Source organism: Akebia trifoliata, chromosome 8 (assembly GCF_017979445.1).
Source record: "Akebia trifoliata isolate Shusen 1 chromosome 8, ASM1797944v1, whole genome shotgun sequence".
In the NCBI taxonomy this organism is placed as follows: Eukaryota; Viridiplantae; Streptophyta; class Magnoliopsida; order Ranunculales; family Lardizabalaceae; genus Akebia; species Akebia trifoliata.
This window is the reverse complement of record NC_141382.1, coordinates 12,394,638-12,538,816: the sequence shown is the minus strand read 5'-3', so window position 1 is coordinate 12,538,816 and position 144,179 is coordinate 12,394,638. Positions and strand designations below refer to the sequence as shown.

Sequence of the window (144,179 nt, the reverse complement as noted above, 5' to 3'; positions counted from 1 at the left end):
ACGTCCCTTAGTAAGACTAAAAAGTCTTACTAAATTAGTAAGGAAAGTGTTTTTTTTTTCTACTTTTTATTATTTAATGGACAAAATTAATGATAGTGGAGGAAAAAAACAGATAGTGAAATTATATTATGTTTTTTTAATCAGTAATGGTGTCTTTACTTATATACCAAAATATAATTACATATTTGAACAATAAATTCTTAAGAAGTACCAATTTAACATGATAAACCTAGTTCCAACTTGAATTAATCATGATAAACCCAGATCCCAGGTAGAATATCTTATACATCACATTATACAATAGGGCATATTAATAGAACACTAGGTGAGACTCCATTAGTCTGTGCAACAATATTTGTAAGGTCGCATGTATATGTAGTTGTTGTACAATGTTCATACATCCTCAGTAAAGTCTTCCCTAATTAATTCAACTTCTTAGATAGAGTTTGATAATCTGTCGTAGATTCAATGGATATACATCCTCAATATCACCATCCAATAACCGATTTACAATCAACCTGTTTGCCACCTCGGTAGGATGATAAGAATCCCAGAAGAAGTACTTCGACCGATCAGGACAATACGTCGATATGGAACCACACGTAAGGAATCCCCTGCAACATCCTGGGTCTATTACCTCAAAGCCTGTGAAAAGCAATGGAGTAATATTAGATTTATGTCATTCAAAACAAATAGAGACCACATTTTAGAGCTTGATATGATTTGAAGATAAGCTTCCATCATAACTTTCCAAATAAGATTAAAAAGACACCAAATGTTTCTTTCTCATCAAAGGGAGTTCTAATTAAGAATTTTTATGTGAAAAAATAGAAAATACTTCTCCAAATTTTCCAATAGATTATTTGATTTGAAAGATTGACATATTTTAAGTAAATTTGATGTGATAATAGAAGTTCTCCCAAGTATGATAGACCAACCATAATTAGTATAACTCTGAAGTAAATCAGACACAATGCGATAAGCGTTTGCATAAAATAATCTAGCTTCGGTGAGGCTTGAGTTCTGTTCGATAACGAGATCCTTAAGCCCTTTATTGAAGGACATGGCGAGTTGATTTGTATCAGCAACACAATTTTCTCCAACCAATGGATTTGACTCCCTCTGAGATGGAATACATCCAATTGGTCCTACGTTCAACACTAAAATCTTTCTTGCACCTAAACTGTGCAGTCTCTGTAAGAGAAAACGTGTAGATATGTGTTAGCTAGAAATGGAAATCGGATGAAAGGAAGGGAGAGGGATTACTCTTAATTGAAGTCGGTATCTTGTGATCAGCTGTAGTATGAAATCGTCCGGAGGCACTAGTATTCGTGTTCCTAAGAGGTAATTATCGAGGAAGTCATTCGATCCAATTGTAATGGTGAAAAAAGAGCTCTTTAGCAACTTTGAAGTCTTTTCCATGCCAAGGCTTGAGATTAGGAATTGTCGGGTGTTGGCAAAATTATCAATCTGTGCATCCATGTTTATGCGACCGATCTAGATAGAAAATAAGATAAATTCATGAAACTCCAAAATTTGACTCATTAGATGGTCTAGACCATATAACATGTCACATTATAAGTATATGTAGACAAGATCGATATTTAAAATTAGTTAAATGGATTGAGTTCGATATAGAATTTGGGATGGTAGAATCAGAATTTGGGTTCAATTTAGTTAATCCGTAGTATGGTCATGGACCCTTGTATGATAATTCAGTGACAATTAGCTTCAAAAATAAAATGCACCTTGAAATTGTTAGAATATGCATGAATATATAGTTTGGCAACTAATTTTCAACGCCATGGAGATAAAAATGGCTTACAAATATGTAGCCAGTTTTGTTGAGAATTCCAGCTGCAGCGGAAGCGTAGTTCACCCCACATGTTGCAGCGGCCTCATTCGCATTGGGGCCCATGTAAGGTGGAGGATAGCAAGTCGATCCAAATTCATCACCTAAAGAAATTAATAAAATCACAATAACACATCGTCAGATCAGGCCAGACATCAATATAAATTTAAAACAAATTGAAGAGTGAACATTACCTATAAAATCCATCACTGTTTTGCCATTTGTGAAACGACCAGTAGGACGCCGACCAGCTGGAACAAAATCAATTCCATTCGGCTTCGTATCAGCCTTTGCTAAGGAGAAAATAAAATTATTGTTTCCACCATCAACCAACGAGTCTCCAAATATGAAAAAACGAGGTACACTTTTGGCTTGAGAAACAACAACTATAATAGAAAATAACACAAAAACAGGAAGAATTGAAAAAAAGGCCATTGATTCTTATGGGCTTTTTATTATTCTTATTATTATTGAAACGTATGTAGTATTGATTCTTATAGACCACCACTTGAAAATTCTGACAGATTTCATGCATAAATGTTACTAACCAGCTCCACCAAAACCTGACTATTGAATTTAAGAAGTGACAGCTATTTAACCTAACCGTCTTCATAAAGCGTTAAACTGCACTGACTCGGACTCGTGTTACTCAATTTTAACTGTTGATAGATGGGTAATTTAGACATATTTGGTGAATGTTTGACATAACCCCGCGTTGTCAAATTGATGAGTTACCTCTAGACTTCAGTCTTCGGAGGATGACTAATGAAAATGACCTAATATCTTAGTTTTCAATCTCTAGCTAAAAATAGTGGATTTTTTCTCCCAATAAATCTTCTCTATTCAAACTCTTAAATCTCTGCTGTGAATACTCTTTTAACATAAAATTGGTATCATCTTCAAACCATTATCTTCAATTTTTTTTCCCAAAAACCCTCGAGTTTTTTATAAAAAAGTTCATCATCTTCGAATTACCAAAAAATTCTATTTAATTGTTCTTAAGGTTTGAATTGAAGGCTCACGCAGATGAAGTCTTGAAATTGAAAATGATGGCATTTATATCATCTTCTCATGTAAGACAACAATGATGCAGGGTGAAGAACAATCTTCCAATTAATTCGTTGATTTTGAAAAGAATACTGAACAATTGAGCATAAAAAACTTGTTGATTCACACAAAATACAAAGTAATTAGAAAAGTAAGAAAAAACTTTCTAAAATTTCATTAAGCCAAAGTTCCCCCATATTGGAGTTACATTACTATTTATATAAAAGAGTCTTGTTCCTAGAAAAACACTAAAAATAGTCGAAATAGAAAAAAATGTATTAAAACTAGTAAAATGACTTAAGGATGGAAATTGATACAACTTAACTTTATAAATAAGTGAGAATCGACGGTGTATGATTCTGACTTTTATAACTAAAGTTATTAACAAAACAAAACTTTCATAAAATAATAAAAAAGTCTGAAAATTAAGGTAAACGAAGGAACATGCCTAAAAATGGAAAGTCCATAGCTTCTATGGATCTTAAAGATCTCAACGTTTCCATTCAAGATTTGGTTTCCTCATATTATTCTGAATCTGTCGTTTGTCCAGATCCATGGTCACACTTAGGCTTGTTGCACTGCATCATCCTCCCTGAGTTGAAAGGAACTCGTCCTTGACTTCAAGGCATTATTGTTTGAAGCATATGATCCGATTACTTTCGAGATTAACTTGTTGTACTTAACAATTGGACAACAATATGGAGGCCATCCAAGCGGTAACGTTTTGGGATATACATCGATGAACTCATCTAATAGGATTTTGACCATTGTTGGAACTTAATCAAAATCTATCTCTTCCCTACATACTAAAGTCAAACCAAAACACAATGTAACGAAAGTATCAGTGATTTTTGCAAGTGTAGGCAGATTTGAACCCTTGTTGAATTTAGACTCAAGGTCACTATTACCTTTCTCGAACTGAGAGAGTGTAGAAAGATGTGGATGAATTTGAGGTAGGATGTAGGATGAAGAGCAGTCTTCCAATTAATTCGTTGAATCTCAAATGAATACCAAACAATTGGGCATATAAAACTTGTTGATTCACATAAAATAGCAAATAGTTGGAAAAGAAAGAAAAGACTCTCTAAAAACATAAATTTTATTAATCCAAATTTGTTACCCCATATTAGAGTTACGATACTATTTTCTATAAAAGAGTCTTATTCTTAAAAAAACATGAAAATAACCAAAATTAAAAAATACTAAAAATAACTGAAGGATGAAAATAGATACTACTTAACTTTAGAAATAAGAAAGAATCGACGGTGCACGATTTTGAATTCCATAACTAAAGTTATTAACAAAACAAAACTTTCCTAAAATAACATAGGCATCTAAAAAATAGGATAATCAAAGGAATTGGACCTGAAAATGGAAACTCCAAAAATTTCTATAGATCTTGAAGATCTCAGCATTTCCATTCAAGAATAGGTCTCCTTAGATTATTATGAATCTATCACTCGTCCAAATCTATGGTCCTACTTGGGCTTGTTGCATTGCATTGCACTCATGGTAGGGTTAGCAATTCGAAATACCGCAAAATTCAATACATGAAAATTTTGAGTTATGTTCGATTTTGGGTTGCAAAAATCCAATCTAAATTTTGATAAATGAATAGTATGCGACCTATGCTTTATATGTGTATTATTCGTCTCAATTTAAAAAATTCAATAATATGATGGTGATGATGAAATTAGTGATTTTCGTAGTGATGATATAGTTGTGAGAGTAATAATGATGGTGGGGATACTGAGGACATTGGGGATACTGTTCCATTGGTTTATAAAAGAAGACCAAAGTCAAGGGACAAATCATCACTATGAAAAATTAATGTCGTATCTGGAATAAATGTTGAAGGACGCATATCATTATTATTTTTACATGATGAAAGGGACATTTGTCACCTAAAAAGGTGGATTCCTCTACAATTTGAAGTATAACTGCTTCAATGTTGAAGTTGTGTTACACTTTAGAACATAAAACAAGTTACAATAGGCAAATAGTTTAGAATAATTCAATGACCTAGAGAATTATTTTCATTTAAAAAAATGAAAAAAACTCATGAATTAAACATGAGATTATTAACAATGATTAAGTTAAGTTTAGATCATCTAAGTTATTAACCCAAAGGTGCTAGATTGCTAAGTTGGTCGAGATTAATTAAAATCTTTAAATAGAGATGTCATGTAACCCTAGGCTATAGAGTATAGAGATGTCATTGTAGGTAATAAAGTTTTGAGGAGGCCTTTACAAATTCTATAAATAAAAATCCTTGAAGTTATAAATGGGCCTTCGTATCCAAATTGAGTCCATTAACTGGGACCATGCCTCCTACAAGCTTGGGTTTTGGGTATTTCAGATAAAACCCATGATCTAATAAATCTGAGTGATCCACATAACTATCAGGCCCTACACCCAAATAAATGAGTTTGGTCCATCAACAATCCGTAGAATCCTTGAAATTGGATTTGGACAAGTTTAACCTCTGAACAAACCAATCAAATCTCTTTAAGTTGGGGTATGATTGGAAAGCTAAACTATTTTTAAGTCTATAAATACAAAAGCCTCTCTCATTTGAAAGTGGAAGTTGGATCACATTCTCTTAAAAGACAAAAGCTCTCCCTTTAGAGAAGAAGAAGATTTCAAGCCCTTCTTTAGAGATATAAAAAAATTCTTCATAGTTTCGGACTCCTATTAAAGAGAAAATCAAGCATAAAACCCTTATCTGGAAGTTAAGAAAACTTTCTCAGTCGATAAAACGCGAAGCCTAGAGAAAAGAAAATCTATATAAACCTCTACAGAAAATCAAGCTCAAAAACCCTTCTTTAGAAGCCAACAAATCATTCTCAACTAAGTGCAAAGCCCAAAGAGAAGAAAATCTACACAAACCTCTACAGAAGATCAATCTCAAAAGTCCTTTTAGAAGCTAACAAATCCTTCTCAACTGATAAAACAAGAAGTTCGGAGAGAAGAAAATCTACACAATCCTATACAGAAGATCAAACTCAACAGTCATTCTTCAAAAGTCAAGGAAAATTTTCTTAGTTGACAAAACGCGAAGCCCGGAGAGAAGAAAATCTATAGAAGTTTTTAAGAAAATCAAACACAAACAAAGTCATTGCCAAAGTAATTTTCTCAGTCGATAAAGCATGAAGCCTAGAGAAAAAAAAACTACATACGTCATATTTTTGTACTTGACTGTTAATCAGAGAAAAATATTGAGATTTGTATTCTCGTTTTCATCAAAAAAAATAAAATCATTTATGATCTTATTTCATGAATCTTGAGGTAGATTTGCTGAAATTTATTGTTAAAAAATTTCTAGCACACCTGGTGGGACTATCTCAACCTTTTATCTTTTAGTCAATTACAAAAACATCAACCAAAGCATCAATGGCATCTTACAATGTCAACGTTATCGCATCTGCCACTATTGAGAAAGGTAAGAAAATATTTTCCTCCAACCTTGAATCTGTTAGGTTATCGATCGTGATCATCATGCAATGTGAACAATGACGAAAACTGGTAGTTCCAAACTTGTGGAACCCTAGTGTCGCTCCAAGAAGCATGCCACAAAAATGACACTCACAATAAAGACATTGTGGAAGGACATTTTGGAAGACGAATCATCGAATTCTAAATCTGATTTAAAATAAAGTAAGAGATTGTCTAGATCTCTATCAATCACTTATCTGTCGCAAACTCACACCTTCATTAGAATGGTAATGATAGTTGGAGCACTAACAATGGAAGAACAAGTTGCTTAGATAATAGACACCATCAACAGGTTGACAAAAACAATGGAAGAAAAAAAACATTCAAATTGCTATCCTAATTAGCCATTTGGAACAGAAGGACAAAGCAAACAAATCAAAAACTGAACCTTTGTATCCATCAGGTTTTACCCCTGAAACATACATGACTCCCTGTGAAGATAAGCAACAAGGAGATCTCTATGGTTCGCAAAATTCTACGCAATATCTTTTACATGGATCTGTCACATTGCTCTCCGTCCAACAACTACAAGCAATGATCACTAACATCATCCGCGCTCAATATGGGGGCATGTCACAGTCCTCGTTGGTTTATTCTAAATCCTATATCCAACGTATTGAGCAAATACATCTCTGATAAGATATCAACCTTCAAAATTTCAACAGTTTGAAGGAAAAGGCAATCCAAAGCAGCACATTACCTACTTCATTGAAACTTGTAACAATGCTGATATGTATGGTGACTTCATGGTAAGATAGTTTGTTTGTTCCCTCTGTGATAATGCATTTCATTGGTATGTCAACTTGGAACCCAGCTTGATAGACGGTTGGGACCAACTCGAAAAAAGTTCCTTTTCCGCTTTTATAGTACTAGAAGGGTAGTAAGCATGGTGGAACTCATCACTATCAAACAGATAAAGGATGAGCTAATGATTGAGTATATCAAGCGTTGAAGGAATTTATCTCTTAACTGCATAGATTGTTTTTCTCACTCATCCGCCATCGAGATGTGTATCCATGGGATGCATTGGAGACTTTTGTACATCTTAAAAACAATCCAGTCCCATACCTTCGAGGACTAACCACATGTGCCCACAATATGAAGCAAAGTATCACTACACCTAGGGACCTAAGGCCAAGCACGCTTCAAAAATCTAAGTTAAATCTCAAGAAGAGGGAGTTATGTTTACCTCATCTATAAAATTTCAACAAAGAAAAGAAACGAAAAGCCCAAAGTTGGCAAGTTTTAAAACATGTGGACAACTTTGTTAATCCCGAAAGAGCTTGAAGTAAAGGAATACTCTTTTCACGAGTCTGATGTTTCCAATATGTTAGATGACTTGCTAAAGTTAGATATGATCGAGCTACCTCATTCTAATAGACCAGTAGAAATAGGACGTAACTATCATCCAAGGTATTGGCATTACCATCGAGTGATCATTGACCTGCTTGAAAAGTGTTGCACTCTGAATGAAAATATCATAGACCTAATACGTCAAAGATTGTACTCGAATCTGATAATAATCTGGCTGCTATGAACATGACGACAACTACATATGAAATTAATGATCCAATGCTTTTGACAAGTTTGTTTATAGTATTGACTTTATTTTCTAAAGATAAAGGAGTGTTGCCACTATTAAAACAATAGACATTTGATTTCGTTGACTCAAGTGATGATCTACTAGTACTGGGGGTATCATCAAATTGGGAACAAGTCATTCTTTATTTACCTTCACGATAACAACACCCTTCAAATAGAAGATCATTCTTGTCAACATTGCAACCTACACATACGATGTTATGGTTTATGCCTTAACTATTACAGCATGGTCCTGTTGAAGATGGAGTTTTTGCAGTGATAGAAATCCTACCTACGAAAGAGAAAATATCCTAACTAGGAAAACAATGACTAATCTAAGAAAATACATCCTAATCTGAATCTGAACTCACAGCAGTTTGTGTACTTGCACGTGCCTTCTATTATTCAATATAGGCCATTATTTATCTCTGTTACTCAATCAACAAGTGTTGACTTGCAGATCCTTGTAGCGTTGGTTAACCTTCTTAACTCCCTTAAAAACTTTCCTAAAGGCATTGTGGTACCCTTTTTAAGGTATCTAATCAAGTCGTGAAATATCCTCGAAGTTCAGGCTCGATGTTCTGTCCTCCTTAGGTTGCTGTTAATCAAATTCTTCACTTCAGAACCCATAGCCAAATGGGATTTCGTGTTCATCCTCCCGGGCCCAGAAACCCTGCACATATGTCTTTAAAGCCTTTTTCCTTTTAAAGGGTGGAATTCGCTTTAGGTTTATCATGTGTGATCAAACCAAACATCGAGACACCCATCCATCATTAGAGAATACGAAAGATGAGATGAGGCAATGCAAACTATCTGCTCTGGTTGGTCATTACATTGACCAGTGTCTTTATAAGCAAACGAACCAGACAAAATGTCAAGTCACGAATCTAAATGGCATGTAAGATTTAAATATCCAATGCCAGCATAAATATTGATTTTCGTAAAGACACTTGGATTTCAACCTGCCATCTTTGATGTGAATATCTTGTTGGAGAGATCGAGACGTGTGATATAGTAATCAAAACCAAAAATTGGGCTCACACACGCCATTATCCACAAATTCGATTTCTAAGATCATGTTAATATCTGAAGCGTTAGTTGTGAACAAGACACCACGAAAATTGACTGTGAACAAGATCCCTAACAACGACGTCAATTTGTTCATCGAGTAGAGAATAACAGAACAAATCAAATAACCTTGGCAAGTAAAGAGCGATCCACAGAGGCAACGTTAGTCCGATTACTTTTTAACTTAAAACAGATCAAGATTCAAGATAGTCAATAAATAACAATTTCAGAGATACTATTGCTAACTAGAAATAACGAGAAAAACAAGAAATAAAATTGCAATACAAATATTAGATCAGTCAAATCTACCATAACAAATCATCCCATTATTTTAACATTTCTTCTTTATCTCGATCCACTCAATAAAACTAATGTTGTTGAATTGGAAAATCTAAACTATTAAACCCAAATAATGATCCCAATATCTGTGAAAAAATTTAGTAACACAAAATTAGAATATTATATTTAATTTTCTCGATGAAGTATGGTTTAGCTTGAACTTATCTAAGTGTAAACCATCAATATTAAATCTAATAATCCCTACTTAAGAAAATACCACAATATATCAATAACCAATTAAGTCCTGTAGACCGAGCCCTTGATGCAAAATGCCTCAAAACCCATAAAAATTGGAATAGGCCTTCAAAGTCCAAATCTTCAAAAATCTCTATTTCTTTCAATAAATAGCCTAAGGTCCCTCTCATATGGCCCACGGACCAAAAACTCCTCACCCCACCTCTACACCTCTCAACCCATCACCACAACCCACTACCCATTGTTATACCCAGGCCCAACCTACCGCCGAAACCTATTAACTTCAAAACCCAACAACCCAAGCCCAACCAATCAACCCAAACCCAATTTTCAACCCAAGCCCAACATCACAACCAATCAACTAAGATCATCAAAGTGGGACACATGTCACCACCTCAACTCACCTCCCTCATCCAACTACTTACCCCTATCCCCTTTCTCTAAAAAATTCATCTACCCACATCAATACATCACCCTCTCTTTAACCTACCCTCATTATTTCCTACAAATCTATTCTCACAAGCCAAAACAACACCCCTCATCTCTAATCAAATACTCATTTTCTCTAATTAACTCATCCAACATTACATCTCCATACCCAATTTTGACACATGTTATCATTTCCTTCACCTTCCCAAAAATCTAATCAACCACCCTCTTATACAACCCATTCTTTTAATCAAAACTCATTTCCCTTAATTAACCAAACACTCAACCAATCAACCACCCTCTTACACCCTCATTTTCTCAATCAAACACCATTCATTTTATTTTACCTAACACTCAACCCAAATGGATTGAAAGATCCTACCCATTTAGGTCACAGATAATCGATTTCAACCTCCTTCCCCAAATACCTTTTCATCTCCGTTAATCTACAAACATCCTCTTCACCATCGTCAAACCATTCTACCCATTTTTATTAATTCACCCAATTCTACCTCTAAAAATTCCTCTCCAAATCTTATAAAATAACCCCATTCTCAACACAACTCCCCCCTCATGTAAAAATACAAAAAAAAAAAACTCTTTCAACACTTCACTCACTACTTACTCTCAATTATCCTAACTTTTCGACTCAACCTTCTACTCATTCTTAAGGAAATAAAAAAAAATCAAGGAGGACTCATCTTTGAAGAGCAAGAAGATCAAGACAAGATCAAGGTGGGTTTTTGGACAAAAAGAAACAAATAACCCCCTTTCTCTTCTCTCCACTTTTCCTCTTCTACTTCTCCCTTTTCTCTATACTTATGTACTCACCACGAAAGATTTGAGCCATTGAAAGGCTCATTTTTCAATAAGGGTGCCCTTAATGATTTGAACAAAAATCAAAGTCCCTCGCACTCGAGAGTACAAATCGAAATTTTTAACTTTTTTTAAAATTTATTTCAAACCGACCTAATTCGAGGTAACCACCAATAGTGGAAGGAGTAAGGTGCCCAATACCTGCCTTACTCCCTAACATAGACTCATTTACCTAGATCAAAAGATGGAACAATGAGCCTTATTCATACGAGAGTTACTAGATGCCAAAAAATGAATTTTCAATAAATATATCACGGGTGACCATTCACACTCTTTTGCAAAAAGAATGGTGGCAACTCAAAAACTCCAAAGTGGTTGAGATATTTGAAAAACGAAAATCTTGTGTCCATAACTTATTGATTCCACTGGGAAAACCTATTTATCTTTCACGAATAGTTCGAGCGGGAGAGAGCGAGTGTATCATGGGTATGCCCCATCGTTGTAGGTAAAGTCCTCGTTTTGTCTATTTTATATCTTAAAACATTGTGATTTAGAGTTGACTTCCCCTTTTGTATAGCTTTGGTTCTTTGATCATTTGGCTTTGACTACGACCATTAGTCTTCCTTTCAACATCCATGTCGATTGAGTATTTTTGATGAACAAAAAGAACCTCCATGTCCGTTCTGGTGGCAAGTTGGGTTGGTTTGAAGGTTTACAGGATATGCCAGATGATGAGATACGTTGGTTAGGCACCTTCTAGCCTTCAATTTTGCCCATTCTTTTCTTTTCCAAAAGTTTCTTTGCCATATTGATTGGTTTGACTGGGACTTCTCACTACATCCCTCTTCGTGTGTTGAGACAATTTGGTGAAAAGCAAGGCATAGTAACCCATGGAGATTTTGGTGAATTGGTTGGGTCTTTTTCTCCTTCTTTTCCCTCGTGGCAATTGTGTTATCAACTAAAAAAAGCTTGGAAGAACGTGGTGGTTTTCAGCCGTCTTTATTTCTTGGCTATTCTTTTTCGAACTGTCGGCTTTGGATACAACAACAAACTGCAGAGAATGCTAGTGTTATGCCTTCGGTTCTAGCAAGGTCTTCTGGTTCTCGTTTTATTGATCACCATGATCAATTAGAAGAGATGAGGATGTCTCACAAGCGGATTGAAATGTTTTGGCTACTTTTGAGACTAAGTTGAAGACCCAGATAGGTCATCTTGAGTCTTTGCGAAGCGAAGAATCTTCCATTTTGAGGACTAAGATTACTGATCTGTGGGAAAGGTTTGCTCAGAATCCTTGCTTTGATGCCTTTGCTTCTTACCTGGTGAGTTGTGACATTTCAGACACTAAGGTGGTGATGATGGGGCAAGCTGCCCAAATTTGTGCTTTGGAAGAAAGACTTGATTCTTTCTTCATTTCTCATTGAGACGTGTGATTAGTACCATATATTTTTGAATTTTTTTTGTTAGCAAAAATGTAATGTGAAACTTTTTGAAATGAAAAGAAAGTAGGTTTTTTTTACTTACTTGGCCTCATGTGTATCTATTGCTTTGAAAACATGAAGTTTGAGTAAGTCCTAAATTTTTCATCATTGATCAAAATCGTCATTTTGAAAAAAATTTGAATTTTTTAAATTTGTTTTTATCAAATAGATATTGTAGATTAAAAATATGAAAACTTTTTGAAAGACCTTTGGTACTTCAATGATTTCTGTGTTTTAGCCAACCATTGAGGATATAGATGTTAGTATCTCTTAAGCTCTTTTAGAGCCATCCCTAGTGCCCCAGTACTGGGCGAATATTGATTGAGCACAAGGCTTAGGATTTCAAGGAATTTTTCGCTGTTCACAGTTTATACTTTTGTGGGCCAAGAGTTTTTTTTCCTTTATCAAACTCATATGCAAAAGTGAGTTCAATACAGTGGAACGGCTAAACAAAACCCCGACAGAGATTAGTATCTTAGGTCTTCTACAAAACTCAAAAGAACGTTAGCAGGCATTGCTAAAAATCTTAAGTGGGTCGTATGTACCTGAAAGCGCCCTTGATCTGCTGGGTGCGCAGATCCGCTTTTGACCCTTGAGGTTTGGGAGTCGCCACCTAGTTATTATGGTCTAGGAACCAAACTGACTCTAAAACGGATAGAAACTAATCTACTACAGAAAATCTGAATCCGGAGATCATGTTACGGGGTTGGAAGGTGTTAGGCACCAACCCCGTCCAGCCATTGCCGGTCTCTACTTATCCCAAATAAATCTACATCGTTAATGTCAAACCTAGATTAAAAAAAATAATAAAAAAGCTTACATTCGATCTGCAAAAGTGTTATTCCTTCAGATCTGGTGAAAACGGCTCCTTGTACCGTGTTCCTTACTTCGTTCTATCTCCGGATCTGATTTCTGATCTCCGAGGTAAGGTATCTCCTTCTTGGATCTGGGTGCTTCGAATTTGTTATGAATTTTTAGGATGTTTTTGAGAGATTTTTGGGTGTTTTTTAGGCTAAAATCAAAACAGGGGTGTTAGGTAAGGAGTTGAGGCTCCAAAATTAGGGTTTTGGAGAGGTTGTGGAGGCTTCTTCACCTACTTTTCATAGGATTTTTTCTTTGATATGAAAATAAGGTGTGGAGGCTCCTATTTATAAAGTTTTTAGAAGCATTAGGGTTTGATTAGGGTTTCTTTTAGGGTTTCAATTAGGGTTTTGACTTAGTCTTTAGGGTTTTAGGGTTTTGACTTTAGTCTTATGAGATTGACTTGATTAGTTTAGATTAGGGTTTTGATTTAGGTTTTGACCTTAGTCTTATGAGATTGACTTGATTAGTTTAGATTAGGGTTTTGATTTAGGGTTTTGACCTTAGTCTTATGAGATTGACTCGATTAGTTTAGATTAGGGTTTTGACTTTAGTCTTATGAGATTGACTTTAATACTTGACTCTAGTCTTACTTAATTGACTTTAATTTTGACTTTAGTCTTATTTGATTGACTTTAATATCTTGACTTTAGTCTTGCTTGATTGACTTTAATTTTTGGAGAACCCCTCTCTATTATATCTTTGATTCTTTGGACCCCCAAATGGAGGGGTCCTTAAAGAAATATCTTGCGAACCTATCAACAATTTTCTTGAAAGCCTGATTGATCAATTTTTTAGTTTAAATTTTATAATTAATTTTATTAATGTTTCACTTTACATTATTTAATGATTTATTTATTAATTTCAAAAATTTTAATTATTAAAATTGTGAAATTATCATTTTGCCCTCGGAGAGGATTTTTAACGTTTTAAGTCTTTTTTCAATGTTCCAAGATGTTTTGGAATCAGTTTTTCATAAGGAATTCAATGGGAATGTTGGTTTTTTTCATTTATGAAGTTTTTTGTATGAAATGATCGTGAACTTTATGAGGGGTATTTTCGTAATTTTGTCAAATTTTGTGAAAATTGGCGAAGTGGTTTACTTGGTTTCGATTTGTTGTTTTATGTGTTTGAGTGGGTTTTCCTAAGCGTAATGCAGGCTCTAGGGTTGTTTTGATGTTAGGGGTATTTTGGTAATTTAGTGATTTTTATCGTGAAGCTTCTTTTTGGTTTGCAAGATGATGATTTCTATGTTTCTGGGGTCGTATTTTCCTAGCGTAGCGTGGTTTCTAAGTTTTGTCAGTTCGAGATACCTCATCCGGATTTCTGAAACATATCTGGTAACAAAATAAAGCATTGGAATAGACATCCATCATTGGGAACCTTTACGATCGGGTCGACGACTTGATTAATCAGGCGGATGCAAAAATGGGATGTCTACAGATGCCCCTCTTTGGTAGAGGGTTGAAGCAAACTAGATAGCAAATCTATTTTGGTAGATAGTGCGATATCCGAATGCCAAAGCTAGTGACAGTTCATTTTGCAGCCTGATTTAACAATTCGTCGGGGTATTCGGATCATTGAGCATAAAACTCTCCCCGAATTAGAAAAATGTCAGGTCCTTGAGCGCGAGTTCTCACTGGCAGTGTCAGATCCTTGAATTTTACAAAAAAATTCTCCTTGACTGATATAACAACTGTGCAAGTGTGTGGGCTCAAAATCTGAGATAAATTTCAAAGAGTTTGAGTTGGAAATGAGTCAAATCTGAGCATGAAGTAAATATAAACTGAGCATAATTCCAAGAAAACCCTTGGCGGCATCTGAGCATAATTTCGAAAAACCCTCGGCGGCATCTGAGCATAATTCCAAGAAAACCCTTGGCGGCATCTGAGCATAGTTCCGAGAAACCCTCGCGGCATCTGAGCATAATTCAAGAAAACCCTTGGCGGCATCTGAGCATAGTTCCGAGAAAACCCTCGGCGGCATCTGAGCATAGTTCCGAGAAAACCCTCGGCGGCATCTGAGCATAATTCCAAGAAAACCCTTGGCGGCATCTGAGCATAGTTCCGAGAAAACCCTCGGCGGCATCTGAGCATAATTCCGAAAAACCCTCGGCGGCATCTGAGCATAATTCCAAGAAAACCCTTGGCGGCATCTGAGCATAATTCCGAGAAAACCCTTGGCGGCATCTGAGCATAATTCCAAGAAAACCCTTGGCGGCATCTGAGCATAGTTCCGAGAAACCCTCGGCGGCATCTGAGCATAATTCCAAGAAAACCCTTGGCGGCATCTGAGCATAGTTCCGAGAAAACCCTCGGCGGCATCTGAGCATAATTCAAGAAAAACCTTGGCGGCATCTGAGCATAGTTCCGAGAAAACCCTCGGCGGCATCTGAGCATAATTCCAAGAAACCCTCGGCGGCATCTGAGCATAATTCCAAGAAAACCCTTGGCGGCATCTGAGCATATTCCGAGAAAACCCTTGGCGGCATCTGAGCATAATTCCAAGAAAACCCTCGGCGGCATCTGAGCATAATTCCAAGAAAACCCTTGGCGGCATCTGAGCATAGTTCCGAGAAAACCCTCGGCGGCATCTGAGCATAATTCCAAGAAAACCCTTGCCGGCATTTGAGCATAGTTCCAAGAAAACCCTTGGCGGCATCTGAGTATAATTCCAAGAAAACCCTTGGCGGCATCTGGCTGAGTAAAACTGAGAATAAATGAATAAATCTGGGAAAGAATGATTGAAAATGAAATCTGGAAAAGAGGGGTTGGATCCGGGAATGAATAGATCTAGGACAGAATAGATGCCCTATCTCCTATGTGAGATCTAAAATGCATGTGTTTGAACCTCAAGATTTTGTCCAAAATTTTTATAAATTTAAAACCTGAGTTTGAATCTCAAGAGTTTTTCGAAAAACTGCTATCAAGAGGGTAACCTTAAGTTTGGAATTCTCATTATCTTTTAGGATTAACATTGCTCAAAAACAAAATGTCCCTAGTTTGACAATAAACATGGCATTGAACACATCATTAAAAAATGCTCCTAGTATAAGGGGGGAAATTACATATTTAGAGGAAAAAGAAAAATGCCCCTTGTATGAAGGTTTGAAATATTTGATTACCATAAGCGCAATAAAGATCCAACTTTTAATTTTGATTAATTTTATTGAAGATTTTGAGTCAGGCTCAAGAAAACAAAATATTTCCTTTTGAGACTCATCATAGAATTCACCCTTCTCTCCATTGGTTCACTTGGGGAAGTAAGAATTTTCAGATTGATCATAGACAAGATACTTGTGGCTTCTGAATTTATGTCGGTTTAAGCTGAGTATTGAACTTGATGATTCGAACTTCTGATGTTTCAGCTCGGGTCGCTTTCAGCTTGGGATTTTCTTCTGTTTTTCTTTATTGCTCTAACTTTTGCCTAGATCGCCTTTTCAAGTTTTCAATCTAGCGAGCTTGCTCTAGCTTTTGCCTAGATCGCCTTTTCAGATTTTCGATCTAGCGAGCTCTTTCTTTTTTCTTTGCTCTGATTGTTGCCAAAGTTGTCCTTTCAGATTTTCAACCTTGCGAGCTTGCCTTAATTTTTGCCTAAGTTGCCCTTTCCGGGTTTTCAACTTAGTAGGCTTATTTATTTTTTTTATCTTTTTCTTCTCCTCTAAAGTTCTAGAATTACTGTCTGATCATGCTTCGCTACCCTCCTTGACTTTTTCACAGGGTACTTAAGAGGACTTTTATAGGTAGGTTTGGGACTAGACATAAAAAGAAAAGAATTTTGAGGCTCAAAAACTCAAATGCCACTTGTGTGGCATTTCATTTTAAATTTTTTCTTGAACTTTCTTCCCTATTTTGGATGATATTTCTTTTTCTTTTGAATTTTTTTCTTTTTAGATTTTTCCTTTGTCGAGGAATCTATATATATTTTTTTATTTTGATGTGGTCGGACCTGAAGTAACTTTTCAGGTTGCCTACGTACCCCAAATTTTTGGGATCAGACCAAAACGTAGTTCAGATTTTTCCCTCCCCTAGGTTAGGTGATCAGGCTAAGAAATAAAAGGCATAATTTTTCTCTTTTTGAACAGGTTGCAAAGGGGTTGAGAAAGGAGATAAAGAATTAGGTAATAGGAAATGTAGTACCGTTTGATTTGGTCAAGGTTGGTTCGTTCTGGTAACTCGATTCCATCATGATCTTGAAGCTTGACAGCTTTTCCTGGTAGTATCTCCTTGATGATGTACGGACCTCCCCAATTTGGTTTGAACTTCCCTCTAGGGTCAAAGATAGGTGCCCGATTATCTTTGAGTACTAAATCCCCGACTTGTAAGTGATGAACCTTGATCTTTTTATCAAATGCACGGGCAACTTTTCTTTGATAAGCTTGAACGTGATACAAAGCTCTCAGTCGTTTTTCTTCAATCAAATTCAATTCTTCATACCGCTGGCGAACCCAATCTGTTTTTGACAATTGACTTTCCAACAAGACCTTCAGAGATGGAATTTCCATTTCAACTGGCAAGACTGCTTCCATGCCATACACTAAGGAGTAGGGAGTAGCTCCAGTAGAGGATCGAATTGAAGTTCGATATGCCCATAGTGCAAATGGCAGTTTTTCAGACCAATCTCGATGTGATTGGCACATTTTCCTTATGATAGTTTTAAGATTCTTATTAGCTGCTTCGACTGCTCCATTAGTTTGAGGGCGGTAAGGAGATGATTTGTGGTGTGAGATTTTAAACTTTGAACACAAAGTAATAACCTCAGCTTTGAAATGTGACCCGTTGTCAGAAATCAGTTCCGAAGGTATCCTGTACCGGCTAATGATGTTCGTTTGGATAAATTTTTTAACTCGAGATGCAGTGAGGACAGCATAAGAGGCAGCTTCGACCCACTTAGTAAAATAATCGATAGCAACCAAAATGTATTCATGCCCATTTGATGCTTTAGGCGATATTTTACCAATAATGTCGATTCCCCAAACTGAGAATGGCCATGGTGAAGTTAGACCAACTAATCGAGAAGGTGGCACATGTATGAGATTTGCATGTATTTGGCATTTGTGGCAAGTCTTGACCATGTGATGACAATCTGTTTCCATCGTAGGCCAGTAGTACCCTTGTCTCATAATTTTCTTAGCTAACATTTTCCCACTCATGTGAGGGCCGCATTCTCCTGAATATAGTTCAACCATTATCTGTTCAGCTTGATCTTCATCGACACACGACAAATGAATCCCATCATAAGACCTTTTGTACAAACTTCCTGCGCACAGGATGAATTGAGATGCTAATCTTAAAAGGGTTTGTCGTTCCTTCCTCGATGCTTCTTCTGGAAATTCTTGTTTTCCCAACACCTTTTTAATATCTGTGTACCACGGCTTTCCATCGGGTCGAGTAGCAATATTGATCTGACAACAATATGCAGGTTTGTCTTTGACTTCAACAGTGATCGGCCTCAATTCCATGCTAGGGGGTAAATGGATCATTGAAGATAGAGTGGCTAACGAGTCAGCAAATCTATTATTTTCCCTTGACACGTGTTGGGAACGAATAGCTTCAAACTTACTCACTAAGTTTAACAAATATTCATGATAAGGCTTCAACTTTTCATCCTTAGTTTTTCATTCTTCCAATGACTGGTGTATGACCAAGGCTGAATACCCAAAAACTTCAATTTCTGTAATGCCCAGATTCAAAGCAGCTTCAAGTCCAGCGATGCATGCATCATATTCGGCTGTGTTATTGGTATTAGAGAAGGCTAACTTAATAGCGATCGGAATGTGGCATCCTTCCGGAGAAAACAGGACTGCCCCTATTCCATACCCATTCTGATTGGCGGCTCCATCGAAATACAACTGCCATGTTTGGTTCTGAGGCTCTTCTTCAACATGTAAGATGTTCTCATCTGGGAACTGATCAATAGGCCTTATTCCTTCTGCTACTGGGTGATCTGCCAAGTATTCTGCTACAGCTCTCCTCTTGATGGATTTCTGTGTAACGTGCGTGATGTCAAACTCTGATAATAACAATAACCATCGTTCTGTTCTCCCTGTCAGTGCCGATTTCTCGAAAAGATACTTGAGAGGATCCATCTGAGATAACAAGATAATTGAATGAGATAGCATATAGTGTCGAAGTCTTTGAGTAGCCCATACTAGTACCAAGCAAGTTTTTTCCAGGGCTGAATACTTTCGTTCATACTCTAACATCTTCTTACTGATGTAGTAGATATCCCTTTCTTTGCGAGTATCTTTGTCATACTGTGCCAGCATGCATCCCATAGCTTCTTCTGTGACTGACAGATAAAGAAGAAGTGGTTCACCCGGTGTGGGTGGAACCAAAATAAGTGGGTTCAAGAGATATTCCTTGACTTAGTCGAAGGCTTTTTGACATTGCTCATTCCAAACTGTTGGTTCATTCTTCTTGAGGAGCTTGAAAATAGGTTCGCAGACATTGGTGAGTTGAGCGATGAATCTACTGACATACTGGATTCTGACTAAAAAACCTCGAATTTGCTTTTCAGTTTCCAGCGGTGGCATATCTTGGATAGCTTTAATCTTCACAGGGTCTACTTCGATCCCTCTTTGACTGACCACAAATCCTAACAATTTTCCAGAAGTTACTCCAAACACACATTTCTGCGGGTTGAGGCGGAGTTTATACTTTTGAATCCTCGTGAGAAATTTTTCTAACGCAGCAACATGCCCCAATTGTTCTTTGGACTTGACTATCATATCGTCTACATAGACTTCGACTTCTTTATATATCATGTCATGTAGTAACGTCGTGGCTGCTCTTTGATAGGTGGCTCCGGCATTCTTCAAACCAAAAGGCATAACCTTGTAGCAAAAGGTTCCCCATTATGTGATAAACGACGTATTTTGCATATCTCGATGATCCATTTTTATCTGATTGTACCCCGAAAAGACGTCCATAAAGGATAATAAAGCATGCCCTGCTGTACTATCTACTAGAACGTCTATGTGTGGTAAAGGAAAACTATCCTTTGGGCTTGCTTTGTTTAGATCTCTAAAGTCCACACACATCCTGACTTTTCCATCCTTCTTCGGCACCGGGACGACATTGGCAATCCACTCAGGTTATTCTACTACTTCCAAGAATCCAGCGTTAATCTGCTTCGTAACTTCTTCTTTTATTTTCAGAGTCCACTCCAGTTTCATACGTCGAAATTTCTGTTTAATAGTCGAGCATCTGGATATAACGGAATTCGATGTTGAACAATGTCTGTGCTTATTCCTGGTATATCCTCATAAGACCACGCGAACACGTCTTTGAACTTTCTGAGCAACTCTACTATCCCTTTGCGTTCATCGAGGGATAATGTGATCCCAATCCGAATCTCTTGAGGATTTTCTTTTGTTCCGAGATTGCTAACCTCTACTTCCTCCATTAGAGGTTGAGCCCGACGTTCATTTTCTTATTCAAGTAATTTGATTATTTCAGGGGGAGGTTCTTCATCAGAAGATTCTCCCTCCGAAGTTAGATTATTAGTTAAATTATTATTGCGCTCAGGGTAATCAAGAATTTCTTTCATTTCATTAAAAGAAGATGGGGTAACAAGACTCATTGCCAACTTGACAGACTCACTTAACTTAGTAGCAATAGTGGACTTACTTGACTCAACAGAAACAAATGACTCATCTAGCATGTCAGACTGAATAGGACTAAGGGGACTGACAGACCCAGTCTTGACATGTAATACATGACTAATTACATGATAGCTAGAGAGACACCCTACAGCGGGTTTGATTCCAGACTGAGGATTTGGGATCCCTTTCTCAGTTGACAACACCAAGACACTGTGATCTTCAATGAATAACTGGTCGATGTTGAGGGAGTCTAGATTGAACTGCCAGTCTTCAATTTTCTTAATTTCAGCTTCTGTGCTTGCTTCCTCTTCAGGCCAATCCATACCAAAGAAGATCTCAAACCCCGGCAGACGAGTACCTGTGATGTGGTCAATGAATGGCTCGAGGAACCCATAGTAACATAAATCTTCTCCTTCCTTCACAAAATAGCCATTAAGGGTCTTACGATAAGGCTTCATTTTGATGAGATCTGTGGTGCGTCTTTACTTTTTCGCAATTGCCTTGTCTCGTTTTGTCTTCTAGTATTGGGCCCAATCTTCATTAGTAGGCTTATATTCTAGCCCAAATGTGCCAATGACCTCTTTAATCACTGGTGCCTCTTTAATACCTTGCTGCTTGAGGCCTAAGCCCATACCAGGGAAAAATCTCATTCTCTTGAATATATTGGCCATATTGCAGTTAGAAGTATTTTCCATTGAAAAATATTCTTTCATGGCTTGATCCCATTGGATTGAGCATATTTTCTCAAACTCGAACCCACTGAGCTCTACTCCCTGTTGTTCTGGCTGAATCTCAAGCAGCGGCTCATCCTTAGCTTCAGTACTATTTATGATCCCTAAAATTTCAGCATCTCCATGGAAAGTGATCACTAGCCCATCTCTGATAAACTTGACCTTCTGGTGCAGCGTAGAAGGTATGACTTTGATTTGGTGTAGCCACGATCTTCCTAATAACAGATTAAAGGAGGACTGGATGTCTATGACCTAAAATTCTGTCAGAAATTCAGCTATGCCCGTGGGCAATCGAAGGTGCAGAATTCCCAGTACGTCCCTTTTAGTATTATCATAGGCCCTAACCCCTTGATTAGTGGGCTTGAGATCTTCAATTTTAAACCCAAGGCAAGTGGCGGTCTTCAAAGGGCAAACATTCAATGCACTCCCATTATCGATCAATACTAGAGGTACCCTCATCCCGTTACAGTCAACTGTGATGTGCAGTGGCTTAGTGTGGTTTGCTCCTTCCTTTGGGAGATCGAAGTCCGAGAAGGACAAGATATTTTCCACATATGTCGCCCCTACTATGTTGGCCAGCTGATCTGGAGAAGTGTCAAGGGAGACTTGGACTGTACTTAATGCTTTGAGAACGGCCTCCCTATGGACAGTGGAAGCCATAAGTAATCCCCAAACTGAGATATTGGCTCCTGATTTCTTCAATTGCTTAATCATGGAGTTATCTTCTTCAATATTTTTTTTGATAGGATCTTCTCTTTCTTTTCTTGCCAAGGCTGCCGGATTATCAACACAAAGTTCTTGTGGCTTAAAAACTCTTCCCCCTCGAGTCATATGTCTAACTTCATCACAGGAGAGAGGATAAGGTTCATCTTCTTCAATCAGCACGTATGGATCTTCATCTGTCAAAGGTACAGGGCTTTTTAAGTTCATCTGGGCCAACAAGTAACTTGTGAATGCAGGGCTACTGTATCGAGGCGGGGATAAACAATACGTATCATCTGAGGTTAAATCAAATGGTTCAAGTTTGTGGTGAAAACCTCATCAGTGAAAGCTAACCCGGCAAGAGGGTAACTAGGCGGTTTGCTTTGGATGGGATGGATAAGAGAGACAGGATCGAATGGTAATGGTGTATGAGACACCATGTTCAAAGTTGGTGGAGGTTGATAGGTAGGCAGTGGATTAGTGGTGACATTCGGTGGGCTAGGGATTGTGACCTTTTTGTTGTCGATCAGGTTTTGAATGGCATGGCGTAAGGTAATACATCGATCCGTGTGATGGCCAGGGTTTTGATGGAACTCGCAGAACAAGTTAGAATTGTGTCCAGCTGGCAAGGGATTAGGTAGAGGTCGGGGTTGGATAGGGGTAAGAAGCCCTTTTTTCACCAATTTGTGAAAAGCTACAGTGAGACTCATCCCTAGATTGGTAAATTGATACGGAGTTCGAGGTTGACTTGGGTGAGCCTGGTTATTAGTTCGGACTGGGGGTTGAGCTGGGATAGCTGACGTGTTGGCTATGTAGACATGGTTGGTGCTAGGTTTAGAAACATAGGGTTTCTTAAGCTTGTTATCCGAAGAGTTAGAGAGGATCCCAGAGGCAAAAGCATCCTCAAGTTGGCTTCCGGCTTGTAACAAAGACTCGAAAGTAGGGAGATATTGGGCCACTAAGTGCTGAGCATATCCTTGTGAGAGGTTCTTTAAGATGATCGCTACTTGTTCCTTTTCCGAAGGTCTATCCCACATTTGGGCAGCCTTGGCCCTCCAACGACCAATGAAATCAGTAAATGTCTCCCCATTTTTCTGCTTAGTTGCTTCCAAATCCCTTCTTGAGGTCTCAATCTCGGTACTGTACTTATACTGATGCCAGAAAGCCTTTGACATGCTCTCCCAGGTGCCTACAGTAACTGGATCTTGAGACATTAGCCAGCGTAGTGCTGATCCTGATAAAGTTCTCTGAAACAACAATGTCATATGTTCGTCGCTAAGTCCCATAGTGCGCATGTTAGTAACATACACTTTAAGATGTGTTTTTGCACACCCTATACCACTAAACTTATCCATTTCAGGCATTACAAACTTCTCGGGCAGATGGATTCTAGGGATGCGGTTCAGAGCTTCAATACCTGCTGCAATTTCATCGATGCCTTTTATACTTTTCATAGCCGACTCTAATTGAGACATTCTGTTAGCTAACATCGGATTTTCATTGACATATTCTTCATCTCCGTCGAGTTCGAAGACTTCATGTGGACGTCTCTCTTCTACTTTCTTTCCTTTTGGATCATTTAAGGGATTGTCTGTTGATTCCAAGGTCTGTTCTAACACTTTCACTTTGTCCTTTATACTGGTGATATCATTGGCAAAGGCTGTCAAGATCTTACGGATCTCTGTAAGTTCAGATTCTGAAGCCATTTCTGCTTATTGATTTGGTACCGTAGCTCGTTCTAACCAACTGGACTTACGACTCCAACTAGGAGGTGGACGCTTGAGTTTGGGCGCAATGATAATCCTATATGACACCATCAAAGGTAAATTTAGTCAATTTCAGTATTACCCTCTTGATAACATTTTAAGGAATCATTTCATTGAGATTTGTGCACCAATCCATTAATTAATCCATTCACATAATGAACATTCAAAGAAGAAATCAATATTTATTTGAAAGAAAAAATAACTTTATTGAAAACGATTGACAAATAAATGTTCTCCTTAAAAACATCTTTCAACAAATTTGACTTGAACTATTTTTACATGGACGCTTGGCTTTGTCTTGACGGTCATCAGGATTGCTGTCAGGCTTGACCCTCTTGGCTCTAACAACTGGCTCTTTGAATTCTGCTGGTCCGTCTGGATACCCTAAGGTGCGCTTGTTCCAGGCTTTCTCAATGAGGTGTACTAACTTTTCAGTCAATGGCTCGGGGGGAAAGAAAGCTTTGTGCTGAGGTAAAGATAACTCTATGGGTACGTCGTACTGTTCTAGGATCAAATTAGGATGGTAAAAAGATGTTTCTTCTAAACCGATCAGACGGACATAGTAGGATCCTTTGGTTCCTAGAACAGGGGGATCAGTCATCCACCAAGGGCATCTAAAACCAATATGACAGGCAAGGCGAGAGTCTAACCATTTGCTCCAAGCTTTGACTGAGTTGTGACGCACTAACAGGTTTCTCTTGGAAAAGTGTTCTGGCCCATATTCGAGGTTTGATGGAACCTCTACGATTTTGAGACGATCACAAAGCCACATATAGAGTAAGTAGGGGCTTCCTTTGAAGCTTTCCCACTCACCATTTTTTATGGCATTTAAACCTGAGAAAGTTTCAGCTAGGATGAGAGGTACTGGGTTGGCTTTCCTTGAGAGTTGTGAGGCTATATCTATGAAGGACTTAGGGATAGATTGGCCATCACTATTGGAGGTCAGCATGTATTGGGCTAGGATTCCTAGACACAATCGATAATCTCTAGTAGCTCGCCAGGCTTCGGGTTTTACATTGATAGGGTGACTGCGGGAGCGATACGGGCCCAGTAAAGGTACTAAGTCCAATCTCCCATTATGAACTAAGGCCTTGGCTTCTTCCTTGGAAATGTTCAGTCCTGTGGCAAAGTCACCAGAATATCCGGTCTTCAATGAGGGTCTGACTAGAGGTCTCGAAGTGGATATCCCCATGATGCTACAATAATCCTCGTGAGTGGGGCACAAATGCATATACCCCATGTGGAATATATGAAGGTGGGGGTTCCATCGCTTAGCCACAGCGTGTAAGAGGTTCCAGTCTATCTCAAACTCGTGGAAGTAGAGAGCACTCCTTAACATGAATCTCCCAAAATTGATCTTCTCTACAGGGTGCATCCCTACAACGGTCGTTTTGACTAACTGATCGATTGGGTTATCGCCTGCGACTAGCATCCTGGTTTGACACAAAAGGGTATTTTAGTACTCTTCCAATGGTCCATGTAAAATATCAATTTTCTTTTGGAAAATCTTATGAAAAAATATTTTCTGGAAAATATTTTTTTCTGAAAAACATTTCTTCTAAAGAACACATTTTTTTTTTTGAAAATAATCTTTTCTGGAAAAGATTTCTTCTAAAGAACACTTCTTTTTGGAAAATAATCTTTTCTGGAAAATATTCTTTCTGTAAACTATTTGTCTTCTTTTGCAAATTTGATTTCCATTTTCAATTTAAATGTCTCGGCCCACCATGATTGTTGGATCGGGATGGACTGGGTCATTATTGTAAAAGAATGGATTCTTTATTGGGTCGATGCACCCATTTTAATTTTCAAAAACAACATTTGATCCTTGAGGACAATCATACACTCTGATCTACACCATTAACATCACTCACATACATTCATCAATCAACAGGCTCCATTCAATAAACAACCTGGGAACACCCACGACAAATTCGAGTCGTGACCTACTGGGAAGGTTTCTAGACTCTAAGCTTACTACGTGCAATGCATTTTTATCTGGCCACCCGTGCCCAAGCACACCTATATACCTTTCGATACGTGGTGACTTGGTTTGATATACTGTATAGGTGATAATCTAAAAACTCAATTCACTTCTCTGAAGCCAAAAACAGCTAGTTTGATCTCCAATTGAGAGGTGGCGCACAATGCTGAGCAAGGGCCCACTTAAATACCTCTCGTCTAGAATAGACATAGTCTATCCCCCTCGTACAGTAGGGTACAGCGGGACAAGATCTGCTTAGGCACCGGTTTTGACCAAGAAGTGCAATTGATATGCTTATATTATCTTTTATACCTATGGGTACGAGTCAAGAGTTGTAGCTTTCATAAATGGTTTGGCATCCCACGAGGGGACCGACCACGTACTAGTACTACGTTGGCAATCGGGACATGTGACTGTGTGGCTTACAATAGGTCAAAAGCTTAGGTCGCTCCAGCCTGGGTGCATCAATATATCTCTCAAAATCACCTGATCAGACGGTATTAATGCCCCCAGTTTGATATACCCTAAGGTACGTGACTGGAGTTGTGGTTTTCATGAATGACGTCGCATCTTCGAAGAGACCGGGCCACGCACTAGTGCCACGTTGGCTATTCGGGACGTGTAAGTGAGTAAAATAATAAACGTGCATGTGGCGTGTGCAAAACAGGGTGGGGTGTGCCCGGGGCCTTTTTTCAGATAAATGTGCCTAATCATCACAACACATATTGAACAAGATATACACATCATCCATATATTCAATTCGAGATCAAAGTACGTATATCATCAGATCATGGCAACTCAATTAATGGATATAGCATAGAATAATTGATTAGATTCAATCATTGAGACAAGCACAATTGTTTTTTCAATTTTCATGGTCCAATCGGGGGTCACTTTTGACAATCCGAAATAATTCAAAATTTCAAAGGATATTGATAATGGAATAATGATTAATGAGATGAGGAGAACAAATTTTTTTTTTTTTTTTTTTTTAAACAAAACGATTTAATACAATTTTTTTTTAAAGGAGTTGGAGAACAAAGGATTCCATAAATTCCGAGATTAAGCAAAATGAGAGAGAGGGAATCTTATGGCTTCATTGGTCAATTGCAACAGTAAATTCATATATATATATATATATATTTGCCAGTGCACACTATTCACACACATAAATTTCTGAATCAGATAACAGGTAGACAACAAGAACAACAAGGTAATCAAAGACAACCAGTTATCTTAATTCCATTAACAATTCATTGATGATATTGAGGTTAACGAAAGGAATCGATTATCTGATTTGTGAAAGTTATCGGCTGATAGTGGCAAACTCAGCAAATTGATGACACTGTTTCCATCCATCAAGCTCTTTCATGATATCTGATATTAAGCTCTCTGTGAGTGGATGGATCCATAGGTTCTCGACAAGTCAAAATGATTGATTTCCCTCTCTCTCTCTCTCTCATAATTTTTGAAACAAACCCAGATTTCTTTGAAAGAAACAGAGAGAAAAAAACAAAACAAGAAAACTCTTTTGTCTGCCATTGACGCTCCATTAGAGCTCAAAACCGAAGCAGAGAGCTTCATGGAACAGCTTCCAAAAACATTACAAGCCACTCTTTCTTTCATTATCGGCTCAAGAATCACGAGAACTCTCGTGTTGCAGGTATGATCGAGAACATGACAGTGGAGTTCTTGATGTACATTGAAATCCAAATCAAATTTTCAAAAAAAAAACACCCACACAAATCGTTTTAAAAAAAATTTTAAAAAGAAAAAAACTTTTAATGAAATTCCTCCAACTTTCCAATCAAACGAAATCAACCTTACCATCCTTAAGAACTGGGTTTCAAACCCAAAACAGAAATCTTTGGTCGCGGATTCAGACGATTTCGAAATGAACTAACAGTTTTAAACTTTGAATCAAGTGAAAATCACGATTCCAAACGAACCATGAACCGATTGGGCTGAGATTTCAGCCGATCAAATGGAGAGACCAGTTCAGTCTCCTGTTGAAGACGCTGAACTGTTTGAGAAGATGATGTGGGGGGAGCAAAAGATAGATTTTACTTATCACACACCACCCACAAAAGCACTTCGTTGCTGTTAATGGGTGTGCAAAAAAAATATATAAAAAATTACTCGGGGCACCCCACCCACTCCAGCACCTTGTGCTGTTAACAGAACATAAAAAATACTTTTTTTTTTTTGTTATTTTTTTTTATTTTCCTCCTTGCTGCCAAGGGGCAGCACGCCTAATCAAAGGAGAACCACCATTTTTGCTTTTTTTTTTTTTTGAAAAATTAAAAATAATAAACTAAAAATTAAATAAAAAATAAAAATTGTTATTGAGGAATACATCGCACATCGGCCTACAAATAAAAAACATTGACGTTCCTAACAACAATTATTTTTATGAAATTTTTTAATCGAAATACCAAATCAAGCACATACCTAAATTTTTAATCGAAATATAATTACATGTGTAAAAAAATCATGGTCCAAAAACCATTATCTCATCCTTAATAAGACTATTCCTTTGAAATCTCGCATTATTTAAGGTCATTCCGAATAACTTTCGATTGAACCATAAAAAAATGATATACCGGATTAGGATATTCAAAATTGAATCACGTGATCTATAATTAAGCCAAAAGAATAAAGAAAAACATAAATAACTAAAACACAATAAACAAATAATCAACTAACTAAAAATCAAATAAAAAGGTTCTACTAGCGATGTATCCCATACTCGGGGCTTTTCAAGTTTGATCCTCAATGTCCCCAGTGGAGTCGCCACTAAAAGCACCCTTGATCCTCGGGGTGCGCGGATCCGCTTTTGACCCTTGAGGTTTGGGAGTTGCCACCTAGTTATTATGGTCTAGGAACCAAACTGACTCTAAAACGGATAGAAACTAATCTACTACAGAAAATCTGAATCCAGGGATCATGTTACGGGGTTGGAAGGTGTTAGGCACCAACCCCGCCCGGCCATTGCCGGTCTCTACTTATCCCAAATAAATCTACATCGTTAATGTCAAACCTAGATTAAAAAAAATAATAAAAAAGCTTACCTTCGATCTGCAAAAGTGCTATTCCCTCAGATCTGGTGAAAACGGCTCCTTGTACCGTGTTCCTTACTTCGTTCTATCTCCGGATCTGATTTCTGATCTCCGAGGTAAGGTATCTCCTTCTTGGATCTGGGTGCTTCGAATTTGTTGTAGATTTTTGGGATATTTTTTAGAGGTTTTTGGGTGTTTTTTAGGCTAAAATCAAAGCAGGGGTGTTAGGTAAGGAGTTGAGGCTCCAAAATTAGGGTTTTGGAGAGGTTGTGGAGGCTTCTTCACCTACTTTTCCTAGGGTTTTTTCTTTGATACGAAAATAAGGTGTGGAGGCTCCTATTTATAAAGTTTTTAGAAGCATTAGGGTTTGATTAGGGTTTCTTTTAGGGTTTCAATTAGGGTTTTGACTTAGTCTTTAGGGTTTTAGGGTTTTGACTTTAGTCTTATGAGATTGACTTGATTAGTTTAGATTAGGGTTTTGATTTAGGGTTTTGACCTTAGTCTTATGAGATTGACTTGATTAGTTTAGATTAGGGTTTTGATTTAGGATTTTGACCTTACTCTTATGAGATTGACTCGATTTGAAGAAGTCTTTTTTTTCTTTCTTTTCCCGTACCTTCTGTAGAGTAGAAAGGCATCCTAGTAACTACGAGGGAATTTTAGTGCTCCACACCCATAAGAAGTGTCCTTTGTTTAGTACGTTCAAGTTTGGCTGGGAAAGAGGATGCCTTTGAAAGTCTTGATAAGCTGATCCAATGAATGAGGATAAAATATAACGATAGTGGCATTCTTAATTTTTGGGAGGGGTTTCATTTACCAAATATGAAGGGAGGCCATCTATCCATAATTTTCTTTTCCAATTTGAGACCCTTGAGATGAACAAGCTTAGTAGCAATTAAACTAAAACTTGTTTGCAATATATGTTTCCCTACCCTCGCTCCCAAGTCCCCTCCTATACCACTCCCACTTTGTTGAACTAAGTTTGTAGTAAGACTGCTTCAACAATAACAAGTGTGAAATGGTGGACCCTCCTAATGCACCAAGTTTGAACTAGCCTTTTGAAGATTTATTTGTTAATATTAGGACAATGAGATGAGCTCTAATCATTGACTGCATGTATCCTTTTTTCTCAGATCGAACACAATTAACTCCTATTAATTGTGACCAACCACAAGTCTTGTCCAAATCTGTTTCTAGGAATATGGTCCTTTCAAGTCTTCCATTGGCGATAGTCAATGAGGTAGCTAGCAAGATGGATTTACGTTTAGGGAATCTCCATGTACTTTATAAAAGGTTGCTCATTATTTAAGTCAGACACTTGGCAAATACCTTGTCGGTGAAGTTGAATGTTTTTTTACTAGATGGACTTGGTTGTAATGGCACCCTTGAACTTTCAAATCAAGGTTATTAATGTGGGATTGATTAATGTAGGAGTTGTTTTTATGACTAAGCTGGGATTGAACCATGTCCTAGTTAAATTGACTCCGAAAGGATAGGGACACGTGAGTTTGAAACTGGACATGGATAGATATGGAACCTTATGACATTGAGTGGGACACATTACCATTATGCTGCAGATTTCTCATTTAGTTGCCACATTTAGGTATTTTCTCCCCTACCTTGAGGACTCGATGGCTTGTCATAATAAAAAGGACTCGATAAGAGGAGTCTAAATACTTATCATGAACATAAGCCTTGTATTTACCTTTTGAAAAAAAAAAAAAAAAGCTTGCTGGATATGGATACGATGATGTGCTTCATTGCTCATACATTTTTATTTCATCATCATCAAAACCTTATTCCAAAATTTTGAGTTCAGTTGTACGTATGTATCTCATCCCTCCATTTAATTCTGGGGTGTTCATATCCACTCACAATCTCAACCATTTTTATGTACTTTTCTGATTGTATCTAAGAGAAAGAAAGGGGAAAAAGCGCCTGAATTGTGCAACCTCATTGGATGTCATTATACAACTAACTTAGTTACCCTTTTAAAGGGAAACTGTGAACATCATATTAACAATTGGTGGTTACTCTATAGTTTAAGGGATTTTCATCAATCACTTTTATATTATATTAGGTATAAACGTTGGCATCAGAATCATCAAAGCCTTATCTGAAAAAAGTCCCAACTGAATTAATCTTCTTATTTCCTTCAATTCTATCTAAACCTATGTTTTGCAAACTTCCCATGTCAGACACCGTGTAATGCTCATGTGTAAATCACATGATTATTTCAAAGAGATCTAGTATAACTTAAACCTGATATTGTAATACATGTATGCAAGTCTCTTTTTTCAGGCTTCTGAAAGACGTTTGTGTCAGACACCAACACATGTTCATGTCCTTTTTCGTAGGGATCAACTAACTTTTTCAAGAACTGGTTCATGGATGCTACATTCTTGAGAGTCCATTGATTGAAGCAGGTCCATGTGTAAGGTTCCCTTACATGAAAAGCGTTTACCTCTTCTTAATCATGCAGTTTTATACTTCTATTGTTGCAAGGGTCAAGGGGACTTCATGAAGTTTGGCATGGAGGAAGTTGGATATATACTTTGTATCATCGTTAATGACTTTTGTGGTTTTGTTTTCATCTTGATTTTGATTTACAACTGCAGAAACCAAGAAAAGAAACCCGCAGGAATTTGGTAAGAAATATTCATGTTCTTAACATGATCAATATACCATCCTGTAAAGTTGGTTGATTCATTTTTTCTGTTTTAGGGGTTTCTTAAGTGGTGCATTCTTTGAGTCAGCGTAAGGTCTCTGTAGTATTGCAGGTCGAAGTTGCAGGTTCATATGTTAAAATGTATGCTAAGTGGACAATTCATGTAAATAAATAATGGCCATCTTGTTGATTTTATCCATTTATTTGTTTCTTTGTATTTCAGGGTGATCTTTAATGGTAATATGCCGAAAACAAGTGAGAGCATTCATTCACGAAAAGGTACAACGTGTTTTTCTTTTACTTTCCATACTTCTGCATCACTTTTGCTAAAATGTTAAGTAGATTACTTACCCAAAACAACGAACCTCACGATATCCAAGTATTTTGGATCAGATCAGAAGCTACTGCTTCTATACGTGGCAAAAGACATGGCATCTCTACTGTGAATTCAATACAAAAGGTTTGTTTTCCTATAATAGATTTGGTTTTTTTTATTTTATGTGGATGGATATATGGTTGCAGATTGGGAGTGGGATTCGGAGGAGAGGAGGTGAAACTCCTGTGCCTGTGAAATGGGTAGACAGGATTATTGAAGTTCGTGAAGGTTCTTGGTCCTATCTTGCTGGTTTTATTGGTAGAGCTCCTGGTATGTATGTATCTATGTATTCATGCATTTATGTATGTATGTTCATTCGTGTTTGATGCTCTCCATGAAACACAACGTCGAGATAATTAAGAGGAAAAACAAAATTTGATTAGAGATCAGTATTGTCCTTATAGGGCTTAGTATTATTTTTCAAGGGATATATTTTTATCTCAACCTTTTGTTTGATGGAGAGCCTCAACTCTGAATTGAGGCCAGTGTTGATCAAGAATGTATATTAGGAAGCAAAGCGTGGGATGAGAGATTGGGGATCAGTAATACTTCATCTTTCAACTTCCTCTACTAGTACTTATTGTTCTCCTTATGTTCAACCTTGGTATTTGAATGCCAAGGCAGTGATGGCTTCTCTTGAAGCTGATAATACTACAAGGCAATCTACCTTCAATTATTCACCAGCTGAGGGTAGAGATAAGTTGTATAAGAGAGGGATACTAACAAAAGCCTAAGAATATACACATATACATAACTAGAACTTTGTCCAGTGTGTTCGTAGGCAACGTTAAGGTTCTCGTTTGCTTATCATTCGGGATAGATGGACCCAAGCAGGTAACAATGAAGCTGCCTGTTTGATCTGAGGATCAAGCTGTCAGTGACGCCATCCATGAGATTATTGCAAACGGCAGATTCTAAGGTATGTTTTGGTTGTACATGATTTATGGCTTTACCATTTTATTTTGCCAGAGTGAGCATGGAGATGGGGTGGAGTATGGGAGATGATTGCCTTCAAGTGCACACTAAATCCAAGAACCATATCACATTTGTTTATAATTCATAGAGTTCTCTTTTTTTATAGTGAAAATATTCGTGAATGCGTAATTTGTTTTTGGATTTCGTAGATGCATTTTTGGTAGATTGTAGCTTATGTTTGGTAAAATATTCATTTACAGGTTGTGATATCTTTTTATAAACAAGTGATAAGTGAAATTCGTAGTGCCAATAACAGCTCTTTTTATTTATATAATTGTAGGTTTTATTTTGGAATGAATATTTTATTAAGTTTTTTTTTACAACATAAGAGGTGGTTTTGAACTGCCTCTAATGTTATTTTTTTTAAAACTAATTTGTTATTAGGGGCAGTTTTCAAATTGCCTCTAAAATATAGAAACCGCCTTCAAATAATAATATTTTGAGGTGATTTTAAAACTGCCCTTAAATTTTTATTATTAGAGGCGTTTCAAATAGCCTCTAAAATATAAGAATCGCCCTTAAATCATATTCTTTAGAGGCGGTTTTTAAACCGCCATTAAATTATTATTATTAGAGGCGGTTTAAAAATAGTCTCTAAAAATATAAGAACCGCCCTTAAATCATATTCTTGAGAGGCGGTTTTTAAACCGCCATTAAATTATTATTATTAGAGGCGATTTTCAAATAGCCTCTAAAAATATAAAAAATGCCCTTAAATCATTATTTAGAGGCGGTTTTAAAACCAGCCTTAGTCGGCTACTAAAAGGAATCAGCGACGCTACTATAGTGAGCGGTTTGCTAAACCGCCCTTAAATATATTGGAGGTGGTTTAGTCGATATTGGTGGCAGTTTAAAACCGCCTCTAAATACATCATATTTTGTAGTGGTGCTTTATGGGTTCATATAAACTAGACCGCTCCTAACTGTTTCAAAGAGATAATCTGAGCCTCTAACCCAGACCGGTCAATTTAATCCTCAAATGAAAGGTGGTACACAATACTTGAGCAAGGGCACTCTTAAATAACCTCTTCGTCTAAAATAAATGTAGTCTATCTCCCTAGTACAACTGTAATACAACATGGTACAGTAGGACAGAATCTCGCTTAGACACCAACATTAATCAAGAAGTGCAATTGATGTAATTCAAATTAGCTTTACTTATTGAGCTCGATGGGACCCAAGGTCAAGTTTAATAAGATTTTAATTAATTTTGACTTATTTTGAATTCAATTTCCTAATAGGACAAGAATGTGGTGATAAAATCCGACTTTTATCTTATAATGTCATCTTCGTAAGGGTGTCTTATTTACTAAATGCAATCTAGAGTGTACAATTAATTCACCCAAAACCAATACAGAAACCCACTTACACGAGTTACATGGGTGGTTTGAGTTTTAGCTCTCATTCTAGATGGGAGATGAACTAGTTAAGTTTACTCGAACCACTAACACCAGTTTCAGTGTACGAACCCAATGGGTTGAGGCAATTACGTCCCACTATTGTCCTTCTCTAAATCTATTATACTCCGGGTCTTCTTGAATTAATAAAATAAAATTTAAAATCTAAAATTTTGAATTTTTTAAAATAAAAACCTACTAGAAGTTTAATCTAAATAGAAAAGAAAAGAAAAGAAAGAAAATTTGATGTTTCTTCGTCAAAGAACTAAATCCGGATGGTTGAATAAATTTTCCAACCACGTCACTCGGAAAATCCTTCGACTGAAAATAGAAGACAAATCAAGGTCAAAACTCTAGAAAATATATTAATTCATTAAGTTCCTGGAATCTGAAGAAATTTTCTATCAAAATTGGAGATGCAAATTTCAAGGTTTGACCTCACCGCCCAAGTTGACCATTACACCGCGGTAAAATTCTAACAAAAATCAAGAAAATTCTAAGGTTCTGCTCACGCTTGATTTAGAAATCCAACGAATTTGTTTTTGAATTTTTCTAGAAAATAAAATTTCGATTAGTAGAAATACTAATCGGATCTTTGTTAAAAAGGTATTGGATCAAACCGTTGTCCCCGGTATTGGCTCCAATTTGTTCATCGAGTATTAAATTACTAAAGAATAATAGAGCAAATCAAATAACCTTGGCAAGAAAGGATTGATCCAAAGAGACAACGTTAATCTTATTACTTTTTAACTTGAAACAGATCAGGATTCAAGGCAACAAATTTAAAATAATGTTAGAAATATTATTGCTAATTAAAAATAATGAGAAAAACAATAAATAAAATTACAATACAAATATTAAATTAGTCAAATCCATCATAACAAATCATCTCATTATTTAACTTTTCTTCTTTATCTCGTTCCACTCAATAAAACTAATGTTGTTGGATCAAAAAATCTAAATTATTAAACCCAAACAATGATCCCAATATTTGTGATTAAATTTAAAAAGACAAAATTAGAAGATTATATTTAACTTTCTAGATGAAGCATAGTTTAGTTTGAACTTATCTAAGTCTAAACTATCAAAATCAGAGGATTAAATATTAAATCTAATAATCCCTATTTAATAAAATGCCACAATCAATCAATAACATGTGATGTAAAACAAGTTAAAGTTAATTAAGAAGATTTTTCTCAAGCTTTATTGACCTCTCTAACGGAGGTCTGGCCGATAGTCATTGCATGAAACAGTAAATAAAATAAAAGTAAAAGAGAGAATTAATATTAGAGAATAAAAATGCCTTCCTTATTGATCTTGCTTCTGAAACTGTCAGAAACCTCCTTGATTACAATATTGCTACTGAAAGCAAAAATTAAAAGATAAAACAAGAGAAAGAAATTTCCTAATTTTCTAGATATCCTTAAGCTCTGGTCTGGTCTCCTATTTATAGAGATTAGATTAGGGTTTCAAAACCTTCCGTAAAAACAATAACTTCAAGACCCTACTTCAATACGAAGTATCTTCAGCTGCCAACACATTGTACAAATCTCGAGAAGTTTTATGTTTTATTCACTGTGCCACCCTACCCAACCTGGATGTCATAGTCCATGTGGGTCCAATTGGTCTAGGTCTTGGTCAATTGGCTTTGTTTAGATCCTGGATCGCAATGAATACTTTGGATTGTTTGAGTTTTTTTTTGAATATTTGTGACTTTTTCCTATTACACGAAAATAACTATAATTAGTTCCAAAATACATCATTTTATTGAAATTAATAATTATTATGAATTAATAATGAATTATATCCAATTAGAGGATTTAATGTATAATTCACTTGTAAAGTCTTCGAAATTAGGGCTCTAGAAATCACTTTCTAGACCTTAATTAAGAATTTGATCTCAAAATTTGAGACAAGAAAAGATGTGAAAATATGATTGCAGACCACCTATCTAGGTTAATAGTTGAGTCCAATCTAGACTCCCTGCTTATCTTTGAGAATTTTGCAGATGACAAATCATGTTGGTCTCCAGCCTTACCACAAATTGGTACATTGTCATTGTCAATTACCTCATGACAGGGCAAACACCCATTTCTTAGATCAAATAAGAGAAGATGAAATTTTTTGTCAAGTCCAAATGGTTCTTCTGGGATGATCTATACTTATTCAAGTACAATCTAGACCAAATAATTAGACGATGTATTCCAGATGGAGATCAGAAAAACATCCTAGAATTCTACCACAATCATGCCTATGGAGGGCATTTTGGTTGCAAAAAAAAAAAACTACTAAGATATTATACTGTGATTTCTACTGGCCCACCATCCTTCAAGATGTTCATCTCTTCACTAAATCTTGTGATAGAGGCCAACGTTTGGACAATATTAGCAAGAGAAATGAGATGCCCCAACAATCAATTTTGATCATTGAAATGTTCGATGTGTGAGGCATCAATTTATGGGCCCCTTCCCCATTTCCTACAGATTCCAATACATTCTAATCACAATAAACTACGGGTCGAAATGGGTGAAAGTCATGGTATGTCGGACTAATGACCATAAAATCGTTCAATTTCTTAAAAATAACATATTTGCCAGATTTGATACACCTCGTGCCATAATCAACAATGACGGTAAACATTTTTGTAATCGGATTTTATAAGTTCTGATTGTAAATACACAATAACTCACAAAGTGGCAACCCCGTATCACCCACAAAAAATGGGCAAGTGAAAATTTTCAACTGTGAAATTAAGACCATTCTTGATAAAACTGTCTATCCCATAAGGAAAGACTGGTCTTTGCATTCGAATAATGCATTGTGAGCCTACAGAACTACTTGCAAAACTCCAATTGGCATGTCGCCTTATTGGTTGGTCTTTGGTAAATCTTGTCACCGTCTAGTAAATTTAGAACATAGAGTTTATTGGATAGTGAAACACCTAAATTTCGACATTACCAAGGTAGGTGAACACCGAAATCTCAAACTCATTAAATTGGAAAAGTTGAGAAATGATGCCTATGATAGTGCAAAATTATGTAAGGATCGTACTAAAGTTTGGCACGACAAGGACATTCAAAGAAAAAAATTTCACCTCAGTCAAATGGTATTGCTTTACAATTCTATACTGCATCTTTTTCCAGGAAAATTGAAATCTTGATGGATAGGATCTTTTGTGGTCCATAACATTCATCAATACGAAGCCATTGAGATCCTCAATCCATCAAATGACAGTATTTTTAGACCAATGACAAAAACTGAAGCCTTTTCTTTATCTCCCCATGTTCCAAAAGCAAGATTCATTTTTTAGTGATCCTGTGTACCAAGATTAGACTCATACCCTATCTGATTGAAGACAATAAACTAGCACTTTTCGAGAGGCAACCCTTAAGTTATTTAGGTAGTAAATCAAGTTTACTATCACATAAGACCATCATTTCCCTTCTTTCGTTCAGTTTGAACTCACCAAAAGGGGTATAAGGTTGAAAATTTCAAGAATTTTTCCTAAAACTTTTTTTTCAAAAATTTATTTTCCACTTTAGAATTTTCCGAGAAGATTTATTTCTTGGGCTTTTCCAAGGGAAAAAAAATTCATTTTCCTATTAAAATGTGAACTTAAAATCACAAACCCTAATCTCTTTCTCATTCTCTTCTTCCCAAGTCCAACTACCAAACCCCTTCACAAGGAGTTGTTGGCCGAGCCCTTCCCCTCCACTCATCATCGAAACTGATCGGTCCAAGTGAGAGCATTATGAACGACGATCCAATACCAATCAATCGAACGAAACCCGCGCTGCCCATACCATCTTTGGTATCACAGTTACCCCATGAACATTAACCTCCAATTTTTTTTACCCCCTTGTTTTGCCCTCCTCTCTCCAATAGTGCCACCCAAAACTTGTACCATTTTTTCAGAAGAAGCTTGGTTTTGTGGCAAAATCCTTGCTTGAGGATCGGGTCAATTGCTCTACAAAAGCAATGAGACATTTGTCAAAGAGCTATTTCGAGGATTTTATGATTCTTTTATCTCAGTTGAACCCTCTAGTCCTTTAATCAACATCAACTTCCTTAGTATTTTGATCACAATTGATACCCACTACATTCAAGTGATTCTTAGAATCGAATTGGTTGAGAATGGTGTATGTGAGCCTGACTTTGGTTTTGAACATTATGTCACCCACCTAGGCTTCTCCAAACTAGAAATTTGATTCAAAGACGACGATCTAAAATCTATATGCTAATACGAGAATCAATACCTTTATTGGCGATGGAGAATGAGTAATGTTCTGGGTACCCAATACTTCACTGAGATGTACACCAATCATCTTTACATCTTACACGCAGCTCAGACACGCAATCCAACATTTTGTCTGGTTCAACTGCTCTTTGACACACTCACAAATGTGATGACAACTTGAAATTGATCATTGGGCTTGCCTCATCTTGTCTATCATATTTTGCAACAGATGGGTATTCCCATGGCTATCTTAATCACTTAGGATCGACTCAAGAAAATTCTAGCCTTTATAAGGAAAAGGGCTTTCAAGACCTATGTTTAGGGCTTATTGGCCCCTAGTATTAATGAAGAGGAATATGGAATCCCACACAGCTATGGGTTCCCAAGAGAAAAGTTCAACAAGCACCCACTTGAGGATGAGCCTACATCGAGTCCAAACTTAGAGGACGTGTCCTGGCTTAATCAAGTACCTTAACAAGGGCATCATATTATTTTTGAGAATGTATTTTGAGGACTCAAGAATGTCAACCAATGCTACAAGGATCTACAGACTAGTTAACATATGTTGATTAAGTAGTAGAGACAAATGATGGCCTATGTTGAGGAGAAAAAGGTCTGCGCAAGTGCTTAGGCTGCTCAGAGTTCAAATTCTAATTAGGATGCTTTTCTTTCTTAGATTATGATGTTTTTATTTTCTTAGTTAGGTTGTTTTTTTCATTCTTAGGTAGGCTTTATTTTGTGTGAAATTGTTTCAAAACGTTAAATCTTTTTAGATCAATTGTAACAATATTTTGCAAATTAATACCCAATCTATTTCAGGTGTGATCTAATATTTCTCTCTATTTCCTTACCACTTGCATATTAAGGACAATAGTTATTTTAGGTTTTGAGGTATTAGGTTAGCTCACAATTGCATAGTAATTTGTTTTCAACTTTTGAAAAATGGAAAATAAAAAGAATACAACACTTCTGAAAATATTTTCTTCAAAATCCTTGTATGTACTTTTTACGTATGAATTTCAAACTTCAGTCAATTTTTATCATGGGTTATTTTGTATTCCTTGTTAGAAAATCATAGAAAAAAATTACTTTGAAAACTTCACATCACTTCTGATTGAATCATTTGAAAATTTAGACTTCATTGAACAAAAGTTGACCCTCATCTCTATTTAGAATGTTAGAAAAAACCTAGTCTAATGAACCTTGACTTCCTTCTCCCTTGGTTGGCTAATTAGAAGAAAAATAGAACTAGAGTTGGTATGACTTGAACAACAACCATATGATTAGACTAGGTACCTTGAAAAAGGGCTACCTGTTTTTCGTTGAAAAAGAAAATGGTGATATCTAAAAAGTTGATAAAGAAAAGTAAAATAATTTGAAAAAATATCAAAATAAAAAAAATGTTAGAACTGAAAAACTACAAAAATAGTCCAATGAGACCAAATACAGTGTTTTAGTAGGGTGAAAGTTGTCATTGGTAAAAATATGAGTAAACAGGAATATAATAGATAAAGCCCCTTAAGATATTAAAGTGAACATCCACACCTCTCATTAATTTCGAGTTACACCTTAGGTTGAATTAACCATACTTAACAGTTAAGAAGTGAAACCTTGATATGAAAAAGTTGACATTTTTTTATTTTAAATCAAAATTTTGCAGAGGTACTTAAGCTATCAATTTCTTAAATTGTTTTTAAAGTAAGGAATAAAAATTAGGCATTTTCTCGAACATAGAAGACCTTTTACTGATTTATAAAATATTCTTATGTTTTCATTACATACGTTGATTTTTTATTTTGATATTTTTATAAGTGTTTGGATTTTGTGGGTATGTTCACTACAAACTCTCATGACTCAAACTCATTCAATATGGGTAGCCTAAGGGTTTATGGGCTTACTACATTCACTAAATATAATCATGTAACCTATGAAAGTGGCATTTTTATTTTTAATCAGAATTAGCAAAATGTAGTTAGGACTAGCAAAATCTAGGTTTGGGGGTGCAATTAGAGCATAAAAAGTCATTTCTATGGCCCTATTTGCAGAGAATTTAAAGCTTAATCATACAATAAATCCCTAAATAGATATAATTCATTAATAGTCTATTTTATTATTATTTTCAAATAAATTATGATTTTTGGCCAAACTTAAATTATTTATTTGTGATAAGTCAAAGTCACGAGATCCAAAAGGATAAACCAAGACAATTAAAGAAGTACATTGCACTCAAGGACCCAAGACAAGACTACAGACCAAAATCCATACCCAATGGGCCCAAAAAACCCACAATACAAATATTCTTTTGAGCGACACGGTGAAGTAGGTAGAGAATGCCTTGAGATTTGTGCAATGTAATGACAACTTAATTTGTAACCTAATAGATTAGGGTTTAGACATTTTGTTAAACAAAAAAGTGATATGAATCCTTGAAACCCTAATTTGATCTTTATAAATAAGAGACTAGAACAGAGTCATAGATCATCCTCTAAACCATCTTCTTCTTTTACATTATTTATCCAATTTTGCAATTTTTAGGTTTTAGTTTATTTTTTATTCAAGCTTTGTAAACAGAACGAGTTTTATGTCATTTTTCGGCAAAGATTAATATATAAAAAAACACCATTCTCCTTTGTATCCCTTCTCTCTTTGCTTTCTTGTTATATCTTCTTAAATTATACTTGCGATGATCTGTATTAGACCTCCATTAGAGAGGTCGATGAAGCTGGAGCAAGATTATCTCAGATAGTTTAAATTGTTTTTACATTTGTGTTTCATTGTGATTTTATTTTATTAAGTAGGGATCAATAGATCTAGTATTTGTTTTCCTAATTTCGATGGTTTAAGCTTAGATAGGTTCGAGTTAAACTATATTTTGATTTCATCTTACTAAATATAACCACAGAGGTTGGACTTAGTATTTGAGTTTAACGGATTTAATCTTCTAATCCAACAACATTATATTGTTGATTGAATCGAGATAACTAAAAGACAAATAAACTAATGAGATGAGTTGTTCTTGGTGGATTCGGTTGATCTAATCCTTCACATTGCGATTTTATTTCCTATTTAATTTGCTAATTTAAATTTAGTTTCAATCAGTTTTCATTAGTTACTTTGAACTATGATCGTTTTAAGTCAGAAACTGTAGATCAATATTGTCTATGTGGATCGATCCCTCTTGGTCGAGGCTTAGTATTTTATTCTTTATTTATTATTGATAATCTGTAGTAAACAATTATACAAATACCTGGACTCCATGAGATTGAATTGTTTCTAACATCAATTTATCAAATCAATCAACTAAGTAGAAGCACTTAAATTAACTAATTCAAGTAAGTAACAACTAGCTCAACTTCGTCTGCCCACCTATTTGCATAAACCACATTTAGGAACATATGGAACAAGTCAAAAATTCTAACCGATGTCTTATTACTAAAATCCATTTAGGCATTTTCACAAATAATTAAGCTATATCAACACCATTCTCTTCTCGGGTGAAAGGAAAGGAAGAAGGTACCCTAATTGAGTTTCCATGGAGGATCTGGGGTGTTGAGGAAAAATCTAGAGTACTCGACTCTAAATACTCAAATGTTGGATATAAACAAGTAAACGATTTACTTGTACTATACCCTCAATAAAGATATCACTCACAAGTTGAAGAAGAAAATAACACTCTATTAAGAAAAACACACTTTTACAAACACTCACACTTTTTACAACCTCTCAAGACTTCTTACTCACAACTTGTTTCTTACTACTTGATTACAAAATGAGAGGATTTACCCCTATTTATACTAGTGGCACCTCCTTAACTAATGGTTAGGATTGTGCCAACACATTCTTAATCTAGTGGTTACAATTTTGTCATCTAGAACTTTCTAAAAATATCTATCAGTCTAGAGTTTTCTACCAAAATATCTATAATTCTAGAATCTTTTATTTTTCTCTTATCTAAAGACATCTAGAGTTTTCTCTAGGAAGATTCTAGAAATTGGGCTATAAATAACTATTGGACTTGGACAATAAATGTGGGCTTTTCCAATTTGGGCTGGTGTTGAATTTTAACACTCCCCCTCAACACCAGCTCTAACTCTTTGCACCATGTTGAGTCGACGCGAAGGTTTCGCCACCGGACTAAATGTTTCATCATAGTCTAGCCCATATTGTTAAGAAAACCCTCGAGCCACCAGTTTAGCTTTGTACCACTCGATTGATCCATCTGGATGACGCTTTATCTTGTAAACCCATTTACATGATATGGGTTTCACATCTTTTGGCTTTGGCACCAGATCCCAGGTCTGATTTTACTTTAGCGTTGTGACTTTTTCAAATATCTCAGGTTCTTTAGCAGTTGCTTCTTCAACTATGGCTGCATTGGCATATTTGGGATTTGGTTTGCGAATTCTGTTTGACCTTCTCAGTTGTGATTGTGGATTTGATACTTCCGTTTCTCCATGATGATCTTCTTGTTGATACACACCAGTTTCCCAAGGATTCTGGGCCATCTCTTGATCACCATCACTGTCATGCAGATCTCCAGCCTCATCTGAACTTGGTTGAATATTGACAGTGTGCTCCTCCATATTTTGTTGTAGTTTGTCTTCGAATTCTCTTGAGTCTGGCAACACCTCTTTTCCTGAGGACCACCAAGAAGATGCTTCGTCGAATACCACATCTCGCGATGTATAACACCTTCCAGTTGTAGGATCACAGCATCTCCACCCCTTTCTCTGATTATCGTATCCAACAAAGATACATCTGACTGCTTTCTTATCGAACTTGCTACGTAAATGATCAGGAACAAATACATAGCATACACATCCAAATACTCGAAAGTAGCTAACTGTAGGTTTTATGTCCCACAGTTTCTCAAAGGGTGAAACAAACTCTAACCTTGGTTGAGGAAGTCTGTTGATCACATGGGCTGCTGTTCTCATAGCTTCGGCCCAAAATCTTCCCGGTACATTCTTTGCATGTAGCATACTCCGACAAGTTTCTGCAAGATGTCGATTCTTTCTTTCTGCTACACCATTCTGTTGTGGTGTATTGGCACATGTATACTGATGACGTATTTTGCATTCTCGTAGGTATAGAGAGAACTCGTCCGAGCTATATTCTCCTCCATTGTCTGTGCGCAAGCAACGGATCTTCTTTCCTACTTCTCCTTCAACTATCTCTTTGAACTCTTTAAACTTTGAAAAAGTTTCAGATTTTTCTTTCATAAAGAAAACCCACACATACCTAGAGAAGTCATCAATGAATGTTACCATGTACCGCATTCCGCCGATTGATGGTTGCTTGACTGGCCCGAACACATCAGAGTGAATTAACTCTAATGGTTCCTTTGCTTTAAACTTCGATTTCTCGTATGGCAATTGATGTGCTTTGCCATACTGGCATCCTGCACAGACCGTGTCTGTTCTCACGTCAAGATGAGGAAGTCCCTTAAGCATCGACTTCTTTACCATTACACTTAGCTTGGAATAGCTAACATGACTCAATCGTATGTGCCACAAATCTGCTGTCTCGTTCCTTCTTGTCTTGTCTACATATGCAGACTCTGCTGACATTACGTAAACTGACTCCAATCGTCGTCCCTCCATCGTTGGCTTTTCTGAGATTTTGATGTCACGATATACCTTCACATCTTGGGGACCGAACAAGACATAGTAGCCTGATGATGTTAATTGAGCTACGGATAACAAATTTTCCTTCATTCCTAGAACATGGTAGACATCTTGAAGTGGCACCTGGTTAGAATTATAACGAGGTGTGACTATCGTCTTATCCATGTGAGCTATCGGTAACCTTGAGTTGTCAGCCGTCACCACCACACGACTTCCCTTGTACTCAGACAAGTTTTGCAACTTCTGTCTATCACCTGTCATGTGATTTGAGCACCCCGAGTCTACGATCCAGTCATTCTCGTAGTCAATCCGTTCAGATGTAGCTGTAAGAGCTACTTTTTCTTCTTCCTTTACAAACGATGCTTCAGCATCCCATTCATCTTCAATTTTCTCTTTAGAACTGGAAGTAGCAGCATTACTTTCAGCATGCTTTTTCTTAGACCAGCAGTCTTTCGCCATGTGGCCCTTCTTCCCGCAGTTGTAGCAATCGCCTTCGAACCTTCTACTATTACTGTGATTCTTTGAAGCTCCCCCTGGACGAGAGCCTCCCTCTCTTTGATGACCTCTTATCTTGTCACCATTCGTTTTAGATCCACCTCTGACGTACTACTTGAAGCTACCTTTACTTTTGCTTGTGTAAAGTGCTTCTTCCTTATCCTTCAACGAGACTTCTCCCATTTGCTTAGCCAAAGCTTCTTGACCAACAAGCAAATTTTTGAACTCAACAAGTGATGGTTGTGTCGGCCATCCTTGTACTACAGTAATAAAGCCTCGGTATTCGGGTCGCAAACCATGGATAATTATTCTTTTTATCCTGGTTTCTCCAATAGCAGCATTCGGATCTAACTCTGAAATTTTACGGCATATTGACTTCACCTTATGAAAGTATTGGGCGATCGTCATATCACGTTGCGCCATTGATAGCAGCTCGTTCTCGAGAAGTTGTAACTTTATATCGTTCTTCTTTGAAAAGAGTATAGCGAAAGTATCCCATGCTTCTTTCGGTGTTTTGGCATCTCGAATGTGCTCTAACATTTCTTCTTCAATTGTAGTCTTTAAAGCAAACATCGCCTTGTCTGCTTTAATCTTCCATTTTCTCAAGATGCCATTGGCATCTTCTGTTGTCGGTTGCGTAACTTCACTACCACCAACAATCTCCCAAAGGTCTTGACCTTGTAGGTAAGACTCCATGCATGTTGCCCACGTGTTGTAGTTTTGGTTGTTGAGCTTCTTGATTCCTCCAACTACTTGAAGGTCACCCATCGTGCCGGCAGAGCTTCGACTAAACGGAACAAACTTGACTAACGATTTTGTAGAGTAGTAAACTCCTCACGACTCAAGATAACTCCACCAAAATCGATCCTTGGCAACCTGGCTCTGATACCAATTGTTGAGGAAAAATCTAGAGTACTCGACTCTAAATACTCAAATGTTGGATATAAACAAGTAAACGATTTACTTGTACTATACCCTCAATAAAGATATCACTCACAAGTTGAAGAAGAAAATAACACTCTATTAAGAAAAACACACTTTTACAAACACTCACACTTTTTACAACCTCTCAAGACTTCTTACTCACAACTTATTTCTCACAACTTGTTTCTTACTACTTGATTACAAAATGAGAGGATTTACCCCTATTTATACTAGTGGCACCTCCTTAACTAATGGTTAGGATTGTGCCAACACATTCTTAATCTAGTGGTTACAATTTTGTCATCTAGAACTTTCTAAAAATATCTATCAGTCTAGAGTTTTCTACCAAAATATCTATAATTCTAGAATCTTTTATTTTTCTCTTATCTAAAGACATCTAGAGTTTTCTCTAGGAAGATTCTAGAAATTGGGCTATAAATAACTATTGGACTTGAACAATAAATGTGGGCTTTTCCAATTTGGGCTGGTGTTGAATTTTAACATGGGGGAGTTGATTAGAGAACTTAAATTAATGAATGCTAGATTTTTGGGTAATAGGTTCACCTAGTGTAACAATAGGAAAGGTAGTAATCGTATATGGGGGAGGTTGGATCGTGCCTTAGTATCTTCTGCTTGGGTAATAGAGTTGGGATCGTCTATGGTTAATCATCTTCCTAGATTATCTTCTGATCATTGTCCTCTTCATGTTCAACTTTTCAAATCTTTTGTTGGGCCCAAACAATTCAGATTCTTGGACTTCTGGACTGATCGAGATGATTTTTTGCAGCTTGTGAAGACCTCTTAGTTGCCCAGAGTTGAAGGGTATCTGTTATTTAGTTTCTTTTCAAAGCTTAAAAGATTGAAGGCAGCTCTGAAAGATTGGAATAAGAATGTTGTGGGTGATGTCCAAGTGAGGTTGAAGGCAGCAGAAAACAAAGTTCAAAATTGTGAACAATTACTTTCATCTCAAGGGTGGAATCAAAACCTTTATTTGGAGTGTCACCAAGCCAAGGTTGAGTATGCTACATGGACAAGCAATGAGGAATCATTCTGAAAATATAAGTCTAGAATTTTGTGGCTCAAAAAAGGAGATAGGAATACAAAAGTCTTCCATTTATCTACCAAGATTCAAGCAACTAGAAACACGGTTAGAAGGAGCAGATCAACGGGTGGTAATATCCTTGAAGATCCAAAAGCTATTGGTAGGGAGGCAGCCAACGAGTTTGAGATCCTTCTTAACTCAACCCAAAGATGCTCTTACCGTGATCTATTGGAAAGGTTACAATGCAAAGTCACTTCTGCTCAAAATAATCATCTATGTGCTTCCCTTTCAGAGGAAGAGGTGTTACAGGCCATCAAAGAAATGAATGCTCATGGTGCAGCAGGTTCGAATGGGTTCTCGGGATTGTTTTATCTGGGATATTATCAAGGTAGTTCTGTTAGCTACAGTATCAAATTTTTTTCAAGGAAGGTGTTATCCCGAAAGTTTTCAATGCCACATCCATAACCTTGATTCCTAAGGTTGAGGTACCCATTTCCTTTTTTGATTTTAGACCCATTAGTTTATATAATTTCTTGTATAAAATTTTATCTAAAATCTTGGCCTCTAGATTATGGGATTTTCTTCCCTCACTTATCTCCCCCGAACAAGGTGTTTTTGGAAAGGGGATGAATATTTATGATAACATTTTGTTGGCTCATGAAGTGCTAGATGATCTTAACTTGAAAGTTCAATGGCCTTTCTTAATGGCTGTCCTCTTGAAGTTGGGGTTTTCTAGGGAATTTTTGAAGTTGACTCAAGGTTGTCTATAGAGTGTCTCCTATTCTATGTTAGTTAATGGTTGTTCTTATGATTTTTTTCACGGAAGTCGAGGCCTTAGACACGGAGATCTCATTTCACCTAGCATTTTCATCTTAGCAGAGGAAGCTCTAAGTGTGGGATTGAACAACCTTGCACAAACTGGAAAGCTGGAAAGATTTTCAGTTTCAAAAAAAGGGGTAGCCCCAAGCCATCTCCTTTTTCTAGACGATTGAATCATTTTTACCAAGACAACTTCAAAGTCCTTATCAAACATCAAAGGTTTTCTGGAATTCTATGAGAAGGCATCAGGTCAACAAATCAGCATTGAGAAAAGTAGTTTTTTTATGGCAGAACATGTCGAAGATAGAAGAGTTGAAATTGTAAAGATTATCCTGGGCTTTACGAAGGGCTCACTCCCTACCAATTATTTGGGAGTTCCTTTGTTCGTTGGCAAAGTGACAAGAGAAATATGCAAAGGTTTGGTGTCTACGATCATGAGAAAAATGGAGGGTTGGAAATCAAATCTTCTTTCGGAGGGTAGTCAACTAACCTTACTCTCTCATGTGCTCTCCTCAATACCAGTCTATCTCATATCGATTCTCCCTATTCCAAAGGCTATTGCAACCTCATTGGAATCATGCTTCGCTAAGTTCTTTTGGGGCAATAATGAGGGAAGGAGGAAAACTCATCTTGTAGCATGGAATAAAGTGTGTAAACCAAAGTGGGGAGGTGGTTTGGGCATTAAAACTCTTTCAAAGGTGCATAAAACGGGCCTAATGAAAATAAGTTAGACATTGAAAAATGAGCGAGGGATCTGGATAGAGTTCTTTAAGAATAAGTATGCTAAAGATGGTAACTGGTGGAATCCGACAAATTCAAGAGGTTCTAAACTATGACGATCTATTCGTGTTTTTCTTCAACCGACAATTCGCCTATCTAAGAGGTTAATTGGAGATGGAGCTTCTTCATCACTTTTCTTACACAACTGGAGATGATCTTGTCTTCTAATCGATCTCTATCCTAACGAAAATAAAAATATTACAATGATGGAGGTATGGGGTCCAGGTGGTTGGGATGTACAAAAGCTGAGAGATATGGTTGAGAATCCTATTGTTGTGGCTGATATTCTAACATCTAATGTTCAGCATAGCAGCTCGGATAAAACAATTTGGATGGCTTCAAATTCAGGATTATTCTCATCTCATTCGGCTTGGGACAATTCAAGAACTAGAGGTGACAATTACCAAATATGCAAGGCAATATGGAACTCTCAGGTTCCCACAAAGATGAAGACATTGGCGTGGAAAATTTTCCATAAGGCTTGCCCGGTGGATTTAGTCAGGAAAAAATGGGGTATTGCCATGGCATCTAGGTGCCCGTACTGTGAGGCCAAGGAAGAAACAGTTAACCAGTTATTCTTTCAATGCCCTTTCATTTTAAAGGTGTGGAACTTCTTTATTTGTCATCTCTTAGAAGAGGAAACCAGAGCAATGTCACTGGCGTCATTAATAAAATGGTGTTATCAAAGAAATCTCAGTTTGGTACAGTCGGAGGAAGGGTCCCATGGGTAGTATGCTGGAACGTTTGGTTAGCTAGGAACAAATGCATATTTTAGAGTATAACTCCCACAGTGCATGGAGTAATCCAAAATTGCCTTAATTGGATTAGGGAGTTGGAGGAGTATCAAGTTTACAAGATCTCTGCCTCAGATGGTGAAATTCGAATTCTTAAGGATTTTGGAATCCATAGGAAGCACAGTAAACATCATCGTATAGTTACTGTTTGTTGGCGAAAGCCTCCTGCAGGCTGGGAAACTAAATACAAATGGGGCTGCTAAGGGTAATCCAGGGTGCTTAGGTGGAGGTGCCATTCTCCATGACGATAAGGGAGGTGTTGCAACAAACAATGAAACTGAAATAAGGGTGTTGGTTGCTGCATTGGAAAGCTTCCAATTAGAAGGAAAAAAAAGGCATCATAGTGCTGGATTCGGCTATCATAATTAAAGGTCTCGTTGATCAAAAAATCTCTTGGAAGTTAGATCAGTGGGTGCATAAAGCAAGAGAGCTGTTTTCCAATATTGAAGTGCGATTATCACGTCTGGAGAGAGGCGAATGCACCTGCAGACGCCCTTGCTGCTGCTGCAGTTCACAATGCTTCATCTATGATGTTCAAACAAGTTTCAGACCTGCCATTATTTGTTAAAAATACTTATTTTGGGAATAATTAATCTTGATCTTCCTCAGTTTTGTTATGTAAATCATTAGGGAATTCCCTATGTAAAGTTTTACTAATCTAATATACTTTACTTGCTTACTTAGCAAAAAAAAAAAGGTCACGTGTATATGTAGTTGTTGTACAATGTTCATACATCCTCAATAAATTCTTCCCTAATTAATTCAGCTTCTTAGAGTTCGATAAACTTTCGCAGATTCATTGGATATACATCCTCAATATCACCATCCAATAACCGATTTACGATCAACCTGTTTGCCACCTCAGTAGGATGATATGGATCCCAGAAGAAGTATTTTGATCGATCAGGACAATACGTCGATTTGGAACCACAAAGAATGATTCCCCCATACCGCCCTGCAACTTTACAACATGCTGAGTCTATAACCTCAAAGCCTGTGACAGTCATTGGAGTAATATTAGATTTAAGTCCTTCAAAACAAATAGAGACAACATTTTAGAGCTTGAGATGATTTGAAGATAAACTATTCTATTGTAACATTCCAAATAAGACTGAAAAGACACCAAACGCTTCATTCTCATAAAAGGGTGTTCTAAGAATTTTTATGTACAAAAAAGGGAAATAGTTCTCTAAATTTTCCGACAGGTTATTTGATTTGAAAGATTGGCATATTTTAAGTAAAATTTGATGCGATAAAAGAAGTTCTATGATGGACCAACCATAATTAGTGTAACTCTGAAGTATATCCGACACAATGCGATAAGCGTTTGCATAAAGTAATCTAGCTTCGGTGAGGCTTGAGTTCTGTTCGATAACGAGATCCTTAAGCCTTTTATTGAAGGACATGGCGAGTTGATTTGTATCAGCGACACAATTTTCTCCAACCAATGGATTTAACTCCCTCTGAGCTGGAACACATCCAAGTGGTCCTACATTCACCACTAAAATCTTTCTTGCACCTAAACTGTGCAGTCTCTGCAAGAGAAAACATTTATATATGTGTGTTAGATAGAAATGGAAATCGGGCGAAATTAAAATTGATTATACTGGGAACGAAAGAAGGGAGAGGGATTACTCTTAATTGAAGTCGGTATCTCTTGATCAGCTGTAATATGAAATCATCTTGAGGCACTAGTATTCGTGTTCCTAAGAGGTAATTATCGAGGAAGTCATTCGACCCCATTGTAACGGTGAAGAAAGAGCTCTTTAGCAACTTTGAAGTCTTTTCCATACCAAGGCTTGAGATTAGGAATTGTCGGGTGTTGGCAAAATTATCAATCTGTGCATCCATGTTTATGCGACCAACCTAGATAGAAAATAAGATAAATTCATGAAACTTTCGACGTGAAGATGGGCTAATTAATTATGCCAAAATTTGACTCATTAGATGGTCTAGATAATATAACATGTCACATTATAAATATACGTAGACAAGATCCATATTTAAAATTAATTAAATGGATTTACTTTGCTATAGAATTTGGGATGGTAGAATCAGAATTTGGGTTCAATTTAATTAATCCTTAGTATGGTCATGGACCCTTATATGATAATTCAGCGACAATTATCTTCAAAAATAAAATGCACCTCAAAATTGTTAGAATATGCATGGATATATAGTTTGGTAACTAATTATCAACACCATGGAGATAAAAAGGCCTTACAAATATATAGCCGGTTTTGTTGAGAATTCCAGCTGCAGCGGAAGCGTAGTTCACCCCACACGTCGCAGCGGCCTCATTCGCATTGGGGCCCATGTAAGGTGGAGGATAGCATATCGATCCAAATTCATCACCTAAAGAAATTAATAAAATCACAATAACACATCATCAGATCAGGCCAGACATCGAAATAAATTTAAAACAAATTGAAGAATAAACATTGCCTATAAAATCCATCACTGTTTTGCCATTTGAGAAACGACCAGTAGGACGCCGACCAGCTGGAACAAAATCAATTCCATTCGGCTTCATATCAGCCTTTGCTAAGGAGAAAATAAAATTATTGTTTCCACCATCAACCAACGAGTCTCCAAATACGAAAAAACGAGGTACACTTTTGGCTTGAGAAACAACAACTATAATAGAAAATAACACAAAAACAGGAAGAATTGATAAAAAGGCCATTGATTCTTACGGGCTTTTTATTATTCTTATTATTATTGAAACGTATGTTGTGATGATTCTTATAGACCAACATTTGAAAATTCTGACAGATTTCATGCATAAATGTTACTAACCAGCTCCACCAAAACCTGACTACTGAATTTAAGAAGTGAAAGCTACTTAACCTAACCATCTTCATAAAGCATTAAACTGTACTTGTTGACTCGGACTCATGCTACTCAATTCTAACTGTTGATAGATGGGTAATTTAGACATATTTGGTGAATATTTGACATAACCCTGTGTACTCAAATTGATGAGTTACCTCTTGACTTCAGTCTTCGAAGAATGTCTAATGAAAATGACCTAATATCTGTCTTCAATCTCTAGCTAAAAAGAGTTGATTTTTTTCTCCCAAAAAATCTGCCCCAGTCAAACTCTTATTAAATCTCTGGTGAGAATTCTTTTTTAACATAAAATTGGTATCATCTTCAATTTTTTTCCCTAAAACCCTCGAGTTTTTTATAAAAATTTCATCATCTTTGAATTATCAAAAAATTCTATTTAATTGTTCTTGAGGCTTGGATTGAAGGTTCATACAGATATAGTCTTGAAATTGAAAATGATGGCATTTACATCATTTTCTCGTACAAGGCAACAATGATGCAAGGTGAAAAACAATCTTCCAATTACTTCATTGATTTTGAAAAACATATCGAACAATTGGGCATAAAAAACTTGTTGATTCACACAAAATACAAAGTAATTAGAAAAGTAAGGGAAAACTCTCTAAGACACATAAATTGTATTAATCCAAAGTTTTTCCCCCGTATTGGAGTTACAGTACTATTCATATAAAAAATTCTTGTTCCTAGAAAAACAAGAAAATAGTCAAAATAGAAAAAAAAATGTATTAAAACTAGTAAAAATAACCAAATGATGAAAATAGATACAACTTAACCTTATAAATAAGAGGGAATCGATGATGTGTGATTCTAACTTGTATAACTAAAGTGATTAACAGAATAAAACTTTCATAAAATAACAAAAACGTCTAAAAACTAAGGTAAATGAAGGAACATGCCTAAAAATACAAAGTCTATAGCTTCTATGGATGTTGAAGATCTCGGCATTTCCATTCAAGAATAGGTCTCCTTAGATTAGTTTGAATCCGTCACTTGTCCGGATCCATGGTCCCTGTTAGGCTTGTTGCACTGCATCATTCTCTCCATATTGAATGAAACTCATCCTCAAGTTCAAGGCATTATTGTTTGAAGCATATGGTCCAATTACATTTGAGATTAACTTGTTGTACTCAGGAATTGGAAAACAATCTAGAGGCCATCCAGCCGTTAGTTTTTCGGGATATACATCAATGAACACATCTAAAGGATTTTGATCATAGTTGAAACATAACCAAAATCTATATATTCCCTACATACTAAAGTCAAACCAAAACACAATGTAACGAGAGTATCAGTGAACTTTGCAAGTATAGGAAGATTTGAACTCTTGTTGAATTTAGACCCAAAGTAACCATCACCTTTCTCGAACTAAGAGAGTGTGAAAAGATGCGGATGAAATTGAATACTTATTTGTAATTTGAAAATGTTTTTATTCGATAATCATATCGTAAACTAATTCTATGCCCATTGTGCACGTTGTGAAAGACATTGTTGCAAAGCAAACCATCATTAAATTAACATTTGGATCTAAAGAAGCTTGCTGTGATGCTAGAGCTTCCTCCACATATTCGTAAACAACTTCATCTTCTTCAACTTCATCGTATTCATTATAGATAGGATCATAATGAAAAATACCTTCCGCATTACATGATTTACTAAATTTGAAATCAATTTTGATTGTAAAGAGTAAATCAACGGATTTCTCTAATTCATCTTCATCTTCTAATATAGCATCATGTTGAACCAATCGACTTCTTAAAAGGCATTTCGACAAGATAAAAAAGCTATGCAATCGATGCAAACTCCAATACCAATTGATGTAGGATGAACAACAGTCTTCCATTTAATTTATTGATTCTCAAATGAATACCAAAGAATTGGGCATATAAAACTTATTGATTCACATAGAATACCAAGTAATTGGAAAAGAAAGAAAAAACTTTCTAAAATAGAAATTTTATTAATCCAAATTTGTTACTCCATACTAGAGTTACAATACTATTTTGTTTTTTGTTTTTTTTTAATATATAAAAGAGTCTTATTCCTAGAAAAATATGAAAATAACCAAAATAAAAAAAATAGTAAAAGATAGTAAAAAATAACGTAAGGATGAAAATAGATACTACTTAACCTTAAAAATAAGAGGGAATCGACGGTGCGGGATTCTAAATTTTGTAGTTAAAGTTATTAATAAAACTAAACTTTCCTAAAATAACATAAAATCTAAAATATAGGATAAACAAAGGAATCAGGCCTAAAATGGAAAATCTAAAGATTTCTATAAATCTTGAAGATCTCAGCATTTCATTTCATGAATAGGTCTCCTTGGAGTATTATGAACATGTCGCTCATCCGGGTCTATGGTCCCACTTGGACTTTTTGCACTGCATCACATAGTCATGGTAGGGTTAGCAATTCGAAATACCGCAAAATTCAATACATGAAAATTTTGAATTATATTTGATTTTGGGTTGCAAAAATTAAGTTTAAAATTCAATAAATGAATGGTATGCGACCTATGCTTTATATGTGTATTACTTATCTCAATTTATAGTAGTGATGATGAAATTGGTAATTTTAACGGTGATGATATAGTGGTGATGGTAATAATGATGGTGGGGATAATGAGGACATTGAAGTTATTGTTCCATTGATTTATAAAAGAAGACCAAAGTGAAGGGACAAATCATCACTGTGAAAAATTAAAGTGGTATCTGAAATAAATGTAGAATGGCGCATATCATTATTGTTTAAAAGATTAAAGGGATATTTGTCACCTAAAAAGGTGGATATTCGTCCACAATTTGAATCATAGTCGATTCAAAATCGAACTTGTATTACACTTAACGACATAAAACAAATTACAGTAGCATTTTTCTCGATCGAGTTTTATAAAAATTCTTAAAAAACATAAAATAAAATAAAATAAATGCATGTTATTCTTTTTTAACTTAAAATAGGCGAATTACTTAGAATGATTCAATGACCCAGAGAATCATTTTCGTTGAAAAAAATGAAAAAATTCATGAATTAAACAAGAGATTGCTAACAATGATCAAGTTAAGTTTAGATCATCTAAGTTATTAACCTAAAGGTGTCAACTTGCTAAGTTGGTCGAGATTAATTAAAATCTTTAATTAGAGATAGGGGCAAAGCCAGGATTTTCTTGTAGTGGGGGCAAACTATGGTTACTAGTATAGTTAAAGAACTTGAAGATGAATGGTTTTAAAAAAAAATTTAGAGGTTTTTTATTAGAAGTTGAAGAAAAGGATATTTAGGTCATTTTTAAATAATATATAAGAAGGCCCGGTCAAGAGGGAATGTCATCAACAAATGGGGAGAGAGGTGAGGGAGTGAGGACAAATGGGGCGTGTAATTAGTTGAAAATATAAGGGTCAAAGTTCTGTGGTGGGGGCAAGCTCCTTACTAACTCCACCCTTGATTAGAGATGCCATGTAACCCTAGGCTATAGAGTATAGAGATGTCAGGTAACCCTCAAAAGAAGTATGCACCTTATTAAAATTCAAAGTTTCTATTGTCACCCCAACTTTTGCTAACACCACATCACCTGTGTGCAATTCTTTGGTGATTTACATAGAAATTGGTGTGGCATTAAGAAAGTTGATGTAGTAACAGTAGCTCTCTACAAATTTGTTTGAACTAGTTAATTAGTTGATTTGAGCCGAAAACATAGAAGCTAGATTAAAAATTCAACTGAGTACTGTGTTACATTTATTATATTTTGTATGAGTTAGGATCCATAGACACATAAAGCTACGACGTGTTTTCTTATATGGGCAAAAATGTTCAGAATGGGCTGCTTTTTTGTGAAGATGATCTAAGGTGAGGAGATCATCCTCACCAAGAATCACCAAGAATGGGCTGTTTACAAGTTGAAGAAGTTTGGACCATCCAGTTTTTGTAAATCACTTTTGATGGGGTTAGAAGTTTTGGAATGAGCTGATTTTTTGCAAGGATGATCCCCTCACCATAGAGATCATCTTCACAAAAAATCAGCCCCTTCCGAATATTTTTACCCATATAAGACAAAACACGTTGTAACATTATAGGTAGTTTTATGTGTCTACAGATCCTAACCCATTTTGTATATATGTATTGACACACTGCAGCGAAGTAAACTCAGTTCTGTTGTATCGATGGACAGAGAAGCTGAGGTTAGATATATAGACCTTAGATGCTTGGATGCCTTATACACGAGTTCATTGGTTCATTCAGAGTTGAGATTGCAGCTGTATAAATTAAAACAAATTATAGTTTATACTTTCTCTTTCCGCATTAAAAAAAAAATGTAATTTTGTGGGAAAGTTATATTTATTTAACATTTTTCTCATTTGCAGGCTTGCTGCTGTATTTTAAAAATTCTCAAATCAGCCTCGAATCTATCCCGAAGAATCCTGATGAAAATGATCTACGGTTCTGTGCCCTTACCACATCAGATCGAGTGAAAATACTCAAGTCAGAAAATCACGACTCTATTTTTAAAACTGAACCTTTGGTCAGACAGTATATTCGTCAAATTGATAGGAATAATGCATGTTTGCTAAAAAAAAAAAAAAAACTTAAAATTATACATGTTTTTTTTTTAAATAACTTCATGAGAGCTGCTATTGCAACGCCAACTTTTTCTAATGACACACCAATTTCTATGCAAATCACGAGAGAATGGGTTGAATCTCTATTTCATGCACAGAATATGACAAAATTCCGATGTCGGCACATTGTTCATTTTAATTCCCAAAACATGCATTCGTCATTTTTACAACCTACGAACTTGTGATTTCATCACTTTTAACATCTATGAATTCATAGATATACTAGCGAATTCTTTGATTATAAAAGTGACGAATTCACTCAAAATGCATGTTTTGTGAATTAAAATTAACAATTTAGCGAAATTGGAATTTGGACATAAGTTGGGCTCTTTTTGAGAAAAATCCACAAGAGAATTTGACACAGTTGGGGGGGCGTTAGCAAAAGTTGATGTGGAAATAGCATCTCTCTAACTATATTTGTATTCATTGAAGGATAAAATAATTGATGATTCAATGGTAGAACCAATTTAACTACAAAATTCAACCGAAGACAAGACCATTGGATTGGTCTCAATTTTTTAAAACGTTGTTATTTTGTTTCTTACATTTGTTGAGTAGGGATCCAAAACGGTGTCCCATACTTATCCAAGGTCAGGTGGCACCTCATTTTATGCCATGTGGTATTTTTGGGGACTCATTGACCATATGGATATTTCATCCATAGTCTTTGATAAATCTACACACAAAAGATCAGTTTGATTGGTGATGTGTATCCATTGATAATTGCATCTTCTTAAGAATGATTTCTAATTATTGGATTTAAGATCTTTTGTAGGAGCTTAAATCTACTGGATACAAGTTATAAAACACTAATTTTTGGTACTTAGGTTCACCAAGGGATGGATCATATATCCATACGATAAGTGGTCCCAAAAATGCCACATGGCATAAAAATACTTGACCTTGGTTAGATACGAGAGTCCATTCTTGATCCCTAGTCCTTTCAAAGTTATAAATTAGAATATTAAATATGTTTGTACTCTATTATGTTGTCATTGGTAGGATTCACATTCATTTTCACTTCTCTCTCTCTCTCTCTCTCTCTCTCTCTCTCATTAAGTAGGGTTGTAGGGTTCAGAACATTTGGATATGGAACAATCACATGAAAGATTACGACATTCATTGAAAAAAGTGGTTGCAATGTTGGTTCTAATTGAAAAGGACAAGAGAAGGAATATATTATAATTAAGTGAATTGAAGAAGATTGCAAAGATTCTTATCACGTGAAAAAGAAAATCCATATTTCTTTTTCGAAGGGCGAAGCCATCATATTAATAGAGGATGGGAGAAATTTGACATCTCTAAACCATCGAGAACATCAAAATTTCAATGGTCCTGAGCCGTTGAAATTCGATCTCTCAAAATTCGTGGATCTTGGCCTACCTAATGTCTCACTTTCCATATAGTGCCTCCTATGATGTGAAACAAATAAATATAAGATAGATTTTTTTTTTTTTAAATAAAAGAAAATAAATATTATTTAGGTTGAGCACAACAAGAAAATTATGCTATGCAAGTAGTCACCCTCAGGATTGCAACTTGGGTGGGTTGTGTAGACCCTCCAATTTGAACGGACCCCACTAAAAAAGAAATAAAAAAATCACATTTTTATCAAATACCCGTCAATGGGCCTAAAGTCCCAAATTTTCAAAATTAAAGTTTTAAATTCAAATTAAAGGCCCTAAGACTCCTAATGATCTTATAGACTTGCAATAAAGCTTACCTAATTTGTAAGCCCCATCATCTTCTCAACCCATCATTCTAACTCCAAACGTAAAATTGAGTCTCAATCCCATTTCTAAGTCCATGTAGAACCCACCAATCCTAAACCACCCAAACCCCCATTTTTGCCTCATCTTAAATCAAGCCCTAACATAAGCCTAATTTTAACCTAAGAAAATTCCAATCAAATTTCTAACCTAGACTACAATCAAATCCTAAGAGGCCAATCCAACTGATTCTAAAACTAAAACCAATATGTCCATGGACCACCATTCACCTCTCTTCAAACCCCACTTATGAAGTCCAACCAATGTCATTTGAGGTCCACACAACATCAATGGACACTTGTCATCACCACCATTAATCTCCTAAAATCAATCTATATAATCTAATCATCACTCTCAAAAGTTACCCAACCCATACTTCAACACGCACCACTTGCCATCACCAAACCTTAACATTTCATTCAAATCCATATCACAAGCCACCCTCACAACCATTCCCCTTAATAAACTCACCTAACCCATTCATTTTCAAACCATTTGCCAAATGTCCTCACCACAACCCACCTCCTAAAATATCATCACCTACCCCTTAAACAAGCCATTCGTTTAATCAACCACACACATCCCTCAACCCCAACCATTACTCAACCCAAGGTATGTATTGCCTAACCAACCCAATTGGATTTTACCATAGGTTATGGTAAAAAACAACCCATCAAATCATTTTACCTCACATATCCCTCCCTAATTCAAAATATCAAATCTTGTAGTTTAAAATTCATGTCATTTCCTTTCACCTTCTACCTTTGACCTTTTCAACCCTAAAAGTAACCCCTCAACACCTAACAAACCTTTCCTCTCATTCTCAAAAAGCTCATGCTTGAATTCCTTCCCTCAAGTCATATCTCTCAAGTCCTCCTTTCAATCTAAGAATTATACAAAAATTATTACTCAACCCTCCATTCCCTTACTCAATTTCTTTGTTATAAGCAAATTAAGGACTAGCATATATAAGCCATCAAGAAACTAAGAAGGAAAAAAGAAGAAAAAGCTTCAAGGTGGGTTTTAGAATTGGATTTTGTCTTTTTGGTGTTCCCCTCTCCATATCCATCTTCTATATCTCCATTTCATTTCTTTAATTTCAATTTAGAACACCTTAGGATGCAATGAATACCTCCCCTACCTTCGTTAGATCGAGCTCCAACTTGATCAAAAGTGTAAGAGTTGTAGTTATTTTCAAAGAAAATCATTTTAAATCCTCAAACACTTCGTGAACATACTACAAAACTTGTTTTGAGGCTGAAGTTGATCGAGTCCCTCCTCATTTTATGGGAAAAGACCCATAGTCACAAAGTTAATACTTTTTCAAAATTAGTATGCTCAAGGCAAGATATGTTTAGGATCCCCTCTTAATGAGAAGATCCTCATTATCTAAGCCGGCATTAAAAGTCTCTCACATTTGAGGGTACAAAACCGTCACTTCTTCAAATTTTTTTATTCTCTTTTATTTCTTTAAAAATGGCTATAGTTCTTAGGGTTACCACCCTTAGGTGGAGAAAGGGATGCCTAACACCTTCCTCGATCTCTAATCAAACCCTTACCTAGATCTTAATTAAACCAACATGTTGAATCCATATGAGAGTTATTATATACGTCAATTTTTTAAAACTACCTTCCAAGTGACCATTCACACCATAAAAAAGAATGGTGGCGACCCCAAATCTACGTAGTAATGATTTTTTAACTCAAAAATTACATAGTTATAGGTTGGGCCGAGTTGGGGATCAACCCACACCCAACCTGAACTTGACAAACATCAACTCAAACTTGCGCCCAACCCGACCTCGGGTTTCAAATGCTCAACCCAAACCTAACTGAAGTCGGGTTGTTCAAGTTAGTTTATTCACTTTAATACTGGATTATTTAGCAAGGATAAAGACTTTTATAAAACATAATTGATATGTAAAAGAACTTAAAATTTATAATTATTTGTCCTAATTTTTTTTCCAACATACATAAAATTATAGGAAAATTAAAAAAAGATGAATAAAATGATGATCAACTAAAGTTACCATCATAATTCACTTATTATTAGTTGTAATTTCAAGAAAACGAACATTTGTATTGTATGACAATGTAGAATTACATGAACAAAATTATTAATAACAAAACAAGGGTTTATTTTATGAAAATAATCATAAAGACTTTTATAAAACATAAGTGACATGTAAAAGAACTTAAAATTTATAATTATTTGTCCTAATTGTTTTTCCAACATACATAAAATTATTGGAAAATTAAAAAAAAGATGAATAAAATGATGATCAACTAAAGTTACCATCATAATTCACTTATTATTAGTTGTAATTTTCAAGAAAACAAACATTTGTATTGTACGACAATGTAGAATTACATAAACAAAATTATTAATAACAAAACAAGGGTTTATTTTATGAAAATAATCATACGGTAGTTTTGATATTATAGAGAAACAAAAGTGTTCTTATCAAATGAAAGTGAAAAAAAAATGAAGATACAAGAAATAGTTTTAAATTATAGACATATTAACTGTGGGTTCGGACGTACAAATTGCATTGCCAAATGCCTATGCCCGAACCCAATCCAATTTGAGTCGGCTATTTTATTTTGTTTCCTGTACCCGAGACATCACCCAAGTTAATTATGCCCAGACCTGACCTAAAGTCGGGTTCAACCCATGGGGTTGGGTTTGGCCTGCTCAAGTTGCAGCCCTAGCCACCCTAAACATAAACGTACTCTAGTATTCTCACAAGTCACAACGGATACAATCTCACCTGAACACTGGTACAAGTCTCTTTATGAATATTTAACAGATAAATAATTACAGATTAGAACAATCAATTATTCCTGATCACAAGCATGGAATAATTAACTTGACAAACCTAGTTCAAAATAAAATTTATCAGGACAAACATAGATCCAAGGCAGATTGTAATATCCATTACATTAGGCAGTTGAGCATTTAATAGTCACAGGTGAGTGATCTGATGTTCAACCCACTGGTGCAGTCGAATTACTCAGGAAAACAACATTGGTAGGAATAGAGTCACAGGCATTGATGTTGCTGCATATATGGATCACTGTCACACAAAATATTCAAGTAGGTTCCGTACCTAGTCCTGTTATAATTACATTTCACATGAAGTGATATCCAGAAATAATCTATAGGTTTGATTTCAAAAGCTTCCTAATAAATTCTTCTCCAAATGCAGCTCTTAGAGTTTGATCATCTCTCGCAGATTCAATGGATATATGTCCTCAATATCACCCTCCAGTAACCGTTTTACGATCATCCTGTTTGCTGCCTCGGTAGGGTGAAATGGATCCCAAAAGAAATATTTTGATCGGTCTGGACAATATGTTGACTTGGTACCACATGGAATCAATCCTCCGAATCGCCCTGCAACTTGACAACATGCAGAGTCTACAACTTCAAAACCTGTGAAAGCCAATGGAATAATAATATTAGATTTATTAAGTCCTGGGAAACAAATAGAGATCAAATTTTAAAATCAAGATGATTTTAATGGAAGTTCTATTGTCACATGACAAATAAGATTAAAGAGACAAAAGTTATTTTCCTCAAAGTGTGTTATAAGAAATCCTACAAGCAAAAGACATAAGGATTCGATTTTTTCTCCTTAACTAAGGAGGGTGCAGTCATACCAACACTAATGCACCGAATCTCATCAAAACTCTGTTTAAATTCATTCAGGTGAAAGTAGTACTGAAATGTGTGACCTCCTAGGAACTCCTTGTGTTGCACCCCTCTCCCTCTTTCAAATAAATTTTTTTCAGCAATATCTCCTTAATGAGGAAAAATAAATGTGGGTATAAAAAACATAAAAACAATGAGCGATCATCTCTACATATAGGATAGTTATTTGATTTGAAAGATAGCTTTGTCTTATGCGACAATAGAAATTCTCCGAATTGCAGCAACCAACCATAATCAGTGTAACTCTGAAGTAGATCAGCCACTATGCGATATGCATTTGCGTAAAATAATTTAGCTCCGGAGAGGCTCGAGCTCATTTCAATAACGACGTCCTTAAGCCGTCTATTGAAGGACATAGCGAGTTGATTCGAATCAGCAACACAGTTTTCTCCAACCAATGGATTGACTTCCCTCTGACACGGAATACATCCAATTGGTCCTACATTCACTGCTAAAATCTTTCTTGCACCTAAGCTGTGCAGTTTCTGTAAGAGTAAACATGTATGTGTTAGCTATAAGTGGAAACTGGGCTAAAAAACATACTAGCAAAGAGTGAAGGGAGATGCATATGTTACTCTTAATTGAAGTCGGTATCTTGTTATTAATCGTGCTATGAACACTTCAGGAGGCTCCAGTATTCGTCTCCCCTTAGAAATGATCGGAACCAAGTAATTATCGAGGAAGTCATTTGATCCAATCGTAATGGTGAAGAAAGCACTTTTTATCAACTCTGAAGCCTTTTCCTTGCCAAGTATTGAGATTAGGAATTGTCGGGTGTTAGCAAAATTATCAATCTGTGCATCCATGTTTATGCGACCGACCTGAATAGCAAATATATATGAGGAATCATGGAAAGTTTTGATGGTGAGATATACTAAATATTTCGAAAATCAACTAATTAGATGGTCCAAATCACATAGATATTACATTCTGAAGATATATTGTGAACCCTTGCAAAATAAGGTGGAGACAGCAACTTCAATAAGTGACATTTTTGTACAATGTGTCTTGAACTATTAGAATACACATTAATATATAGTTTGATGACTAATTTCCAACACATTACTATAAAGATTCTAAATAATGCACAATTGCATGCTTACGAATACATAGCCAGTTTTGTTGAGAATTCCAGCCCCACCCGAAGCATAGTTTATCCCACAAGTAGCAGCGGCCTCATTTGCATTGTGGCCCATGTAAGGCGGAGGATAGCACATTGATCCGAATTCATCAACTAAAGGAATAAAGTCACTACACATCATCAGTACTCCATTTGAGAGACATCGATATATAGCAACAAATTAATAGAAAAAAAAATGGACTAGAAACAATTAGAACAAGAAATATTGCCTATAAAATCCATTACTGTTTTGCCATTAGTGAAACGCCCAGTAGGGCGTCGACCCGCTGGAATAAAATCAATTCCATTTGGTTTTGAATCAGCCTTTGCTATGGTAAAAAAGAAATTGTTGTTTCCACTATCAACTAAGGAGTCTCCAAATATGAAAAAACGAGGTATACTTTTGGCATGAGAAACAACAGCTATAACATAAATTAATACAACAAACAAATGGAAGAACGAAGGAAAAAGCCATTGACTTTTATGGACTTCTTTCTTTCGTTTGTTTTTTTTTTAGTTGGAACTTACAGACGCTTTTATAGACCACCTCACTTGACAATTCGACCCACTAGAGATCATGCATAAATGTTACGTACCAGCTCTACCAAAACCTACCAGAATTTAAGAGGTGAAAACTGTTTAACCTAACCATCAGACCATCTCTATACAGCATTAAACTGTACATGAAGACTCGGACTCTAGTGAGTCAATTCTAACAGTTAAATTTTGGTGAATATTTGAGATACCCTTTGTTGTCAAACTCTTGACATAAATATCTAGCCATTATATTAGCAAAAATTACCATCGTATTTAAAATCTTTAACCTTCAAAGTAAATTAATGATCTGTTTTAACTAATCAACTGTTGTGTAATGTTTGTGGCTGAGATCCCAATATACAGATTGTAACGATCATTGGGTCACATATCCCGGCTCAAATTTCTCTTTTGCACATTTGAAGCTAGCATCGTGATGAATACGCGCAGTCTTGTTACACGGCTGACATTGCAAGAGCACATAACCATAGATCTTTTTCATTGGGATACACAGGAAAAATATGCACAACATGAAAAAAGCTTATACTTGACGGTGCAAGGCTGTCGAATTTCATAAAATTTGATGGACTAAGGTGTCAAATTTTTCATTATCAATTTTTTTTTTGACAGACAAAAACCGTTAAATTAATGAAGGATGGGAGACATTTGTTGACTCTAAGCAGTCGAATTGGGGATCATCAAAAATTTCATCGCCCATAAACCATCAAAATTCACTTTATAAAATTTGTGGGCTTTGGCTTGTCGAATTTTCTTGTCAAAATTTTCAGTTTTCACATAGTAATGTCCGGTTCTGTACCCTTGCCACATCAGCCGTGTATCCAACTGCGTACCAAGACTGCATGCAATTGTCATTATTCATGAAATTATTTGTTTTAGAAGTATTTAAGTAATCAGGTTGAAGTATAAATAATTCAACCAAGGATTTTTCAATGGAGAGAAAACTTATCTGACAACCCCCCACCCCCCCCAAAAAAAAATTTTGGGATAAGTCCTTCAGGATGGCCCCTAAGAAGGGATTCAAAATCAATTCCGCTTCTTAAGACTTGATCTTAGCCTTCAAACCATATGATATTAATTTAGTGAAATATCGATTTTGCCCTTATTATCTTACCATTCTAAAAAAACGAAAAAGGACAATAACTACCACAACATGTGAAAAACCTGGTTTGATAAATATTTTCATTATTTGGAATGTGTACTGTGCCCAGTAGTTTTGAGATCTCTGTTTCATGAGTTGGTAATTTGTTTTTAATGAAGTCATCTGTGATATCTGGCACATGAGAATATGAGATGCACATGACAGCACATTGGATGATGGGGATGCAGCAACTAAACAAACTAGAATCATATTTTGTACTTTTCTTTTTTGATCATAAAATCAGATACACCGAAGAAGGTGGATTACAATCTATTCCATGTCTCAAAACACGCCACATACTCAAGAGTTCGATTAAGTGAGAGATTAGGTGGACATATTTTAAGATGTGGGAGTGAAGTTTCAAACCCATTTCCTACTGTATCTGATATAAGGAGTGAAAATGAAAATCTAATTTTGCAGCAATCCAGCAAGTGGAACATATGTGAACTAGTTCACATAAATATGGTACTATATTTATTTTAATCTCTTATCATTGTCTTTTCTAAAAGTAGAAGAAAATACGATCTTAACGGATATTGTTAAAAGACACCCCAATTATTATCAAGTGCATCCCACAACATAGTAAAATTGTTTTGTCTTATATAAGTTAAAATTTTTGAAATTAACTGATTTTTTGTGAGGTCTGTTATGAAATTTCTAACCCCATTGAAATAAGTTGGTGAATCGTAAATTGTCCATTTCTTTTGTAAATTATTTTTGATGGTGTTAGAAATTTTGGAATGAACTGATTTTTTGTAAGGATGATCTTCTCACCATATTGATTATTCTCACAAAAAATTTGTTCATTCAAAAATTTTTAACTCATATATGACAAAAAAAATTGACTATAATGTCAGATGCCCTTAGTAATAATTGAGGTGCCTTTAACCCTACCCTCCAATAAATGCACTAAACAAGAGTACGAACTAGCTTTTAATAAAAAGTTTGGGAGCAGTAAGTCTATAGTTGGATGACACGTGATATTAAAAGCTTATGAAAATACCCACGTTCATATTGGCATGCCTTTCCATACATCAACTAAAGAGCATAGTAACAAAAAAAATACTCTGATTTTTTTTTTTTTTAAACATGGTAGTTTAAAAGAAGTTTCGTGCCACGCCCGAATTATGGGATGTGAGAAAAATTAAAAGGGCTAACAAGTTGATAATTTTCTTCGAAATTTATATTTTTCCAACATAAATTAAAATCAGAGTGGAAGCTAAATTATGAAATTTAATTATAATTACCAATTGGAATTCCTCTAAAAATAGGGGTTATGAAATATTTACATTGATAACAACAAAACTGTAATATGTACTTTTATCCATAATTATATCTCATCCTCCAACCACCCTTTTAAACATGTACAATCTATACATAAAATGATCTCTAAGTCTTTAATTAGTAAATGTTTGCTTAAGAACATACTCCTATATAATACAATCCCACAACTTGTATTTGGGTTATTACCGTACCATTATGTTAACCTTATGCTTGTCGATCATTACTATAAATCTTCATGTCAAATATGAAAATTTTAAAATAGGGTGAGTCGAGAAGCCTAATAGATTCTACATTTTTTTTTCTTTCTTTTAAATAAAACAATAATAATAATAAAAAAAAGGATTTCACAACGAACATTATATATAATTATGAACACCTATACAAAAATACATATGAATCTAAGGAAAAATATGAAGCAATTATATGAAATACCACATGCAATGGTTTGATTTTCACACCAGCTCGACGTTGCTGTCACCAACGATTTTCACACCAGCTCAGTCCCGCTCTTATCATTGATTTTTACATCAACTTAGTTAAACTCTCGTCACCGATTTTCACACTAGCTCAGTCCGACTCTCATTATTGATTTTCATACCAGCTCGGTCAAAATCTCGTTACCAATTTTTACACTAGTTCAATCAGACTCTCTATCCCAAAATATGGGATCTTCGTCAAGGGATTTTATGGTTGCACCCAAGGACATCTGCCTTATATTTCTCCTTAGATACTTTTGCACATGGACCGTAGTCCCATACCCAAACATCAACCTCAAGATTCGTCATCATAACATTGATCACAACATCAAAATGCAAGCAGTCATGAGATCATATGATATTATACAAAAAAAAAAAAAAAATTAAAACAAGTTAATTGTACATCATCATTTTTCTTTTTATTTGTATAACTAAATTAAAGGAAAAGAAATCTAGTAGATATTCTTGTAACTTGAGACTTTGTCTTCTCCAATAGCTTTCAACCCCTTGTTCTTCATCAGTCCTTGCCCTGAAAGATCTATTTTATGTGAAATAAGCTCGTCGATTTCCAATTCAAGTGATTCTAGTTTGTAAAAATCCCATGTGGCATCTCACCAAATGCTACATCTACCCACTTCGATCCACCTGAAGAACAACTATTACTTAATAATACCAATGCCTTCACATGAAATCAAATTTTCCAATAAGAATATCAGATCGCTCATATCTTTCATTCCCTATTCATTAAACCCTACATTGATAAACCATACAAACCCCATTTAATAATCATTCTACTCTAACATAATCCATCGCAACTTCTAATCTAAACACCCATCTCTACTAAGATCCATTCAAAGCCCTAAACCTTACCCATAATTTTCTTAAACCATCGTAACCAAGTCCGTGACTAAGTCCAATGCCCATGTACATAATCTTTTTTAAGCTTCTAAGTCCATAGACTAAGGTCAAGGCTTTCTCCAAACCACTTTGCTACATGTCACCACCACAATCAATCCCCCAAAAGCTAGTATCACCATCACCATTACCATCCCCACACCATACCACATGTCACTACTTAACACAATCACTTTCTCCAAAAATCACTCCATAAGTCACCCTCATGCTTCACCACATCTCATTCCTTAATCAACTCACCTAACCCACCAAAAGCTAACATATGCTTACATTTTAGACATATGGCATCACTACTTTCAACTTCCCAAAATCAAATCCCTCACCTCAATTATTCTCTTAAGCTACCACCATTCCACTTTAGCATGACCTAGACTCAACATAGGTACGAATTGAGAGATCCAACCCATATGGGTCAAAGCATTCCACATGGGTCAAAAAAGATCCACTCAATCTCTTTACCATTTTTACCCTCCCCTAACCTAAAATTCCAATCAAAATCCTCCTACATCTCATGTCATTATCTTATACATTTCATGATGGACCATCTTACCTGGCCCCCAAAAAAAAAACCTCCAAAACTTTATAAAAGCCCACCTCTTTTTCACAAAACCCTCATGCAAAAACTCTACCCTCAAACATCAAATTCTCTCAAACTATCCCAAGAAAGATACTCACTCTAACTTACTCTCATACCCATCTCTCTAAATCTAAACCATTACCCTCTACCAACCCCAATCTCCACACTAAAATACCCTCTACTCTCCTCTAAACTCAAGATCAAGACAAAGGAGACATCTTTGAAGATCAAGAAGAAAAATATTTATAAAAAAAAAAAAAAAGACTTCTAGGACAAGATAGGGTGAGGACAAAAATATTGTAATAATCCCTCTTCTCATCCTTCCGTCTTCCCTCTTTTATCTCCCCCCCCCCCCCCCCCCTCCTTCTTTTTCTTTATTTTTTTTATTTAGATCAATCTTAAGATACAGTAGATACCCTCACCTACACCTGGTAGATTGGATTTCGATTCTATCAAAAGAGTAGGAATTGAACTCCCTCTTTCAAAAATTAATATTCAAAACAACATACATACTTTTCGCACCCACCACTCAAATTTGTTTTGAGGATAAACGCATTTAGGCTCTTCTTTCATAAGAAGGGGCCCATAACCACTAAAGCCAACACTTTTTAAAAAAATTAGTGATTTCAAGGCATGGCATGAATATGGTTCCTCTCTCAATAAAGAAACCCTTGTAATTTAGACCAAGAATGAAGTCCCTTGCACTCGAGGAAATAAAATCAAGTTATTTTTTTATTTTTTTTTAATCCTTTTCTTTTTTTGAAAATGACCAGTCTCAAGTTTACCACCAAGGTGGAGGAGGTAGGATGCTCAACACATTTCCTACTTTCTAAATGGATCCCTTACCTAGATCCTAAGTAGATTGGCTACCTTATCCAAATTTTGAGTCACTACGATGCCAAGACGTCAATTTTTCAAAACTATCTTCCGCATACCCATTCGCACCATTCGTTAAAAAAGAATAGTAGCGACTCCGATCTACGTAATGTCTATTTTGAACTCAAAAATCGGATAGTTACACACACCACCTTACATCAACATGAAACTCAATAAATCTAAAATTGAGCCAACTCATAAATCCATTAGATTTGAAAATTATTGATCATGGCATAGAAAGTCATTTCCAAAGCCTTATTTGTAGAGACTTTAAGGCTTAATCATACACTAAATCCTCTAAATAGACATAATTAATTAATAGTTAATGTTTATTATTGTTTTCTAATAAATTATGATTTTTGGCTTAATTTCAATTATTTATTTGTAATAGGTCAACGTCATAAGATTCAAAAGGATGAACCAAGACAATCGAAAAAGTACATTGCACTCAAGGATTCAATAAATGACTATGGACCAAAATCCAAATTCATTGAGCCTATAAAAGTCATGGTATAGAAAACCCTTTGGGTGGTGCAATGAAATCATTAAAGAATGCCTCGAGATTTGTGTACTATAATGACAGTTTAATTTGTAATCTAATAGATTATTAGATTTTTTTTGTTAAACAAGAAAATTCCAATTCTTGAAACTCTAATCTGGTCTCTATAAATAAGTGACTAGATCAGATTCATAGATCATCCTCTAAGCCAACTTTTTCTTCTAACTCATTTATCCTATTTTGCAATTTTTGATTTTTAGTTTATTTTTCGTTCAAGCTTTGTAAATAAAAGGAGTTTTATGTTAATCTTAGGCCAAGATTAATAAAAGAAGATATATTCTTTTTTCTATCTCTTCTCTCTTTAGTTTATCTCTTCTTTTATTATACTTGTGATAATCTGTGATTAGACTTTCATTAGAGAGGTCAATGAAGCCTAAGCAAGATTATCTTAGATAGTTTAAATTGTTATTACATATGTGTTTCATTGTTTAATTGTTATATTATTTTGTTAAGTAGGGATCATCAGATCTAGTATTTATTTTTCTAATTTTGATGATTTAAGTTTAGATAGGTTCAAGTTAAACTATGTTTTGTTAGGGATATTATATCTAATATTTTGATTTCATCTTATTAAATCTAATCACAGAGGTCAGACTTAGAATTTGGGTTTAACGAATTTAATCTTTCGATTCAATAACATTAGATTGTTAATTGGATCGAGATAAGAAAAAGACAAATAAACTGATGAGATAGGTTGTTCTTGGTGGATTTGACCGATCTAATTTTTTACATTATGATTTTATTTCATATTTATTTTTGCTAATTTAGTTCATTAGTTACTTTGAACTATGATCGTTTTAAGTCAAAAATTGTGGTTCAACGTTATCTTTGTGGATTAATCCTTGTTTGCCAAGACTTAGTATTTTTTTATTATTGATAATCTACAATAAACAAATTGGTGCTATTACCGAGGATAATTGTTTGATCAAATTTTTGACAAAATCAGATTACAGTTTTCGACGAATCCGAGTTTTATTTTATAAAAAAAAAAATTCAAATATTTTTTTATTTTTATTCTTAATCTGTTAGGAGAAATAACAATATATATATTTTTTCAAATCTCACAAAAATTATCACGGTGCCAAGATCTCTTGGACGGCACAATAAAACCTCGAGACTTGCACTTATGTTTTTCCCAGGAATCTTCTATACTTTTTAAAAATCGAATAAAATATTTAATTTTTAATTTTTTAACATTGGATTTGTCTATTTTTTAGGTGGAGGATTTGATGTTGAATAACACGACTAAAACTTTATTTCATCATTTAAATCCGATTCTTCAACAAAAACAACACCACTATTTTTTTTTTTTTTCTTAGATCAAAATTGTAGTAATTTTTCTTTTGATTATAAGCAACTTTTTAGCTTTTGAACTTATCCAAGAAGGCATGGAGTGTAATAGTTTTAGAGAAGGACGACAATGGGACATATTTGTCTCAACCCATTGGGTTCGTACACCAAGATTGGTGTCGATGGCCCGAATTGACCCAACTAGTTCATCCCCAATCTAGAACAAGAGGTAAGGTTCAAAGCCCCATGAAACTATTGTCAGTAGATTTATATATTACTTTTGGGTGAATTAATTACATACATTGGATTTGCACGTAGTAAAAAGGGCACCCTTACGAGGATGGCAAAATAAGATAAGAATCAGATTGCATCGTCGAGTTCTTGCCCTATTAGAAAATTGAATTCACAATCAGTCCATAATTAACTAAAATTTGGATAGACTTGACTTTAGGTCCCATCGAACTCAATGGGCAAAGCTAGTCTGAGTTGCATCAATTGCATTTCTTGATCGAAGTTAGTGCCTAAGAAAAATCTTGTTTCGTTGTCCCCTGTTGTACAATGGGAATAAATAACTTTTATTCAAGACAAGAATGTGATTTAAAAGTGACTTTGCTTAACATCATATGTCACCTCTCATCTGGGGATTGAATTGGCTTGCTTTGATTTTTGAAAATTAGGTTGGAGGCTTAAGTTCTATTCGTTTGAGCTTCCAGAGCCAACTTTTTTTTGTTTTTTTATTTTTTATTTTTAAGCCAGATAAATGATGTTCATTTGAATTGTTTTGGCTCTCGCAGATTTCAATTGAAACCCAAAAGTAGCTTCTAAAGGAAGTCGTCCAAGATAAACTTCTTCAAATGACTTTTGCGAGAAGTCAAAAATGTAAAACGACTCAAGTGTAGTTACCAAAATACCTTTCATCTTTAATCAAATTTCCAACTTAACTTAACCTTAAAAAATGTAATGAGATTACTATCCTTCATTTTTATCAAAATACCCTTTCATCTTCCAAAATACTCTTCATTTTTACGAAAATACCTTTCATCTTCTAAAATACTCTTCATTTTTACGAAAATACCCTTCATCTTTAATCAAATTTTCAATCAAACTTAACCTTAAAAAAGAAAATTACCAAAATATCCTTCATCTGTACCAATTATTAAAATACCTTTCATTTTTAATCAAATTTTCAATCAAACTTAACCTTAAAAAATAAAAGAGAATTATCAAAATACCTTTCATCTTTAATCAAATTTCTAATCAAACTTAATCTTAAAAAATAAAAAGAAATTAATAAAATACCCTTCGTCTTTACCAAAATAAATTTTTAAACAAAGCTAATCTTAAAAATTAAAAAAGAATTACAAAATACCCTTCATCTTTACTACTAAGACCAAAAGAAATTCATCATCACTACTTTATTACTAAAAGCCCTTCATTTATATGTGGATGTTGGATTGTGTATTATGCAGGTATTTTCTTTATCAGGAAAATTTCATTTATTCATTTTAAAGAGGAGATATTGCTGAAATTTCAATAAAATTATAAAATTTAAAATTTTATTTAAATTTAAAATAATTATTTTTATAATTTTTTAATATAAATTTATTATATATATTGTAATTATATATTTATTAAAGTATTTTGTTCATTTTTGCTGCATTATCAACATTAAGGGTATTCTGGTCATTTTACCAGAATCCAACAATAAAAAATTGTCAAACGAACATCAAGTTCTAATTTATGTGCTTTTGTAATGAATAAACTTCTATTGGATGTGACTTTTTAGGCTCTAGGCTTCTACTTATTCCAAAAGCTAACTTCTGAAACTGAAGCTGGCTTTTTTAAATAACATGCCCTTAGATTATCCTTTTAACACAGTTAGGAATTGTCTAGTATATAAGAATCCATAAAAGCACTTGTGAATTCCTCCTTATTTTTTGTGCTAGTCCATAAGGTATGCTAAGTAGGAGGTTTCAACAAGAACCACTTGTGCCATTTGATCTAGAGATCACAAGATCTCCTCCACTCCTTAGGGTTAGGAGAGATTTCAATTCCATACCTATTTCCCAAAATCTTGATATGTATAAGCATCCTATTCAACTACCTATTCCACGTCAACCTGTCGTAAAAGAACAAAGAACTCTCAATGAGTTGTTTATCCCTATCACAATCACTCCACTTTCCTGTATTTCCTTGTCAGTAACCAATGTGGCATAATTTGAAATTAGGGTAGTCACTTTTATTTTCCTTAAATTTCATGGGGTTGAAAGTGAACAATCTTACAACCATCCCAACAAATTCCTGACCCCATTTCTGTGACATCCCGCCAAACGCTAACACAAATCCCAATGCCAAATCCCAAGGTACTAGGTGGCACCTCGAAATTTCGGCATGGTCTCCTCTGTTTATGTTAACGTTTCACGGAAATCAAACCTGATAAACCAATTTATAATACAACCTGTATATAAAGCTATAAATACAGGAAATGAACAGCGGAAGACTAAATTACATCTAACATGTAAGTAGATCAGAGTGCGGAAGATTTATCAATATACAGGCTTACCAAAACACTCTCACTCTAACATAGGCCTAAACTCTCAATCCAAAAACTACATACATCATGGATGAAACTGGCAATTCTAACGGATGTAGCCCTAGTGCTCACCAGGCAATAAAATCTGATCGTCGATCTGATCGACCAGATACTCCTCAATTACTGCCTCTACGCCTGCCTCGACAGCTGCAAGTGCTGAAACTAAAAAAATAGGAAGGAAATGGTGAGTAACAATGGTTACCCAGTAAGTCCACAGCCAATTCCTACTAATAACCCTTCCTAAGTATGATCGAATAAAGCATACTGAACATTTTAATACATGCAAGGTTTTACAAGATAAAATACGATCAACTGGTACATATAGCCAGGGATGAGCAACTAAACAGTTTAAAAATTACACATAACATCAATCATCCATACTCATTATACATTTTCCATTTTATGCAAATAATGTTGATAACATTAAAACGATAGACATGCTTTTCAGTTTATAATTCGAAATATAACAACAGATACATAATACAAGTGGTGGAGTATTGGAATTAAAGAGTTGGGATTCACGACTGGATCGCTCCCAGTCAGGACATGATGTTACAACATAAATCTGATTTTTAGTTCCTGATTTTGTGGCCGGTTGCTGCACTTACCACACGGGTGACCATTTATCCGGCTCAGGCTGGCCGTTTGACGTGACCGTAAGCAATGGGTCTCTTTTCGATGTGTCAGAACGTTCGACTACTACTAGATTGTTAGTGATCACTGACTAATCATCTTCGTCTATGCCTATCAGACGTGCATGTAATTCCCAAATGACACTCCACTCGTATACGACCACCTTTACAATACACGTTCACTGGTAAAGATAAGAAAGGAATGGACCCGGATTCCAGTTGTGACTCCACTCTCATACGCGTCCCATACCACGTATGAGTTTGGTGGTCCCTACCGTACATCCCAGGATAGTGTACCCCTCCGGATGATGTGACACACTATCCCTTCAGGCATTCACAAACCCTTTAACAGCTCACAAAATAGCTACGTACATATATGATTTTTCATTTAAAACAAAAGAGAAATTAACAGAATAGGGTTGAGAACGGATATCCAGTTCCTACCATGCAACCGTGGCCAATCGGCCTAAAATAAATAACAGTACTCAGCGCAAGCGCTAACATAATCGAAAATAAACATGCAACCCTTTCATTAATAACCTGGATATCCTTTCACCAACCTACACACAACATACAATGTAAAATGCAGACATCACCCCTCGGGTGTGATTCTGACATTTTACCGTTCATTCCCTTTTTCCATTCTCTCAACATTCTCATTTTTCATCCTTTCAAATCAACCATTCATTTTCAATCTTTCAAAGTCATTCTTTTGGTCTTTCCATTGAAAACCTCAAAGTTTATTAAAAACAAAGTCCCAGCGATGCTCGGGATCAAGGCTGTTAAAAATAGAGAAAGCTGGTGAAAATTTGGCTAAGTGTCAGAAACTCAATTTTTCAAAGTTCTCGAAATTGAAAACGGGTTTTTCGAAATGAAAGTCTCGATCACGAGATTCGCAACCATATAGTTTTTGTAATATAATTCAAAGTAATACGAAAGTTATTACATTTTGAAAACTTGCCGAAAACGTCGAAAAATACGTTTTGTTCTTGAAACCAAAATTCGGATTTTGATCCTTTGAGATTTGGATCTTAGAACCATTCCCATTGTTCCGAAATGGGGGGTAAAACCTTAATTTCATTAAAGAACTTAAAGTAAATGGAAAGTAAATGTTTTTACTGAAATGAAGGGTGAGAAATATTGTATAAGGTGTGAGGAGGTCAAGCCAAGAGTCAGAGTCTGTTTTTGACTCAGAACAACGTTGTCGGCAGCAAAACCTTGTTCTGTCTGTGGAACCGATGGTTCCTGCCGACAGAAGAAAATTTTCAGTGGCAGAAGCTTCATTCTGTCGGTGGAACCGACAGAATGCCTTCGGCAGGTGCCGGTGGCACCGACCCTACCTGCCGACAGCCTGAACCTCACTCGCGATTTTTGGGTTTTTCGATCCCTTCTTTGGATCTTTGTTCCATTCCTCAAATCTCAATCCACCCACTCAACATTTAAAACCACCCACGAATTCAACATTTAAAACATAGATTAAACACCTCAAATCTTTATTTCTAGCATGAATTTCCATTCAAACAAAATCTCTATGATTTAAAACAAACAACACATTTTTAACAAAATCCCTAAATGCAAGTTTCAGAAATCTAAAGTTACCAATAAGAATTAGAAGTCCCTTACTTGGTTGTGAACGCCAAGGGTACAAGCTAGCACTACAACTCAAGGTTGGATGGCTCAAGAGTCGAGGTTGAGCTGACTTGGATGCGAAACGAGCGAGGGTTTGCAAGGTATCCGACACTGACGTTCTCCTTCGCTTCTACAATGAAGTATATACCTAGCTCCTAACTCGATGAAGCCCTCGGATGGAATGTGTTGGGGTTTACTCAAGCTACCCGGCTATTTTTTTATGGAGGATGGAGAAAACGAACAAGAATGAACAACCAAAGGTGGTGAAGTTGTAGCCCTCGTCGTGGCCGACAACTTTGCCTTCTTCGTCGAGGTTCAACTCGGCTTCGTTCGCTCACAAACTTGACGGAAATGGGTTGAAACCCTAGGGTGAAGAAGTGGCTGTCGTTTGGGTTTCTTAGAGAAGAAGAGGAAAGAATGAAATAAAAGAAATCAGATTCCTTTTTATAATAAAGCTGAGGGGCATACTTGTAATTTCCCCCTTGTTTCTAGTTTCGATCGTAACTTAACTATTCGGACTCGAAAAACGACAAACGAATATACCATTTCGAATAATTTTTCGATTCGGATCTAATGGTGTCATCAAATCTTTTCGATTCTCGCTCTAACAAAATTCCACTATTTTGGATCCCACTTAACACGAAATTCGAGGATTTTATAACTTTTTCCTCCGAACTCGAATTCAAACTTGGTTACAGGCTAATGTATATATTTCGATTCTTTTGAATCTAATGGCGAAGTCGATTTTTCTCAAAATTAATCATAGCAATATTCGAGTATTTTACTCTAAATCTCTCATTCAACATTTTCCTCCCAATCTCACCATTTAATTTCCTCGAGATATGAGTTGAAAATCCGGGGTGTTACAATTTCAGACCTTTACAAATGATAACTTGAATGAGAAGAATATCAAGCTAAGGTTGTTCCCTCTACACATAGAAGATCATGCAACTGTATGGCTGAACTCTTTAACCTCTAACTCTATCATTACATAGGATGAGTGATCAAAGAAATTCATAGGATGAGTTTAAGCATGCCATTCAAAATTTCAAAAGGTAATCCGATGAAAAATTCTTCAAGACATGGGAAAGATCAACGATCTACTTGTCAAAAGCCCTCATCATGGGATAGATAAATCTCAGTTGGTCAATTTCTTCTATTATGGCCTCCCAACAGTCCAACGTATCCTATTGAAGTCTATACATAAAGGCAAATTTATGAATCAAACTTCCAATCAAGCTTATGAGTTTTTTGTAAAACTGGCTAAAAATGTTCAACACTAGTGTACAAACTTAGGAGAATTTGATAGAGAAGACATAGAAGCCAAGAAACTAAGCATGTATAAGATTAAGACTGGTCTAGATGTCAAGACTGTCATGACAAGCCTAGTTAATGGTATGTAGAACTTAAATAAGAAACTTAATGCTTTCAGTGTCAAAATGAACCCCCAAGAGGCTATCCCAATAATGTATGTCGTGAATAAGACACAATCAGTATGTTTCTTATGCCAAAGTTTTGACCACTCCATCGAGAGTTGTCCAAGTTTACCAATAGTAAAGGCTGAGCAAGCCAATGCTATTAGTTCATATAATACTTATAGGAAACATACCTTTGATTTTTGTAGTCAAACATACCATCCTCCCAATAGGTTCTACCTCAGTTTTTATATTGTCAAAATGAACTTATCCAATAAGGTGGTGCTCCAACTTTCTAAAAGAGCTATAATAGACAGCCTTAACCTACTAATAACCTAACTTTAGTTCCGTAGCAACAATTGTCTTTATCATCTCAAAATTCTAATCAAAGGGCGATTTTCGTCAATCCTATGACTAACTACTCTCCCCCAATTTCACAAACAAGTTCCTCATTAGAAGTAATGATGACTAAATTATTAAAGTAAAAATAACAAATCATGCAATAACAAATACAGTCCAACTAGAACCAATCACAAATCAATCAAGTGAATGCGTAAGCAATCACCAAACTTGAGGTTCAGTTAAGTTAATTGGCTCTCTCTATTGGGGAGAAGAATAAGGGGTAATTCTCTAATCAGATAGTCCCAAACTCAAGAGGACATGTTCAAAATGCCACAAAAGGGAAATATGAAATAGCAAGTCAACTAAGTTCTTCTAATGTCTCTATCCAAGCAGTCCACATTTTATGTTCTAGAAAATTAGTAAACAATCAAGTTCACAGGACCAAAGAGTATCGTGAGCCCCCAACAAAAGAAAAAACTTGATTGCACTTGCGACATGGGAAGAGGATAAACAAAAGGAACACATCCACCAAGTGAAACCCAAGTAGCCATCCCAAGACCTTATTTCCACATAGGTTTATAGACAATAGAAAAGGAAAACAATTAGAAGAGATTTTAAAATTTTTCAAGAACACTCAAATCAATATTCCCTTCTTATACACAATTCGTCAAATTTCTTATGTTAAATTCCTCAAAGATCTAACCACTATGCAGAAAAAAACTCTCATGCCACGAGAGGTTGTGATGAAAGCCCAATCCTATTGTTTAATCCAATAAACAATTGAACCTAAATTCACATTGAGTTTGGGGAAGCTCAAACCTGCGGATATCACATTGAGTTTAGTTGATAGATCGGTTAAGGTTCCAAAGAGAATTATGCAGAATGTCATTATAAAAGGTAAAGACTTCTATTTTCCCATCGATTTTATAGTTCTTGACACTATACCTGTTATTAACCCAAAGAACCATGTTCTTATCATCTTAGGTAGACTATTCTTGATAGCATCTAATGTCGTTATTAGATGTAGGAACCATATCATGACCTTGGTGTTTGGAAACATAAAAATTACAATGAATGTCTTCCATAAAAAATTCCAATCCACAGACATAGATGACTTTGAAATGGTTGATACTTTTATCAGCATCACGTTCAAATAAGCAAAGAACATTGACCCTTTAAAAGAGTACCTAGGCCAATTTGACCTTGATTTTGATATGGAGAAATCCATTAGCAAAGTCAATTCCTTAATTGAAATTGTCCCTACGTTGGATTTTCACAAATGGCAACCCAAACCGAGAGTTTCTCCACTCCTTCACCTTCTCCACCAAATAAAAAAACTCCCAAGCTTGAATTAAAATAATTGCCAAACATGTTAAAATATGTATTTCTTGGAGAGGTTAAAACCTTTGCAATTATTATCTCACCATATTTAAAAAAATCACAAAAGAACATTTTACTTGATATTTTACTCGAACATCATGAAGCTATAGGTTGAACCATAGCTGACATCAAGGGCATCAATTTCTCTATGGTTATGCACAAGATCCGTCCCAAGAAAAATTTTAAACCTTCGAGAGAACCACAAAAACGACTGCATCTGGTCTTACAGGATGTTGTCCGAAGGGAGGTCCTCAAATTTTTAGATGTAGGTATTATATACCATCTCGTACAACAAATAAGTTAGTCCAATTCAGGTTGTTCCAAAGAAATTCGACGTCATAGTTGTGATCAATCAGGACAATGAACTGATTTCTACTCGATTTCAAACTAGGAGGTGAGTATGCATTAACTATAGGAAGTTGAATTCAATAGCTAGAAAAACTACTTCCCCTCCCATTTATCGATCAAATGCTTGAAAGATTAGTTGGGCATGCCTACTACTACTTTCTTGATGGATATTCAAGATATAATCACATCTCAATTGCTCTAGATGACTAGGAAAAGACTAAGTTTATATGTCCCTTTGGGATATTTGCCTATTGTTGCATGCTCTTTGGGTTATGCAATGCACCTGCCATTTTTTAACTGTGCATTTTCTCAGGTATGGTTAAAAACATTCCTAGAAGTCTACTTCCACCAAAAATTGATCTTATTGCTAATCTACCTCTACCAAAACTACCATGGAAGTTTGCTCATTCCTGAGGCATGTAATGGTCCATCAAAGTTTCATCAAGGATTTTAGTAAAATTTCCAAATCCTTGTGTGACTTACTAGCTAAGGACACCACATTTGATCTATCCACACCCTACTTAAAAGCTTTTGAGAAACTTAAAATTGAATTGACTTCAGCACCTATCATTTAGCCACCCAATTGAGATCTTCTTTTTGAGGTGATGTGTGATGCATCCGATTATGCAATAGGTGTTATTTTAAGACAAAGAGTTGAAAAACTCTCCCATGCCATTTAGTATGCAAGTAAAACACCTAATGATGCCCAACTCAACAACTATACTACCAAAAAAAAAAATTGTTAGCAGTTATTTTTGCGTTGAAAAATTTTTTATTTTACATAATTAGATCCAAGGTTATGATTTTCACAAATCACGCTATACTGAAATACCTTCTTGCCAAGAAGGATTCAAAAGCACGATTAAGTTGATGGATCCTTCTATTCCAATAATTTGATCTCAAAATTTGAAACAATAAAAGATGTGAGAATATGGTTGCACACTATCTATCTAGGTAAGCAGTTGAGTCTAGTCCAAACTCCCATCCTATCTCTGAGAATTTTCTAGATGAATAGATCATGGTCTCCAGTCTTGACACACATTGGTACATTGTCATTGTTAACCACCTCATGACAAGGCAAACACCTATTTCTTAGATCAAGTAAGAGAGGATGAGGTTTTTTGTCAAGTCTAAATGGTTCTTCTAGGATAATTTCTACTTATTCAAGTCAACCCAGATCAAATAATTTGACGACGTATTCTTGATGGAGATCAAAAAATCATTCGAGAATTCTACCACAACCATGCCTATGAAGGGCATTTTGGTGGTAAAAAGACAACAACTAAGATATTACATTGTGGTTTCTATTGGCCTACCATCTTTCAAGATGCTCATATCAATTTTATGGGTCCCTTCCCCATGTTCCATGGATTACAATATATTCTAATCGTTGTTTCATTTGACGATAACTTGACCTATCGGACTCCAAAAGTGACGAATGAATACTCTATTTTGTCTAATTTTTCATTTCGGATCAAATGATATGGTCAAATTCTAAAAATTATATCTCTAGCAAAAATTTACTTTTTCGACTCGATTGAACCTTAAAATTGACGTCGTTTTCATTTTTGACGATAATTCGACTTTTTGGACTCCAAAAATGACAAGTGCATAGTTCATTTTCTATAATTTTTTTTTTTAAATATAATGGTGTGATAAAATTTTAAAAGTTCTTGTTCTAACAAAAAGTCATTATTTTGGCTCAATTTGACTCGAAAATTGAGGATTTTGCAATTTTTCTATTCGGACTCGCATTCGAGCGTGTTTAAAGGCTAAGGTATTTGATCATTTTGAATCCAATGGTAAGGTTAGATTTCATTAAAAATAATTTAAAAAATCTTACAATTTTATCCTAATTCTCACTTTTAGAATTTTCTCAAATTTTCACTATTTATTTTTCTTGAGATACGAATCAAAACTTGGGATTTTACACAATTCCTCGAGGAAATATTGGTCTTTATAACCGATTGATGCATTGTGAGCATATAGAATTACTTATAAAATTTTGATTGGATTGTCTCATTATCGATTGGTCTTTACTAAAGTTTGTCACTTTCTAGTAAAGCTAGAACACAAAGTTTATTAGACACTGAAACACCTAAATTTCAACCTTACCAAGGTAGCTAGACATCGAAAACTCTAACTCATTGAGTTGTAAGAACTGAGAAATGATGCCTATGATAATGCAAAATTATACAAGGATCATATCAAAGTTTGACACAACAAGCATATTCAAAGAAAAAAAAATTTCCTCGGTCAAAAGGTATTGCTTTACAATTCTTGGTTACATCTTTTTTCAGGAAAATTGAAATTTTGATGGATAGGACTTTTTGTGGTCCATAACATCCATCCTTATGGGGCCAATGAGATCTTCAATCCTTCATATGACATTATTTTTTAGGCCAATGGCCAAAGGCTGAAGCCTTTTCTTCATCTCCCATTGTTCCAAGAACAAGATTCATGTTTGATTGATCTTGTGTACCAAGATTAGACTCACACCCTATTTGACTGAAGACAATAAACTTACGACTATTCGAGAAGCAACCCTTGAGTTATTCGATTAGCAAATCAATTTTGCTAACACATATGACTTTCATTTCACTTCTTTCGCTCATAACACAAGGGGAAATTTCAAGAATTGTTTTTAAAAAATTTCTTAGAAAATATATTTTCCACTTTGGAATTTTCCTACAAGATTTATTTTTTCAGGCTTTTCAAGGGAAAAAACTCATTTTCCTATTAAATGCCAACTTAAAAACCCTACACCCTAATCTCTTTCTCATTCTCTTATTCTCAAATCCAACTACCAAAATCCTTCACAAGGTGCTGTTGACCGAGACCTTCTCTTTCACTCATCGTCAAAACCGATCGATCCATGTAGGAGCATTACGAATGGCAATCCAATGCCAATTGACTGGATGAAACCGTGCCACCCATACCCTCTTTAGTATCGAGGTTACCCCACGACCATTAACCTCTAATTTTTTTAACCCTTGTTTTGCCCTTCTCTCTCTAGCCATGCCACCCAAAACTCGTACCATTTTTCTAGAACAAGATATTCATATGGTTTTTACTCAAATCAAGGAGCATGGTATCGTGGCAAAATCCTTGCTTAAGGATGGGGTCAATTTCTCTATGAAGGCAATGAGACGTTTATTGAAGAGTTACTTCGAGGGTTCTATGGTTCTTTTATTTCGATTGATCCCTCTAGTCATTTAATCAATATCAACTTCCGTGGTATTTTGATCACAATGGATGCCCATGTCATTCAAGCAATTCTAGGAATCTAGTTGATTGAGAATGGTATATGCGAGCTAGACTTTGGTTTTGAGCATTATGTCACCCGCTTAGGCTTCTCCAAATAAGACATTTGAGTCAAGGACAACATTGCCAAATTCAAATGCCTTTACGAGAATCAATACCTCTGTTGGTGATGGATCACAAGTAATATTCTAAGTAACCAACAATCGATTGAGATGTATACCAAACATCCCTACATCTTACACACAATTCAGACACATGATCCAACCTTTTGTCTGGTTCGTCTGCTCTTTGACACACTCACAAATGTGATGACAACTCAGAATTGATCCTTGGCCTTGCCTCATCTTGTTTGTCATATTCTACAACTACGGATGGGTATTCTCATAGCTGTCTTAATCACTTAGGGTCGACTCGAGAAAATTTTAGCCTTCGAAAAGAAAAAGGCTTTCAAGACCTATGTTTAGGGCCTATGGGCACTTGTCTCAATGAAGATGAATATGGAAGCCTACACGGCTATGACCCCCAAGGAGAAGAGTTCAACAAGCACCCACTTGAGGATGAGCCTACACCGAGTCCAGACTTTGAGAACATATCCTAGCTCGATCAAGTACCTTAGTAGGGGCATCATAATGCCTTTGGGAAGGTATTTCGAGGACTCAAGCAAGTCAACCAATGCTACAAGGATTTATAGACTGGTCAACTTTGGTTAGTTGAGCAGTATAGACAGATGGTGGCCTATATTGAGAAAAAGAAGGTCCACGCCAAGTGCTCAGGCCAGGGTTCAAATTTCGATTAAGATGTCATTCTTTATTATATTATTATAATATTTTTATTTTCCTAGTTAGGTTTGTCATTTATTCTTAAGTAAGCTTTTTTTTTTTTGTGAAACTATTTTGGATACTATCATTATTATAACTTTAAATCTTTTCAAATCAGTTATAATAATATTTTGTGAATTAATGCCCAATCTGTTTCAGGTATGATCTAACATTTCTCTCTATTTCCTTACTACTTGCATATTGAGAACAATATTTATTTATGGTTTTGGGGTATTAGATTAGCTCACAATTGCATACTAATTTGTTTTCAAGTTTTGAAAAATAAAAAATAAAAAATAAAAAGAATGCAACACTTTTGGAAATATATTCTTCAAAATCCTTGTATGTACATTTTACATATGAATTTCAAACTTCAATCAATTTTTTATCACGAGTCGTTATCTGTATTCCTCATTAGAAAATCATAGAAAAAGATAACTTTAAAAAATTCACGTCACTTCTGGATGAATCATTTGAAAATTTTGACTTCACTGAATAAAAGTTGACCCTCATCTTTGTCTAGAGTGTTGGGAAAAATCTAGTTTAGTGAACTTTGACTTCCTTGTCCCTTGGTTGGTTGATTAGAAAAAAAATAGAACTGGAGTTGGTATGAGTTGATCAACAACCATAGGATTGGACTGGGTACCTTGAAAAAGGGTTACTTACTTTTGTTGAAAAAGAAAATGGTGATATGTGGAAAGAAATTGATAAAGAAAAGTAGAAAATTTTGAAAAAAGACCAAAATAAGAAATGTTAGAACTGAAAAAGTGTAAAAAGAGTTCAATGAAGCCAAATACAACGTTTCAGTATGGTGAAAACTGTTAATGGTAAAAATGTGATTAAATTAGAATATCATAGATAAAATCCCTTGAGGTATGAAAATGAACATCCACGCCTCTTACTATCTCAAACAGGATGCTTAGTTTTGAGTTAAAAACTTAGGTCGAACTCACTATTCTTAACAGTTAGAAGGTGAAATCTTATTCTGAAAAAGTTGACATTTTTTATTTTAAGTCAAAAAATTTGAACAAGCATTTAAGCTATCAATTTCTTAATTTTTTTCAAGTGACGAAAAAAAATTAAGAATTTTCTGAAACATAAAGGACCTTTGATTGATTTATAAAATGTTGTTATGTTTTCATTACATACGTTGATTTTTTATTTTGATATTTTTATAATTATTTGGATTTTATGTTTTTACTGCCAATCCTCACTAGTCAAACTCATTCAATAAGGGTAACCTAGGGGTTTATGGGCTTATTGTATTCGCTCCATGTAATTGTGTAACTTACGAAAGTGGCATTTTTATTTTTAGTCGAAACTAGCAAAATGTAGTCGGGACCATAGTTAGCAAATTCGCTATTTATTCGCGAATTAGACGCGAATCAGGCGTATATTGATCTTCCCGATTAGAACTACCTTTGGATTCAAAGATTCGGATTAATTCACGGATCTTTGAATCCCAACGACTACATCGCGACTTGTTCGTCCGTTATACTAAAATACGTAATCTTTCGGTCTTTCTCTTTCCTTGTTCTCGACTTCTCTCTTTAAGACTTAAGAAAAGAAAGAAAAAAAATCCCTAACTTGAAAATCGCCCCCATCGTGGAGTTTACTCGTTGATCGTCCGTCGTCCGTCGTTCGGTGAAATTTCTGTTGTCAGCTCCATGGCTCCACCCATACTCATAGGTAATTTCCTCTCTCTCTCTCTCTCCCTTTCTCTGTGAAGTCTGTTGTTCGTATGTGTGTGTTAACGGTGGTTTGTATGTTCTATCTCTCTCTGCCTGTGTATTATGATGTTCATGTGCGTGTGTTAATGGCGGTTTATGCGTCAGGGGGATAGACATAAACAGAGGAAAGTGGTAAAAGAGGGTTCCAAGGGGTTAGGTAGAGAGAGTGAGAATACGACAACATATAAGAAAAAAATATTTAAAAAAAATTTAATGAGAAGTCAGAGAAATACGGAATCAATTACATATTGTTTGCAGAAACAAATTTTTGTGGTAAGAACTTAACCTCATCACTGAGTAGTCTGTACACATTGTTTGAAGAAATATAATTTAAAAAATATAAAGTACACTCGTGAATAAAACATCATTATTACTTTTCTAATACTTTTTTTTAAATAAAAAATTTATTTATTTGACACAGACTTATGTTTGCTTTTCTTATATTTTTTTCAAATAAAAAATTAATTTATTTGATGCAATTGTTTTTCTTGCATTTTTCCCAAATAAAAAATTAATTTATTGGACACAACTTTTAATTTATTGGACACATTTTCTCAAATAAAAAATTAGTTAAAAATCTTTTAAAAATAATAATTTGATAATGAAAATAAGAAAATACAATAAAATAATAATGAGAAAAAAATATTAAGTGTCAACTAGTTAATATATTTTTTTTTAATGTAAAAAAATAGTATTTTTTTCTTTTAGAATTGGTTATCTTTGTCTTTGTCTTTGTGTATATATTAATAATGGAGAGTAGAGATTACAAATATTTAATTAATAATAATATTATTATTATTTTGTTCTTTTGAGAATTGAAAACCCATATTTTTTATTCGAAACAAAATTTGTAGATGAGGAATATTGAAAGGTTACATTCTAAGAGTCTGATTTTTATAAATATTATTTTCTCTTCTCAATCCCCATTGTTTGTTTAAAGAAATGTTTATTAACAATAATAGATGAAATTATTTAACTGACTTATATTATTTTAATAATTTTTTAGAAGGGTAGTGTGTTGCTCACCTTTGACATAAAGGTGGTTCTTCCATTAATATTATGTATTACTATTGTAGAAAAAAATGGTGAGAAGAAAGGATAAATTTTGGGAATATACGAATGATTTAGAAGGATGTTTCATTTGCAAATTTTGTAATAAGGATTATCCCAGGGGAGTGGTAAGAGTAAAGTCTCATTTGTCTCAACAACCAGGGCGAGGTATTGCATATTGTCCTTGTGTACCAAATGACGTTCAAGCTACAGCTCTTTTGGCTATTGGAGAGAGTGACGATTTTAACAACAAAAAAAAAAGACAACATCATTTTCATCACAATCTGTGGAACAAGATTCGACATCGGGTTTACATCAAACAATAGTACCAACAATGTGTCACAAGAAAGATAAAGAATTTGTAGATAGGGCACTTACTCAAGCATTCTTTATGAATAATATTTCATTTAATATTATTAAAGATGCATCATTTATTGGATTCTACAGAGCTCTTTTAAATTATGGTGTTAGTTATTCAGTGCCATTATATTCAACTTTACGTATAAAATTAGTGCACAATGCCAATGTAGAAGTTGAGCAATATGTTTCAAAAATTAAAGATTATTGGGTTCGAATGGGATCAGGGTGCACACTTATGTCTGATGGCTGGACTGATTTGAAAGGACGATCTTTTATAAACATGATTGCATACTCTCCAAAATGGGCTATCTTTTTAAAATCATTTGAAGAGTCAAGTGAGAAAAAGACGGGTGTGTATCTTAGAGACTTATTTTGTAATATCATAGAAGAGATTGGAGCGAAGAATGTTGTACAAATTATCACGGATAATGTATCTAACTATGAAAGTGCTAGTCAAATAGTTATGGAATTGTATCCACATATTTATAAAACACGATATGCTGCACATGGAGTACAATTATTTCTTAAAGATATATATAAGGAAGTTGATTGGGTACAAAGGGTTTTTGATGATGCAAAAGAAAGAGTGGATTACATGTACAAATATACTACAGTCTTGGCATTGATGAGAAAGATGACAAATGAAAAAGAGTTAAAAAGGCCTTGTAAGACTAGATTTGCATATCATTTTCTAATGTTTCAATCGATTTTAGAAGTTGAAGATGAGTTGTGCCAAATGATTGCATCACCTGAGTGGAGAAGTATGAAATATTCTACTTCTGAGATGGCAAAGAAAATAACAAATACAATTCAAGGAACTACATTTTGGAGCGATAGAAGTGAAGTGATTTCACCATTAGAGCCTATAATTAGAGTACTTCGTTTGGTTGATGGTGAAGGATCAACTACGGGGTATTTGTATGAAACGATGGAAAGAGCAAAGGAGTCATTAAAGCATCGATGTGATAATAATCAATCAAGAAACATAAAACTGTGGGAATTATTTAATTCAAGAAGAGATACAAATATTACTCATAATGTTCATGCGGTTGCTGCATTTCTGAATCCGTTGTTAATGTCAAGTGAAAAAATTAGATATGATAGTCCGGAAGTTAGAAAAGGGTTACTTTTTATTGTTGAGAAAATGTTTGACACAAATGATAAGCGTAGGGCATTTGGTACACAAATAACAGAGTACAATACTCAAAGTTCAAATATTTTTACTACTCTAGCAAGAGATCAGATGGAAATAATTCACTCTCGTAAGTATTGCATTTATTTTCAAGTTATTTATTAATTACAAATAGAAAATAATGTGTTTTTCATTTTTTTTTAGCTTACATATAGGTATATGGTGGTCACAAAATGGTGGACCAATTCCTATAGTTCAAAAGATTGTAATTCGTATCTTAAATCAACCAGGTAGTTCTTCATCATGTGAGCGAAATTGGAGTGCATTTGAAGCTGCACAAACGAAGAGGAGAAATAGATTGACATCTTCTATGCTCGAAGATTTGATTTACATAAGGATGAATTCAAAGATGAAGACTAATTGTGGTGATTTTGAAAAATGTGATACAAAAATAATTAATCTTGAACAACTTGGGGAGCTTCCAGAATACGTTGATGATGGTCGTGAAGAGCTTGAAAAAGAAGACGAAATTACACCTAGTCGTAAAGATATTCTTTTTGACGAGCTATTTAGTCCATCTATTTCGCATTAATAACTTTTTAGAAACAACTAAAAATTTCTTTTTGAATTTAATTAGGTCATGTGACATGATGATTTTGACATTAATTAGTATATTATGTTTTATACTTTTCATTTACATTGATTATTAGATGAATTAAAATTAAATCTTTAATTGCGAATATATATTTTATTGGATGAATGTGATTGTGAATTGTTTACTTTAGATATTTTTAATTTAAGTATTAATAATTTGATTAGTAGATTATAATTATCAGGTCATATCATATGTTATATATATTCGAATTTTTGAAAGTTTTAAAAATTGTTGGATCTGAATCATTCTCGAATGATTTTCATATCGTATTTTTACCGTACTGCGTTTTTTTCGTCGAATTTTCGAACGAACCGGTGTATTGCTATTCCGAATAGTATCCGATTTATTTTCGTACCGTTTCTTTCCCGTCCACCGAATTGCTAACTATGGTCGAGACTAGTAAAATCTAGGTTTGGGGGTGTGATCAGAGCATAAAAAGTCGTTTCTAAGGCACTATTTGCAAAGGTTTTAAGGTTTTATCATATATTAATATCTTAAATAGACATAATTCATTAATAGTATTTTATTATTGTTTTCGAATAAATTATGATTTTTAGCCTAATTTTGATTATGTATTTGTGATAAGTCAAAGTCACAAGATCCAAAAGGATGAATCAAGATAATCGAAGAAGTACATAGCACTCAAGGTCCCAAGACATGACTACAAACCAAAATCCATAGCCATTGGACCCACAAAACCCACAGCCCAAGGAATCCCTTGGGCGACGCAATGAAGCTAGTAGAAAATGCTTTGAGATTTGTACAATGTAATAACAGCTTAATTTGTAACCTAATAGGAGTCATTAGGTCTAGTATTTGTTTTTCTAATTTTGATGGTTTAAGCTTAGATATATTCAAGTTAAACTATTTTTTGTTAGGGATATTATATATAATATTTTGATTTCATCTTATTAAATCTAATCACAAATGTCAGACTTAGTATTTGGATTTAACGAATTTAATCTTCCGATCCAACAACATTAGATTGTTGATTGGATTGAGATAATAAAAAGACAAATAAACTAATGAGATGGGTTGTTTTAGGTCGATTCGACTGATCTAATCCTTTACATTAAGATTTTATTTCCTATTTATTTTTGCTAATTTAATTTTAATTTTAATTACTTTTCATTAGTTACTTTGAACTGTGATCGTTTTAAGTCAAAAACTATAGATCAATGTTATCACTGTGGATCGATCCCTCATTGCCAAGGCTTAGTGTTTTGTTCTTTATTTTTATTGATAATCTACGATGAACAATTATACAAAAACTTGAACTCCATGAGATCGAATTGTTTCTACAATCAATTGATCAAATCAATCAACTAAGCAGAAGTACTTAAATTAACTAATTCAAATAAGTAACAACTAGCTCAAATTTGATTTGAACAAAAATTCTAACCCATTTCTTATTACTAAAAACGATATAACTATTTTTACAAATTCTCACTTACCTATAAACCGATTGAATGCCAAGAGTAGAGTTAATCCTTGATCCATTTATTCAAATTTTCTGTTTTGGAATCCATATACAACACTCACAACTCTCAACATCCCTCTTTTTCTATTCCATCTTCTTCTTTCTTGTTTTCTTCTCCTTCCCACGTTTCTATTATGATGAAAGCCATTTCAACCACATCTCTCTCTCTCTCTCTCTCTTCATTTTCGACTCCATATCCCTTTCTTCTCTTCTTTTGCTAATCTTGAGAACGCATTGTTTTTTTGTTTTTAAAAGGATGACATCTCCTTGGAAGTGGTGTCTCATGAAGTATTAATATTAAATAACATAAATGCCCTTGTTTTCATTCTTCAACCCTCTTTCAAAACACCCTTTTATTCTTATTTTTTCATTTAAATTTTAAAAAATTCTAATTAAAACTGACACGATGACCAAAATGCCCTCTCTTTCAGTCTGAAGCTTGAAACTTTGACTTTGATATTTACTTAAAATATTATTGTAACTATTATATGTATCATTTGTTTTTTAATAAACTTGAAGCCTCAATTTAAATGTATACTCTTGTAAAAAATGAGTTATTACATTCTACCCCCATTAAAAGAAATTTTGTCCTCGAAAGTTAAAGATTCATTTGTCAAATGAAAATTCTGAATATTTTCCAAAGATCCTTAGGTCTACTTACACTTTGTTATAGTGATTCTTACCACTCTTTAATTTATCCCAATTTTCTCCATAGTTATATATAAAATTGCAACTCCCAATATTTTACTATCGTGGAATTTAATATACTTTTATAATTTTCCCCATTCTCATAGAATGTAGCACACACCAACTTTACCCCTTTATTCTCCTACATCATTGGATGACATATTTTGGGCACTCTTGTTATGTAACACCATATTTGCAACATTAAACCTTAATGCTATTTTTAAAAGCCAAGTTCTTATCTCCAACTAATATCTAATGTCATGTCACCATCACCATGAATTTATCAGATACTAATATCTTCAAACAACATAACTACACATTATTACTAACCTCTCAATAATACCATGAGGCTTGCACAATAAAGCCAACCAAACCACTTAACACACTTACGTTGAAACATATCACTATCCTTTCATTCACCATCACGATCACAATTTCTTATTTAATCATATTTTCTTCTCCCTTACTTGCAATTTGTAATACAGTTACACTACCACATATACCATACAAAACTCAATAATTCACATACCTATCTAATACGTATTGCCTGAATGTGTTCCTAATAAAATCCAACCCTTATCAAACAATAATGTCTAATTAGCCTTCTTTACATAAATTAATTTCAACCATCTATCCCTTATTTCTTAGAACTTATTATCATTCCTTTTACTTAAATCCTCATTCCAATTGCACCACTTGAACTAAAACGATAAACCTTGGATATTGATCTAACATAAAATATGTTATTTAAATACTAGCCACCACACACATCAACAAAAGAAAAAGTCATTACATTTTATACCTCTTAACGATTAAAACAATATAAGAACTTGTTTGTTGAAAAAAAGTGTGTTTTAATGTTTGGAAAACAACTAATATATTTTAAATGCATTTTTTTAGGTTTAAACATGTTTTCTAATTAAATAAATTAAATTAAAAACCAAAATAACTCATTTTTTTGCAGGTCTATGGCCTTATGGTCGTCTCTACTTTGGCTCATTATTTAGTGTACAATTTGATAAATGCTTGATGCTATAAATTTGTTTTCAACAGTGTGTTATTTTGCTCAAAAGATACATTGATAGTTATACCTTTATTTGATTATCCTAAAAATGTATAATTGTGGGTAGGAACATGTTATCATACATAGATATTTGATAATATTTTTTTCACTCAAAAATATTTGTAAACTTAGAATAAATGTCTAATGTATTATACTCTACATTATGATTATATTTTTTTTTGATAATTTTTAGTATCTATATATATATCTTTCATTTTTTTCTCAAATTTTTTCTGGTTTCTTTAATGTTTTTTTCGAAGTTTTCCTTGCCTTTTTAAACCCATTCTCCAACTTGGTGACTATGCACATGAGAATGTGTGGTCTTGGTGCCATTTTCAAAATTGTACTCATTTTGAATGCTACTTTGGAAACCGGCATTTTGCATTCTTACACGCAAAGTGACAAGGCCTAAATAAAGAAGAAAGACTCGCTCATCAAGTAAAGAGAGGTTCAATTGGCACACCAAATTTTACATAGAACACACAAATCACTTTGAAATTAGAGTCATGATTTTTTGACGCCCCCTCTGACATATGCCCCCTACGCTCTTTGACATAGCATGGGCTTGAACCAGAGATTTTTCCTCGGCATACACAACTATACATCCCATAAATATGTGTAGTTATGTATCCTAAGGAAAAAAAAATATATGGTAAAGAATATCCAAAAAGTACAAGTCTTGAAAATGAAATCAAGTTTTTAAAAAAACTTGGAAGATAAAAGGTCTTTTCTAACTCTAAAACAAAATCACTACCTAAAGTTAAATAGTATGTCCCTACAGCCTCCACATGTGAGCCCATCTTGTTTTCAGACAAGATGTTTTGCTCACTTCCCACTAGCTTCCTAAGATTTTGTAAATCCTACAAAGAATTCAAAATGTGGATTGTTAATCAAAAATCAATTCACCATATGTTAATATTTACATTAACCATATTAGATTCATAACAAATAAGTGGGATTGAATTACCTTTGTCATCAAGTCATTTCTTAAATTTAGCGCATTCCTTCTTCACATATCCCATTTTTTTACAAAAGAAACACTTGGAATTTTTCTTGATATCAGCTTAGGGAGGTATTTTACCTTTCCCTTTCTGATTAGCCTGAGATTTGCCCTTTCCTCGTATAGCGAGCATTGCATTCTCATCCAATTCTATCATTAGCCTCCCTTCCTCTTTAACACACATGATCATAAGTTTATTAATTGATCATTTGTCTTTATGTATGTTTTAAGTGATTTTGAAAGGCCCGTATTGGTGCAGAAGGATATTCAGAATGTAGTGCACGAGAAAGGACTCCGATATTTCAACCTTGAGATTCTTTAATTGAGTCATAATATCCCTCATATGCATGATATGCTCGCCCACACCTTTGACACTGGTAAGCCTTAGGGATGAGAACTTCATGATTAGGGTACTTGCGAGTGCCTTGTCTGAAGTGACGAATTAATCATCAATGGTTTTCAGCAACTCCCGAATATTATCATGCTGATCTATAAAACCACGAATATCAACAGAGATTTTTGTCTTAATGAACATTACGCTGAGGCGATTAGATCACTCATATTTTTCATAAAGCATAATGTCCGCTACAGAGTTGATATCGAAAATTACAGGTGGCTCGTCTTTCCTAATAGCATAATCAATGTCCATCCATCCTAAGTGAAAGAGAATTCTCTATTTCCATACTTTATAGTTGTCACTTTTTAATTCAGGAATATCACATCGGATATCAGAAAAATTTGCAGCTTGTGAAGCTATATAAATTCAAATTGCATGTTTATGTTAAAATTGAGTCCTAAATAAAATTTCATGTTTTATTAATATAAATCATGCTTAAAAAATTGAATCTAATGATAAAAAATTACCTGTGGGCTAATTTTAATTCAAAAGATTCAATCATTCTTTATGATAAAATTTATCAAATTATTTATTTAATTCGTAATTATAAAGGGTATATATAATTTGATATATATTTTATCTTAGATTAAACTTTATGATAAAACTACCAAATTATTAATTCATAATTCCTGTGGGTAAGTTATGAATAATTTGATATTTTATTCTAATTAATTATATAAATATAATAAAAATTCTTGTGAGATAATAAAAATTCTTGTGCAATAAAATTTATTATATTAAATATAATTAATTACAATTAATGTCTAAATAATCTTTATGCGATCCTAATTAATTATAGTTTTATTTAATTAAAGATGCTGTGGTTATTCTCTAATTAACTAAAATTATATGGATCACTTAGACTTTATTTTTTTGTGTTTAAAATCTAAGTTTTATGAGAATATATTGCATAGTTTAACTATAATTAAATGTATATTATGTTAATCTTATGCACTTAATTATTCTAATAATAAAACTTAATAATTTACATAATTAAACATAATATTATGTAAAAACAATATTTTAAACATAAATATTGCATAATTTAGAGACTATGTATTATGCATATCATTTAATTACATGCTTTCAAACCATATATACTCATCTAACATTTTGCATAATTAATTTAAACAAAATAATTAATTTATGCAGATATAAATGTGAGCATAATAATAATTAAAATTTGCATATAATTAAACAAACTCCATATCATATGCATAAAAAATAAATAAATAAATAAAAATAAAATAAAATGTAGGCATGTTGCTAAATAAATGCCTAATTTATTTTATTTTATTTTTAGAAATTGGTCTTCTTCAACCTTCAGTCGATCTGATTTCAATCCGACGCAATCCAGCAACCAAAATCAATCTCCAAATCATCATTTTAACACCAAAAGATTGTTTAAAAAAATACATAAAATTAAAGATCTAATTTCTCAATGATTTCTAGCTCCAATATACATCAAACTTAAATTTAAAAATAAAATTTCTATCAAAAATAGAAAATTATATATATATATATATATATATATATATATATATATATATATATATATATATATATATATTTTCGGATGCATAAAAATAAAAATAAAAATATCAAGGCAGAGATTTTGTGGCTCTGATACCAAATGTTAATTTCTTAACATTGATTATCAAAATGCGGAATAAAAAATTAATAAAGAGAATCGAAATCTAAAAATTGAAACCCAAAACTATATAAATAAAGATACCTCCAGCCATTGATTCTTACGCACTTTCGTCGTTGTTTTCTGTCTCGGTTGGTAGTTCCAAACTCATATCCACTCACGTAAAGTGGTATAGACTGAAGGAAAGATTGAGTGTGTAGAGTTTGGGGACCAAACGGATCTTAATATAACCGGATTCCTTTGAGGCTTCCATCAAGCACTCGTCCATATCTCGGTTGGTTGCCACAACGTGATCTATTCGTGAGTCACGTTTCTTAACTTCAAGAAACGTGTCGTTGAAGACACCGTGGACAACTAACGAAGCTCCGAAAAAAGGGGTTTTGGGTTTTGTTAGATCTGCCACAAGAATCAAAAGCTATCAGAAACTTGTATCTAAGCATGGAGATTAAGGCTCAATGGTTTTTTTTTTTTCCTTTTAAGTTACATTTAGGTTTTACAAGGCTCCTTCTCTCAATAAATTTGATTATGAAGGTAGGGATAACTTCTTGTGGCTCTTAATTCCAGAAAAGAGTTTCATAGTATTACGCATGTGAAAGTTAGCAAGGATTAAAAAGGTGGCACTCAACACTGTTAAGGCATACACCTCGAGGGGAGGTGCTAGCATACAAATTCCAGGATATACTATGGCTATAGCATCAGATATGCACAGAACAGGTCACCCGAACCTATTCAAAATCTGTTTTTTTTTTCCTTTTTATGTAAATTCTCTTCAATACTATAATATCTGGCAGAACCATCAAAAATGTCTATTTTTTAAACTTCATTCTATTCTTACTGGAGACTATAAAAACTCCATCTTGCTACTTGGTAGTACTTAAATACTTGGTAGCTCTATCTTAAGGTCCGTGTTTTAAACTTCATCATATTCTTATTGTCTACCCATATTTAAGGGTTGAATCATGTTGATGACTAATTGGCTTCAAGTGTTTTTTTGGAAGTGGCACTTGCTAGGGCAAGTCATAAGAGAAGATCTACTATGCCTTTTCTTTTCATTTCTGTTTTATGAAAGAAAATGGAAATAAAAGTCACATTGAAAGAAAATAACTCCATAAGCTTCAAATCATAACAACAAAACATAGAATCATACTTTCCTAATGTATGTCCCATTACTATTCAATAGCAAACATATTTTCCAAAACAAATAACTTGATATTCCATTTTAGTTATACACACGTACAACTTCCAGAGTTTAAGTGCTTGGTCACATCTCATTTTAGTTTAAGGATACATGTCCAAGTTGACGATGTGGCCACCATCCTTTACTTGATAAACATTCTCCACCAGAGTATACTCTGGTGAGTATAATAGCAGCAACATTAATTACTGTCGAAATTAACCTAGAAGTTGATATATATTGATGCTTTGCTAACTTACATGTTTCTCCTCTTGTTGTAATTTTTAGAAAAAGCAATGGTTTTTTCTAGGGGTTCGTCCATGTATTGTAGGGTTACAAGGTACATGAGAATGTTATTGAACACACACGCACACACTCTCTCTCTCTAAATTAGTAGCCGAATGGAAGCTTGGGTGATTTGCTTCATAGTAGAAAAGGAGGGGTTATCCTACTTGCATCATGACTGCGTCCCTCCAATTTTCCATCGAGACGTGAAATCAAGTAACATTTTGTTGGACGGAGAGTTCAGTGCTCAAGTGGCAGATTTTGGGGTTTCCAAAGTGGTTTACATAATCGGCATTAGGCCTAAATCCATGTCTGCGATCGCAGGTTCATGCGATTATATTGCACCAGGTTAGTCAAGATTACAATCATACCTGTTTAATCTATTTCACATTGTCATCTTTAATTGAATTATGTTCTGTCCATTACAGAACCTAGTTTGCATTGTTCTATTGGCTTCTTGTTAGAGCAATTTTTTTATCGGTTCTTTTGGTTAAAAAGAAAGACGGTGCTTGGCGTATGTGTGTCGACTACCGTGCTCTCAACAACATCACTGTGAAAGATAGGTATCCCATTCTAGTGATCGATGAGCTATTAGGTTTGTTACATGGAACTTCCATTTCTTGAAAATTAGACCTCTGTTCTGGGTATCACCAAATTAGAGTCATTGAAGCTGATATTTCGAAGACTGCGTTTTGTATACACGAAGGACATTACGAGTTTCTCGTCATGCCATTTGACCTCTTTAATGCACCAGCCACTTTCCAAGGACTTTTCAATGAGGTATTTTGGCCCTTTCTCTGGAAATTTGTGTTGGTGTTATTTGACGATATTCTTGTTTATAGCCTGATTTGCGAACACATCTTATTCATCTCACTCAAGTGTTCCAAACACTCTACAAGCTCCAATTATATGTCAGCGAACAAAATGCTATTTTGCTCAAAATTCTGTTGAATATCTTGGACACATTATCACAACAAAAGGGGCTCAAGTTGATCCATCCAAAGTTGCAACCATAAAGCAATGGCCGAAACCTTCTTCAATCAAATCCTTACGAGAATTTTTAGGTCTCACTAGTTATTATTGAAAATTCATGCAAGATTATGGAAAGAGTAGCTCCACTTATTCAAATGATTCGAAAAGAATTTTTTTCATTGGTTTCCTCAAGTTGAAACGTCATCTGAAGCACTCAAAGATGCTCTATCCACTACACTGACATTGGCTTTGCCAGATTTCACTCACGAGCTTGTTCTTGAATGTGATGCATTCAGGTAGGGCATTGGTGTAGTATTATCACAAGGAGGGCAAGCTATAGTTTACCACTACAACAAATTATGGCAATTAGGAACAGTTTGTAACCGTTCCTAAGCCAGTATGAAACGGTGTACAAACCCTCTCTACTCGAGGCTTCGTTAATGAATTTAAACAGTTGGAAGCCATTCTAGATCTTAGAATTTAACCATTCCAAATCTACATTTATATAACAAAAAAAATATCTTAAACATCGATTTGAAATCTAATGCTTATAAGAGCGATGTCGTAAGTCTGAGATTTTAGGCATCGATTATAAACCGATATCTAAAGTGGTCATAAACCGATATCCAGGGGCGGAGCTAGGATTTTGCTCATGTGGGGGCAACCAAGAGTAGAAAAGAAAATTTGTGGGGGACAATTAAGAGTGAAAAAAATAGTTGTGGGGGCAATTAAGAGTAGAAAAAAAATTTGTGGGGACAATAGTGATAAATTTCTTTATTCGCTGTTCAAATCTGTCGCAATAGCACATTATGCCATGGAATTTGAAAACTCTTGTAGGGGCAAGTGCCCCCACTCTAAATCCTCCCCTGCCGATATCTAAACTTTAAAAATAAAAAAAAAATCAATTTTTTTTCTACGCACCTATTACAGTGGGTCAAAATAGACCCCAATAAAAAACATCGAGGTTCTCTATCATATTAATTTATGCACAAAAAAATTACAATGAGTTAGGTACAAAATTAAATTCATGTAGCCTCAAAGCTCCCTGAACAATCTCTTGAATTCTTCTATTGCAATGGCAAACATCTGATAGCTCTTCAACTGGAACTGTTAGAGCAGAAATATCACCCCCTTGCTGCTGCCTTAAATAAGGCTTGCAAAAATCGTGATCGCTCCACCTTAGTCACGGCTGTTGATGAAATTAATGAAATGATCTCCTTGGCCCAATCCAATGCCTTTATCCCATATGCCCTCACTAGAGATAGCAGTGCATGTGTTACTTGATGAAAAAAAAAAAAAGGCCCACTTACCATAAATGGAGATGTGTCAAAAGCTGATTTTCGGCAATAATAATTTCCAAACTGTGGAAATCATTTTGACATATTTAGCCTTATCAAAAAACGATAGATAGAGAGAACAATAACCTGTGCTCAAGAGTACTTACCACTTCTAATCGAGAACTTGGGAGTGCCCAAGTTAATGAGGCTACCAAGATTCTGGTGATGCTTGCACCTTGAGAAATTATCACATTATCCCTAATAGATTTGTACTGCTCTTCTCGATTAGAGTTTGCAAGATCCAAGACATCGGATAATAATGTCAATATGGAATTGCAGGCCTCTCTGAAAGCAAGAATGAAAATAGAGGGTAAGTTAGATGGGAAAAATGTCAATATTTGGCCAAAATAATTGCGAAGAATATATTTATCCATGTCAGTACAGCTTCCTCATTGAAAACTACTGGGTCGCTTTTTGCTTAGCATAGAGAATCAACTAGATTGATATATGATCCCTTATTGTAGGTGTGCCTACTTTTGGGTAGAGGGCTATCTAAGCTCCTCAGTGCTACACTCCTAAATTCTCAAAGAATGAACAACATTGTCTCATGTTCTGGTTGGTTGGGACATCATATTTACATAGAAAGCACTAGAGCAGACAAACTCAAGGCGCCAAGAGAACTGTATTAGTTCAAGTCCATTGACTACATGACCACAATTGTTTACGACTTTAGTTTATACTGAATTACAATGCAATACAAAAATATATTCTCTTCAAAACATAAAAAGAAAATAGAATACCTGTGTTGTATTGTGATCCCAATCATTGCACAATCAATTAAGGGTGGGAATATGGATGAAGGGGCAAATAAGTGAGGACAATAGCGAATACATCTTGATGCCAACAAAAAATAATCATCTGCTATGTCCGATCTGGCCGTGAAATCCTACAATATGGGTAGCACTAAAATCAGTATCCATTTGTATGTTTCACCAGTAAAAGGTGTTGTCAAATTAGTCATTGAAGTCATAAAGGAGCAAAGGACTCTAAAGGACACACCTGAATTGTTGTTAGAAGATGTGTTGTATGGCTAAAAAGATCTTCAATTAAACTTCTGAGGTAGTTTGTGCAAGAAGGGTTAGAACCAAATACCTACAAGGCAAGAGCACAAGTGATTACACGAGCAATCATAAGATGTTGGGCATGTATAAGTAATAAACACAGACCTTATTACTTCACTTGAGAGATACAGGAAGAATGGCTGATTGTGTTGTTGATATAGGCCTTGTATCTCCTCCAACATCACTCCTATTGTGATTCCCATGAACTTTTCGGAAGTTTTCACCTTAAAGAAGGTCAATTGTTTGTTTTTAGAGTAACCGAATACAGAAGTCACTGCCAAGTATTTTTCTTCACTCTCTTGGAAAATATGTAGATATAAAATAATATAAGAATTTAATGGAATGATAAATGATTCACATAAATAATAATAATAACAAACTAAGTTGAACCAAACATTTGGCTGAACTGGATCAAATAGTGAGTCAGCCAGTATCTGAAATCAAATTTCACTAAATTTATTGTATTGATTGTGAGTGAATATGGAACATATCACATATGAGGAGTTGATGAACAATGAAACAGATCCCCTCCAATTTTCCTCTTGTAAAAACCTCAGAACAAGGTGTCGGCTTCTAGGAACAGAGTGGAAGCCCCCATGATCGGTGATGCAATGGAGTGTCGATATATGTAGTATCTAACATCGTATAATTAATATATATATATATATAGATATATATATTTTACAAGCATTAAAAAAAATATTAAATGGAAGATACAATATCCTCACAGAGAATACAAGAAACACAAACAAAAAACTAGCCTCACCCGATATATAGGATCAAGTTCCATTAACCTTCACTCTCACTAGGACTCCAATTCATGTTTCGTATGCATATGCTTACAAACATTAAGGGGATGTAAAATATGTACATTCGGGAGTTACAACCATTATACAGTGTCTATGACACATATACTGCGTGCAAAACTATTCCATACATAATTATACACACATTAATATAAGACCCGATTTCCTTATAGTGAAGATGAAGGAGAAACTTTGGTGGATGAAGTTCTTTTCTATAGGCCTTCGGCTCCCATAAGAACTTTTGAATGTCGAAATCCTAGTGGGAGGTTCCCCACTGGGGGATTGTGCGAAAGGGGGGTTCTTACCACATACATCACTAAGCATCATAAGAATGGAGAAGGAGAACAACTTCCATAATGGAAAGCTGAAAAGGGGAAAATTGAATCATTATACTTCATCATAGACACAATCGATTGAGAGAGAATAAAAAAGACACCCCCTAAAATTAGGAAAAAATAAAGATAAACGCATCATTTAACTGAAATGTGATAGCTTTAAAACAGGTGGTCTAAAATTATCTTAGTTCAGAAAAGGACATGGTTTGTAACACTCACAACATATTTGCAAGCCCGGCATAGAGCCTCCATCGTTCTAATGTCCCAAGCACGACTACACAACAAGAACTTACAAGCTCAGATTAGACATCGACAAGAAAATTTTGGCATTTAACCATAAAAAACTGTTCCCTAAAAGGAAAGTTATTCAAGAATCCTTATTGATCAAATATGGCTTTGAAAATATTCAACATACAAGAGATATCTCTAAGATCCATGTTTTGTCCCCAATGTTTGATTTCATAATTTGAACAATTGGGATAGCATATTTTTAAACATTATAGTTGTACTTGTTATGTGCATGCTTGAATTACATATATACGTGTTAATTGAACTGTGAAATGAATCATTTGTCTACCCCAACAAACTGAGTTCATTCTAGAGTGGCTCTATGAGCCCGAATTCGAACCAACCAACGATGTAACATAGTTTTGGACTGAGAACAATTCTGGCTATTCATATTGGCAGAGACAATTCCATTGCAGGATGGGTGTAGGGTCATCCTGGCCAATTGACACCATGGCTTTTAAACATGGTTCTCTCATGACTCAGCACCCACAGCGAACGATAACGAATCAAACCGGTTTGTAAAGATAAGTGCACATATATCAATATCAAGAGAGGAAGGAAAGAAGATTGTATTCAAGGCAGAAAAGCCCGAGTTATAGAGCAAAGAGAATAATGGACATCATGATATCTAGTTGGGAACTTGGTTAGTTGAATTCAAACAAACTGAGATTAAGCTTGTTCATGTTCTTTGCTGAAAAAATGGTTCCACTAATTTTCTATCCAAACACACAAATAGCAACATAATCATCTCAAGTAGAGCCAAATAAAAAGCTACAACCACAATTACTAACTAGTCATGAAAATAATATCGATTAAAGACAATATCAGTTTTCCAAGCAATGTCGATTGGATTGTGTTCTCTCTGTAACACTGGTGGTGAATCATTCTCTGTAACACTGGTGGTGAATCAATCAATCATTTACTCATCCGTTACAATTTTGCTCCGTCGTTTGAGCCCATTTCTTTCTTATTCAACCTCTGTTGTGCTTGCCTAGATTAATTTCAACTCTTTTAAAATTAGCAGGCCATGACCTTTAACTCTAGAGAAAAAGTCCTTTCAAGTTTGAGCACATTTCTTTTTCTTATTTAACCTCTGTTAATGGTTGGCTCGGTCAATTTCAACTCTTTAAAAATTGGCAGACCATGACTTTGACATCTAGAGAAAAGATCCTATAGAGTTTTGACACCTTTTAACTATATGTTTGGGATTCATAAAATGAGAAGAATAGTCGTTCTATGAAAGTAACTCTTGTTAAAAGGTCATCATTTCCTCTAGAATTTTTTTAAAGAAAAATTTAAGATTTTTTTTTAATTTTGAAATGAGATTTTGCTGACTTTAATCTTTGATTTCTTGCCAATAAGCCTTCCTTTCGGCTGGATATGGTGAAACCATTAATCAAAAATTCGATCATGAAGCTGTTCATTCATTTAGCAAGTTAGAAACAAGATATACTAACTGTTTGATCGCTTAATGTCGCGGAACCTTTGCTTTCACAGCGTCATCGAAATGCCTTGACCGGGTGCTTATGGTCACAGAAATCAATCCCATACAACATATCACCAAAAATATTCATTGTAAATCGAAAAGAGTTCAGGATGGCTGCATAATTCTCCTCAATCAGCTCTCATAGTGCAGAACTGGATCTAGAGGAGAGATCAGATGGAGAAGAAACCCAAGAATTTCTCTTGGATGATAGAAGAGAGAGAGCACGTTCCCTTAAACAAGGAAATCTCCCCTCCATTGATCAATTTTCTGCAAAGATAACAGTTTTGCCATTATTAATAATGTCTACTAAATTTGCCAAGAGAACAATGGGAAGAGATCAAGAATTAAGACTAAATCAGAGGAACAGAGAAAAGAAATTAATTTGGTTCAAATTTCAAGCTTGATGCTATAGTTTAAGATGCATATGACCAAAACAATGTCACAAGAAATTGAATTTGAGATAAGGAGAATTTACAATGTCAGGAGCAATGCACAAACTAAAAGAATACGAAAATAAAATGTCTCATTAATGTGTACAGATTTTTATGGTTCACCAACAATAAATGTCACTACATCTGTCGAGTGGCAACAATTGTGTAGAAAAAAACATAGTTATAGAATCCTGCCAAGGGATGATCAAATTTAACACGGGCATGCTCATTCCATTGTTATAGAATCCTGCCAAGGGATGATCAAATTTACAATTCGAACCAAACTTACAGATTCCATACAGACTGTAGAATGTGCATATGGTATGACCCTACTTGTAAAATAAGAAGAAGAATATAAAATCAGCTATCAAGATGAAGATCAAGAATGTAAAATAGCAAAAGCTTATGTTTTGTTTCCTTCTCTTAGTCTGCAGTTCCACATTTCTCATATTTGCTCTATGTAAGAAAACAAAACCCAGACTAACTTCAAATACTTATTAGGTCCTCTATGCTTGGTTACTTTTCTCAGTGTTTTCATTCCCCCTTATTTGGATTTGTGGAGTATGAATGTTCTTTTCTTGATTGAAATGAATGTAGATATAGGGTCTTTCCCACTTCTCTTTTCTTAGATGGAAAAGTGGGATTGAACCCATGACCTTATGGTTGCAATGTGGTAGCACCTGCCAATCAAGCAAAAGCTCTGCCCCATCCTAGCTACTTCCACCATCATCCCCTATGAAAAAAGCCCCTACTTGCTTCCAGCATGGGTTGATGGATAGCCACAACATTATCTACCCTAATGGCCGCATAACACTCTAGAATACCACTCTGAGGACAATCATTTCATGCTACATTATCCAAGGCAGACAAGCAGTGATTACAAAAATTGTGTTTCCCTAAAGCATAGCACCTTAAATCAATCCATATAGGTTTCACAAATCTATCATCAACTCAGTGGTAATATTTTGGATCTCACATCAAAAAATACTTGGTACGTCAATATCAATTCGATCAGAGATGACATATATAATTGCTCGATTAGCAATCATTCTCAAATCCAACATCTCTTTGGATTGCTCAATTTAATGGGTAAGTTCAAATTAACTTGAAAAAGGATGGCAGCACTGATGCATATTAAGCAATATTTATACATCTCTATAAATTCCGACCAATATATATAGAATGAATTTTTTGTTAATTAAATCAAAATAATCATGCATCTTTATAACAAAATTTTCAAGATGATCTTAAATAAAATAGAGGCATCTATATAGGATCAATCACTGGTTATTGCAGAATTTTTAAAAAATAAAAATAAAAAAGGAGATTTTTTTTAAAAGCTCGACTGCGTGAAAAGGGCTATCCAATCACATCCAACGGATTCATATTAAAGAAATTATTAGAGAAAAAGAAAATAACAGAAAATTAAAATAGGCTCTGTAGATGACTAAAATCATAATCTCTACTACACAATCAAATAGATCCACATCACCACAATATATATCTCATCTCAATAAAGAAAAAATTAAAATTTATTCACAAAATCAAGTAATCTAAGCAGATATCTAATAAAAATAAAACATTCTACTAAGATCTAAAGACGATTCTCATGAACAGCTCACAAATGTCAGCCAAAAAATCAACCGGATCTTTTGCAGGAAGAATTACTCACCATGAAGAAATGTTGGTTCGATAAAGCCCTAAATATCTCTATAAAAAAGATTATTTTTGATAATGTTGTCTCAGTTCTGCAAAAACAAGATCAGATTGATCTTCAAATAGCAAATCGAAGTTACCGCCTTTAGAAACCAAAATCCTAGAAACCTCTCGAAGCCCCTAAATTTAGGCCTTGTAGAAAATTAGAAGAAATTGAGGGGTTGATCGAAAGAGACTATGAGAGAGAAATCGAGGGGTTGATCAAAAGAGACAGAGAGAGAGAGGTCGATTGAGAGAGATGAGATCGAAAGATCGATCAAGGGAGAGATTGAGATCGAGAGAGAGAGACCAAGTCCAGTTCATTCCCAAAGAATGAGACGGGAATTTGGAATTTGGAATTTGGAATTTAAAATTACAATTAAAACGGATTTAGAAGATAAAACGGTTTAATGCCGTTTTTAAATAGAAACGGCTTAATGCCATTTTACATATTTGTTCCTATTTCGCAGTTTTTTTTTTTTTTTTTAGTGTATCTTAGCAAATCTTTGGCAGATCGACATCTTCGCTTATCAGTGTATGACAAATAAATGATCATGGAACAAAGGCTAACATCAATGGAACAACAAAAATGACTTACACGGCTTCTTGGATATGACTATGAAATAGTATACCGCAAGGGAAATGAGAATGTGGCTGCTGATGCTCTATCTCGTTTATCGAAGGAAGCCACCGTTTACACTATTTCAACCCCTATATTTTCTTCAATTGATTATATCATCAAAGAAACACATTAGAATGTTTCTCTTAATAAGACCATCCAAATTGAAAAATAATGCACATTCTGTTCCACACTATTCGGTCGACAATAAAATTCTTCATTACAAAGGTCGATTAGTTTTGCCATCATCTTCATCTTGGTGCAACAAGATATTACATGAATTTCATGCCTTTCCAGTTGGAGGACATTTAGGATTTTTACCCACATACAAACGGATCTTTACCAGTTTCTATTGGAAGGGTATTAAGAAGGCCACAAAATGAATCATGGCTGAATGTGATGTTTGTCAGCATGTTAAGTAAGAAACCATGGCTCCCCCATGTCCGTTGCAGTCTTTACTTGTTCTTGATGAAGTATGGACTGATGTGTCCATGGACTTCATTAATGGGCTCCCTCCTTCGAACTGTATGACTTCCATCATTGTTGTTGTTTACTGGTTCAACAAGAATGCTCATTTCACGGCCTTGAGTCATCTTTACACAGCCTCAACAGTTGCCAAAGTCTCCATCCACAATATCGCCAAGTTGCATGGCATGCCCCGGCTAATTGTCAGTGATAGGGATCCGGTATTCCTCAATCAATTTTGGGAAGCTTACTTTAAAATGCAAGGAACTAAATTATGTTGAAACACAACTTATCACCCACAATCGAATGGACAAACATAGGTAGTTCATCGGGCCATCGAGCAATATCTTCGATGTTTTTTTGGTCATTTAGGTCTGCGGTCAACCCTAACTAGGTTTACCACCTTCAATCGATCCAAGCTAGGTCTGCAATCCAATTTTTACTTGAAATAAGTTTGCTATCCATAGTCAACCCTAATTGGATTCAGTACCTCCAACTCTATGTTGATCACAACCCCATGATGATGCCAGCTCCATGCTGATAAACTTTTACAAAATTCTTAATTTGAAAAAACCTTCTCATCTCTATGCTGATGCCAACTCCGTGTTTATAAATCTTTCATAAAGTATTTCTTTTTCAAAAAAACTCCAACTCTGTGTTGATGCCAATTCTACTTCGATGAGCTTGTTTTTCAAAATTATACTTTTTGGAACTTTTCAAGCTTCATGCTGATAAAAATTTTAATATCCCGAGTTTTTAATTTGTATGTCAAGAAAATCAAATTGTGAAATTTTGAGCAAATTCTGAAAGAAGACTTAAGGTAAAATTCTTAAATTTTTTCTATTTATTTTCAATAAAATCTGACTTTACTATTTGATTCAAAATGGTCAAAAACATGCTTTAGCCTGTATGCACGCTCAAATTTAAATTTAGATGAAAAAGTAACAAAATCTTTGATTTTCATGTCGGACAAGACCTAAAAAAGTGAATTTTTATTAAAGCGAGAATTAGTAAAATCTAATACCACCATTAGGTTTGCAACAAAAAATTATAAAGAATTGACTATTCATTCATCAATTTCCAAATTCGAAAAATCAAGTTACCATCCAAATCGAAATAAATGAGGAAATATCAAAAATGCTTTAGCTCAAAAGAAAGTTGACTTTCTTTTATTTCATTCCCTTCTTCTCCAAAGAATCAAACCCCAACCATTTTAGAACCAAGGGTTTCAACCATCTTCTTATCTAAATCCATCACAAACGAGCCATCGTTGATCATCAGCGAAAGAAGGAAAGTTGTCGGTGTTGACAAACTCTACAACCTCACACATTCGATCTTCGTTTTTCTTTCTCTCTATCTCTTATCAAAAATCAACGAGTGGGTTTCAATATATCCCATTCAAAGTTTCATCTAATTAGAGGAAGAATCATTCTTCATCATAGAAAGAAAGAGAATACTGTCACCGAGAGCTTCGCAAACCACCGTTGTTTCGTGCCCAAGTCCATCCAACCTCGAATTATGTGCTGGCAATCCTCAATTTTCATTTAACCCATTATTTTTTGACAATCACGAACTTCGGTAGAAGACTTCAATTCCTATTGTTAATTGTAGATTGCAAAAATTGTATTTAGGATTTTTAACAAAAATGTGTGACATGTTTCGAAATGTAAAACTCTTGTCATTTATTTCAAATTCATGTCAATACCTTCATGTTTGATGTGTTTTTATCGTATTTTAACAATTGATTCATGGGTAGGTTAATAAATTGAAGAAACGGTAAAGGAATCTGAAAATTTTGGATAAAAATCAAATTTTCACACAGACATCAATTTGCTATCGATGTCACCATCAGAAATTTATTTTGGCAAAAACTAAAATTTTATTCTTGTTTATTTCTCCCCACTATTTATATGTAATTTTTCATTTACTTTATATTCATTAATGAAATCTAGGGTTTACCCTCCATTTGAAAATAATGGAAATGGTTTCAAAATTTAAATCTCAAAATATCAAAATCTAATTTTTGGTTTCAAGAACAAAACGTAAATTTTGACGTTTTCATCAGATTTTCAAATCCGAATATCTTTTGCATTACTTTGAATTTAGCCATAAGTCAAATATTTTATTCAAGACTTTCACTTCCAAAAATCCATTTTCAATTTAAAGAACTTTAAAAAATCACTTTTCAACACTTAGTTAAATTTTCACTAGTTTTTCATAGTTTTGGCAGTTTGGTTCCGCGTATTGTCGAAATCTCATTTTGATTAAATTTGTGATAGATTTTCAATTGAATTGTCAAAATGAGTTCTAAAGTTTCGAAAAATGACTTAATGTTCAATGAACTCATGTTAAGTTGACGAATATTGAAAAAGAAAATTATGTTCGAAAAACCAAAAAGTGAAAACATTAAAAAAAGGGAAAAAGGGGATGAAATGGTAAAATGCCATAATTACACCCGAGGGGTGATGTTTAAATTTTGTATTGTGATGCTTTGTGTGGATTGATGAACGGATATCCATGGGTAATTTACTTCGGTTACATATTTATTTACTTTTTGTTAACACAAGACGCTAGTTTAATTTTTGCACTATTATTTATTTTAGGTTGGAGGACCACAATTGTATGGTAAGAAATTGGATATTCATTTTCAAGTATGTAATATTAATTTTTTATTTATTTTCAAAGAAAAATTATATATATAACTATTTTTTGAGCTGTTAAAGAGCTTTTAAATGCCTGAAGAGATAATCCGTCGTATCATCCGGAGTGATGTACTCTCCTAAAATATACGGTAAGGACAATCAAGCTCATAAGTGGTATGGGACGCGTATGAGAGTGAAATCACAACTGAAATTTAGATTTATTTTTCTTTATCTTTATCAATGAATTTATAATGTAAAGGTGATCGTACACAAATGAGAATGTATAATGAGAATCACATGCATACCTGATAAGCATAGACATAGATGATTTGTCAGTAATTAATAACAATCTAGAGTAATCGAACGTTTTGATACATCGAAAAGAGACTCATTACCTACGGTCACATCAAACGACTAGCATAAACCAAATAAATGGTCAACCAACCGTGGTAATGTAGCGACCGACCACAAAATTAAGAAGTAAAAACTAGTAAAGTATTTGAAATATGATATCCTAAATATGAGTAATCTAGTCGTAGAATCCCAACTCTCTAATTCCACTACTCCATCATTATGTATTATGTATCTATTATTTTATTTTTACTTATAAAATAAAATGCATGTTAATGTTTCCATATTACTAATTAGATTTTTATAAAAAGAAAATGTTATAGTAAGTACTACTCACTGATGTAATATGATATTTTAAAATGTTTAGTTGCTCATCCCTGATTGTATGTATCAGTTAATCATAGTTTATTTTGTAAAATCTTGCATGTATTGAAATAATTTAGTATACTTATTCGTTAATGTTAGGAGAGGTTATTAGTAGGAATTATTTATGGACCTACGAGTAACCATTGTTGCTCAACTTTTCCTTTTCATTTTTTTTAGTTTCAAAACATGTAGTTAGTAAAACCGGCATAGAGGCAATGAGCGGGGATTATTTGGTGGTCCAGATAGACAACCAAAGCAAGTTACCTAGTGAGCATTGGGGCTACACCCACTTGAAGTCAATTCGTCATGGAGGTATATAGATTTTGAAGTTGAGTGTTAGGTTTATATTTGTAGACACCCCATTTTTGCATCCGCCTGATTAATCAACTCGTCAACCCGATCGCAATGATTCCCAATGATGGATGTGTATTCTATTGCTTTATTTTGTTACCAGATGTGTTTCAGAAATTCGGATGAGGTATCTCGAACTGACAAAATCTTAGAAACCATGCTACGCTAGAAAAATACGAGCCCAGAAACATAGAAATCATCATCTTACAGACCAAAAAGAAGCTTCACGATAAAAATCACTAAAAATTGACCAAATTACCAAAATACCCCTAAACTCAAGACAACCCTAGAGCCTACGTTACGCTTAAGAAAACTCTCTCGAACACATAAAATAACAAATTGGAACCAAATAAATCATTTCACCAATTTTAACAGAATTTGACAAAATTACGAAAATGCCCTCATAAAGTTCACAACCATTTCACATAAAAATTTTCATAAATGACACAAACCAACATTCTCATTGAATTCCTTACGAAAAACCGATTCTAAAACATCCTAGAACATTAAAAACCGACTTAAAACGTGAAAAGTCCTCTCCGGGGGCAAAACGGTAATTTCATAATTTTCATAATTAAAAAATTCGAAATTAATAAATAAAGCATTAGATAATTAAAGTGAAACATTAATGAAATTAATTTAAAATTTTGAACCTAAAAAATCGATCAATCGGACTCTCAAGCAAAATTATTGAGGGTTCGTGGGATATTTCTTTAAGGACCCCTCCATTTGGGGGTCCAAAGAATTAAAGAAATAATGGAAGGGGGTTCTCCAAAAATTAAAAGTAAATCAAGTAAGACTAAAGTCAATCAAGTGAGACTAAAGTCAATTAAGCAAGACTGAAGTCAAGATATTAAAAGTCAATCAATTAAGACTAAAGTCAATCAAATAAGACCAAAAGTCATAATAGAACTCTAATTAAATAATAACTCTATCTAATAGAGTTCTAACTTAAAAACAATTCTACCTAAAATAATTCTAACTTAAAAACAATTCTACCTAAAATAATTCTAATTAAAACACAATTCTACCTAAAACAATTTTAACTAAAATACAACTCTAATTAAAAGATCTCTAATTAAACACTAACTCTATCCAAATCAACCCTAAAAAATATCTATAAATAGAGGTGCTCACACCCTATTTTCGTATCAAATCATAAACCCTAAGAGAAGTAGGTCTAGAAGCTCCCCTAGCCCCCCATAAACCCTAGTTTTAGAGCCCCAACTCCTTACCTAACATCCCCCCTTCAATTTTAGTCTAGAAAACATCTAAAATCCCTCTAAAAACACCCTTAAATCTGCAACAAACTTGAAGAGTTCAGATTCAGAAATAAAGAGATACCTTGATTAAGGAGATTTGAAGTCAAATCCGGAGACAGAACAAAGTAAGGGAGTACAGTACAAGGAGCTCTTTTTGTCAGATCTGAGGGAGCAAAATCCTTGCTATCGGAAAGGTATGAAATTTTTATTTTTATTTTAATCTAGGTTTTTAGCAATGTGATATCTTCGGGAATTTAGTAGAGACCGGCTTTGGCCGGGCGGGGTTGGTGCCTAACACCTTTCAATCCCGTAACATGATCCCCGAATTCAGTTTTTTTTTGTTTTAGATTAGTTTTTATCCATTTAGAGTCATTGATCGGTTCCTAGACCGTAATAATTAGGTGGCGACTCCCAAACCTCAAGGGTCAAAAGCGGATCCACGCACCCCGCGGATCGACGGCGCTTTCAATATTAGAGAGTGTGTGATTTTGTAATCCTATGTATTTTTAGCCCTTCCACACTTTGATTTACTTTATTGCCCAATGGATTTTGGTTTCTACTGCTATCTTCTCCATTTTTATATATACAAGATGTTGTGTATGGTTTAGTAAGTAGTAGTTGTATCGTAGAATGCTAATATAAACAGATAAGAGCATGTTGAAGTCTCTAGGCACCACCTAGTACCTAGGGACTTGACATGGGGATTTGTGTTAGCATTACGGGGTGTGACAAAAGTTTTCAAAAACTTTCCAACTCCGTGCTAATGAACCCTTTTTCAAACTTTCCAGCTCTGTGTTGATGAACTTTTCATAAACTATATCCTTTTTCAAAAGAAAAATTAGCTTTATGTTGGTGACAGTTTTGCACTGATGAACTTGTTTTACAAAATACTCTCTTTTTCAACCTTAATCAATCCGATGCTGAAGAAATCTTTTTCCAAAACTTTTCTATTTCGTGTTGGTGCCAAATCTGTATTTATGAACTTTTTATTAAATCATCATCTTTTCAAAACTTTCCAGTTCCATGCTGATGAATTTCTTTATCAAATTATCGTCTTATTAAAAAATTTCATTCTTGTACCAATGAATTTTCTTATCAAATCACTTTTTTTTTCAAAACGAAATCTGAGGAAAATAGTCAAGGAATACACCCAAAACACCATCGATTAAAAGGTTGCTCGACAAATCAATTCATTTCAAGAAGAAATAATAAAGATAAAGGAGATCAACATACTATGAGAGACAAAGTTAACGAATCTCCACTTTTATCCCAATGTACCATTATTGGTTAAGTTCAAGTTTTCAAAATTCGAAAAATACAATGCTGCATTATCCCTAGTGGAGTCACAAAAATGTAGACATGAGATTTTCGAGTTCGAAGATCTCTCATACTTGGGTTTGAAGTCAGTACCATTCTTTTTTAGAAAATGGTATGAATGGTCACCGGGAAAGTACTTTTCAAAAAATCATTTTTTTGTTAGCGACTCTTGTATGGATAAGGTTCATTGGTCTACCCTAAATCTAGGTAAGGGTTTTATATAAAGGAGTAGGAAAGGTGTTAGACACCCTACACCCTCCACCCAATGGTAACCTAAAATTCGGTCAATTTGAAAATAAAGATAAAAAAGTTGAGAAATCGATTTATACCCTCGAGTGTAAAGAACTTTGATTTCGGTTTAAACCAAAAAGAAATTCCTTATTGAAGAAAGGGACCCTTCTATAGTCCATACCTTTGAGCAAGTTTGAAAACTATAGACTTTTTAGTCAAGGGCCCATTTTCATAGAGAAAGAACCCAAAACTTTAGTCTCAAAATTTTTGTGGTATGTGCATTAATTTAGAGATTTTAAAAATATTTTTTGAAAAGGTTTTTTCAACCTCTACCCTTTTGACCTAGTCGGAGCCTGATCTATTGGAGGTAAATGAAGGTTTTCATCCCATCTTAAGGCTAAAAGAAAAATAAAAAAAAATAAAAAGAGGGATTATGGAGGGGATAGGAAGAGAATTATTTCTTTTTTTTAGTCCTTACTCTACATTGTTCTTCACTTGACTTTCTTCTTTTCTTTAAGAAATGGGTCTTCTTTGACTTAGTTTTAATATACTTGTAAAGTAAAGATTGTGAGAGAGGGGATTGAGAGTTGAGAGTAAAGCTTGAGAGAGATTTTCAAGACTTTGGAGGGGTTTATAGGATTTTGGGGGTAAATTTTAAGGGTAAAATGGTGAAAAAGGGTAGAATGGTGTAAGATTTGTGGGAGGGGATGGGTACAAATTGAGGGTGGTAGAAGGGCATTTTTGGAAGAGGGTGTAAATAGGTTGTTTATGATCCAAATATATTGTATCTTTCAACCCATTTGGGTTGAGTGTTAAGTAAGTTGAATGGAATGGGTTTTAATTAGAAGAATGAGAATGTAAGGGGGTGATTATATATTGATTGTTAAGTGAGTTGAATGAAGTGAGTTTTTGTTAGAAGAATGAATGTGAGCCGTTGTAGATTTTTTTGAAGAAGGTGGAGGATGTTGTGACATGTATCTACTTGTGATGATTTTGAGTTATTGTGGTGATTAGTGGTAATTGTTGGATTTGGGTTGAGACTTGGGTTGGGTTTTAGGCCCTATGGGCTTAGAAGCTGAGTTGGATTTGATTAGGGTAAGATTAGGTTGGGTTAAGAAGTGAGATGGTGAGGGGTGACCCACAATATTTATTAGTCAATGGGCCAAATAAAGGACTTTAAGTATTTCTTTGAAATAAAATCATTATTTTGAGGATTTTGGGCTCTTAGGCCCATTTAAATAAAATACATCTTTTTTTTAGTAAGGCCCGTTCAAATTGGGGTGTCTATAGTTATTGGATTTATTTCATTTTATTTTATTATTTTATAATGATAATGAAGAAAAATAATTTAAGATTTTGGGAGGGTTGATAGATGAATGACATGTGTAATCTTGATGGAATGGAGACATAATAGCATGGATTATAAAAGAGAAATTTTGACTTTTTTAATGAAAGTGATAGAGAATATTTGAAAAATATGTGGTTGGTGGAAAATATTTGCATTTATGTTGAAAATGTGAGAGAAAGTTGAATTATTGGGGTTGAGGCATGTGATTAATGGAGATTGTTTGAAATATTTTGATGGATAGTGAAGAAAACACAAGGTAGTGAATATTTTAACTTTTTAATGTGGTTATGGAATCTAATGTTTACTTGGGTCGAAAGAGGAATAACTTTACTTAGGTCAATTTGGTAAGACTTGAACATGGAATTGTGTTTTTAAAGTGGATTGGGCTTGGACATGGGTTTCATTAAATTTGGAAATGGGCTTAGTAATGTTAGGAGGCTTAGATTTAATTTAGGAATTATCATGGATGTCGGGATTGGATTTAGGCTTACTATTTCAACGTGATTGGGTTTAGAAGTGATTTAGTAGTGGTTTAAATTTGACACGTGGCTTTTATTTTTGGACTTATGGGCCAATAATGGTCTTGTGGTATTTATTTTGAGTAAGATAGTAATTTTTGAAATTTTTGGCCTTTTGATAATTTTGGATTAAAATGCAATTTTTTTGGATTTTCTCAGGTGGACTTGTGCAAAATGGGGTGTTTACAAAGTTCTTTAACAATTTTGTTCTCAAGACTTTAGATCAATGAGAAATAAAGATTAGACCAATTAGGATTCTTTCGATTATTGTGTTTAGAATGATTCGATGAACATTATTGGATTATTTTAATCGAAAGACATTTTGTAATTCAAACATGATGGTATTTGTCGACAATAAATTTCTACGGATCTACCCGGAGATTCGTGAAATATAATTGCAAATGATTTTATTGATTTTTGATGAAAAGTAGATACAGATCTCAGTGTTTCCTCTGATTAACAGTCAAGTACAAAAATAGTAATGATGACGTATGTAGCTTTTCTTCTCTCCGAGCTTCGCGCTTTATCGGCTGAGAAGGATGCTTTGACGTTGACTTTGCTTTGTGTTTGATCTTCTGTAGACGCTTCTGTAAATTTTCTTCTCTTCGGACTTCATGCTTTATCAGCTGAGAAAGTTTTCTTGGCTTCCGTAGAAGGACTTTATGTTTGATCTTCTCTTTAGTCGGAGTCCGGATCTCTGAAGAACCTTGCTTTGTCTTTGGAGGAGGGCTTGAGATCTTCTTCTTCTCTAGAGGGAGTGCTTCTGTCTTCTAAGATAAAGTGATCCAGATCCCCCCTCTCAATGAGAGAAACTCTTGTATTTATAGACTTAAAATAATTTAGTTTTCCAATTATACCCCAACTTAAAGATGTTTAATTGATTTGTTTAAGAGGTTAAATTTGTCCAAATCCCATTTTAAGGATTTTCTGGATTATTACTGGGCCAATTTATTTATTTGGGTATAAGGCCCAATATTTAATATGGATCACTTGGATTTGCTGGATCATGGACTTTATTTGTGAAAACCCAAAACCCAAGCTTGTAAGAGGCACATTCCCATTTAATAGACTCAATTTTGATTTGAGGCCCACTAATAAAATTATGAATATTTGTTTATAACAATTTGTAAATGCCTCCTTGAAATTTTGATGCCTACAAATGCCCTTCAAGGATGAGTTGACGGCAACATAGTTGAAAGTGATGCATCCTTGATCTTGTTTGTGAGCAGATGAATGCTTGAATTGAGAGATATTGGCCACGTGATTTCACCTTTCGACTCTTCAACTATCAATAAACAAACACCAATATATATATATATGTTTTTTTTTTTTTAGCCAAATATCCCAACTTATATTCAACTGTACCTAAGATGTATAATATCAAGCTCCAAAACATCCCAACTCAAAACTAATTGTACATGAGATGCATGGGATAAAGACCTCACTTCTAGACTTTCTCATTCATGCAATTGATAGGAGGCTTTTGGCTTTAAAAAAAATTGAAGTTATCCATCAAATGTACGGTTGAGATGTTAGAAAAACATTTGTTTCAATTGGCCACTATAATCTTGAACAGTGGATGCTTTAACAATGATGACGTGGCCTCATCTTTTCCCATTATTTCATGGACTTGGGCCTTAAATGTAATGGGCCATTAGGTGAACCCAATGACTTAAGTAAGATTTTACTCTTACTAAGGTAGTAAGCTTAGCTTACTATCCCTTTTCTTTTTGTATTTGTCTTTTTACCCATTTTTTTACGGTTTTGTTCAAAACCTTTGAGGTTTAACAATTAAAAAAATGATGTGTCAATAGAGATTTTAACAAATACTATAATCCAAATCGCTTTCTCTGTTTTCTTCAAATTGTTCTTGAGTTTTTGACGAAGAAAGACGTTCTCTCTCTCTTGCTCTTGGCCGAACAAGTTAAATCGCGGCACCGCGTTGAACTCCTCCATCTCCATCGATTTCGACGATCCTTGGTCATCACTTCTCTACCCCCAAAACCGTGTTCAAGAAGGACTCCTTCTTCCCCAAACCCATCAAACCAGTTTGGTGAAATTCTTTCACTCTTTCTCTATAAATGGAGCACAAGGCTGCTACTTGGTGATGGTTAATCTTTAAAGAGATTTGTAGCGACGACTCGGCTCTTAGACTGCTGATTTTGGATTTTAGTAATTTTAAATGCCATCCTGAGGAGATTTGTCTATCAAAAAGTCATAGAAGGATACGGACTGATGATGGTGATGATCCTTCTGAAGTTCAAGCTTTCATGATAAGCTGCCGTCCTGGATTTATTATGTTTTGATATGGTGATGTTTGCAATGTGGAAATGTATAGCCCTCACAGGTTTGCTCGTCAATAAGGCTTTCATCAACGTATCCCTGGAACTCTGATTCCTTTCACAAGATCCATGGATGGGATAGAGTTATATAATTTATGATTGTCTTTGACTCAGACTAAAAGTCGAGTCAACTTTTTTATTCCTTCAAAAGGGCAAGACATGAATATGTAATTTGATAAGAGTTATAGGGATTGGTGGGTTCAAGACGTAGTACCTCACTTGGATGCCCTTGATTTCCGTCTTCTTAAAGATAGCGTCTCTGTTCCGAACTTTAATTTTGATGAAAGAAAAGGACTTGAAGATCGTGAGGCACGTCGTACTTTGCTTGCCACGAAAAAACCTTCTCGAAAAAGAAGAATAAAACACACACGCATTGATGATACGCAAAATGTCATTACGGAACCTAGATTGAAATTGGGTTTCAAAAAAATACTACCAACGCCAACGACTACTCAGACGGAACAGGTCGATATTGTTGGGGTAGATGTAGAACAAGCTGTTCATAGATCAAGTCCCGTAAATTCTTTGAAGCTTGTTGCTCATATTGAACCTAAAGATACGAGTGTGACTCTAGATGAGCAAAAACCTGAAGCTGAGAATGATGTGTCTCCTAGGAAAGGTAATTTTACACATTTTTTTTCTTTTTTAGATATTTCATGTTTTTTTTGTATAATCTTTTGTGATTTAATTGTTCTCACAGAATCATCAACCAATATACACTCCATTGCCGATTTGTTCGCCTCAGAAGATTTTGTAGTCCTCCCTGCCTTCTCGGGTATGGGAGATGTTTGGAATGTCAGTCATCTTAGTAGAGGGCTTTCAAAATGTGTTGATACTGAAGACCCCTCAAAGAGTGATGGGGACGAGGTTTCTTCATGTCCTCGTCAAAATTCTCGTGGTACTCCATCAACTTCAATTACACATACGGCTCCTATCTCTGTGATTGTTCGTCAAAATGCTTATTGTTTCTACCCAAACTCGACAAGCTTCTTTGCATGATAGTGACATCGACTTATACGTTCAACAAGCATTACATAGAGCTCGTGATGAATTGCTTCGATTCAGAGTTGAGTTGATGCTCAATATTGTCTTTTCCAACCTAAGAGAATGGCAATCACTTCATATGCCTGCCATCATATCTTCTCTCAAGGATGCTTTCAGAACTGATCTTATGCCCTTTGCTAACTTCTTCGAATCGCTTATAACTGGAGTAGAAACGTATCTTTCAAGACGAGAGAAGGCTTTATCATCTTTGTCAGCAGATGATAGGGATCTTCAGCTATCTGTCTTAAATCAAAAATCTCAGTTAAAATGTCAATCAGTGGATAGTTTACGTATACAACTGACTGAAGTTAAAGAGAAAGAAGTTGAACTGACTAAACGAGAAGTTGAGTTAGAAATCGAGTTGACTCATATCAAATAAATGCTATCACAAGTCGATACTTCTAAAGAATCTCTTAGTACTCAAGTTCAGGAAGAGGAGGATGCTCTACTTACTGTTGAAGCGGAGTGTACTCGCCTATTTAATGTTCCAATCATTGATGATGATGATGAAATAGCTGCTTGTGAAGTAGAGAAAAAGTCTTTGAAGAAGAAGTTTTGGAATCTTACTTCTTTATATTAAGCTTATTTTTTTATTTTTTTTTATTTTTTACTGTATAGGACTTAGGAAATTATAACATTGTTTATTTCATTCGAAATTAATAAAATTCCCTTCTTTCCTTATACAAGTATCTTTTTTTTTGTTGATGTGGTTGAACCTGAAGTAACTTTACAAGCTGCCTACGTACCCAAAAATGATATCAAACCATAACGTAGTTCAGATGGATAATGTTCTAAGTTTTGCCTAGACCGCCCTCTCGGATTTTCAATCTAGTGAGCTCAATTCTTTTTTTTTTTTTTAACCGTTCACAGTTTTAACTCATACGGGTTAGGAGTATCATGTAGTTTAAACTCGTACGATAATGAGCATTGTCAAACAGTTTAGGCTCGTGCTGGGGAGCATTGTCAAACAGTTTAGACTCGTGTTGGGGAGCATCATTCTTTAAAGCATAGTATCTTTTGAGGAATTTACCGTTGATTGGACCAAGACGTAATTCTTCTGGTGTTACAAGAAGGTATACACCATTAGTGTATACTTTTTTCACTACATGAGGCCCATCCTATTTTGGATCAAGCTTTTTTCCAGAACAGTGTGAGAAGATGATTGGTCGTTGTACAGTGAGAACTAAATCGCCAACTTGAAAAGAACGTGGTCGAATTTTCTTATTGAATGTACGTGACAGACAGGCTTGGTAACATTCTAGTCATTGTTGTGCTTCCAATATCTTTTCGTCCAATGCTTCAAGTTCAGCCAAACGTAGCTTGGCATTCTCATTGCAAGTTAGACCTTCTTGGATTGTAATTCTTAATGAAGGTATCTGACATTCCAAAGGGAGAACAGCTTCAACTCCATAAACCAATGAGTAAGGTGTGGCTTGTGTGGAGGTGCGGTATGAGGTTCTATATGCCCACAATGCTTTCCCAATTCATGAGCCAATCCTTTTTCGATTTTGAAACCACCTTTTCAAGAAGCTTACAAAGAGTTTTATTGAATGCTTCAGCGAGTCTATTTGCTGCAGCGTTGTACATTGTAGAATATCTCTGCTTAATGTTAAACTTCATACAGAATTGATCCATCAACGTATTACTAAAAGATTTCTCATTATCTGTCATGATATATCATGGAATGCCATATCGGAAGACGATATTATTTTTTATGAAGTTGACTACCGTTTCTTTCTTGACCTCTCGAAGGGGAACTACTTCAGCCCATTTAGAAAAGTAATCAGTTGCGGCAAGGATATAAAGATGTTGTCTTGAGGATTTTGGGAGTGGTCAAACTACATCAAATCCCCAACCGTCAAAGGGCCAAGATGTGATTCTAGGATGCAATGGCTCTGGTGGTTGACGAATATAATCTCCATGAAATTGGCAAGCTTTACACCTCTTTGCATGGTTTAAATAATCTTTCACCATAGTAGGCCAGTAAAATCCCATCATTTTCAGACTGTGATGGAGTTTCGGTCCTGACTGATGTGGAATTTCTTCTAAAATATCTCGGATTTAATCATCTCCGAGACATCTCATTAAGATATCGTCGAAAGAGTGACGATATAACTTATCGTTGAAATATAAAAATCGAGGTGCCCTGCGACATATTTTGATTTTATGCTTTAGGTCGTCTGGCAGCTTTCCATGCTGTAGATAGTCGATAAGTGGCTGTCTCCAATCTTTGACTTCGACTATTTCGACGGTGTTTGCTTCGTGCAATTCGCAATTTTCCTCTATCAAAGGAGGTAGTACCCACCTATGGCAAATAGGGATACTCATTATCTTTCCTTCTAGCATAGCCAAACTTGCAGTAAGACTAGTTAAAGCGTCAGCCTGCTTGTTTTCGGCTCTTGGTATGTGTTTGATGATGACGTCTTCAAACTAACTTAGAAGTTGTGTAGCCTACTGGTGATAAGGTACTAACTCATGTTTTCGAATATCATTCTCTGTTGAGAGTTGGTTGATGACAAGCTGTGAGTCCCCATACAAATAGAGTTGGTGTAACTTCATCTCTAGCCCAAGTTCTAAACCAATGATCAGAGATTGGTATTCTGCAACATTGTTTGAACATAATTTCGCCAAGACAAATGAAAATGGCAATACCTCATTTTGTGGGGTGATAAAAATTACACCTGCCCCCGCTCAATCTCTTCTAGCTGTGCCATCAAAGAACATTTTTCAAGCTGGAAGCACATCAATAGAGAATACTTCTTCGTCAGGCAAGTCGTGAGATAATTCCCATTCAGCTAGAATAGGATGATCAACAAGAAAGTCGGTTGACGCTTGCCCTTTTACAGCCTTTTGAGGGATGTAAATAATCTCGAATTCTAATAAAAGAAGGGCCCATTTAGCTAGTCTTCCCGAAAAAACTGACTTTGTTATGATGTACTTGAGTGGATCAACTCGCACAGTGAGTCGAATTGTGTGCGATAACATGTAATGCCAAAGTTTCTTTGTGGCAAAGATGAGTGATAAACATGTCTTCTCGATGGGTGAATAGTTTACTTCTACTCCAATAAGAGTTCGACTCAAGTAGTAAAGTGCACATTTTTTTCCTTCGGCATTTTCTTGAGCCAACAATGCTCCTAGTGACATTTCTTGCGCATTAATATAGAAAATCAGTGACTTCTCAGAAATTGGTGCAGAAAGAACAGGACGCTAAAGAAGATACTCCTTGATACTTTTCAAAGCATTCTCACAAGCTTCATCCCATTCAAATGATGTATCTTTATTTATCAATCGATTGAAAGGATGACAACGCCCAGCTAAATTTGAGATGAATTTACGAATGTAGGCAAGTCGACTTTGTAAACTTTTAAGTTTATGAATGTTCTTTGGTGTCGGTATTTTTTGAATGACTTCAATCTTGTTTGGATCGATTTCAATACCGTGATGCCGAACCACGAATCCCAAAAATTTGCCCGAGATAACTCCAAAAGCACATTTTAATGGATTCATCTTGAGCTGATACCGTCGCAATCTGTCGAATGTATCACGTAGATGTTGTAAGTGATCTTCCCTTTTCTTGGACTTTACTACTAGGTCGTCAACATAACATTCGAATTTGTCATGTAGCATGTCATCAAAGATCTTTTGCATAGCTCGCTGGTAAGTGGCACTAGCATTTTTTAGTCCAAAAGCTATAATTTTGTAACAATATATACATTTTGGGATACGAAGGGCTGTAAGCTCCTCGTCTTTTGGCGACATTCAAATTTGATTATAACCAGAAGATCCATCCATGAAAGACAAAGCTTCATGTCCTGTGGTCGTATCCATCATAAGTTCTATGATTGTGAACGAAAAATCGTCTTTTGGACATGCATTATTCAAATCACGAAAATCGACACATACTCAAATCTGTCCATTCTTCTTTCTTACCGAAACTATGTTGGAAATCCAGGTTGGATACTTTACTTCTTGGATGAAGCTAGCTTCTATCAACTTGTTGACCTCTATTTCAATCTGTGGTACCAACTCTGGCCGAAAACGACGTGCTTGTTTTATTGGGCGAACTTCGTGTTTAACTGCGAACTGATGAACAGCGATCTTCAGGTCAAGTCCTGGCATTTCTTTGTAAGTCCAAGCAAATACATCTTTGTATTCTTATAGCAACTTGAGGTACTCGGATTCTTCATACTGGTTTAGAAGAGTGCTGACGAACGTGGGCCGTGACTTTTCAATTGTCCCAAGATTTACTTATTTCAAGTCGTCGACAGTGGTTTGTCTACCTTCTTCAAAGATCGGTGGAGCATCTTCGAGTTCTTCATCTGAAGACGTAAAATCTTCTTTAGGGAATTTCTCAATGGTAATATGATTTACAGAAACAACATCTTCAGAATTGTCTGTTCCAACAGTTGAAGCTCAATTGTTACTCGTTTGATTTGTGAGGATGATGGTGCGTTGCTTCATAATCAATGCATCTGATATCGAGACCTCTAAAGCTGCTTGTCGTTTAATGTGAGATGGAATAGTACTATGCAAGCCACTACTATCTTTATGCTTCACATGTTTATTTAGTTGCTTAGGTCGACGTCGCGATTCTCTTCGTATTTTTATTCTAACATTTTGATCAAGTCTAGACAGGGCAGACGCACGAGATTTATGAATTTGTACATCATGATGATCATCTAAAACACCCAATCGATCAAATACCGACGTGGTCGAGATGTGACCACCAATTTGATCAAAAACCGATGTTCATGGAACTGGTGTTTCTTTTACAGACACATCAATGACCTCTACTGTAGTATGTTGTGAAGAAGTCGTCTTCATCTTAGAAATTTTGATTGGAGCCTCTGGCGTATACCCTAGCCCTACTCGTGTGAATGAAACTCTTTCTCCAACCCAAATGAGTTTGACTTGTGTTGCAGTTAAACCATGAATTTGATCAATCTGTGGTAATTCACCAAATTGCACAGGTTCACCTTTTTCATAACCGACAATCTTAAATAACTTTGAAGTTTTAGGATCGAACCAACTTTTGGACTCTATTTTTGCGAGATTGTCTTCATGGTTCTTCGCGATTGACGTAGTTAGGGCAACATTTTCCACGAGTATTCTTACTATGTAGGATTTTTGGAGAGGTGTAATCGGAAAGGTTAACTCGTTTTTCAACATCTCCAATTCGATTTTAGAGATAGAAGGCTTGGTCTTTGAAGAAATCTCTTCGAAAGGTGATTGTCCCAACTTCCGTCTTGATTGCGGCACGTAACGAAGCATTGGGGTTGGCAACACAATTGTGGATGACGCATCCACAATTGATTAACCCATCTTGATCTGTCGAGTTTCTAGTTCTTGCTTCTTACTTCATTCTTTCTGAAGCGAAGGACCAGAAGAAATTTCATCGGCATCATTCATAGTATGCTTTCCTTTGTCAGGTTTTTACTTATTAGAAGGGGATACTAAAATTGGAAGTGCTTCTTAAATGACGTCACCTCCAAAATAAAATTTCGCATCTGCAAAATACGTTTCTGTCTTGTCAAACGATTGATCTTCGGCTATTATACGTTTTTACACACCATCTTGGTAATACTTGAAGCATTGATATAACGTGGATGGTACTACCCCAGTTTCATGCAGCCACGGTCGGCCGAGAAATAAGTGATATGAAGTTTTACAATCAATTACGAGAAAGAGCGTTGTTGACTCCAAATCTAGAATAGAGAGCTTGACTCTTATCATGTCGATCGCTCTTTGACCTCCTAAATTGAAACCTTGAATTATCAACTTATTACAAGCAAGTTGATCCGATGAGATGCCAACTTATTTCATAGTACGAATTGACATGATATTGATCGTAGAACCACAATCCAGGAGGATTCTTTGAGTTTTAGTTTTCCTCACATAACCTGTAACATAAAGAGGCCTATTGTGAAGTCGAGACCCTAATTGGAGATCCTCATCAGTGAAAGTGATTGTGGCCATACACAGACCGTCTTCTCATGGATCTATGTTAGGTTGAACTTCCTATTTTGAATCAGTTGAGCTTCGTTTTGAAGTAAGCTGAACTTTTTGGAATTCACTGGACAAATCCAAGTCGACCTATGAATCTTCTATTTTCGATGTGCTATTATCTTTCTCAAGTCGTTAATCTCCATCATTGGAAGTAGTAGGATGTTCTTTGGACCTATCATCAATATTATCTTCTAGCATTTCTACTTCCACTTGATAACATGACACTGTTTAGACTTCCTTCAAGAGCTTCTTGGGTAAGAATTTTAGAAAAGTAACCGGCATACAGGGCGGTTGCTGAAGGATGTCTGTGGGCAGAACTCGGAAAGTCTTCTTCTTTGTTGCTCTCTTTCGTTTCTTTGACCCTGTACTTGGGTTTGACTTTCTTCTCTTTCTCTTTAACTTCAAAATATAAGGAGTTGGCACATATGTAGGGCGTCTTTTCCGATGAGTGACAACTGTCCACCCTTCGTCATCAATTGAAGTAGACTCTGAGATGTCTGACTTTGAATTTGAAGTTGAATGAGATTGTGGTCCTTGTTGAAGTGAAATGGGAAATGAAATGATTTTTTTTTTATTTGGCCTTGCCCCCAGCGTGGGATGGGCCTTTTCAACATCGGAATGTATGGGTATAAGTTATGATGGTTTAGGTAAAACTTTGATGATCTGGGGAGATGGAGTTTACGTATGCCAAAAATATTGGATCAAAAGATCCAAAAGTGACAGAGGTCATGTTGGAAGTAGCAACATTTTCGACACAGTCAAGTTCAATTTTCCCTTGACATGCCAAATCCATAATCTTCTCTTTGTAGACGAATCATTTTTCAATTGGGTGACTAATCACCCTATGATAGCAACAATATTTCAGATCATTGTCGCGACCTGTTTCCTTGGGTCGTTTGGGCACTGAGAGTTCAATGAGCTTTAATTTCAGCAACTCTTCGAACATGCCTAAGACATCAACATCAGGAAAAGGGTATTATTTTGTCTCAAGCTCTTCGAGAGTTTTTCAAGCTTTTCCTTTTTCTTATGTTGAGTCAGCTCGTAACCTGATCTTTTTTTCTTTTACCTGTGATATTTACAGGTTTGCTGGTGGTGGTAAACAAAACTTCTTAAGTTTTGAAGGACTTGCCATCCTGTTTTTCCTGTCTTCGAGACTTGCTTGGTCGTGGAGTCTGATGCACAATTATACTTTGCTCCATGTCATGGGCTCGAGTAGCTAGCTCTTCGAAAATATGTGGTTTAATTATTTTCAAGATGTAACGGAGTTGCCAGTGCATCCCTTGAACACACATTTCGATAACAGAAGATTGAGAGAGTCGATCGATCCATGCAGTTGAGGAAAAGATTTCTCCATCGCTTGATATACTCGATAACCGATTCATCCTTCCTTTGTTTGACGGCGGCAAGTTCTACCATACTCACTGTTCTTCTAGTGTTGTAGAAGCGGCCGAAGAACACTCTTTCAAGTTGATCCCAACTGTCTATTGAGTTGGGTTCTAAGTCAGTGTACCAATCGAATGCATTGTCGTGGAGGGAGTGAATGAATTGTTTCACCATGAAATCACCGAATGTACCGGCGTTGTTGCAAGTTTCAATGGAGTGGGCAATATGCTGCTTTGGATTGCCTTTTCCTTCGAACTGTTGGAATTTTGGTGGTTGATATCCTGCCGAAAGACGTATTTGTTCGATGCATTGAGTATAGGGTTTGGAGTAGACCAATGAGGACTGTGGCATGCCCTCATACTGAGCTCGAATGGTGTTAGTAATCATTGCTTGCAGTTGTTAAACAGAAAACGAAGCAACAGACCCCTGTGGTAGATCTCGAGTAGTTTTTCGTGAACTAATATAGGCTGCTCGTTGTTCTTCTTCGTGCGGAGCAGTGTATGCTTCAGGGGTGAATCTTGGAGGATGTGAGGGTCCAGCACTCTATTCATTCTCTTTGTCTTTATGTTCCAAACGATTGACGAGAGTTGCAATTTGGATATCTTTGTCTTCCATTGCTTTTGTTAACTTGTTGATAGTGTCTGCCATCTGAGCAACTTGTTCCTCCATCGTTAGCGCTCCAGTTGTCATCACTGCTCTAATAGATGTGTGAGTTTGTGACGGAGAAGTGATCGATAAAGATCTAGACGATCCTTCGCTTGACTTCGAATCAGATCCAGAATCTGACGAGTCGTCTTCTACCACGTCCACCCACGATTCCTTCGTGATAAGTATCATTTTTGTAGCATGTTTCTTGGAGTGATGTTGAAGAGGCTCCACTAGCTTGGCTCCACCAGTTTTTGTCATTGTTCGTGTCACATGATGATCGCGACTAATAACCTGAGCAGATTCAAGATTCGAAGAAAGGATTTTCTTACCTTTCTCAGTAGCAGCAGATGCGATAGCGTAGACGTTGCGAGATGCCATCGATACTTTAGTTAATGTTCTTACAGTTGGCTGAAAGATGAAAGGTTGAGATGGTCTCACCGGACGTGCTAGAAATTTGTCGACAATAAATTTCTACGAATCTACCTCGAGATTCATGAAATATAATCGCAAATGATTTTATTGATTTTTTATGAAAATTAGATACAAATCTCAGTGTTTCCTCTGATTAACAGTCAAGTACAAAAATAGTGATGATGACGTATGTAGCTTTTCTTCTCTCCGAGCTTCGCGTTTTATCGGCTGAGAAAGATGCTTTGACGGTGGTTTTGCTTTGTGCTTGATCTTCTGTAGATTTTCTTCTCTTCGGACTTCACGCTTTATTTGCTGAGAAAGTTTTCTTGACTGCTGGAGAAGGGCTTTATGTTTGATCTTCTCTTTAGTCAAAGTCCGGATCTCTGAAGAACCTTGCTTTGTCTCTGGAGGAGGACTTGAGAGCTTCTTCTTCTTTAAAGGGAGAGCTTTTATCTTCTGAGATAAAGTAATCCAGATCCCCCCTCTCAATGAGAGAGGCTCTTGTATTTATAGACTTAAAATAATTTAACTTTCCAATTATACCCCAACTTAAAGAGGTTTCATTGATTTGTTTAAGAGGTTAAATTTGTCCAAATCCCATTTTAAAGATTTTCTATATTATTATTAGGCCAAATTTATTTATTTGGGTATAAAGTCCAATATTTAATATGGATTACTTGGATTTGCTGGATCATGGGCTTTATTTGTGAAAACCCAAAATCCAAGCTTGTAAGAGGCACATTCCCATTTAACATACTCAATTTTGATTTGAGGCCCACTAATAATATTAGGGATATTTGTTTATAACAATTTGTAAATGCCTCCTTGAAATTTTGATGCCTATAGTATTTTTGACATTTTATCGTCTTTGTTAAAAGACAATCGTTTTTTGTTAACAATTTGAACATGTCAGCAAAATTCTAGGGGGATAAATCTCATCTTGTATTTCACTGCGACGAGTAGGGGGGGGGGGAGTAACACTACTATCGCTCATTTCAGAAGGGGGCTTAGCAGCTCTCAAAATAAATCATGGGGAAAAAGATAAATGATCATGATAAAGCAAGTATATGTCACATATGTATAAAATACATCTCATTGAAGTTCAAATTTTAAGAGAGAGTTCATGCTCATAGAAAATTTAATCCGAGATTTCACATAATACCAGCTGGTCAATTGCATGAAACCTAACGAAGGTAGTTTCATAAGTTGGGAACCCCCTCAATATAGGTTGGTTTGTGCTATTGAATGATCCGGGATTTTGTTAAACCATGAATTGACTTTTCTGTGAGCAAATTTTTTTTTTTTCCATATTTTAATTTGGCCTTCTCTTCTCTCAACCCACACTTGAGGCTCTCCATCAAACACACGGTTACAATAAGAGCAAAATTACAGATTTCCTAGAGATAGTACACTATTTCGTAAGGAAACATTTTTCTTGAGAATCCGTAGCATCTCTACTGTTGGTTTGATGTAAAGCCTCAATTGTGGATTGAGGTTAATATTTCCTTTTAAGCACAGGCATTTCATATTTGTCCATGAGTCATCTTCACAACCCTTCAATGAAGTCCTGAGGTGTAATTCTTGGAGTATTCCCACTCGATCCGGAATCATTTTTATTGCCAGTCAATAATGAATTAAAAGGGTTTTGTAAAGCCCTTCAATTAATTTTGTAGTTTTACATTTACCTCCTTTATATATAATAAAATTACATATACCACTCTAGGTTAAAAAATTTAAAACTTTCTCCCTTTAACTAAATAGACCAGACTAGTGATGCCGTCATGTTCAACCAGAGAACTATTCCAAAGATTCTTTATCTTCGACGAGCACGCTCTGCTATTAAATCAAATTGATTTATGCTAATAAAGAAGAAATAAAAAACTAAATTTTTTTGCATGTTGTTACTTCAAGTAAAATTTGATCAAAAGTCAATGATTAGGGACGAAACCATAATTTTTCAAATCTAGGGATGCATGTCTAATTCATGTAAATGATAGAGGCCTATCATTACTAAAACAGCACACCATGCCATAAAATCTACCTGTCACTAAGTATATAATTTACCCAAACGTTTAGATGAATTTGCAATTCACTTAAGTCACTCTGGTGGGTATCCTTCAGAATTTCGACCATGGAGGTCTTTCGACTGTTCATATACATTTCCATGGTGGTTTTTTTAAGTTTTGGAGAGAAGGCATTAAGCAATGAAATTCCATCTCTATTTTGGAAGAAAATTACTGTTTCCCCCTCAGGAAAAGGAGATTTCTATACAATTCAAGACGCCATCGATTAAGGAGTGCCAATAAACAATGCTAATTGGATCCATATTTATGTGCAAGCCGGGATTTATAGGTAAAAATCGATGATTCTATCTTAAATCTAAAATTATACTCTAATAAAAATTCTAAACCGACTGACCTAAAAAAAAAAAATCTTACTAATAAAGTCAGTTTAATTAGTGAGAAATTGCTAGCTTGCTAGGTTGATAAAAGTTTGCGAGTATTGATACCACGATCTGGGTTTAAAACCCTCCTTTAGTGTCTTATTACTAAACACCAGGTCATATGCTTATAAATTTTTATTTATTTTTTATAATAATAATAATAACAAAATGTTTTAATTCAATAAAGTATGCTCAAATAAGAAATTTATAATTTTCAGTGCATGTTTTGGTTCTAAATCAAATTAATAATAAATAATAGACCAACTTTTATAGAGATTTAATTTTTAATATCAACTATGTTTGATTCTTGCAGAGGAAATGTTATCATCCCCCCAAACAAGCCATACATTTTCTTGGAAGGTGAAAGCAGCCGTACTGCACATATCAAATATAGTAGTACTAGCGTCAATTTATGCAATTCTACATTCGTTGTGGAAGCCGACAATTTTAAGGCGAAAAGCATTTCTTTTGCGGTTAGTTTAAATTAATAACTCATCCATGTTCTTTCTATTTTAGCTTTGGTTCTATGCTTTATAGGATAATTGCAATGCCTAGCTAGGATGGTTTAAGGTTTGATACCAATATGAAATATTTCATTGAGACATTCCGATTTCAGCCTAGACTAGAACCAAACATTGAATGTTTTAGAATGTTTCTATTGAGACTATCTTGAATTTTCTTTAGAACGAAATAAATAAATAACTATATATATGAGATGGGGTTATATGTAGGACTAGCAATGATCCAAAATATACCCAATGTTTGAATCGATCTGATTCGAAAAAACATAAAAAATTGGATTTTCATATCAGATTTGGATTGAAATCTTAAATCCAAAATAATTTCGGACTGGATTCAGATGTACCCCAATCCGATCCGAAAAAAATCTTATCCAAACATATTTTAATATTTTTATTTTTATTTTTAATTTCATATAAATACATATAGATAAAACTTTTTAGTTTCCCTTTATATTTATAGTTGGAAAATAGTTTTTTTAAAACTTTCTTATGATTTTATATTTTTATATTTTTTTTTAACATTGATAATTTGAAAATAAGGCATGTGTTCGGATCAGTCGATTTTGGATTAAGGATTAAATGAAATTGATCGGATTCAGTTCATATATTCATTAATCAATTCAGATCGGATTGGATACATATTTAAAAAAATTTGGATCGGTATTTGAATTGTACTTATCCAGATCCAAACCGATCATTTGCCAGCCCTATTTATATCGACCAAAAGATCATTTATCTCTATGAATCACATGTCAACATAACATCCAAATACAACATCGGGTACCACAAGTAAATAGGAGCTAAAGTTTTGTTCCATATGGGCTAAAAGGTATAGAATGGGCTGAATATTTTTAGGATTATCTCTATGGTGAGGAGATCATCCTTAAAAAAAATCAACCCATTTCGAAACTTCTAACCACATCAAAACTGATTTACAAAGTAATGATCCACGATTTTTCAACTTATAAGTTGGGGTTAGAAGTTTCAAAATTGGTTGATTTTTTGTGAATCGCCACCATTCATATTTGAAAAAAGGTGTGAATGATCACCCGATGTTCATTTTTAGAAAAGTTGTCATTTTGACGTTTAGTAACTCTCAATGGATAAGATACCAATCTAACCTTGAGATCGGAGTAAGCGATTCGATTGGAGAAAAGGAAAAGTATTAGACACCCTTTTCTCCTCACCAAGTGGTGGTAACCTCAACTCAACTCAGTTATTTTGATTAAAAAATTACGACTAGAATAAAGTGCCATGTGTCGATAACTTATACCCTAAGTAGGGATTTACTATTAGCTTTAGCTCGTAAAGATCATCTCATCGAAGGAGATGATCCTAATGGACATTAGCCTTGGAAATCATATTTTTTTTAAATGTTGGCTTCGGTTACGAATCCATTCACATGAGTCGAGAAAAATCCAAATGCCAATTGCGACAAAATGATTTGAGGATTTTAAAACGATTTTATATTTGAAAGTAGTTACAACCCCTATACTGTGAACCGAATCGAAGTCTGATCTACCGGAGATAGGGGAAGGGGAACATCACATCTTAGAAGTTTTCTAAAAGAAAAATTAAAAAGAAGTGAGAGGGAAGGTAGAAGGGGGAAATGGAGAGAGGGGGTATGTCCCACCTTGAAGCCTTAATGTCTTTCTTCTTTTCTCCCTTCTTCTTCTATGTCTTCTTCTTTGAGTCCTTAATAAAATATGACTATGTATTTTAGTGTAATGTGAGAAGGTTAATAGTAAAGTAGAAGAGAGTAGAGAGTAGATTTTTTTTATTTTCTTGTGTGTAAGACTAGGTGGGAGAATTGATCACCATTTTTGGGAAGATGGAGGGGTATTTATAGATGTTTAGGGGTTACTTTAGGGATATAGTGGGGTGAATTGTTGGAAGAGTAGAGAATGGCATAGGTTTTGAAAGTGGGGGGTATGAAATTTAGAGTGGAGAGGAGGGCAATTGTGTAATGAAGGTAAATGGGTAGTGTTTTGATCAAAATGATTTGGATATTACCAAATTCATTTGGGTGGAATGTTTGATGAGGTGAGATGATGGGTATTTAAGAGGGAGGTTGATTGATTGAGTGGTATTTAGTTTAAGAGAATGGATGGTGTAAGAGGGTGGTTGATTAAGTTTTGAAAGGATGAGAGAGAGATGGTGACATATGACAAGATGTGTGGAAATTAGGGGTTTAAATGAATTGATAGGAGAGAATAAGTGTTTGATTTGAGAAGAAAGATGTAGGTTTAGGTTGTAGAGATGGATTTTATAGGGAATGATGATGGTAGGTTAGGGGGAGGTATGGATTTATAGGAATGATGATAGTAGGTTAGAAGGAGGTATGAGTTTGTAGGGAATAATGATGGTAAGTTAAGAGAGAGTGATGGATTGATGTGAGTAGACAGATTTTTTTAAAGAAAATGTGATGGGTTGATGTGTGGGTAGATAATGTTTAGAAAAAAGATAATGGGATAGGTAGTGGGATGAGGGATGTGAGATAGGGTGATGACATGTGTCACATTTGATAATCAAGAGAATGATTGATTGATATAGATAATGATTTGTGGGTTAGGGTTAGGATTATGAATTATGGATATTTTTTTATATAGATAATGGTTTATGGGCTTTGGTGGATTGGGTTTGGATTTTAGGTTATTTGAAATTGGTTAAAGTCATTTTTTAATGGATTTTTGAGGGTGGGTAGGTTTTAGGATTTAGATGATATGAGATTAAATTTAGGTTAGGTGGGTAAGGTGAGAAAATGTACTTTTGAAAGTTGAGAGTTCGTAGGCTTTGAATAGGCTTAGGATTTTTTCAGATTTGAAGGTGGAGTGGTGAAGGTTATAAAAGGTGGTGGGTATCCCAAGTCTCATTTTATATTTATTTATCTTTTTAGAGGTTTTTAGAATCATTGAATTAATTAAAATGCCACATGTTGGCAAATTGAGCTTTTTAGGTCCATTGACGACTTTTATTGAAAAATCTGTATGTGGACACGGGATTTTTTAATGTTTTAAAAACATCCCTCCACTATGGGGTGTTTTGGAGTCGCCACCATTCAAATGCGGAATTGGGTGTGAATGGTCACCCGAAGTTATATTTCTTGAAAAACATGTCACTTTGGACATATGATGACTTTCGTTGGATAATGCATATTTGGTCCAACCTTGATTCAAGGTAAGGGGGTCCTTTTATGGAATAGGGAAGGTGTTAGGCATCCTACTCCACCCACCATAGGTGGTAACCTCGGATTCGATTTTTTTGAAAATAAAAATAAAATAAAATCGAAAGAATTTGATGTGTGCCCTCAAGCATGAGGGACTTTCAATATTGGCTTCAATCATTAAGGGCACCCTTATGTAGAAGGGGCCCTTTGGGTGATTTAACCCATGGTGGTGTGTGCAAATGTGTGGAAAATGGGTGAGTAGAAGAGGGGATGTGGAGGGGGTGTTCCTTTTGTTGAACCCACCTTGTCCTTGAGTTGATCTTCAAATATGTCTTCCCTTGAGTTGACTTGGGCTTGCTTGAGGTTGTAGAAGATTGAGTTGAGTTGAGAGTGAGGTGTTGAGAGTAGAGTAGAGTAGAGAGTTGTAGTTTTTGGAGGATTATTTTTTAAATTTTCATTAGGTGTGGTGAGGGGAGAATGGATGGGGTTTTATAGAGGTTGGGAGGTTATTTTAAGGGTACAATGGGGTGAGTGAAGAGAGTAATGGATAATGGCATGGGTTTGAGAGGAGAGGGGTATGAAATTTAAGATAAAAATAAGGATAGTTTTGTAATGAGGGAAATGAGTTGTGTTTTAACCCAAATGGTTTGGATCTTACCCAAATCCATTTGGGTAGAGTGTTTGGTGGGGTGAGATGAGTGATGGTTGATGGGTGTAAGAGAGTTGTTTGGAGAATGAGTGTTGAGATGGTTGAAAAGGTAAGGTGTTTGATTTGGAGGGATGGGTAGTGATTGGTTTGATTTTGAGAAGATTGAAGGGATGATGACATGTGGCAAATGGAGAGATGAAGAGATTGGTTGATTGGTGATGGTAGTTGGTTGATTAGAGATAAGAGTATGGGGGTGATGGTGGGAGGTATGGGTTGAGGTGATTTTGTGGGAGTGTTTTAAGGAAAAGTGATGGTTTGATGTGTGGGAGATATGGGTTATGATGTGGGTTGTTAAAGAATGGGGAATAGGTTAGGGTGTATAGGGTATGGGTTGAGTTGTTGGTTGTTGATGATGAGAGGATGGGGAATAGGTTAGGTTAGGGTAGAGTTATGGGTTGAGTTAATTTTTGGAGGGAAGTGATGGAGTTGGTTGATGATGATGAGAGGATGGGTAATAGGTTAGGTTAGGGTAGAGTTATGGGTTGAGTTGATTTTTGGAGGGAAGTGATGGAGTTGGTTGATGATGATGAGAGGATGGGTAATAGGTTAGGTTAGGGTAGGATTATGGGTTGAGTTGATTTTTGGAGGGAAGTGATGGAGTTGGTTGATTAGATGAGGGAGGGGGAAGGGTGTGATGACATGTGTCATTTTTTGTATTGAGTTGGTGATTGGTTTGATGAGATTGATAGGTTGGATTGGGTTTGGGTATTGAATTGGGCTTAGGTTATGAGTTAGGCTTAGGTTGGATTGGGTTTATGATGGATTGGGTTTTGGGGATGGATTGGATTGGGTTTTGGGATGGATTGGATTTAGGTAGAATAGTATTGGGTTGAATTTAGGAGGGTGGGAGAGTGGTGAGGTGCGCGGACCCATGGGCCACGTGTGCGGCCTCGGACATTTATTAATTGAAAATGCATTGTATTTTGAAGGTTTGGGCTTTGGAGCCCGTTCCGATTTTTCGATTTTTGGGGCATCTTGCATCGAGGGCCCGCTCAAATTCGAGTGTCTACACCATATTTTTGATTTTGGGAGAGGAGCGGTGAAGGCGGGGGTACACCAAATCTTTTTGGGTGAGCCCACTAGACTCATTAGGGGTCTTAGGGGCCTTCAATTTTGATAAAATATCATATTTTAGTAATTCGAATTTTTTAGCCTCGTTGGCTAATTTTTATTGAAAAACTGTTATTTTTAGGTCCTTTCGAGTAGGAGGCCCTTTTAAATTGGGGTGTCTACAATCCTCACAAAAAATCATCTCATTCTGAAACTTCTAACCCCAGTTTATAAGTTAAAGAATCATGGACCATCAATTTTTACCATTAATTTGTAAATCACTTTTGATGGGATTAGAAGTTTTGGAATAAGCTGATTTTTTGTGAGGATGATTTCCTCACCATAGAGATCATCTTAAAAACACATCAGCCCATTCTAAAACTTTTAGTCGACATAAGACAAAACTATTGCTAGGACTTTGGCTCTCATTTTGGCAAATGAGTGTTGTCTATATATATAAATGAGGAGATCATCCTCATCAAAAATCAGCCCATTCCGAAACTTTTAACCATGTTTATGAGTCGAAGAATCATGGATCATCCATTTTTTGCAGACCACTTTTGATGGGTTTAAAAGTTTCGGAATGGGCTGATTTTTGGTGTGGATAATCTCCTCATAATAGAGATTAATTTCACCAAAAATCAGCCCATTCTAACTTCTAACCCATGTAAGCCAAAACGTGGTGGCCAAATGACAAAATTTTTGTCCTATGTGGCTTAATGGTTTCGAATTGGGCTAATTTTTTATGAAATTGATCTCTATGGTGAGAAAATCATCTTGACAAAAAATCATCCAAATTTGAAATTTTTAAGTCCATCAAAAGTGGCTTACAAATTTTTGATAAAAAATCGATGATTCACAATTCTAAACCACTTTTGATGGACTTATAGAAGTTTTCGATTCAACTAATTTTTAGTGAGGATGATCTCCTAATTGTAGAGGTCATCATCACAAAAATTATGTCTAATCCAAAACTTTTTAAGTCCCATAGGACAAAATTTTTATGAGAATAAGATTGTGAGTCAAACGCCACCATATATATATATATATATATATATGTGTGTGTGTGTGTGTGTGTGTGGTGCCCCGCCAAACACTAATACAAATCCCCATGTCAGATCTCGAGGTATTAGGTGGCATCTCGAAATTTCGGCATGGCCTCCTCTATTTATGTTAGTATTCCAAAGCGTTCAACCTATATATATGGGGACGGTTCGAGGGACGTTTGAAAAACCCCATTGGAAATCGATGTTGTAAAGCCGTTGCATTTGGATGGTTAAACGGCTTGGATTGCATTTGTCAAACAGCTGGAAACCAACTATTTTTTAAAAGATTTTATATATTTCCAAAAAACTCTCTCCATTTTCTAACTTATTAAAATGAATCCTCCTAAACCCATTGTCTTCAACCTCTTCCTCTGTTTGTGCTTGTCTCTGTCTCTCTTTCTCTCTCTCAACGAACTCACAACCCACGATTGTGGGCAAAGTCATCGTCTTCAACCTCCTCCTCCCCTCCTCTCTCTCTCTCTCTCTCAACGAACTCACAACCCACGAATTGGGCTTAGGTAATGAGTTGGGCTTAGATAGAGTGTTGGATAGGTATAGTGTTGGATTGGGCTTAGGTTGTAGGTTAAATATGAATGGATTTGAGTTGAATGGGCTTGGGTAATGAGTATAATAAGAATGAGTTTGGACTTATGTATAGTGGGCTTAGGTGAGGGGTTGAATAAAAATGAGTTTGAATTGAGTTGAATGGGCTTAGGTAATGGGTAGAATAAAAATAGGTTTGGACTTATGTTGGATTGAGTTGAAGAATTTAGAAAGGTGGTAAGGAATTGGGGTCCATGGGCCACGTGAGAAGCCTTATGCCATTAATTGAAAGAAATAGAGGGCTTTTGGAGGTATGGACTTTGAGAGCTTAATTCGTTTTTTATTATCTTTTTGGGTATTTTGCGTCGAGGGCCTGGTCAAATTTGAGTGTCTACAACTCTTATATACCAATTAATAAATAAGTGTTCTAGAAAATACAAAAATATTTCAAGAGACTCTAGTAAATAAATGAAAATTCTAGAAACTCTATCGACTACAAGAAAAGACAACCTATAATAAATCAAATTTATTATTTCAACAAATCCCCCGTTTTGTAACTTCAAGTAATCAAGTTGTGGACATCTTTACTAAACAATTACCTCGGAATACATTCGTACCTTTGCGGACCAAACTGGGTCATTGGTCAACTCCTCAGCTCATTTTGCTGGAGAGTATAAACAATCTTAAATATGCTGACTTTACAAAGAGCCACATGTCAACTCTACATCAAGATAATGATACAAAGGATGCACATCAAGATTATTCTAGCAAGGAGTAGAATCCTTACTGTACGCCTCAGAATATTATAGACAAAGATTCAATCCCTGGAATCAGTCAAACGATCCTATATAATATGAAAATATTCTTCCATATTCTGTAGATTCCAAATTTATTCTATTCTATTGTAATAAAATCTGGATGGAAAACTGATCCTACGCAGTTGTATTCTTACCTTTTAAATATTATATTCTACTTTATTAATATTCCTAATATAGAATATCCTAATTTATATTATTACCTTCCTTATATCATTAGATACATCTCATTAATCGTATTATGAGGCATCATTTTCTCTTACAGATGGGTCCATGAAAGCATCTAGAATTCCTTATCTGTCCTAGAGTTTCCCTTTCTATTAATTACTCTTATAGAAAATAATTTAACAGTGAAATCATGTATAAGATTATACAAAACCTTTTTTGGAAAGACCACCTCATGGATCATGCAAATTAGACATACCTCTCTAGGTTCAGAAAATTTAGATTGCACTTCCCTTGACTATTGACTTTAATAAAATAAAATTCTGAAACTACGTACTTGTCCATATGAGAGAAAGGAAAACTAAGGGAAATGAAAAAATCTTGGGGAAATTATCATTGTATTTCAAAAAATTTAACAGTCAAGAAGGAAACAATATTTTGTGAGTAATTGACTATGATATATCTATCTATGCATAATATCATGAAAAATGGATAAGGGTTTACTGCTAGTTAGTATCGATAATAGATCTGCAAAATGTATCTCAATGGGTGAAATCTAGATATTTGTATTTCCTAAATTTTAAAGGTATTTTTAAAATTATCATAATAACAAGTGGGGTAAAGAAAATACGAATCATAAAAAGAGTAGTAAAGAAAATATAATTTAAAAATTCGTAAGGTTTGGGAAAATGAACAGTTGATTACATGAAAATAAATATATATGTCTATAAATTAGAAAGTTAAAATGAAGGATTAACAAAGGTCAAAACATGATTGTATGGAACATATTATAAAGACTTGGATAGTATATGAGAATATATATATGGGGAGTGTTCAAGGGCCAATTTTTTGGCAAACTTTTTGGCAAAACATTTTTCAAAACATGGGTTAGAGGTTTTGGAATAGGCTGATTTTTGGTGAGGAGATCATCCTCACCAAGAATCAGCCCATTCCAAAACTTCTAACCCATGTTTACAAGTTGAAAAATCGTGGACCGTCCATTTTTTATAAACTGTTTTTGATGGGGTTAGAAGTTTTGGAATGGGCTGATTTTTGGTGATGATGATCTCCTCACCGTAGAGATCATCCTCACCAAAAATCAGCCCATTCCAAAACTTCTAACTCATGTTTTGAAAAATGTTTTGCCAAAAAGTTTGCCATTGAACGCTACCCTATATATATGGGAGTAGAGATCATCCTCACCAAAAATCAGCCCATTCCAAAACTTCTAACTCATGTTTTGAAAAATGTTTTGCCAAAAAGTTTGCCATTGAACGCTACCCTATATATATGGGAGTAGTTCGGCAGCCCAAAGTTTGCCAAGTTTGGTGCCAAACATTTTTTGTAAATCACTTTTGATGGGGTTAGAAGTTTTGGAATAGGATGATTTTTTGTGAGGATGATCTCTACGGTGAAGAGATCATCCTCACAAAAAATCCGCTCATTTTAAAACTTCTAACCCTAGTTTACAAGTTGAAGAATCGTGGACCGTCCAATTTTTGTAAATCACTTTTGATGGGGTAAGAAGTTTTGGAATAGGCTAATTTTTGGTGAGGATGATCTCCTCATCATAGAGATCATCCTCACAAAAAATCAGCTCATTCCAAAGCTTCTAACCCATATTTTGAAAAATGTTTGGCACCAAACTTGGCAAACTTTAGGGTTGCTGAACCGTCCCCTATATATATATATGGGTAGCGTTCAATGGCCAACAGTTTGGCAAACACATTTTTCAAAACATGGGTTAAAGGTCTTGGAATGGGATGATTTTTGGTGGGGATGATCTCAACGGTGAGGAGATCATCATCACCAGAAATCAGCCTATTCCAAAACTTCTAACCCCATCAAAAATGATTTACAAAAAATGGATGGTCCACGATTTTTCAACTTGTAAACTGGGGTTAGAAGTTTTGGAATGAGCTGATTTTTGGTGAGGATGATCTCCTCACCGTAGAGATCATCCTCACCAAAGGAGATCATCCTCACAAAAAATCAGCCCATTCCAAGACCTCTAACCCATGTTTTGAAAAAGTGTTTGCCAAAATGTTTGCCAAACTGTTGGCCATTGAACGGGATCCTATATATATATATATATATATATATATATATATATATATATATATATATATATATATATATATATGGGTCCCGTTCAGCAACAAACATTTTGGCAAAAACATTTTTCAAAACGTGGGTTAGAGGTTTTGGAATGGCCTGATTTTTAGTGAGGATGATCTCTACGGTGAGGAGATCATCCTCACCAAAAATCAGCCCATTCCAAAACTTCTAGCCCCAGTTTACAAGTTGAAAAATCGTGGACCGTCCATTTTTTGTAAACCATTTTTGATGGGGTTAGAAGTTTTGGAATGGGCTGATTTTTGGGGATGACGATCTCCTCACCGTAGAGATCATCCTCACCAAAAATCAGCCCATTCCAAAACCTCTAACCCATGTTTTGAAAAATGTTTTGCCAAAATGTTTGTTGCTGAACATTTCCCATATATATATATATATATATATATGGGAAATGTTCAGCAACAAACATTTTGGCAAAACATTTTTCAAAACATGGGTTAGAGGTTTTGGAATGGGCTGATTTTTGGTGAGGATGATCTCTACGGTGAGGAGATCGTCATCACCAAAAATCAGCCAATTCCAAAACTTCTAACCCCATCAAAAATGGTTTACAAAAAATGGACGGTCCACGATTTTTCAACTTGTAAACATGGGGCTAGAAGTTTTGGAATGGGTTGATTTTTGGTGAAGATGATCTCCTCACCGTAGAGATCATCCTCACAAAAAATCAGGCCATTCCAAAACCTCTAACCCATGTTTTTGAAAAATGTTTTGCCAAAATGTTTGTTGCTGAAAGGGACCCTATATATATATATATATATATATATATGAGTCAGGATCCGTGTACACATATATCTACAATGCATGTGTTTTGTTTTATGTGGGCAAAAAGTTTCGGAATCCTCACCAAAAATCAGCTAATTTTAAAATTTCTAAACCCATCATAGAGATCATCCTCACCAAAAATCAACTCAATCTAAAAAATTTAGTCCACATAGGAGAAAACACGTTGTAAATATGTGAGTAGATATATGTGTACGCGGATCGTGACCCTATATATATACTACACTTACAAAACTTCCAATTTGTAAAGCATTGGTTTAAAGAGAAAGAAGAGAACTGTTCCAAGAATTCTTTATCCCATGCGCGCAATCTGTTATTTCAGAATCTCACTACTGCTTCCTTTTTTAAAATAATTAAATTAAAATTAGTTTACACTCATTTTCCTCCCACAACATGTCCATGCAACTTAATGTTATAAAAAAAAAAATGCGACTGCTCACCCAAGAATGAATAAATAAAAATTAACTTTTTTATATACCTTTGTCACTTTGAATAAAATTTGGTCAAAAGTAAATGATTGAGGGAGGAAATAATAATTTTTAAAATCTAGGGAGGCATGTCCAATTCACTAAATAATAAAGATCTATCATTTAATTAAAAAAGATTCAAAAAATCTACCTGTCGCAGGTACTTAATTTACCCAAATGTTGAGGTGAATTTGCCTATTTCTAATATCTTGTTGGGGTGTCCTTTAGAATTGCAACCATGGAGGTTTTTCAATTGTTCATCTTCATTTCCATTGTTATTTTTTCAAGTTTTGGAGAGAAGCAGGCATTAAGCAATGAAATTGCATCTCAAGCTTCAAAGAAAATAATTGTTTCCTCCTCAGGTAAGGGAGATTTCAGTACAATTCAAGACGCCATCGATAAGGGAGTGCCAATAAACAATACTAATTGGGTCCATATCTACATCCAAGCCGGTTCTTATAGGTAAATCTAAAATTATACTCTTAACAAAAATTAAAAGATATATATAACCTGTTGGATCATTAGTATGAGATTTTTTCTTACTAAATTAGTCATTTTTTCTTACCACGACGTGGGTTCAAAATCCGCCTATTTTTTATGGGTAACCTATAATTGAAGCCAAGACCTTGGAGTTGCTTTTCAATGTGTCAAACGAAGTAAGTTATGGATCTAATAGGGGTGCAACTTAATTGGTCCGGTTCAAACTGAGAATTGAATAAAATTGATAGCTTATGATTGGTTTGGTTCGGTTCATTTGGAACAAGTTGCGGTTTGATTTTGGGTTAAGAAAATAGAGAACCAATCAATTTGGTTTGGTTCTCAGATCAAGGCTTGTATAGAACCAAACCAAACCTTTATGTAAGAAATACATATACATTAACTATTATGAATTATTTTAGTTGTTAGGGCATAGATTAGTGATTTATTTTTTTATGCATAGGTTAATGACTTATCATATGAAATTTTATGTTTATTATATATATTTTTTTTCAATTAAAAATATGTTACTTCCAAGAAAAGTTATAGAATATTGACAATCCATAGAACCGAACCGATCCAAACCAAACCAACCTTATTTTGATTTGGGTTGGATCTTGGTATTTCGGTTTGGGTTGGATCCAAACCAAACCTACTTCAGTTCTTGTTTTGGTACTAAATCAGCCTAAATGCCTAATAATAAATAATAGACAAACTCTTATAAAGATTTAATTTTTAATATCAATTGTCTTTGACGCATGCAGTGGAGATGTTACCATCCCCCAAAACAAACCATACATTTTCTTGGAAGGTGAAGGCAACAGTACTACAACCGTCCAATATAGTACCAGCGTCAATTTATGGAATTCTACCTTCACTGTGGAGGCCGACAATTTTAAGGCGAAAAGCATTACTTTCAAGGTTAATTTAAATTAATAATTTATCTATGTCTTTGTATTTTAATTAGCTTTGATTCTATGGTTTAAGATTTCGTACAATTATGAAATATTTCATTGAGACATTCTGATTTCAGCTAGGCCAGAACAACAAATTGAATGTTTTAGACTGTTTCCGTTGAGACCACTATGTGAAAAAAGGGGTAAATTCGATGTCAAGATCCATCAAATTTAGCCATTTTTTTCACGTAGTGTTTAAACAAGTCGCGTCGAATTTACCACTGTTTTCACGTTGTGGCGACTGTCTTGATTTTTCTCCCGAATGAGAGAAATATATAACACATTGAATTTATTCTTTTCTTTGTTGCCCATTTAACACATTTTTTGAATTAGTATGTGTTCATGCATCTTCCATGATCAACTTATATTAACTCGGGGATGGCTGGGTCATTCTGCAGAATACATTTAATCACGCAATTCTAAATCCAGATGATGGAACAATGAGTGTGAAACCTGCAGTTGCTGCTCTCATAAAAGGAGACAAGAATTCTTTCTACAAGTGTGGTTTCGTAAGCGTTCAAGACACGTTGTATGACCTAACTGGACGCCATTACTTCCATAGTTGTTATATCGAAGGCCTTGTTGATTTCATCATGGGCAATGGCCAGTCAGTCTATCAGGTGGAGAATAAAATTTCCTAAATCAAACAATATTTCAAAATTTTAAAATAATTTTCTGGCTCTCAGAAGGTTGGACTAAAATTTTAATTTTTAATCTAATTTTTCGTTTTTTGGAACTATGTATAGGACTGCCTGATAAATGTTACTGGAGGTGGTTATATAACAGCTCAAAATAGAGCTAGAGCTGATGAACCAACTGGTTTTGTGTTTAAATCTGGCACTGTGGTTGGAACTGGCCCAACCTATCTTGGTAGACCATGGGGACCTTACTCAAGAGTTGTATTTTACAAGACAACATTGTCTAACATAGTGGCTCCTGAGGGATGGGACGCTTGGAACTACAAGGACGAAGTGTAAGATTTTCAAGCCTTTAACAATCATTCCATTAAATGAAAATTTAATACAAAAATATTTACATAGATTGTAAAATTTATCCGGGTAGGCAAACAAAACTATCCGTTTATGTATTTTCGATCATTTTTATCTTCTTCATGCATTATTTCTCTAATATATACTTCTTTTGTTCTTGTTTGCTCAACTTTCTTTATAGGGCCAATATTATTTATGCAGAAGTGGATTGCAACGGACCAGGTTCAAAAACTTCGAAGCGTGTTAAATGGGAAAAGAAACTCAGTCTCGATGAGATAAATAGTCTTACAGGCCCCAATTACATTGACAGTGATGGTTGGATTGGAGGACAACCCTTGGCAATAGATGCCTAAACTCTGTCTCCATCTGAATTAAATTGTTAGGTTTCATAGATCCTTTTATGTTTTAGGTATTTTCATTATATATAGGGGTTTAAGATAGAGAGCCAAGTTCTATTGGTGATGATACCATAGATTTGGATTTAGTGCTATCGTTGGGTTAGTGATGATATAATTAAAAATGGATTTATTGATTGAAATATATAAATAAATTTGGGTCAATGTAGTCATTTACCAACCATTAGTATTAGTATTTGGTTTCATGCAGCAACGTGAACCGAGTTCATCCCAATCTTCTTTTTCTTATTTCGTCAGATACTCCCTCAAACTTCTCAATAATATTGACACAATGAAAATGTGCCTTGGCTTAGCCCCCATTGTACCTAGCTATTTGTTTATATCTATAAGTTTTGAATCTTAAAATGAATCGCCCCATTAACAAAGGGCAAAACATTTATTTTGTCGAACCTATAAAGTCTCCGATATAATATGACTATACTACACTTATAAAAAATTTGACCCTGCAAATTTGTTTTTAATTAAGAAGATGAATTCTATTTATCACCAAATTTTAATTATCATAGAAATATAATTGACGAAACCTAGCATGTCCATCATTTGGCATCAAGGTGGGGATATGATGATAGATCTGCTCTTGAATTTTGAAAGTATATACATCATTTTTCATATTGACCAATTCTTTGTCTACCTTAGCACCCATTAATGTGAAAGTAAAAAATATTATTTTAATCGTAAATAAATTCTTGAAAATCCCTAGATTCATATGTTTGAGAAGTAAACAGATCGAACAATTCCACAAGCATAAGATTAATATTTAATGTAACATCACCATTGCAATAGTAGAATGTTGGAGGCTCAAATTTTATTTTATAGTGCAATAATATTCACTTATTTATTTGAACAATATGCACTTCTTTAAATTCTGGTTTCATTCTCATTTTCATGTACTTAGAACCACCTTATGAAGAACATGCAATAATAACTTGCTTTTAAAATCCAACAAGTTATTAAGATTGTTCAGCAACTTAATTCATTTTTGATAATTTTTAAAAAAATAGATTTTTTTACAAATATTAGAATATTTAACTCTCTTTTAGTAATTTTTCCCTTTTTATGTAAAAGTATAAAAGTAATTTTACTTTGTAGTCATACCACAATTTTAGGCCCTGTTTGGTATTCTGCGAAAGACAAGAAACGCAAAACTTTGCATTTTTTGTCTTTCGCATTTCTTGTCTTTTGTGGTGTTTGTGATTGCAATGCTTGATAAACCCTTCATAAAATCATGGTAAAAGCTTGCAATTGCTTGGTTTCACATTAAATGCAAAAATTAAAAAAACAAAACAAAAAAAAAAAAATGTAAAAAACTTTTTAAGAAGTTTTTAAACCAATTCAATAATCTAACACCTCAAAATTGCATTTTCCAAGAAAAATAATTTTCCTTGAGCATCACATAGGCCCTCCAATTTATATTTATATTTATTTTCATATTTTTTTAGGAAGAACATAGCATCCTTTAGTAACTAAGGCTGCTTAAGAGTTATAACAATTGAAATAAAAGATGATGTAAAAAAAAAAAACCAAGAATAGATGAGTGATGAAATTTGAATCAATTGGGTTATTAGAAATAAATTGTGGATTGGTGTGAAGAAAGATGTAGGAACCAAAAATATTTGATCCTAAGGATTAGAAAAGGAAATAGTCTGACCCGATCCAAACTCAATTACCCAAGTGGTTCAAACATACTTCAAGTCTGATCCATACCCCAATCAGTTCAACTAAACAGGATCCGACCCTTTACAATCATAACACAAGGTGGACCAGCCTCCATCGGGGCATAAAGTCATTCCTTCAACAAACAAACAAAAAAGAAAAAA

At 35.0% G+C, this 144,179-nt stretch overlaps 6 protein-coding genes and 1 long non-coding RNA gene across 7 annotated transcripts; 3 read left to right on the top strand and 4 right to left on the bottom strand.

The window, feature by feature from the left end:
• Positions 1–221: 221 nt before the first annotated feature.
• On the bottom strand, positions 222–2,310 carry LOC147396161 (GDSL esterase/lipase At4g16230-like). The gene is made up of 5 exons (XM_086450922.1): positions 2,047–2,310; positions 1,826–1,956; positions 1,267–1,497; positions 939–1,194; positions 222–645 (listed from the first exon to the last, which is right to left on the bottom strand). Exons 1-5 carry the CDS (start codon positions 2,285–2,287, stop codon positions 428–430), a joined length of 1,077 nt encoding a protein of 358 aa, XP_086307048.1. The 5' UTR covers positions 2,288–2,310; the 3' UTR covers positions 222–427.
• Positions 2,311–31,366: 29,056 nt separating this feature from the next.
• Positions 31,367–32,088, top strand: LOC147396160 (uncharacterized). The gene is made up of 4 exons (XR_015180364.1): positions 31,367–31,448; positions 31,734–31,818; positions 31,901–31,956; positions 32,058–32,088. It is a non-coding gene; the product is annotated as an uncharacterized LOC147396160 (long non-coding RNA).
• A 17,624-nt stretch (positions 32,089–49,712) lies between these two features.
• LOC147396159 (GDSL esterase/lipase At4g16230-like) lies at positions 49,713–51,829 on the bottom strand. Its single transcript, XM_086450065.1, has 5 exons — positions 51,589–51,829; positions 51,368–51,498; positions 50,779–51,009; positions 50,423–50,678; positions 49,713–50,137 (listed from the first exon to the last, which is right to left on the bottom strand). The coding sequence occupies exons 1-5, from the start codon at positions 51,827–51,829 to the stop codon at positions 49,914–49,916; spliced, it is 1,083 nt and encodes a 360-aa protein (XP_086306191.1). The 3' UTR covers positions 49,713–49,913.
• A 9,758-nt stretch (positions 51,830–61,587) lies between these two features.
• On the bottom strand, positions 61,588–63,307 carry LOC147396158 (GDSL esterase/lipase At4g16230-like). Its single transcript, XM_086450063.1, has 4 exons — positions 63,194–63,307; positions 62,666–62,911; positions 62,320–62,575; positions 61,588–61,811 (listed from the first exon to the last, which is right to left on the bottom strand). The coding sequence occupies exons 1-4, from the start codon at positions 63,305–63,307 to the stop codon at positions 61,588–61,590; spliced, it is 840 nt and encodes a 279-aa protein (XP_086306189.1).
• Positions 63,308–86,415: 23,108 nt separating this feature from the next.
• Positions 86,416–88,165, top strand: LOC147396157 (uncharacterized). The gene is made up of 2 exons (XM_086450062.1): positions 86,416–87,703; positions 87,789–88,165. The coding sequence occupies exons 1-2, from the start codon at positions 86,416–86,418 to the stop codon at positions 88,163–88,165; spliced, it is 1,665 nt and encodes a 554-aa protein (XP_086306188.1).
• A 9,662-nt stretch (positions 88,166–97,827) lies between these two features.
• On the bottom strand, positions 97,828–99,538 carry LOC147396156 (transportin MOS14-like). Its single transcript, XM_086450061.1, has 5 exons — positions 99,449–99,538; positions 99,274–99,366; positions 99,015–99,160; positions 98,382–98,559; positions 97,828–98,298 (listed from the first exon to the last, which is right to left on the bottom strand). Exons 1-5 carry the CDS (start codon positions 99,536–99,538, stop codon positions 98,062–98,064), a joined length of 744 nt encoding a protein of 247 aa, XP_086306187.1. The 3' UTR covers positions 97,828–98,061.
• Positions 99,539–139,736: 40,198 nt separating this feature from the next.
• On the top strand, positions 139,737–142,467 carry LOC147396155 (putative pectinesterase 55). The gene is made up of 5 exons (XM_086452026.1): positions 139,737–139,986; positions 140,766–140,922; positions 141,356–141,577; positions 141,704–141,930; positions 142,128–142,467. The coding sequence occupies exons 1-5, from the start codon at positions 139,763–139,765 to the stop codon at positions 142,297–142,299; spliced, it is 1,002 nt and encodes a 333-aa protein (XP_086308152.1). The 5' UTR covers positions 139,737–139,762; the 3' UTR covers positions 142,300–142,467.
• Positions 142,468–144,179: the final 1,712 nt, after the last annotated feature.

Bases quoted from the DNA above. Each gene is read 5' to 3' on its own strand.
- LOC147396161 (XM_086450922.1), bottom strand. From the start codon at position 2,287: ATGGCCTTTTTTTCAATTCTTCCTGTTTTTGTGTTATTTTCTATTATA. The intron at 1,957-2,046 runs GTAATGTTCACT...TAATTTCTTTAG, and splicing joins AACAGTGATGGATTTTATAG to GTGATGAATTTGGATCGACT. The intron at 1,195-1,266 runs GTAATCCCTCTC...TTTCTCTTACAG, and splicing joins GATACCGACTTCAATTAAGA to AGACTGCACAGTTTAGGTGC.
- LOC147396159 (XM_086450065.1), bottom strand. From the start codon at position 51,829: ATGGCCTTTTTATCAATTCTTCCTGTTTTTGTGTTATTTTCTATTATA. The intron at 51,010-51,367 runs GTAAGGCCTTTT...TTTTCTATCTAG, and splicing joins ACAAAACCGGCTATATATTT to GTTGGTCGCATAAACATGGA. The intron at 50,138-50,422 runs GTTGGTCCATCA...TGACTGTCACAG, and splicing joins TCAGAGTTACACTAATTATG to GCTTTGAGGTTATAGACTCA.
- LOC147396158 (XM_086450063.1), bottom strand. From the start codon at position 63,307: ATGTGCTATCCTCCGCCTTACATGGGCCACAATGCAAATGAGGCCGCT. The intron at 62,912-63,193 runs GTAAGCATGCAA...TTTGCTATTCAG, and splicing joins ACAAAACTGGCTATGTATTC to GTCGGTCGCATAAACATGGA. The intron at 61,812-62,319 runs GTTGGTTGCTGC...TGGCTTTCACAG, and splicing joins TCAGAGTTACACTGATTATG to GTTTTGAAGTTGTAGACTCT.
- LOC147396157 (XM_086450062.1), top strand. From the start codon at position 86,416: ATGTGTCACAAGAAAGATAAAGAATTTGTAGATAGGGCACTTACTCAA. The intron at 87,704-87,788 runs GTAAGTATTGCA...GCTTACATATAG, and splicing joins GATGGAAATAATTCACTCTC to GTATATGGTGGTCACAAAAT.
- LOC147396156 (XM_086450061.1), bottom strand. From the start codon at position 99,538: ATGGGAATCACAATAGGAGTGATGTTGGAGGAGATACAAGGCCTATAT. The intron at 99,367-99,448 runs GTAATAAGGTCT...CTTGCCTTGTAG, and splicing joins TCCTGTATCTCTCAAGTGAA to GTATTTGGTTCTAACCCTTC. The intron at 99,161-99,273 runs GTGTGTCCTTTA...CCCATATTGTAG, and splicing joins ATCTTCTAACAACAATTCAG to GATTTCACGGCCAGATCGGA.
- LOC147396155 (XM_086452026.1), top strand. From the start codon at position 139,763: ATGGAGGTTTTTCAATTGTTCATCTTCATTTCCATTGTTATTTTTTCA. The intron at 139,987-140,765 runs GTAAATCTAAAA...TGACGCATGCAG, and splicing joins ATCCAAGCCGGTTCTTATAG to TGGAGATGTTACCATCCCCC. The intron at 141,931-142,127 runs GTAAGATTTTCA...CTTTCTTTATAG, and splicing joins TGGAACTACAAGGACGAAGT to GGCCAATATTATTTATGCAG.